General features: G+C 43.8%; 2 protein-coding genes across 2 annotated transcripts; one reads left to right on the top strand and one right to left on the bottom strand.

The window, feature by feature from the left end:
* Positions 1-1427: 1427 nt before the first annotated feature.
* On the bottom strand, positions 1428-26856 carry SCNN1G (sodium channel epithelial 1 subunit gamma). Its single transcript, XM_002927127.3, has 13 exons — positions 26771-26856; positions 22928-23265; positions 20879-21188; positions 18791-18981; positions 17721-17824; positions 14607-14770; positions 7251-7349; positions 5492-5609; positions 4881-4959; positions 4740-4797; positions 4488-4549; positions 3320-3395; positions 1428-3034 (listed from the first exon to the last, which is right to left on the bottom strand). Exons 2-13 carry the CDS (start codon positions 23242-23244, stop codon positions 2672-2674), a joined length of 1941 nt encoding a protein of 646 aa, XP_002927173.1. The 5' UTR covers positions 23245-23265; positions 26771-26856; the 3' UTR covers positions 1428-2671.
* Positions 26857-53952: 27096 nt separating this feature from the next.
* On the top strand, positions 53953-113770 carry USP31 (ubiquitin specific peptidase 31). The gene is made up of 16 exons (XM_034670260.1): positions 53953-55057; positions 74943-75080; positions 76560-76648; positions 76740-76832; positions 77455-77590; positions 79864-80008; positions 86393-86570; positions 88982-89093; positions 89705-89799; positions 90814-90891; positions 91676-91805; positions 96257-96376; positions 98688-98913; positions 101339-101497; positions 103225-103377; positions 105518-113770. Exons 1-16 carry the CDS (start codon positions 55010-55012, stop codon positions 107086-107088), a joined length of 3471 nt encoding a protein of 1156 aa, XP_034526151.1. The 5' UTR covers positions 53953-55009; the 3' UTR covers positions 107089-113770.
* The last annotated feature ends 30409 nt before the right edge of the window (positions 113771-144179 follow it).

The raw sequence follows: 144179 nt of genomic DNA on the forward strand, positions 1-144179 counted from the left end.
CTCTGTGCCTCAGTTTCCCTATTTGCAAGATCACCTGGACTGTGTGTGAAGTGCTTCACAGAAACCCTGGCAAACAATAAGTACTCGACAAATATTAGCCATTATTATGATTATTACTATTTTTATTAGCTCTGTAAACTTTTCCTAAATGCCATCCCTGTCCTCAGTCCTGTCCCCATCTAAGGACAAAGAGATAAGACATCCTGCCCTCATAGTGTTCACCATTCAGAGAGACAGACAAATGGATAAAAATTCTATCAGAGGATGAAAATTCTAGAATAGAGAGATCTCCAACTTCCTGGTGCAAGGGAGGGTATAGGAAGGCTTGACAGAGATGGCGACATTGGTGCCTGGCCTGGGACAATGGGTGGAGGAAGAGAGAGGACAGCATTTGGCATTGCAGGAACACAAGCCCTGGGGTTGGGTGCCAGGCAGGAAGGAGCTGGCTGGAGCCCTAGGGTGTGAGAATGTTCTCCCTGGGGTGGGGGGGGGGGGGGGATGGGGGGCTGTTCACTCCAGATGCTCCTGGCCTCACCTTTGACAAAGCCAGCAGCAACCCGAGCCTCGCCAGAGGTGTTCCTGCCCGTGATATCATGCCGAGGCCGGTCAGTTCCATGAATCGGAGGACACAGCCCCCACGCCTCTTGCCTCGACCCAGGAGGAGGAAGCTCGCTCTCGGCCATGCCCGGGCAGGCGTGCTCCACAAGTTCCTGTCCTCGCTGGCTGCAGCCACCCCAGCCCAGTGAGGACAGGAGCCAGGCTTGCACCCTCTGTAACCTGATGCTCGCCTGCATCAGCCCTGGCTTCTGAGCCCACTCCTCAGGGGCACCACAGCCAGCCCGCGGTCACAGTGACCTCCTCCCTGCTGGCTGCCAGGCCTGCTCGTAGCACCCCACCCAGTGAGGTCCAGTGGAACCACTGCATGGGGCAGAGATGGCTGTTGCAGCCATTGGCCTGGAGTCAGGTTAGATAGGTGTCCCGGGGCCCAGGGAGGGACCCACAGCCCCTGCTCTTTCGCCAAAACTTCTGCCTCTACTAGCAAGCATCCTTGTGCTGGAAGCAGGCCTGAAATGCAGGCCTCTCTGCACCCGTGGGTGAAGGACTTCCTTCTGCCCTCTCACCAAATGTTGAGCCTTCCCTCTTCCCATCTGAGCTGACCTGAGCCTCACCTTTAAAAGGCACAGACACTGCTTGAATGCGAAGTGATGGAGTGATAAAGTACACAGGCTCCGGGGTCAGACTGCCTGGGTTCAAATCCCAGCCCTACAACTTCCTAGCCGTGGCACCTGGGGTGAGTAACTTAGCCTTTCTGTGCCTCAGTTTCTTCATCCATACAATGGGATAAACAGACCCGCTTAACGTGCCAATCCAGGGATTGGAAGATTTTATTCTGTAAAGGGCCAGAGAATACATATGTTAGGCTTTGCGAACTTAGGGTCTCTGTTGCAGTTACTTGGATGGCGGCTGTTGTAGCACAAATACAGGTGCAGATAATACGTAAATGAATGGTCATGGCTGTGTGCCAATAAAACTTTATTTGTGGACACTGAAGATGCAATCTTATATAATTTCCATGAGTCACAAAAGAGTTATCTTCTGATCTTTTTAATCATTGAGAAAAGTGAAATAAAAAAATATTCCTAGGTCATGAGCAAAAACAGGATCTGGCCTATGGGTTGCAGTTTACTGTCCCCAATGCTTATCTCTGTAAGTGCTTAGAACAGCACCCAGCACACCATTGCTGAGCTAACATTGAACACCTCCTGTGCGCTTCCCACATGTTAGGTATTATCATGTTGCAAAGTGTGAGTCCAAAAACGGTTGTCTGCGGTGGTTGGCTTGCTGGGGGGGAAGTAGGGGTGCTCCTGGGAGGAAGAGAGGCTGAGGTGAGTTATCAGATGATCCTTTGTGCCTTGGGCCACCACTGGACAGGGGTGTTCAGCAAGGCCCTTTCACGGGCCTTTCTGTGCTTGGGTAAGGGGCCCAGGGCACTGGCTTAGCTGCCCAGAACATGGCCCCACCCCTGCCTTGAGGACCTCCTGTCACACCCCCAGACCTCCCTTTATTGCACTCTCTCCCCCTACATGCTCCAAGGACCTCAGGCCAGCTCCCTGCCTGAGGGCACAGAGGAGAGACCTTGCCCCAAAGTCAAAAACTAAGAACAGTTTATTCACAAACAGCCCCAGCTCCAGGGCTGGCGCTTCTTCCTGGCTTTGGCACTAGGCAGTGGTTGTCTGCCCTTGATCCTTCACGTCATACCCTTGGGCCTCAGCCCAGGCTGGAGGAGTGGGTGAAACTTCCAGCTTGGGGCTTTGAAGGAGTCTTTCTCTCTCTCAAGATCTGGTGAAAGCTCTGTCAGGCTTCCCTTCTGGCCTTCGGCCGGTCGGACACCATTTCCTCGGCCCCCATCTCTCTCTGGAGCAGATGTGGGGGGGGGGTTGGGTGGCTGGATCTTTCTCACCCTGGATGGCTATGAGGGTGGCTGGGCAGGGTCCAGTGGGTCCCCTGCACACACCCAAGTCCCATGTTGTTGGTCAAAGCCGACCTTTAGTCAATGTCTCTTAAAAGCCCAGAGGGGGTGCCAAAGGTCCCCTCCATGTGCAGGAGACAAGGTCTAAATTCTCAGACCATGGCTGGGGTTCCTAGCTACATCTCTCTTCACCTCCCTGCCTCAGGACTCAGGTGGTACCTGGGTGTCTGTGAGCTGGCTGGAGAAAGCCCTCTCCAAACGCAAGGTATTGTATCTGGGAGGTGGTGTGCCAGGCACCTGGGTCCCTGGGGCTGGAGGCAGGCGCAACGCAGAGGTGAAAGTGGGCGGGTCATCGTCTATATCGAGGCCCGGGTTGTCCTGGCCCTGAGGGCCAGGGGGAGCATGCCTCCGGGCCCACCACTCCTTGGCCTTCTGCCACTGGCGGCGGGCGATGATAGAGAAGAAGTCGATGAAGAAGACCTCAATGATCTCAATGACACAGACGACAGAGCAGCTCATCCACAGGCCCAGCTGGCCACCAAAGTTGGATAGAAGCATCTCGATCTGCAAGGGAGGTCAAGCCACACCGTGAAGAAGGCCCCTCCTCCCAAGTTGGTCTCACGCAGGGACCTCCAATTGCCAAGGGAGCCCCTGGCAAGTCCTGGCCCTGAATGGGTTTGGAGGGCTTCCTATCCCCTCTTCCTCTGCCTACGCTGATTCCAGGCCTGGTTGGCCTATGGCGGCCCTACCAGCTCAAACTGGATTGCCAGCATCTGACTTTGCTCCCTGAGGCTGGGCAGATAGGCACATGTACAGACCCTGGGCCGGTCCCAGAAGGAAGCTACTCACGCTGTTGGCAGGGCTCTCCATGATGGATCTCTGGTTCAGGTCTTTGTAGAATATCAAGAGTTTGGCCAAGTCTGTCCTGCAGAAATTCCAACGGGGCGAAGGTGAGCTGGGCGCCTTTGCATTCTACCAGATGACCAACCTTCAGCGTGATTGTCTCCCTCCTGCCCAGCCCCCAGCATGGCCCAGGCCCGGAGCTCCCCAGGGGTCCTAGAACCTGGCCCCCGGGGCTCCTTTTGTACCCTAGAGCACATCCCCAGCCTGGGCCTGGTTGTTCAGGCCATTCATTCCCTCCAAAACCATTTCCCACGCTCCAGACTAAGTCAGTCCACCCAGCTATACTCCCCTAGCACCCTGTTCTTCATTAAACCTTGACATTGAGGTTATTTGATTGCGATCTCAAACACGTACAGGAGACACGCAGGTAATGTACACGAGCGAGGTAGGCTGGGTATACAGAAGTGATAATGACCATACTAACAGCCAGCATTTATTGGACACTTGCTGTGTTGCCACCCACTGTTCCAAGTGCCCTATGTGAACTCACTCATTTGATGCTCACAACAACCCTAGGTAGCTATGTTTTCTTGTCCCCATTTTACAGATGTGGAAACCAAGACCCAGGTTGGTTAAGTCACTTGCTCAAGAACACACGCTCATAATTGGCAGATCCCAGTATTCAGAACTGGATAAATCATGGCCTAGGCCATGACCAGTACCTTTGACAAAGCAAAACAGGATAGGAAATACCAGATTACAGCCACAGAGATGTTCAAACTCTTTGTCAACTGATAGGGGCACTAATCATTCATAATATGCCATCATCATTGGAATGAATGTAAACGGTTGCTTTGGCTATACCGGCTTGCAGCGTCCGGGGATCAGCCTGAGTGCTTCGTGCATCATAAGGAAGTGCTATTACATGAGACTTTTATCTCATTTATATATATATATAATCTCAATGGAAAATCATTTTCATCCTGAGGGTTATGGTCAAAGCATTTGAGAGCCCCAGGCCTAGCGCAGGGCCTGGCTCCCGACACGAGCTCGATCAATAATTGTTGAATAAAGAAATGAGTGAACAGACAAGGTTTGGCAGCGAGGAAGCAGGAGAGGAGGCTGAGGCCCAGGGTCAGCGGAGGCAGAGGAAACAAGGCAGGGGTCTGCTTACTTGTTGAGTTTTTTCTTTATTTGCTGGCCTTGGTCCCATGTGAGAATGGGCAGCAACCATTTCTGTGTTGGAGAAAGAAGGAATGACCTGGGGATACCTAGAGAGCCCAGGCCCAGCCCGTGTGCCTCCCTGTTAGCCTCTGCCCCCCAACCGGCCTCCCCTGTGCATCTCCCCCTGAGGCCAGAGGACCCAGGCGGGACATCAGGCTCTGGGCCGAGGATGTGAGGGGAAAGACGGGGCAAGGTAACTTACCTCGGAAACCACGGATGGCCACTGTGCCAGACTGGTGGTCAGTGTCCACTCCTTAAAGCTAAAGGGGGAAGGGCACAGAGTGAGTGCGGGTGGCCCAGCCCAGCCCGGCCCTGTGTGTTCCGTCCTGCCAGGCCCACTCACCTGCAGGCTTCCCGGCACACTGCCTGGCAGCCCAGCTCCTCCCGGACAAAGGCCTGGTGCAGCTCGTAATAGCAGTACACTGGGGGACAAGGCAGAGGGCAGCGTGAGCTTTGGGGCCACAGTGCCCTTCGGGGGGGGGGTCAGCCGTGGGGCCCCCAGAGTCTCCTTGTAATGATTTCTCCTCCCCTTTTCTACAAACACTGGTTCTCCGGAAACAAACGCTGCTCTGTCATGTTGAGAGACGGAATACCGTGGAGGTTAAGGACGTACGTTGGGGGGTCAGCAGCACTGGCTTTGAGTCTAGCTGTTACTCCCTGGCTATGCGACCTTGGACAAGTTGCTTATCTGTTCTGAGCCTCAGTTACCTGTTCTGTGAAAGGGTACCACCCGTGGCTCCTGCCTCCTGCAGCTGAGAGAGGTGGTCAGCTTCTCAGCACAGGGTGGGGTTCAGCATTTGGTCCTTAATCAGAGAGTGGAATTCAAGCCTGGCTTGAGGACAGGAGTAAAACTGCTTCACCTCTCTCTACCGACACCTCCCTCCTGCAAAAGGCCCTAGCACAGGCTGGTGGTGGGGCTGGGCTGACCCCACTCCTGGGGCGGTTCTCACTCACTCCAGTTGGGGTGCTGCTGATAGTTGCAGTAGTTGGCTGCTGGAGGCAGAGGCTGGTTATACTGGGCACACCCACATTTCTCCACCATCTTTGTCTGGAAGCACGAGTGAAGGCAGATCTGAAAGACGAAACCCAGGGGTTCCCTTAACCTCCTTGCACGTGGATGCCAGAGAGCTCCCTCCCTCCACAGCCTGCATCCAGGGGGCTGGCTCCCCACAGCTTTGGCGGACCACATAAATGTGCAGCTCGTGGCACGGCGGACTGGGCCAGGGGTGGCCCTGGCGCCAAAGGCACCGAGGTAGAAAAGTGATTGAGAATTCAGATTAACTGAGAGGTGGAGAACAGGCTGAGCTGGGACTGGATCTGGGGCGGTCCTTTCTCCACCATGAGAGTGCTGACACGGGGCGGGGGGGGGGCATTGGAGCAGATGCCAAGAAGCAGAGAGAAACATAGTTCCCAACTTTTCTGTTCTCAGGTCCAGTTCCTCCACACTGGATCCTTGGGGACCGTCAGCTACCACCATAGCCACAAAAGCTTATAGCATACGAGCTCATGGCAAGGGCTCTGAAGGCAGGCTACTCCAGTACAAATCCCAGGTTTGCCACGCCCCAGCTGTGTGACCTCAGGTAAGTTCCTTAACCTCTCTGATGCACTTGGTTTCTTCACTGTTTGAAATAAGTATACCAGGACCTCCTTCATGAGGTTGTTGTGAGCAGGAAATGAATTGTTATAGGTAAGGTGTGTGTCCATGGTAGCCTCTCACTAAATACTATTCATGAGTGTCTTTCCACGAAGATGACCTTTTCTTTTCTTCTGGTCTTGAAGTCAGTTCGGTTGTATCTCTATTATAAGTAGACATTCTTCGACTAACAGTCTCTTTTCACTTAGCGTCCCTACCACCTCTCAGCTCAGCTCCGACGTAAGCTAGACGACGCAGTGTGTAGAAACACCTGCTCTTTTTTATTCTACTGGGATGATTTTCATGAACTCTGAGCATCTCAGGAGGAGGGGAATTGCAGTCTCCCAGAATGGAAGAGAAGGCATAATGGATGATCGCACTCAAGGGTTGCCAACTCAAATGCTTTCGGGGGCCGGTGATAGAGGTAATACACTAGGGGCTGGTGGGGACTCTGGGGAATGAGAACACATGCCTCCTTGAACAGGGCAACTCCACCTGCTCTTTACACTTCAGGGCTTTGGGCCCGCGGTTGCCAGATCTTATTTTTCAAGAGAAGCTTGAAATCTGGGTTTTCTTATGAAATTCCCTGACTTTTAGACCCCATCCAGGCCAGAAAAAAACTAGGTGTGCAGCCTGCAAGGGGCCTGGGGGCTGCCAGTTAGCAGCCCCTGATCCAAACCTTACCTCCCCCTGTGATTGCTGAGGATGACATCACTTGCCCAAGGACATCAGTGAGCAAGGGGCATGAGGGGGCCCAGAAGCCGGGCTCCCAACCCCTCAGCCAGCGACTCTCCCAGACTGCTTCTCTCCTGTCCCTCACTTGCCAAGGCCTATTTAGGAAGCTGGCCTGTCTCGGCTGTACATTGTGTTCCATGCAAACCTCAATCAATCAATTCAGCTCTGGTTACAGACGGATTGAAGAAGACTGGAACCAGCTGGTGTTGTTTGTTCTTGAGGTCTTTGGATGAACCCCAGGAATTATCACCAGAGTTCCTGGTCCCAGACACACCCCAGCCTATAGATAACTGTGTCCTGTGTCCAGGCCACAACCCAGGGCTGAGTGCCCCCTCCCACCCATACCTGGAGGGAATATGCAGCGCTGTAGATATTACTGATCGGCACGTCGCTCCCGTCCTCTGTGCACTGGCTGTAGGGCTCGCTCAGCTTGAAGGACTCCGTCTGTAATCACAGCAGCACCCATTCAGCCCGACCCTGCCCCAGGACCCAGACGGGGCCACCGCTGGGAGCTGAGCATTAAGTCATTCATTCAACAAATATTTCTTGAGCACCTACTAGGTGGCTGGTGCTATTCTAGGCACTGTGGACTCAACAATGATCAATAGAGACAAGCTCCCTGCTCTCGTGGAGCTTACTTTCCAGTGGGGTTAGGTAGATGGCCAAAAGGCAAATAAATGCATAAGATAATTGGATAATTATGGCTAGTGATCAGTGAAATTGGGAAGAGGGACTGAGGGCTTGGTGGGGAGGGGCGCAGTCTTTCCAAGAGTGATTGAGGAAGATGCCTTTGAGAAAGGGACATGTTGGCTCAACAAGGAATGGCAAGAAAGAGCTGGGTTTGCTAAGAAGTGGAGGAAGGGGGTAAGGCAGAAGCAGCAGCAAAGGCTGACGTGGGGTAGGACCAGGCTGGCTGGAAAGGCAGCACGAGAAAGATGAAGCCAGAGAGGAGGCCAAGGCCAAATCGTGGCAGCCTCCTATACCACGCTGAGAAATCTGGATTTGGATTTTGAAATGGTAGTACGTCATTGGAGAAGCCACTGGGAGGGCGCAGGTGGGGAAAAAAGACCGGCAGTGGCTGTGTGCTTGGTGGGATTCTCCTCCCAGGGAAGGAGCCTTTTCCTACCCTCTTGTCTTCTGATCCCAGAAGCTGACTTGGAAAAATTGACTTTCTTAGAGAGGGTCAAGGAATGCCCAACAGAGTAGAATGATACGCTGATCAGAGGCGATGAGAGAATTGTAACCCACAGTTCAAAAACCTTATGAAACGATGTTTTATTGTGGTTTAGTAAGTGGCTCTAGCTTAATATTTGTCACTGCAAATAAACAATCCAGACAAGCAAATTTAAAAAAGAAGAAGAAGAATGTCTCCCAGGGGCAATGATAATTGAATATAAACTGTGACCAGCTTATAGCCAGGTTCCTTGTTTTTTTGTTTTTGTTCTGTTTTATTTTGTTTTCTGAGAGTGGGAGAAAAGGGGAAATTGATGGCAGATTTGTGGGAGGGAAGAAAGTCTTTTTTTCCGTTGAAGAGTGGACAGACAGACAGAAAGATCATGGAGGGGGGGGAGTGGGGGCGGGTGGACTCAAGGAGTTTGACCTAGGTGGAAAATGTAGACATCTCAAGTAGCTGTAATCTCCTTCTATTTGTATTGTCATCCATCTGCTGACCATTAGTCACCCTCAATTAACTTGCAGGAACCTCAAGGGCAATTAACAATGCCCATTTTAAAACATTTAAACAACAGAGGCAAAGGGGAAATAACCATGTGGGCTCCTGTCTTTCTTAGGAGAGGAGCAGATCTGATCTCAGATACATAGACAGGCAAGCGGACAGGCAAATACGTACTCACACATTCCCTTTGCCCCGCAATCTCCCCTTCTCACTGACAGTGAAGAGTGAGCATCTTTCTGTGTCAGTACAAAATAAACAGACTTACTTCATTCCTCCGATAGCTGGGTGGCTAACAGATTTAGAGTCTTTAGAACATGCCACGGCTGGCTGGGCACTGGGGCACAAAGATGCTGACAGTGGGTTCCCTGGAGGGCACTTCACCTCAACACCAGCCTCTAAGCTTCCCTGAGGCTGCAGGCTCCCTGGGCAGATGTTCCTTCAAGCCCATGGGTCCTGGTGAGCTGTCCACAGAGCCCAGCGTGTGGCAGCTACAGGCTCAGCCTGCTTGGGGTGTGTTGGGCAGGGGGGAGTACAAGATCCCGGCATCTAGGTGACAGGGTCTGTCTACTTGGATAAGCCTGTGCAGCTGGCAAAGGTGGCTGGACCTCCTTCTACTTTGAGGACCAACACACGGGCCACTTCCAGAAGACACATGGTGATAAATCATCTTTTTTTTTTTTTTTTAAAGATTTTATTTATTTATGTGACAGAGAGACAGCCAGCAAGAGAGGGAACACAGCAGGGGGAGAGGGAGAGGAAGAAGCAGGCTTCCAGCGGAGAAGCCCGATAGGGGACTCGATCTCGATCTCGGAATGCCGGGATCACGCCCTGAGCCAAAGGCAGACGCTTAACAACTGCGCTACTCAGGCGCCCCATAAATCATCTTTTGACTTTTATGCTTCTGAGTCCTCAATGGCCCAGTCCTCCATAACAACACTGATTGAACTCAGAGCCCCTGGGTTATTCAGGTTGCTTCCTAAAGCAATGAGGGTAGGGTGGGCTGGGGGGTTGGGGGTGGGGAGTTAGGGCAGATGGGGCAGGCACTCTAGTGCTCCCTCTCTGGCTTGCTCTCTTTTTCTCTCCCTCCCTTTCTCTCTCCCTTCCACCATCAGTTTTTCAGAACTGCTGGTCTGTTCCTGACCCCTAGGGACACAAAAATGAGAACGGGTATACGTGTATGTGAATGGATGCAAGTTTTGTGTATATATGTGTGAGCACACATGCATGTCAGTGCATACATGTGTATGTGTGAGGTGTGTGCATGCATGTGTGTGTGCATGCATGCATGGGTATATGTAGGCGTGATTAAGTCTATGCGAGTATATGTGTGGGCAACAGGGCCCATTTTTATCAAACCAGATCTTATCGGCTTCCTTCTTAGAATCTTGGGGGAGGCCAGCATTTGCACAGGAATCCTCAGCTTCTTAGATTTCATTTATTTATTTGAGAGAGAAAGAAAGAGAACATAATGGGGGGAGGGGAGCGGGGGGTGGGGTCGCAGAGGGAAAAACAGACCCCCTGCTCAGTGGGGAGCCTGAGGCAGGGTTGATGCCAGAACCCTGAGATCATGACCTGGGCAAAAGTCAGACGCTTGACTCACTGGGCTACCCAGGTGCCCTCTGCTCACCTCTTTAAAGGTATAAACTGTGCCAGGAAAAAGCCCAGGTGGCAGCATGATGCCCTAGATGGAATTATGGGTGGTTTAACTCTCTTTTTGCTTCTGTTCTGTTTTTATATTGTAATATATAAAATTATACTAGAATATTTATAAATATTTATAAATATAATATAATAAAAATTTATAAATATTATAAAATTTATTTGTGTATGGAGAAAAGAAAAAGATTTAATATATGAAGTTAGGACTCGTGTGACTCTTCAGAGGAAGTAGTGAATTCTATCTCTACTTCACATCCTGCAGAGAAAACATTCTAGTGAGTTAAAGTATTAATTGAAATAATAAAATAACTTGAAGGTAGCTCAATATCTGACCTCAAGGAAGGAAAATCTTCAATAACCATGATGACTAAAGAAGAAAAATATTTTGACTCTGTAAAAATTTGAAGTGTTTGCAAGTGAAACAGTAGCATAAAGAAAACTGAAAGGAAAACACAAACCGGAAAAGATATGTACAACACATATGGCAAATAACTAGTACTCTTTCTATGTATATATAGAAGAGATCAACGTCTCATAAAGAAGGAAAGTGTCACCAAGGACAAGAAAAACTTTCCTAACCTCTCTTTTAGCTTCAAACCTATTTTTTCCTTTCCTTCACATCTCTTTTCTTAAAAATAAAAGTACAGTAACAGCCAATATTTTTGGAATACTTACTACATATGAAGCACTGTTCTACATGCTTCACATGAATCAACTCAGTGAATTCTCATCACCCTATAAAGTCACATTATTATTATCATCCCCATTTCACAGATGAGGTAACTGAGACATTGAGATTGCACAACCAAATTGCAAAGCTGGGCACTTAATCCCCGCCATGCATGTGCTTGTGAAAAGAGGCGTGCATGTGTTTTAAGATAAAAATGCACAGTAGGGTTTGCAATGACAGTGAAGTCTCCCCTTCCTCCAAGACCTGGTTCCACACCACCACTTCCTCATCTCCCATTCATGATCCAGCTCATTGTACTTAGGTTTCTATTCCACTCCTTCTGTGGAAAACTGCTCTACCAAAAACCACCGGTGATCTCTTGGTTGCCAAACCCAGAGAGCACCTTTTGCCCTTTCTCTTGACTGACCTCTCATCTGCATTTGGCACTTTGGTCCATACCTTCCTTGAAGCTCTCTTCTTTGATTTCTCTGACACCAATTCTTTCTGGGTGCTGCTTCTCATTCTCTGCCTCTATTTCTCCATTTTCTCTCTGCTCAGCCCTTACACATTTGCATTCTGTCTCAGGTCTTGGGTGATGGCATTTATTTCCAAGTCTAGAATTATGCTAGATGCCCACCCCAACCCCCACCTCCATTTTTCTCCTGAGTTCCAGGTTCATAGCATCTCTGGAGATTTTCCCCATGATTCCCCAAAGGCACAACAACTTGGGTATGTTCCGAACTGAAGTGGTCTTCCTCCCCCACAAACTTATCCCTCTTCTTGCATTCCCTAATTCTGAGCCTGGGACCTCCATCCACCCCACTGCCCAAGCCAAAACCTAAATATCAGTCTAACTTCCCTTATAACAAGGTCTTTCCTCACTGACCTTGGTTGTCAAGCCCTGCTGCTTCCGTGCAATAGTACCTCTCAAATCTGTTCACTTACGCTCATCCCTACAGCCATTGCCTCAGCTAAGGGCCCCATTCTTTCTTCCTGGAATTGCTTTAAGTATGCTGTCTCCAGTATCTTGATTACTTTATCTTAATTACTTTATCTTGACCACACTTGGCCAAAGACATTTCTCAAAAAGTTTCACTACTCAGCTTAAAATCCTTCCTGTGAGCCCTTTGTAATTGCTTTGCCCTTTGTTTGGACTAGCCCTTCCTGAAACTCTTTGCCTGACACTTGCCCTTCAAGAATATATCAGCTAGGAAGCCTTCACCAACAGTTGTTCCCAAACATCTGTACATCCATCCATACATCCATCTATCCATCCAACATTATTTATTGAGCATCTACTATGTTCTAAGAACTGAGCCTGGTAACAAGACAGAATGTCTCTGTTCCCATGGAGCTGGGAACTGTATCACAAAGCTGTGTGGTCTTAAAGATAAGATCTTTAAAGGTAGGTGTGCTGTTGTATTCAGTTCATCTCTGAGCTTCCGGTGCTTTGGACACACAATCCCTCACTGAATGAAGGAAAATTTTTTAACCAACTGAGTCTACCAGCTTTACATGCCTATCGAGAAAAATAAGTAAACAAAAAAATAAGAAAGGAAGGAAGTCTAGTTTGTTTGGACTTATTCTTGGTAACCCCACGTTGACCTCTTAATAATCCCTAAGATTACTTTTTGTTGTTCCAAATGCTCATAAATCAGAAAGAGAGCTGACTGACCCTGCTCTGTCACTTTGGTTTTATACATCTCAAATTAGGTATAGCAGAAAACCCACCCATGTCTTTGTTTACCCACCATTGTTAAAGAAAACATGTGCTTAACAAAGTGGTGGGTATTCCTAAGCTCAGAGAAGGAAATCAGAGGGCAAAATTCCTTAGTTCTTGCACTTCTCCAAGCTTTTGATCCCCTCCTCCAAGCCTGCAGACACTGTGAGGGGTGGAAGGGAAGGATAGGGCAGAAGGATAGATAACAAAAATTTCTTAAAGGATAGGATGTACTGCAAATCCCAAGTCCTTATTCAGGGTGCAGATAAAACTGCATGGGCAATGTTGAGTGAAAATGTTCACTATTCCGATTTGGGAGCTTTGCAATCCTGGTGAATAGAAGAATCAATGACCCAGATCCTTAAGTGGTACCCTAAAGTCTTTCCAAGCCATGGTTTCATAGCTTGGGGCTCAAAATTCTTTGTGGGGGGAGGAACAATCTATATTCACACAGTCCAAGTTGGTACACAACACTTCTCAAGTTGAAACAAACTTCCCACATTGGAACATGCCTCCCCAGCGTACCCAGGTTCCAGGCAACCATCCTGATTGTTTCTCTTGTCCAGAATTGCCCATCTGATGTAGGCACGGAAGCCACAGATTTCCTCTGGAACGTCACCATGTACTCAGTTCATCATCTCGGCTGTCTCAGCTTAAATATTGCTTCCTTAGGAAAGCACTCCTTGAACTCCCCATTTCACCCCATTAAAAAAAGCCCTAGGTCAGCCATCCCCTGATAGGTTCTCATACATCCTGCATTTCTCCTTGGTAGCACTGATGACGATTATAATTAATCATTTGTGCAATTTTTTGTTTGTCATTGATCCTCTCTGCCAGACTCTAAGCTCCAACAGGACAGCGACAGTGTCTTATGCTCTGATACGGTCCCAGTGTCCAGCACATAAAGACACTCAGAAAGTGCTTGTTGAATGGATAAGTAATGGATGGATATACAAGCCCCAATGCTCACTATATCACTTTATAACCCAATACGAGGCCATCACTTATAGCTGTACTAAAGCTGATGTCATTCTAGCCTTACTTTCGCTTAGGAAGACACACTTTGCTTCTCCTCTCATGATGAACTACTCAGCTTTCTAAAGCTGAGGTTCCTGGGTTTTCTGCCTCTTGGAATAATCACCAGAGTTTGGTAAAAACAAAGATCTTGGGCTCATCTCTCAGAGATTCTGACTCGGTGGATCTGAGTCTGATGATCAGTCAGGTTTAAAAACCACTGCTCTGGAGGACAGATTTGCAAGGAATAAAGACGAAAGGTGGAGAGTAACTGGCGTAAAAAGACCTTAGTCCTGCAAACAAGAAGATTGCATAAGTAGTGGACTGTCTGGGGCACACCCCTCGCCTTGCCCTTCTGCCTCTACTGGGCATAGTTGACTCAGGGATTGGAGTCTGCAGCCCGGATGTGCTTCTGGTGACAGGTATGAGTGTTTTGAGTGCCCGGTGAGATCAGAGAAGGTCAAAGAGTTGAGGGAGAAGGAGGTTTTTGATGAATGAAGTGAAATTGATGGAAGTATGATTGTGTAAATAGAGCTCCGATGGCCCAGTGACTTCCCATTAGCCATTAAGGAGTGGTTTACATGCCTCATCGACATTTAGGTGGCCCAGAAAGAAAGGTGTTCATCTGCTCTATTTATATTAGTGACAAATATAGTTAATGTCTGACGCTTTGCTCCCCACACCGGTTCCATAAATGCTAGTGTCTGTCTTTAGAACAAGCAAGGTTCCTTCAGTTCTTCCCCAAAATGGCATCCTGTGTCCTCGTTCATCCATACAGAAGATACAAAGAGAGCCTTTAGTAGAACTGCTGGACTGACCACTGCAGTAACTATTAGCAAATCCAGGACTATGCTTCCTGTGGAAACGAACACACTTTTCTCTAAGCTGCATCTTATTGGTTATCCTTGGGGGAAAAAATCTGTTCTCCTTGCCACCCCTAGAGAAATCAGAACATTCTCTTACCAGGTGCATCCCTATGGAGGTGGCCATGGCAGGCTCGATCTCTGTTCCCACGTCCTCGATGAAGGGGTATTCATCCTGCCGATGGACAATCACCTTGGCCCCGCTGGAGGACACCAGGAAGGGGTTGTACTCCTCTTCGTTTATGTACAAGATGACCTGCAGCCCTGGGAAGAGAAAAGGCTACTGTGGTCAAAGGCCCGTTAAACATTCCCTGGTGTAAGCCTACCTCTCCTGGTGCTCTGGGAGGCTCCAAACCAAGACGCAGGCATTTCCAACAAGTAAAAGGTGGGCAGGGCTACACTAGAAGCTTCATGGAGGAGAGGGGGTGAGGGATGGTGCCCGAATTGCTCACTGCTGTGTCCCCCAAAACAGCATCACTGCCACAGTTCTGCTGAGCAATAAAGGAACCCTGCCTGAGACATCCATCCCTACATGGTCCTTTCAGATGGTCGTTCTACAGAGCATCCAAAGGGACTTGCAGTGCTGTGGTTGCTTAAACCCTTATAGAAAAGCACCAATGGGATATCTGATCACTGGTCTAACTTCTCTCCATACGCCAGCTCCTACCCTTGCAGGGTATTCTGCGCCCAACAGCCAGAGAGACTTTGAAAACTGTAAGTCAGGGGCACCTGGGTGGCCCAGTCAGTTGAGCATCCGACTCTTGGTTTTGGCTCCAGTTGTGATCTCAGGGTCAGGAGATCGAGCCCAGTGTCGGGCTCTGCGCTTGGCGTGGAGTCTGCTTAAGACTCTCTCTCTCCCTCTGCCCCTCGGCTCCTCTGCCTCTCTGCCTCTCTCTCTCTCTCAGACAAATAAATCTTTATAAAAACTTGAAAATAAAATTGGAAATCAGAGCAGTTCTCTCCCTTGCCTGAAGCCCTTCAGTGGCATCTCATTGGATACATGGGAATTCCATGGAATAAAATCTGTAAACCTGACTGTGGCTGTCACACCTGCAGTGATGCAGCCTGCCTCCGTTTCCGTCCTCGTCCCCCTGCCCGCTCCCTCAAGAAGCTCCAGACACACCGACTGCTTTCTGTTTCCAGAGCACATCGATTTCATTTCCTTCTCCGTGTTTTTGTACTTGTTAGTGCCCTGAATGCTGTTCTGCGGGTCTTCTCACCCCTAACTAACTGTTCCCACAGATGCCTCCTTATTTGAAATAAAACCCCCATTCTGACCCCAGCACCCCCTTCCCTTTCACTACTTGATTTTCCTCGTAGCCCTCATTAGGATTTATAAGCAGAAAATGTCTATATGTTTGTTCGTTCATTTGTTATCTGCCTCTCCCCACTATAGTTCAGGCTCCCTTGAAGCAGAGATGGCATCTGGTTACCGCAGGGTCTCTGACACCTGGAAGAGGACCTGGCATACAGCAGGTACTCAATAAATGTTTGGCGAATGGCTGAGCAAATGAGCAGGGCCTCTATGGATTGAAGGAAAAAAACTTTGAGAGTTCGGGGGCGCCTGGGTGGATCAGTTGGCTAAGAGACTGCTTTTGGCTCAGGTCATGATCCCGGGGTCCTGGGATAGAGCCCTGAATGGGGCTCCCTGCTCAGTGGGGAGCCTGCTTCTCCCTTTCCCTCTGCCACTCCCCCTGCTTGTGCTCCCTCTCTCTCAAATGAATAAACAAAATCTTTTTAAAAAAGAAAAAAAAAGGAAAAAAGAAAACTTTGAGAGTTCATTCTGACTTCTTCCATTTGCAAGTAAAGGAACTGAAGCCCAGAGCAGGCAAGTGATTTGCTCAAGGTCACACAGCACATAGGTAGCAAAGCCAGGACTCTGCAACTCTTAGCTCCCAGTTCCCAGACTACTTCTTCCCACCAAAGAACGTGCCCTGATTTATGGTTTCTTGCAGACTTGGTGAGAATACAGAACACAGAGTAGCAAAGGCTAGGCGTCCAACATGCTGTTTTCCTCTATGACAAGAACTTGCCTTTCCTTGTGGGGGCATATCTGTATATCAAATCTTGTTCAATGTGCTCAGGACTTTGCACAAATTCCTTTTGTGGGTAAGCCAGGCCCATCTGTTCCTGCCTGCCCTACAAAGGTCACAGTAGCAGGGCAGTGGTAGTAGTAGGGTCGGAGGTCGTATCAGTATTACTGGTGCTGGTGATAGGAGTGGAATTGCTACTAACAGTAGGAATGCAACCACAACCAGCATTTATTGTGTGTTTCATGTGTGCTGAGGACTGAATTGTGTTCCCCTCCCTCTAAATTGGTATGTTGAAATCCTACCACGTAATGTGACAGTATTGGAGGTAGGGCCTTTAGGGAGGTAATTAAGGTTAAATGAAGTCATAAGGCGAGCCCTGATCCCATAGGACTGGTGTCCTTATGAGAACAGGAGGCAATAACAGCGTTTGCTGTCTCGCTTGCGTGCTCTCTCTGCCTGTCACAGAGGAAAGGCCAGGTGAGGACACAGCAGGAAGGCAGCCACCTGCAAGCCAGGAAGAAAGGTCTCACCAGAAACCAAATTCACCAGCATCTTGACCCTGGGCCCCTCGCCTCAAGAACTGAGAGAACATAAATGTCTGTTTTTCCGGCTGCTCGGTCTGTGATACTTTGTTATGCAGGCTGAGCAGACTAATCCAGTGTGTGCCAGGATTTACTTGAAACACTGTACATACACTAAGTCCTCTCAGTAACCTTAGAGCACACATATTATTATGATTCCCACTTTGCACGGGGTCACACGGTGAGCAGCAGAGCCGGGTTTTGGCTCCAGAATGCGTTATCTCAACCAAGATAAAGGTATGTTTGCCTCCCTAATCTCCTGTTCCGCATATCTGGGTTCAAGTCCGTCTGAAAGCTGCCTGCCCGGTGTTACTCATTCCAGCTACAAGCTCAAACCAGAGTGGTTTTCCAGAACAAGAAACCCCAGTGATGTCACCATTGCACTCCCTCTCTCTCGAAAGTGAAGAGGAGACGTCACAGAAAGGAAAACAGACACCGAAAAAGAAGGAGCCAGTATGAATGCTGATGTAAATGCTGCAGCAAAAGGGGAAATGGTGTCCCTGGTTTCTGGCCAGATGGAGAGACCCTGCATTTCTGGAAGTCTCAGCGCCCCAACTGTCCTGCTTCCAACATACTCACTGTTGGTGCGGATTTCCTTACCATATTCGCTTCCCCCCATGGACGTGCTGAGGATAGTCTCATTCTCTCGGTTGTTGAACGTGTAGCAATTCCCATACATTGGATGGTGGAAAAGCGTGAAGTTTCTATGAGGAAGAATACGGGTCAGAAGGAGCTCTGGTGGGAACTCTCCTCATGCATCTGAGCTGAAGACTGGATGGGCTGTGCTTAGGGGGCCAACTCTCTTTTATGGACAATGGATAATAGATATGACTTACTTCCTCTGCCTTTCGTCTGATAAAGCCACAAACAAAGCTGCTCACCCAGGCTGACACATGCATGATGTAGGACTATTCTCTGCTTTGCTCCCCCTCTCAATCCTTTCATCTCTGCCTCCATCCCGACGTGGCACTCCTTGTGCCATATGCCTGCCCCCAAATTCCTCTACTTGTGAATTTCTCAGCCAACACTTGACGTTTTTTCCATTCCAACACCAGAAAATGGTCTCCAGAGAAGGAACCACATCACACGCATCCTTACACTGACTTTAGAACCCAACCCTCAAGCGGACATGATTCCAATCACTCAGCTTCCTCAGGACCAATATATCTACTTACATATAGAAAGGCTTAGTGTTTAAAAAGAATGAAGTAAGCCTTTTGGATAGGCAGGAACACTCCAGAATGTCCCATCACTGCTCAGTCACCACCAGGGGTCTGAGTGTTAACTTAAAGGCAGAAAGGTTTGAGAGCTCACCCATCTGTACATAGATCTTTCTTCCTTTCTCTTTTCCACCTTATCTTCCTTCGTTCGTTTCTTCCTCTGTGCTAGGCTGGTGGTTCTGAATTATCAGTGTGCATGATGGTGGGATCCAAGGTTATACATATACCACCAACCACTCTGTTTTTATGAGTAACTTAATGAGTTGAAGGATATTTACACTCTACACTGTCTCATCTTCCTCACTGACTCTCAAGCCTAGCTCCCATGTAAGCTGTTTTCCAAAAGGCGGCGTCAGTGAGAAGAGCACCTTTCTCTCCCAAGCGCTGCCAAGCTGAGCTGCAGGTGCAGGCAAGGGGCTTAGAGCTAAGAGAGCAGACTCCTGTCCTGACCTGGCATCGCAGGACACCCCGTCGAAGAGGCAGGTAACCAGCAGCTCCTCCGCGGAGTAGCTCATGTTGATTTTCTTCTCCAGAGGGACCTGTGCCATGATGTTCATGTAGTGCAGCTTGTACCACTCCTGGATGGCATTGACCCCCGAGCTGAAGGTGTAGAGGGCACAGTGGGACGTGTCATTTGAACACTGTGAATAAGAGGAGACAGGACGCTGAAGCCATTGGCACCAGCACCGGCCTTCAGAAGGACAGTGAGGATGACGAACTGGCATCTAGACCAGACACTCCGGGGGAACAGAAGGGACACCCGAACCAAGGATGGGCTTCCTCTTACTTCCAGGGGCTCAGAGAGATCAGCCTCAAGGACCAAGAAGGGGCTGAGAGAACAGTCCCCCTGAATGACTCCCTGCGGCTACTTACCGGATAAGAAGAAAAACCAGTTTATTTAGCATCTCCAGATATCCAGGCTATGGTTGATTATTGCTACTGACTTCCCACACACCTCTAGCCATTTCCTATTCACACAGCAGTCTAGAAATCTGGATGCTTGCCCAGACTCCAGCATGATTTCTCTGCAGGATCTTGGGCAAGGTGTTACAGCTCCATTATTTCACCTACCAAATGTTGGCTAAAATGCCACCCTTCCCAACCTCAGAGAGCAGTTGGGAGGACCAGCATTTAAAATGTATAATAATGAGAGCCTTATAGGGAGACTGTAGTATGTTTCAGATGTTCTCATCACACAGAGTTTAGAAACTCTCAAATGGGGGCGCCTGGGTGGCACAGCGGTTAAGCGTCTGCCTTCAGCTCAGGGCGTGATCCCGGCGTTGTGGGATCGAGCCACGTCAGGCTCCTCCGCTATGAGCCTGCTTCTTCCTCTCCCACTCCCCCTGGCTTGTGTTCCCTCTCTCTCTGGCTGTCTCTATCTCTGTTGAATAAATAAATAAAATCTTAAAAAAAAAAAAGAAACTCTCAAATGGACAGACATTGAAGGGATGATTTTGCTCTCAAGGATTACGGAGCGGCTATCTCATGAAAATACCCAGGAAGACTTTGAAAAGTCTCAGTGAATAAGAGAAAGGGCCATTTTTTTTCCCGGATTTGTAACTGGTGTTCTGAGGTCTCACAATTGGCAAGCCAGGTATTAGGTATAGAAGAGGTGTCTCATCCTACAGAGGTGTCTGGGGCATGGAGATGTAGGGTGATTGATTGACTTTGCCCAGGACACTAATGGAATTCGATTTTGGTGAATGGCTGTTTCTTCAGAGCCCCCAAACGGGACCAAGAAGGAGAGGTAGAAAGTCAGGCTACAGCACCTCACAAAGGCACGTACTGCAGGGAACATCGGGTATTTCTGCTACTTATTATCTATTTTATTCCTTCGAGGGTCTGTACCCTAATTTTGCTTTGGTGGAGTGTCCTTTCCCCTGTTAGATACAGTCTGATGAGACTGTCCACCATGATGCCTCGCCCTCTGTTAGCCATTAGGTGACCCAAACTTGGCCAATCAGATAGCCCCCAGATAGGATTTGAATCGTCTTTATGGATGGATTAGCAAAAAGCTTAAGGATAGTTGAAGTTTATTTAATCCAGCAGCCATACGTGAGATGACTCCACCATTTCTTGCCACCTAGATCCCTGGATCTTCCCTAATTTCTGTCTTTTGAGAGGCCTCCGTGAACTACTGGTCCCTTTGTAAGACATTTTTTTTTCCCTCTTAATATTGCCTGAGTCAGGGGCGCCTGGTTGGCTCAGTCATTAAGCGTCTGCCTTTTGTTCAGGGCGTGATCCCAGGGTCCTCGGATCGAGCCCCGCATCAGGCTCCCTGCTCCTCTGGGAGCCTGCTTCGTCCTCTCCCACTACCCCTGCTTGTGTCCCCTCTCTCACTGGCTGTCTCTCTCTGTCAAATAAATAAATAAAATCTTTTAAAAAAAATTGCCTGAGTCCATTTTAGTTGCTTGCAGAAAATTCACCCTTAACTGGGTGTATTTCTTTGGGCAGGACCATGGGGACGGTGGCAAAGAAGGAACCTTCCTGGACCCACCCTCTCCGGCCCATCCCATGCCCCCCAGCAGTGCATCTCACCAGTTGGAATCCCACCACCTCCTTAGATGTGTGCACATCCATGGCATCCGACGCCTTGTGAATGATGCGCCCACTGAATTTCCGCTTCCGCCCTGTGAGGAAGTCCCTGACCTCGCCGGTCTCATCCTGACTGAAAGCCATCAGTGGGACCAGTTTGAGGAATTTGGGCCGTGTGCCCTCCCAAGCCGAATTCCAGGACTCTGCCTCTCGGCGTTTTCGAGACGTATTCTCTGGAAAGCCATACAGGGTCTTCAGAGCCACTCTGGTCTCCTGTTCCAAGTCAGCTAGAAGGTCCCGCACCACACTGTACCTGCCAAGGTGGGAAGGAGGAGTCAGGGAAAGGGGAAGCCCCTTTGACAGGGTGCTGGCACTTCTCCCCTCTGCTTTCCATCAGTGGATGTCAGCCCTGGGCCCACTTCTCCCCTGCCTCCTTGGCCAAGGAGACCAAGCCTCCACGATTTGCCCCATCCAAAGTGACTGTTGGCTTAAGTAAACGGTGACCCTTGCGTGACTTCTCATGGCTTCATTTCTGCCACTACCGTCTGCTTGCTCTCGGGGTGTGTTGGTGAGTTTGCCCCAACCAGCATTTCTGGAGTGGTGACTATCAGGTGCCTCCCATAAACCAGCCCTGGTGAGGACAATTACAGTGCAGACAATACCTGCTAACTAGAAGTCTGTCCAGGGGACAGGCTCCGTCTCCACCAAGCTCACCTTGCCCTGCCCACGGATTCCCCTTGAATCAGTGCTGGGGGGGAAGAGGTAGAACCGTCACCTTGACAGCCCCCAGGAACACGGAAGAATGATACAAAACGTGACCACGTGAAGCACAACACCATCTCTAAGTTCTCATAATGCAAGTAGTTCTGGCCTCCGTCCTAACTGCCCCCCTCTCTCCTCTCTCTGTCCCTTGCTCTGTGACTAGGTGGCACAGAATGGTGACCGAGTGTATAAATTCCAGGGCCAAACTACCTGGGGTCCAGTTCCCCATCCTGGTTCTGGATTTGTGACTTTGGACAAGTCATTTTAGCCTTTTGGTGTCTCGGTTTTCTCATCTGTGAAATAGGATTGCTGCAGAGATTCCATGAGTTTATGTTGTGTGTGTGTGTGTGTGTGTACACATTCACTATTAATTGTATTAGTGGAATTAACATTTGTTAATATTTCACTCCTCCACCACAACGCAGCTCCACTAGGACAAAGACTGTTGGGTTGTTCAGTTCTATGCCCCAGACTCTCATACACTGCATGACAACTTGTCTGATTATGGAATAAGCGATGGATGGAAGAGAGGGAGGGAGGGACAAAAAGACTCTGGGGTGGAGAATGAGTCTTAGACCTGATTTTGATTTTGACCAGTTGGTTTCCTTTGATACTCTTCCTCCCCTGCTCCCCCTTCTCTCCACACCCACACCTGCTCAGACAAATTCTGCCAGATTCTGACCAGCCTCACAGATCAGTTTTCAATAATCCTGAGCAGGACTCCAGTGACCCATTTAAAACAGGCCCCGTGGCAGACAATAGAGCAGGACCAAGGGTTGATCCTGCCCAGAGCCCGGTGATCTCAATTAGTGGGGCAGGGTTCACTCAGATGAGGGTTTGGGACAGCTGAGATGCTTCCGGAAGTCACCTGGGTGTCACTTCTGAGTCAGCCTCCAACTCACATTTTGGGGAGAGTGAGGTGTAAGCTTACAGGGCTCAGGGGAAATGGCTAAGCTGGGCTGTGTGTGTGTGTGGGTGTGTGTGGGTGGGTGTGGGTGTGGGTGTGCCCACGTGCAGGTGCCTGGGCTGGGGGGGGGCTAGCCCATTCCAGGCCCAACCTCCAAGTGAAACTGACCCGTACGCCCTCCCCCTCCTGCACATCTTGAACTAGCCCATCCTCAGGAGCAGCTGATAGACAGAAAACTTGGTACAGATTTAGGACCTGGGAGAGGGAGTTTACCAAGGTTGGCAACAAATTCAGATTTCTAAAAAGCGTGTCTGCGGGCTGGCCTGTGGCACCTTGGAGAGGGGCTGCGGCCCCCACCCCGTAGCCCTGCTCCTGCTTCTTACTTATAAGGGTTGATGTTGCAGATGGTGACAGCAGGAAAATCCAGCTTCTGGAAGTGGACTTTGATGGAGACAGAGACGGTGTAGAAGGAGGCCACGAGGAGTGCACACTGCCAGAAGATCAGGGCCACGGCGGTGAGCGTGAACAGAATCCAGAGCAGGCGGCGCAGGCGGCCACGGGACACAACGATGCGGCGGCAGCCGTGGGTGTTGGTGTTCAGGCAGTACCACCGCATCAGCTCTTTGATTGTAGGTGCCTGGGGCCCCCTCACCGGCAGATTCTTCTTGATTTTGGCTTTGATCTTCTCTCCAGGAGCCATGGCGAGGCTGGGACGTGGACACTGGGCAGGGGCGGAGAAGACAAGCAGGTGAGCTCACAGCTCCCTCCTCCCTGCCACAGGCTGGCCGGTCCCTGGAGGCCAGACTCTGGGAAACACCAGCCCATGTGCCCTCAGAGGCCACCTTCCTTTTTCCCTCTGGGGTCTGGACAAGCCTGCATTCTCAGGTCCCGGCCCCTTTTCCAGGGAATTTGGTTTTTTGGCCACAGTAGCTGCCAAAAGGTGGCCTCCTCCTCTTGTGGCCCCCAGGCCCAGTCCTGCGTGGGGGCTGGGTGGGGTTTAACCCGTGAATCACTGGACAGGCTTGAAGAAACTTTCCTCTGGGTGCTTGGAGCAGGAGCCCTCCACACCACTTTTATCACGCTCTGCCCTATTTAGAGCATGGCCACCCACCCCTTTGCACTTCCCTCAACCTGCCCCCTCGAGGGCAGCATTCCTATCTCGCTTAAACTCCCCATGCCTAGCTCAGTGTCTCCCCGACCAAGTGCCCTGCAAGTCTCTTCTGACAGACACGGCCTGCTAAGAGAATTGCTCGGCAGCCAACTTAGATCCTGTTCGGTCCACTCCCAGCCGTGTTTTCCAGACTTTCCCTCCAAGTAGAGTTTCTGTTTCATTTCTGTTTAACTTCATCTCTTTAAAGTCAAGCATTAGGTGTTTCTAGAGCACCTTCTAAACAATAGCCCACAACTCTTGGCCACTTAATATTTGCCAGGCATTGTGCCATATTTCCTTGATTCTAAGATACCACTAATTAGGGGAATACGCTTTGATTCAATAACAGCTTTGTTTGGGGGAAAGTGTTGGAAAGCAAATTACCACATTCATCAACGTACACGATGCATTTCAGTTACAGAAACTTTACAACCTGGAACAACTTTCTTTTTTGAAATGAACTAATATGTGTGTATTGTATATTATATATATTGTCTATACACAGGGAGAGTCATCTCATGGTTATATAAACTCTCATTAGTCTCATAAAAATATAGTCTCTCTCTCTATATATACACATATAATCTACATATTCTGTGTTTCAAGAAGTCCAGAGACATGGAGTAGTTTGTGCAAGACCACACTGCTAGCAAGGGGAGGAACTGGATTAGAACCTTGCAGCCTTCTCCACCATGATATATCATGGGGCCTGGTGTTGTGCTGGGTGCTGCCCCCTCCCCAAGGAAGAGGGAAAAAGGGGATCCTGAGCTGTTTAATTTCCAGACTCTGGATAGTCAATGTAACCACCTCCCAACAGTTGTGAGCACTGGTAAAGGGGGAGGGGAGGTATATGGAAACTCTTCCTCCTATGCCTACCACTGGTGACAGAGGCAAAGGAGGGTATACCTTAATTCGGAGTAGGATATACAGGGTGGTCCCCATGCCCCCAGAGGGTCTATGTCTGGGACAAGGACTTTAGTTCGCCCCATCACGTTCTTCAGGCAGGAATCTGGACTTCAGGAGTTACATTTTCTCTACCCTGACCCCATGGGATATTGTCCAAATTTGGGAACTGGGGCAAAGCTGGGAGGCTTTCAAGTTTATGGTGCTAGTGGGTTTCAGGTTTATGATGTAAAGGAAATAAGTGCTGGGGGAAAAGGGGGGCAAGGGAGATGTCCAGAGGCAGCCACCTCTCACCAACAGCACCCCCTCCCAGACACATATGACCTTACTGGGATGGAGAAAACCTTCTGGGCCCTCAAAATTACGCTGTTAGCCTCTTGGCAAGAAGAATGTAAATTATTTTATCATTGAAAATATTTCTCATCCCCACCTCTTCTCTCTCTACAATCTAAAAGCAAAAAAGTTAACAAGTTTGTTTGTTTGTTTGTTTGTTTGTTTGTTTGTTTTAAAAACCTGGGTCCAGGGGCGCCTGGGTGGCTCAGTTGGTTAAACATCGGACGTTGGCTCAGGTCATGTTCTTGGGGTCCTGGGATCGAGCCCCACCTTGGGCTCCGTGCTCAGCAGGGAGTCTGCTTGTCCCTCCGTCCCTCCCCCCATTTGTGCTCGCTCTCTCTCAAATAAATAAATAAAACCTTTTAAAAAATGAAAAATGAAAACCTGGGTCCAGGTCCAATTTCCTGTCAAATAAAACTGCAACCCAAGGAAGGATTTCTTCTCTGGGAATGTTTAGAATCACAGATTCTGGGCTCTCCTGTCTCTAACTCTCCTCACTGAAGACAACCCCTGGGGTTGCTCTGACGCATCAGGTCCTTCTCCAGGACTGACCTTGAACCCAGTGGGTCAGCCACCCAGGTCAGTGAAGCTACAAGTGAAAGAAGGGAACCCATCTTGCTCATCACAAAACAGATAAATGTTCACACAAACAGTGTTTCAACTTCAAAGCAAAGCAAGGTTGTGCTGCTTGATTAAACATGATGCCTTTTGGAAGAACCGGTAGCTGACACCACTCACTCTTTAAAGTACTTTACAGCTATTAACTCAGTCCATTTCCACAATAGATTTCCGAGGTAGGCATCCTTATTCCCCCATTATACAGATGAAATGGAGACCCTGAGAAGTTAAGTGGTTTGTCCAAGGTCACACTAGAAAGTGGCTGAGCTGGGATTCGAACTCAGGAGTCCACTCTCAACTACCAGCTGTGCTGCTCCTCCAATAGTAATAGTAATGACAACAATAGCAACAGCAAGAATAGAGGCTATTATTCATTGTTCCCTTGGTACTTCCAGCCGACCTATGCAGCTCTTTTCACACATTACTATTTGATGCTCACAGTTGTATGAAGTACTAGTACTGTGCCCATTTCACAGGGTGTGGAAACTGAGGTGCAGAGTGATTAGGTAACTTGCCCTAAGCCACACAGATAGCAAGATTCAAAGGATTTTTTTTCCTTCAAATTCCAGGGCTGCTCCTGACCGCGATTCTCTATTGCGCCCCGCTGGCTCACTCCCGACCTCGCATATCTTCCAGGCCCCAGGAAGGGACCCTAAGCCTCAGGCTCTGGGCGCGGGACCCGAGCTCCTCCCCGGCGACTCCGCGCCCCCTGTGCACCCTGCACAGAGCAACCGCACGCTGTGCTGCGGCAGAAGTCAGCCTGCTGAAGCCGCGGGAGAGAATCCAACCCGATTCAAGTGTTTGCTTCTCTCTGCAACCACAGTCACCCCAGAGAAAACATTCCAGAGGGTAAAGGGAACAATCGCGGTCGAGTCTAACCAAGGCCAAGAAAGGGGGCTGAACAGGGGGCTGGGCGGCTAGACAAGGCAAGGCGCGGCCCCAGATCCCGGGAGTCTCGGACCTTGTTCCTGAGTAGCCCAGAAATGCCTATCGCCCCAACTCCGTGTCCCGGGCCATGGCGTGGGCGACGCCACAGAGCTGGCTGGACCGGGATTGACCTGGGAAGGTCTCCCAGCATCCCAGCCACCGGGAGGCAGCCCTGGGCTGATGCCAGCTCCACCGCAGACCGCACGGACCGTGTCCGAGAAGCCACCCGGCCCCGCGGCCGCTCCGGTGCCTGAAAGCCCCAGACTCGTGCCACCCGACCTTACTCTAGGCTCACCTCGCTCAGTTCCGAAGTCTGGGGCTCGCGTGCGCGCGATCTGTCTGCGATCTGTTCTGCTCCGCGTACAGCGAGAGCATCCCGCAGCCGCCGCAATCTCTGGCTCTTGTGGGCCGGACCTGGGCCCCGCCCCTGGAGCCCCACCCCCTCGGGGCCGCCCTCACCTGTCCAGGTGTGTTCACCAGGAGGCCCAGGATGCGCCAGCCGCGACTCCGCAGCGCCCCCTGCCACCCTGAGGCCGCTCTGCGCCCCGGTGCGTCCGGCCCTGTGCCTTGCGCCGACGCAGCGCAGTGCCTGCTGCCTCCCTGAGGCCACCCAGGACCCTGCATTTCCTCTGGGTCTGCGCGGCGCCTTCCACCAGCACTTCACAGCGCCTCCTGCCGCCCTGTTACTGCCCGACACCTTCCACTCTGGTCCAGTTGGGCGCCCTTCCACCCCAGCACCAGGAGAAATCCCAGACGGCCTCTTACCCCGGGCTCCCTACTGACCTGGATCATGAAGCTGCTTCAGTGCCCACCTGCGTCTGGCTGTGGGCAGCAGGGGCTTTGCAGACAGGTCGCTTATCCTTTGGTCTCTTCAGCTGCCTTTTCATAACGACTCACACAGTAGCTGTAAGAAAGCTTAGAAAATGCAGGTGGGGGGTGCCTGGGTGGCTCAGTCGATTAGGCATCTGCCTTTGGCCCAGGTCATGATCTCAGGGTCCTGGGATCGAGCCCTGCATTGGGCTCCCTGCTCATCGGGGAGTCTGCTTCTCCCCCCCCCTTCTCTCTCTCTCTCTCTCTCTCAAATAAATAAATAAAATCTTTAAAAAAAAAAGGAATGAAAGAAAAGAAATTGCAACTGGAAGGGACCATAGAGATACCTCGGTCACAGCCCTTTAGAGCAGGGAAGAAACAGGCCCAGAGAAAGGAAGCGTTCTCTTCTCACGCAGAACTTCTCAGACTTCAACGTACATACAATCACTGTGGATCATGTTAAAATGCAGATTCTACCTCTGTGGGCGTGGGGTGGGTCTTGAGAATCTGCATGTCTAACTTTCCAGGGGACGCCTCTGTTGCTGGTCTGTCACCATGTCCCACCTGGATCATTGCCATATGCCCCTAACTAGCCCCTCTACAGCCTATGCTCAATGTACTAGCCAAAGGGATACTATTAAATTAGAGTCAGATCATGTCGCTCTGTTTAAACCTATTCAATGGCTTTTTTGCTTCATCCTTAGCAAAAGCTTAAGTCCTATGGTCACCTACATGGTCCTCCGTGTCTGACCCCTGCTATCACCCTTCCTCATCTTCCACCACTCTGACGCATTCTGCTTCTTTCTCTTTGGCCTCTGTGTTGTTCCTTGGATGTGATGACATACTCCTGCCCCAGGGTTTGTTACTGCTCTTCATTCTACCAGCACCACTCTTCATGCACACACACACACAGACATACACTCATGCACCCAGATAATCATGTGGATCATCCCCTTGCCTCCTTCTAGGCTTTGCTTTATTGTTATTCTATCAGTTAGAATTTCCCTGGCTACCCTATCTAAAAGCTCAATGCTTCCCACCTTCCCAGTACTTCTTATCCATATGATCCCTTCTATGCTATTTTTCTGTATAGCAAGACCAATCAGCAGAATTGCCTATAGCCATCTCCCCAGTTGATTCCGGGCACCCCAGTCATGCAAATGCTGTGGCAATGGAAAACGGATAGAGCTTCACTCAAAAAGAAGCCTTGAAAGACCCTGCATGTCAAGGCTATTGGGCCTAGTGAGAGGCCCAGCATCAAGCCACTGATAGAAGAGCTCAGAGCCTGGGAAATGCAACCACCAGGGGCCAAGTTCAGAGAACATTAAAATCACTTACATTCAACATCAGCTGCTCTTTCCTCGGTGCTGCTGGAATCCTATGACTGGAATTAGTCTTGGTGAAGTCAGTTGGCTTCAAGTAACAGAAACCAATTCGAATTAACATAAGCAAAATCAAAACCCCTCTCAGCCTCACTGGATCCCCAGGAAGAATTTGATTGGCCACGAGATTGGCAATAACTAGCTTCTTTGGGTCAGGTGTCTTCATTCCTGGTCCATTCAGCCAGCACCATGAGGATAGAAACACATAAACAAATATGGCCGTAGAGGTCCACCATTATAGTAGATGGGCATTTCTCTAAGAATGTGGTGAGAGTGAGTGAGAAAGGAACTTTAAAAGGAACCAACACATCCCTTTGTTATCAATAGTACCACTTCTGGGCCACTTAGGAAAAATCAATATGAGATGAGACTTACACTGTCCCCTAAGTACATAGACTTATTACCAAAAGCAGTGGTGTGGCAGTCATGTTTTCTTTTCTTCTCTTTTTTTCTACCAGCATCTTTTCCCTCTTTTTTTGGAGACATCTCTGACTTTCCTTTCGAAAACCATTCATCCACGTTTCCCGGTCCATGTGGTTTGAGTTGGGGTGATCCCACTTCTTGCTCTAGGTCTAGCCAAACAGCTTATCTTATCACTCAGGTCTTAGTGTTTTGTTCAGGAATAGGCATGGGCCCCAATTAAATCCAATGAAAGTCAGGCCCACCCAGGATGTTTTCTGGAAGATTGCAAAGAGAACTTCTCTTTTGGCTGGGGGGCTACTAGCAGAAACCATTGTGTGATCCAAGAGCTGCAGGGAGTATCACATGGGGCTTGGGAGTGAAGCCAACTCAAAGGAAAACAGAGCAGAAAGATGGAAAGGATTCCAGCCCTAATGATAAAATGTCTCTGGACCAAGCACTACCTTAAGCTGGGTCTACATCCTGGACTTTTTAGTCATTTGGGCTAATAAATTTGCTATTGTGCTTGTGACATTTTGAGTTCAATTTCTTTCACTAGAAGCCAAAAGACTCCCAAATAATATAGAGGATAAAAGTCCTATCTTCCCACTTGAATGGAGTGATGTCATTTTTGTTTCCTTTTTTTATGATTTATTTATTTATTTAGAGAGAGAGTGAGCCTGTGAGCAGGGGGAGGGGCAGAGGGAGAGAGAGAGAGAGAAGCAGACTCCCTGCTGAGTGCAGAGCCCGGACGCAGGGCTTGATCTCACAACCCTAAGATCCTGACCTGAGCCAAAATCAAGAGTGGGACACTTAACCAACTGAACCACCCAGGTGTCCTGCCATTTTTGTTTCTTAAAGTGAGTGTATCCCATATCCAGTCCCAGATGAAGAAAATGCAAATCTTCTGGGGAACATTTTTCTATGCTGGATGACACCAGTGAGAACCCTGTGCTACTAAAAGGGAAAAAGAGAATTTGAATTCTGACAAGAAAATAGACCGTCCTTGATTCCAGACCTCTTTAACTATCTCAGTAAGGCCCAAAGTTTACCAAATTACCTCCACAGAACCTACAGCATAATATGAATCAGGTAGGGTCAGTGGTACTCAAACTTCTAGGCTCATACGTATACTATGTAATAGGATGGTAGGATTCTGGGATTTCTGTGACTTGCTGGGCTGATGAGGAGTGGTGGCATAATAAGAGATCATTCTTATTTATTAATCAGACCCTAGTTTCCAATGACCAAGGTGATATTTCTGTGTGTAGTCTTAGCCAGGGGCGATAACTTCAGTTGTTGCAATATTAGAGAAATGCAAATTTGGTTACATCCATTTTCTAGGACAATTTCTTTCTCCAAAGAAACTCCAAACTTTCTTCCTGCTTCTGACAAAAGTTGGCATCATTTTCCTAGTGTAAAAAAATTCTTTCATCAGAATCAGATTCTTTAAAGATCAAGAGACATACACAGATAACCCGTAATGATGGGGGAGGGGTGTTGAAAGCACACAGATGACTGTCACAGATTGATGAAATCTGTTTCTCTTGCGTATGTGGAATCTGTTCCACTTTCTACTGGCAACAGAGCCTACATTTTTCTTTTGGAGAAACATCAATTCCTACCCTAGCCTCGTGATAGTGGTAGGAACCCTAACCTCAACACCAATCATAACATTTCTCTCTCTGGCCACATTTGGTTCAGGGAATAGCAGGCTTCCCAAGCCAGCCAATGAAAACCTTCCCCTGGAGAGAGTTGAGCCAGCATTTTGGCTAACAGATGAAAAGTCTTGCGGGAAGCTGACTTTGTGTGATCAGCACCGCGGACAGCAGCACCTGTAGGTTCTCCCTTTATGCAGGAGGTCTCCCCTGGGATATTGCTCTCCCAAACACTATTCACAGCTTTGAGATGGATATAACAAGAAGAATGAACTAGTGAAAGTCACCTCATTCAATCAGGCTATTCAGTTGATATGGGTAAGAGATGTCACTGTCAGATTGCCTTTAAAGCTAGAAATGTCCTGTCAATTCTTGATGTTTGTTCTTGCGATAGTTATGTTCTATAAAATTGCCACAAACATTGAATTAGCAGATACTGAACTATCACTCCTAAGCAAAATATAGAGTTAGGTTCTTGCAAGTTCCTGATCATAACATATTCATCAACTGATCAATACATAACTTTTAAAAATGTGTTTCTGTTTAAAGATACCTTATTTAGGGCCGTCTGGGTGGCTCAGTTGGTTGAGCATCTGACTCTTGACTTCAGCTCAGGTCGTGATCTCAGGGTCATGGGATAGAGCCCCATGACAGGCTTCTCGCTGAGCATGAGCCTGCCTAAGATTCTCTCTCTCCCTCTCTCCCCCCTCACATGTGCTTGCATGCTCTCTCTCTAAGAAAAAAATTAAAAATTAAAAAAATAAAGATATTTAATTTAATATACATGATCGAATAATCCACATTGAACTTATGGCCAATGGCACTATAACTCATGCATAAATGGAACTTATCTAACATGTATATTTTCTCTGAAAGGCATATCACAGCTTTTTTTGCTTACGAATACCAGGCAGCATGTCAGCACTATGCTCAGGTGCTGTTTTAAACAACAACATCACCAATAAAAAGTATGAATATGTGAAAAATGGGGCACGAAATAGGCTGCAAAAAGAACACTTGTTTACAGGGTGGGAGCTTAAACAAGCAGGCAGAGAAGATGGACATCCCAGCTCAAGATGAAGAAAGAAAATGTGCCCTTTCTCTGCCTTTTTCTTCTATTGTGGTTCTCAATAGATTAGATGATGCCTACCCACATTGGTGAGAGTGATCTTTACTCACTCCACCAATTCAAATGCTAATCTCTTCCAGAAACACCTTCACAGAAGTACTCAGAAATAGTGTTTTCCCAACTGTGTGGGCATCCCTTACCCCAGTGAAGTTGACATATAAAATTAACCATCATTCTCCATCTCAGGATACAAAAGATACTCAGAGGTTAAAGAAGCCAAATCCCATAGGGCCCTACTTAATTCAGTTTGCTCTTCCTTTTCTTGTGTCTCAGGGTGGATGATTAAGTTATTGTCTTATGACCTTTCTTCTTTCTTCATTTTTTAATTTTTAAATTTTTAAAATTTTTTATTTGTAAGTAGGCTCCACACCCAGCCTGGAGCCCAATGCAGGGCTTGAACTCATGACCCCGAGATCAAGACCTGAGCTGAAATCAAGAGTCAGATGCTTAACCGACTAAGCCACCCAGGTGCCCCTGTTCTTTCTTCATATGAATATTTTCAGCTATAAATTTCCCTCTAAAAACTGCTTGAGCTACATCCCATAAATTTTGATATGTTGTATCTTCATTTTCACTCATCTCAAAGTATTTCCTTTGCTTTTTTTTTTTTCATCTCAACATATTTTCTAATTTCCCTTGGGGTTTCTTCTTTAACCATTGGTTAGTTAGGAGTATCTTCTTTAATATCCATGTATTGGTGAATTCCCCACATTTCTTTCTGTTACTGATTTCTAATTTCCCTCAACTGTGGTCAGAGAACATACAATGTATAATTGCAACCCTTTAAACATATTGGGGGTTGTTTCATGCCCACCATGTGGTCTGTCCTAGAGCCCTACAGGATTGAGTGCCACTACACTGGCTACCACTTTAACCATCATATCCTATACTTGCCCCTCACTTACTCACCCCATGCTGGCCTCCTTGCTTTTTCTCAAACACTCCCAGGCATGTTCCCGTCTCAAGGTCTTTGCATTGCGATTTCCTCTGCCTGGAACACTCTTTTTCCTAATTTTTGCCTAGCTCACTATTTCACATCCTTCAGATCTTTGCTCAAAAGTCACCTTCTCAGCAAGACTTTGATGATCACTCTATTTAATTTGCAGCCTCCAATGTTCTGTTCCCCTTTCCTGCTTTATTTTTCTCCATAGCACCAATTTTCATCGGTTACATGTGTATGTTACTTGTTTGTGTCTTTCTCCATTAGGATGTAAGCTCCTATTCTTTTTAATAGCTGCAGAGTATTTCCAATACTTCTTGGTCTATAGGTATTTTTCCTTATCCCATTCAGCCAGAAAGTTTTCATTAAAATATGTTCTAAGTAAGAACAAATTTAAAAACATCTCTAAAGTTAAAAAACATATTTGAAGAGATACCAGGTATTCTCCAGATAATCCCAGTTAGGAATATTCCCCCTGGCTGAATTCAAGATACCCAATAGAAGCTTTTAAATTTTGTTTTCTGAAACTCTAGACCATGATGTCAACAGTGCCCCCTGGAATTGTGTGGTGTGCAACTAATTATGGTTTCATTCTACTCTGAGTATCAGAAACCCTGATTAACAGTGACTTAAACATGGGGTGTCTGGGTGACTCAGTTAGTTAAGCATCTGCCTTCGGCTCAGGTTGTGATCTCGGGGTACTGGGATCGAGCCCTGCATCAGGCTCCCTGCTCAGTGAGGAGACTGCTTCTCCCTCTGCCTGCTGCTCCCCCTGCTTGTGCTCTTTCTCTCTCTGATAAATAAATAAATAAATAAATAAATAAATAAATAAATAAATAATAAATAAATAAATAAATAAATAAATAAATAAATAAAATCTTAAAAAAAGAAAGGAAAAAAAAGAAAATCATAAGATAAAATACGTTTCACAGTACTGCACTGGATTTATTGAAAAAAAAAATTCACGTGTAAGTGGACCCAAGCAGTTCAACTGTGTGTTGTTCAAGGGTCAACTGTATAGACTTTCAAGTGGGTTCCCTATGTTGAGCCCCATGCCTTACTCCATCTTTTGCTGGAGCTGCTGCTTCTAATTCCTGACTGCGTTAGTTTGCTGGGAGTGCTATAACATACTAACATAGACTGGCGATTTCAACAGCAGAAATTTGTTTTCTCACAGTTTTGGAGGCTCAAAATCCAAGGTCAAAATGTTGGCAGAGTTGGTTTCTTCTGAGTCCTCTGGAAAGTGTAAAGGGTCATCTTTTCCCTTTGTCTCCATGGTCCTCTTTCTGCACGTGTGTATCTATATCCTAATCTCTTCTTTGTATAAGGGCATGAGCCTTTTGGATTAAGGGTCCACTGTAAATGACTTCATTTAAACTGAATCACCTCTTTATTTATTTTTTAAAGTTTTATTTATTTGAGACAGCAAGTGGGGAAGGGGTAGAGGGAGAGAGAGAATCCTGAAGCAGACTTCCTGCTGAGCAGGGAGCGTGATGCGCTGGGCTGGATACTAGGACCACGAAATCTTGATCTGAGCGGAAATCAAGAGTCAGATGCATAACCACTAGAGCCACACAGGCGCCCCCTGAATCACCTCTTTAAAGACTACCTCCAAATACAGTCACATTCCGAAGTACTGAAGGTTAGGACTTTAACATATGAATTTGGTGGGGGGACAAAATCCAGCCCATAACACTGACATATTCGAGATGCTACAAATTGGTTTGCTTGTTGTTTTCTTACTCCCTGCAAATATTTGATATTATATTTCTCAGTTCTGTTACTATCTTTACCTAATTTCCAGCTTTTGAGATTTCTTAACATCTCTCTGCGGGATTAGCTGTTACTAACTTGACAGCCTTACTTCCCTCTTTTATAGTTCCCTTGGCATCACAGGGAGCAAGCCTAGAATTACACTTCTAAGAATCTCTTTCTTACTGTTTGCTAATGCGAGGTGCCTGTAAAGAATTTGGAAGATAAAAGAGACATTGTTATTTTCTGGTGTCAGTTGTGGGCAGACAGAGGAGCAAAGAGCGGGACCTGAAGTTCTCATTAGTTTCCAGGTGTGTTACTGCGTGTCACTTCTTTTAATGCTGTGGGTAGATGAGAAGACAGTGGGTCCTCCCAGAGCTCTTGATCAGGGCTGGGATTTAGGGTGAGGTATGTGGGGCAGGGTCATCCAAGGGCAGGGTTAGTGTCTGTTTTTTTACTTAAAATTTTGACATCTTGTTCATCATGCATTCTTTTCCATAAGTTTATTTTTTTCTAAATATTGCCTTAAAATGTTCTTTATTTGGATAAGTGAATTGGGATGGTTTATGTATGTGTCAACTCAACTGGGCTCTGGGATGCCCAGGTAGCTGGGAAAATATTATTTCTGGATGTGTATTTGAGGGTGTTTCCAGAAGAGATTTGAACTGGCAGACTAAGTAATGATCACCCTCATCAGTGCAGGTGGGTATCATCCAATCCCTGAGGGCCCGAATAGAATGACAATGCAGAGGAAGGGCGAGTTTGATTTTTTTTAAAGATTTTATTTGTTTATTTGACGGAGAGAGAGACAGCCAGCGAGAGAGAGGGAACACAAGCAGGGGGAGTGGGAGAGGAAGAAGCAGGCTCCCAGAGGAGCAGGGAGCCCAATGTGGGGCTGGATCCCAGGACCCCGGGATCATGCCCTGAGCCGAAGGCAGATGCTTAACGACTGAGCCACCCAGGCACCCCTGATTTTTTTTTTAACTTGAACTAAGACATTCATCTTCTCCTGGCCCTGGACATTGGCACTCTTGGTTCTTAGTCTTTCAGACTAAGTCTGGGAGTGACACCATTGGCCCTGTGATTCTGAGGCCTTTGGACTGAATTATATCACCAGATTTCCTACTTGTCTAGCTTGCAGACAGCAGACTGTGGAAATTCTTGGCCTCCATAACCACATGAGCCAATTCCTAGAATAAATCTCCTTTCATCTCTCTCTCTATATATATCTATTCCATTGGTTTGTTTCTCTGGAGAACCCTAATACATAGTGCTTTGGTGCTCTCTTAAAATTTGTGTCCAAGGCGACTGCCTCACTTGCCTTGCCCTATCCCTGGTCTTGACCTTGAAGAGGCACAGAGCTTCTGGGTTGCTCCTGGGATTCACCCACTTTGGTGATGCAGGCTGAGACTGGTGATAGTGGCTTGCTTGCCCTGCATTCCCCATCCTTCCATTGATGGAGTAAGCCTCGACGTCCCCCTTCCTACCCAAAATACACAGAATGACTTCTGTTCTTCGATGGAACCTGGATTCATACAATCTTTCATCAACTGTATTCACTTTTTTCTGACCTCTTTTATGGATTTACATCTGTTTTATTCATTTAATCTCATCTGAGTAATGTTTTGGTATGGAACAGAGGAAAATTTAAATGTTTAATCTGCACATTTTTCTAGAAATCTATCCTCAAATTCCCAGAGTTCTGAATCTTTTGAACAATTACTCATCACCCATTGCATCATATCAAATTATAACCGATTGCATGTTCTCCATTTTTGTGGAAATTTAACTCTTCAGTGATCCTCCTCGTGGCCACAACGTCCTACATAATCTGACCTTTTCCTGACCTCCTTAACCGCATCTTTAGCCAGTTCCTGCTTTGCTCAATTTGTTGGGGCCACCCTGACCTGCTGCTCTTCTCGGACATGCCAAACTCATCCTCAACTCAGAGATTTTGCACTACCTTCTCCTTCCATCTGCAACAGACTTGCCCAGATTTGTCCCCTTGCTTCATTCACTTCTCTGTTCAAATGTCCTTCCCCAGAGAGGCTTTCAATGTTCTATGTTAAAGACTGTCTCCTCTTACTCCCCATCTCTTTCCTAGGTTTTCATTTCCTTCAAAGCAGCGATCCGTAGCTGAGATTACATAATATATTTGTTTATTTGCTTATTTTCCCTCTTGAATGGAAAACATTTTGTATTTTGACTGCTGCATCCCCAGAATCTTGTATCGATGCCTACCACATAGTGAGCTCTCCAATATATATTTTTAAAGATTTTATTTATTTATTTGAGAGAGAGAGAGAGAGCGCGCACACATGTGCATGAGTGGAGGAAGGTGCAGAGGGAGAGAGAGAGAATCCCAAGCAGATCCCATGCTGAGCACAGAGCCCACTCAGGGCTTGATCCCACGACCCTGAGATCATGACTCTATCTGATACCAAGAGTCAGATGCTTAACCAACCGAGCCATCCAGACACCCCACTCCAGTATTTTTTGAGAGTTTACATTGGAATGGATCTCACAATTCTCTGATTTTGGCGAATAAGTTCGATGTTTTATTTTTTTATTTTCCATGGTATTCTGGTGTCACAGGCATCCGCAACTCCTCCAGGGTCTCCATTCTCTGTTCCTGGACTCCTGTCTGTGATGGTCTTACAATTTCCAGGAGTATCTCTGGCATCTGGCCTCTGTCACGTGAGTAAGGGCCAGAATCCCCCTCCATTTGGACATGCCTGATCTCGGAGACCTGGAAGCTGAGAGCCCCTGTGGGAGCCCTTCATACCAAGCAAGTGTGTAAGTTGCCTCTTATGATGCCCAGATGTGATCTCTCCCACAAAGGGATTCTTATTCCCTCTATCATTCTCAAGTCTTCCTTACAAAAAATATTGATTATTCGATACTATTTTTTTAATCTACCCTATCTTTTAACTTAAATGCATTTTAACACTTTTTTATATTGGAATAATTTAGGTGTACAGAGAGTTGCGAGGAGAGTACAGAGTTCCTGTATAAAATTACCCAGTGCCCCCCAAGGTTGACAGCTCCTGCAACCATGGTACATTGTCAAAACTAAGAAATTAGCCTTGGTATAGCTCAAGTCCAGGTTTTACCTGGATTTTTATTAACTTTTCCATGAAAACCCTTTTCATGTTCCAGGATCCAGTCCCGGATACCTTGCTACATTTAGGCTTCATATCTTGTTAGTCTTCTTTGGTCTTTGACAGTTTCTCAGTCTTTGATTTTCCTGACCGTGGCATTTTTGAAGAGTGCTGGTCAGTGATTTTGTAGAAAGCCCCTAAATTTGGGTTTATATGAAGTATTTCCTCATGATTCGACCAGAGTTATGGGTTTTGGTGAAGAATACAATAAAAGTGAAGTGCCTTCTTCATCCCATTGTATACTGGGGTTCAGTGCTTAATTTTATATGTCAACTTGACAGGGCCATGGGGTGCCCAAATATTTGATCAACCATTATTCTGAGTGGGTTTTTTTTTTAATGAAAGTAACATTTAAATTGTTAGCCTGAGTGAAGCAGATTGCTCTCTCCAGTTGGGTGGGCCTCATCCAATCAGTTGAAGGCCTGTCTAGAACAAAAAGACCAACCCTCCCTCAATTAAGAGGGAATTCCTCCTGCCTGACTGTATGAGCTGGGTCATTGTTTTTTGTTTTTTGGCGGTTTTTTGTTTTTTTTCTTTCCTGCCTTTGGACTTGAACTGAAGTATTGGCTTTTCCTGCTGGCCTTAGGACTAGAAGTAGACCATTGGTTCTCTTAGGCTTGATAACTGCAAATCTTGGGACTTGTCAACTTCCATGATGATGTGAGCCAATTCCTTATAATATATCTCTCTTTCTGTTTTCCCCCAATCTCTGCCCCACCCCATCTCTTGTTCTCTCTTTATATGTATACACGTATGTATGTATATACACACGTCCAATTAGTTCTGTTTCTCTGGAGAACCCTGGTTACGACAAGGGGTTACTTAATATCAACAAGAGGTTACTTAATATCAACCTGACTTATCCCTGGGTGATGTTAACTTGATCACTTGGTTAAGTTACTGGCTGCTTGGTCTCTCCACTGCAAAGTTACTATTTTTCCCTTTCCACACTTTGTTCTTTGGAAGTGAGTCACTAAGTCACTAAGTCACATTCAATGAATAAATGTATTTTGAAACTTCATATCACTGTAACAAGAGGATAATCAGTGTTGCTATAAATAGAGGGCAAATGTAAAAATGAATAGAGGAAAACAAAACAATGTAATTAAAATCTATCTAGATACTTGTTTGGTTATCCCATTGTAAGTAACAAATTACCCCATAGTAATGAGTTAAAACAATACAATAATTTATTTTGTCCATGAGTCTGCAACCTGGGCAGGGCTTGGCAGGGAAGTCTTGTCCCTGCTATAGGGGCATCAGTGGGTGGATTGACCCACTTCCAGGATCGCTCAGTCACATAGCTGGCAAGTTGGTGCTGGTTGTCAGCCGGAGCTCAGCCAAGGCCTGGGGCTCAGGGCTTTGGGCTTGTTTCCATGTGGGCCTCTCAGTGTAGCCTGGCTCCCTCACAGCATGGATTCCAAGGGGGAACATCCTAAAAGAGAGCAAGAGAGACAAATGAAAGGTACATCGTGTTTTATGAGCTGGCCTCAGAAGTCACATAGTGTCACTTATGCTGAATTCTACTAGTCAAGATAGCCATGAAAGCCCACCAAGTTTCCAAGGGGAGGGGGCAAAGACTCTCCCTCTCACTGGGGAGTGGCAAGGTTCTCAAAAAGCATGTGGGATGTAAGCTACAAACTGTCCCAGTAGTGTTGCCTGCTGAAGGCTCTGAACTGAAGCCTGCTCCACTGGTGTTTAAGAAGAGAGAGAAAGATATTAGCAAGTGTTGGAGCAATTTACAAAACATGTTAGCCCCACGCTGAGATTGTTCCTTTTAAAAGGAAATGAATGGAAAGGACATATTTTTCCTTTATTTTTTTAAGGTTGGTTGGTTTATTTATTTATTTATTTATTTATTTATGTGGGAGAGAGCAAGAGAGACCACAAGCAGGGAGAACAGCAGGCAGAGGGAAAGGGAGAAGCAGACTCCATGCTAAGCAGGGAGTCTGATGTGGAACTCGATCCCAGAACCCTGGGATCATGACCTGAGCCGAAGGCAGGCACTTAACTGACTGAGCCACCCAGGTGTCCCGAAAGGACATATTTTTCTTATCATGTGTTTCAGAGTCTATAGAGCTGCTTTGAACTGGAGCCTCCTTGGCATCCAAACCTTTTCATGTTCCTGCATCTTTACACATGTGATTCTCTCTTCTTCAGGTTCCCTTACTCCCTTCTCTGCCTAGAAAACTCATTTTCACTCTTCCAAACCCAGCTCATTCTCTGAGGCAAGAACAACAACATCCTGTTTATTCTACCCCTTATTTATCCCTAGCGTTATAATTTCTCTGAGACCTGTTTGGCTTCCCACGTTCACTAACTACATTTTGAATTCCTAAAACATAGGAACCACATGTTATTTGTAGTTAGACATGTTTGCCCATTTTACCTCTTCTTGCCACACCCCACCCCCACACTGTATTTCCTACCTGGCCAACTCCTATTCATCCTTAAAAACCCAGATTGACTAATACTTTCTTTCTTTCTTTTTTTTTTTAAAGATTTTTTATTTATTTATTTGACAGAGATAGAGACAGCCAGTGAGAGAGGGAACACAAGCAGGGGGAGTGGGAGAGGAAGAAGCAGGCTCATAGCAGAGGAGCCTGATGTGGGGCTCGATCCCATAACGCCAGGATCACGCCCTGAGCCAAAGGCAGACGCTTAACCGCTGTGCCACCCAGGCGCCCCTGACTAATACTTTCTAAATGAAGTGCTTGCTACCTCCACCCAACTGAATTATTAACTTCATCTTCTATAATCTCTCAGGATCTCATTTGTATCTCTAGGACAATGTCTGGTTGGTACAGTGCAATTCTATAGATGGTATACCAGTCTTTCAGGGCTGGGAATGAGTTAAATCATCCTTGTCCTAGACCAGTTCCCCAGCACCAGACCATGAGATGAGAATTCATGTGAAGCAATTTATTCAGGAAGAGCTCTTGCAAAAAATTCCTAAGAGGGGAGGGAAGAGGTCATGGAAAAGGAAGGAGTCAAGCAAGGATGGGATGAGGGGCAAGGTCTCAGAAAGAGTATCTCTAGACTAACCCTGCAGGGGACTCTGCAATGTTACAGCTCACAATTTGTCCTGACTGGAGGCCAGGAAGCTGGCTTCCATACTCCGGCACCCAACTGTCATTGGCTAAGGGCCACCCCAGAAAACATAATCCCTAGGTACTTCCAGCTTTCTGTGTGAGCAGACAAGGCAGTGGCAATAGCCCCAAAACAGTCATAGGTGCTGCCATTTGGAGCAAAGCACACAGCTGGGGACAGGCACACAGAAAAGGCAAAAGGATCCCACAGGATCTGGGTAGGGCCCCAACAGTGTCAGCTACAATCCTGGATCTTAGTGAATGTCCTTGGAAAGAAGAAATGACTAGCAAATAGGGGAGGCCATCACCACACTGATGACAACAGAGTCACAAATTGAGGAACGAATTTAACTTGCATCCATGGCCCTGAGCTAAAAATGAAAATAAAACCTGAAGATAATTCTGTATGAGATTTCACCAACAAACTGGAAAACACGGATGATTTTTCTAATGAGATAAAAATGGCTGAAGTTAATTCAAGGGGAGAAAGAAAATTTAGACAGACCAGTATTGATGAAATTAATGGATGAAAAGTGTCGCAAAGAGCTGCCTGCTCCACCAGAGCTAGAGAGTTAATTGGGTGAATTCTATAACCCTTGAAAACACATCATTTAAATTGTTCCAGACCTAAAGAAAATAGGGACACTTCACTGTTGTTTTTAAAAGCTGGTAAAACTGAAACCTGACAAGAATACTGAGCACACACACAGCCTGCAAGCTGGCTTTCTTATAAAAATAGATGCGAATTTCTCTATGAAATGTTAGCAAGTAGACGAAGTGATACACTTGATGCTATCAATATGGCCTATCACATGGTTACATTACAGTGGACAATTGTCATTTCGGGCTGCCTGGCATTCCGTGGTACTCCTTTCAGAGGGAATCTCAAGACAGATGGGAGGCACCTCCGTCTCCCTGTAGGGAGATATGGTCCTGTCCCTATATCCCAGCAGCCTGTGACCAGAACTAGGATCTAGCCCAACCAATGGGTGCTTACACTTTGGGCTTAGGATTTTGAAGGTTGGGACAGCAAAAGCTCGGGACAATCAAATTATTCAAGTTATTCAGAGCGGCTATGGCAGAACCAAGAGTCCAACAATGTGGCTGCCACTGTCAAATGGTGATGCCAGTCTTGGGGGCAAGGGCGCATCCAGCTTCACTGACGGTGCCATTTTAAGTAGAATTTTCTGGAGCAGGTCCCTGGCTGTGTACTTTCTTCTTTGATTTCCCATATCTGATTCTGAAGCTTTCCTGACAGTTCTGTGAGCTGCTCTAGATCCACCCTTCCAATAAGCCCCTTTGCGGCTTCAGTTAGTTAAAAGTAGCTTATGTTGTTTGTTACCCAAAACCCATGATGTGTATATAGTCAAAGGTAAAAAAAATAATAATAATAAAATTAAAATTAAAAAAAGCATAAGCTCATCACTGTTCATGCCCAGAAGGCATTTGATAAAATTCAAGATCCATTTCTGATAATAACCCTTTCTGAAGGAGGAATAAATGGATACCACTTTAATGCAATAAATAATATATATCTCAAACCAAGAGCAAGCATCATGCTTAATGGTGAGGCACTGGAAGCACTGCTGTGAATGTCAGGAACAATGCAGGCTTTCCCACTCTCATTAATATTACTTAACAGAATTCTGGATGGGCAATTAGACAAGAAAAAAATAATGGTGAGGTACAAATATTATAAAGGAAGAGGCCAAGTTATTATCTCATGCATTGATATGAGTTCCTGAAAAACCCAAGAGCATCAACAGAAAATTATAAGAAAGGACTAAAGTATATCAAGGTGGCTGGTTACAAAAATAATTTTGTCCTAGGGACAAAGAACAGAAAATACAATGGCATAAAAATATCCCATTCATAATAGCAACAGAGAGGAAAAAACTCGTTAATGTTACACAGACCTACAGAAGGGAACTGTAATATTTTGAGAGACATTGAAAATCCTTGTGTAGGGTTACCTGGGTGGCTCAGTCAGTTAAGTGTCTGCCTTCAGCTCAGGTCATAATTCCAGGGTCCTGGGATTGAGTCCCAGGTCCCAGCTCCCTGCTTGGCGGGGAATCTGTTTCTCTCTCTCCCTCTGCCCCTCCCCCTACTTGTGTGCTCTCTCTCTCTCAAATAAATAAATCTTTAGAAAAACCTCCTTCTGTAATTTTTAAAAGAAATACTTTATTCTCAGATATGAAGGTAAATATTGTGATTCTGTCAGTTTTCCCTATATTAACCTATATAAATTAATCCCCCCTAAGGATTAAATTCATCTGAGAGAAAAAGGAAACAGCCAGTCAAATACTAAGAGTTATTGTCCTACCAAACATTGCAATATATTCTAAACCTATATTATCAGGGAATATAGAGACACATCAGCGAGGTAGAACAGAATGTTTAAGAACTCTAAATGTATGTGGCATTTAATATGTGATAAAAAGTGACATCATAAAGCAGTGGAAAAAAAGTTAGATAATTTTTTTTAATGGCTCTGGGACAGCTGGCTAGCCATGGAAGGTGGGTGAAAGGCAAGATCCCTACCTCATTTCTCATCCGAAAATAAATTCCAGATGGAGCCAACATTAAAAGTAAGGCAAAAGAAAAAAAAAATAGGAACCATAATAGCACTAAATGAAAACAGAGTGAGTATTCTTATGATTTTGGAGTGGGGAAAGGCTGTTTCTTAATGTTTATAAAAAAAATCAGCCTTTTTGGAAAAAAAAACTGATCAATCTGACCATATAAAATAACTACAATTTTTTCTTTTCTTTCTTTTTTTTTTTTTAAAAGGTTTTATTTTTTCAACAGAGATAGAGACAGCCAGTGAGAGAGGGAACACAAGCAGGGGGAGTGGGAGAGGAAGAAGCAGGCTCATAGCGGAGGAGCCTGATGTGGGGCTCGATCCCATAACGCTGGGATCACGCCCTGAGCTGAAGGCAGACGCCTAACCGCTGTGCCACCCAGGCGCCCCCGATTTTTTCTTTTGTATCAAAACATTGTAAATATGGTGAAAGGTAAATAAATGGTATAGACCAAGGAATAATATAATTCACATACAGAGTGCTTTTATTAGCCAGACATTTATAAAAGGAACACATCAAAGAAAAAATGGGCAAATGATGTGGGTAGGTAAATCACACCAGTAAAAATAAAAATTGCTAAAAAAAAAAAAAGCATTACTAGTCATTTTCTTGCTTGCAAACAATAGAAACTGACATGGGTTAATTTCAGCAGTAAAGGAATTTATAGGAAACCTATCAGGCTAGCTCCCCAATAAACAGAGCCAGAGAAACAGGCTTGGGCAGAAACCCAGGGAGGCAGACACCAGTAAGAGCTTCCACTCGAGCAGCCAGCTGGACCCTCACTGCCACCATCGTTGGCACTGCCACCACTTCATGTCTGCTGAATATAGAGCCACTAGATTCACTGATTTGCTGTGTTTTCTCCAACTAACCTTGCATCAATACTTCCAGAGCCAAGGCCCAGGTGGAAGCATCTGATTGCCCTTGCTTAGGTCACTTTCCTGAGCTCTGGCATCCTGGGGTTGGAAGGGGGAATACCTGCTCCCCTGCTCTTGCCCACGTGTCACAGTGGGAGCTTGAGCTGTCCTGTCTAATTCGGGATCCTTTCCAAATAGGAAGTCTGTTTAGATGCTAGATAGCTAAAGAAACAGCACATGAAGTTCAACTTCATTCCTACAAATATGAGCACATAACATGACATCTTCGGGTCATTGAATTTGCTAGTGTAAAAAAGCCTGAAAAACTCAACGCTGTCTCCGTAGTGGAAAATGTGCACACACCATTCACTATTGGCAGGATAAAGCCTTTCTGGAGGTCAGCTTGACAATAGGTGTCAAAAAATGAAATGTGCATACCCTTTGAGCCGAGGTGTCAGTTTAAGGCAATAGTTGCAGGGATGGACCAATTATGGATAGTGATGGTTATTCACTGCATTGCTCCTTCTAATTTGTGTTTCCCTGGTGCAGCAGGGGTAAGGGCTGGGTAGAGAGGGATGATGGAAGATTTACTACAGAATGTTGTTTGGGGTGGTTCTTAAAAGACCGTCTGGGTGCTCCAATTAGGAATTCTTTTCCAACCCTGTTCTGGCCAAGCTAGGGTAGGTTGGCTTTGGGGCCCTGTGGGGACCAGTAAACCTGGAATGGTGAGAGGGGCCAGATTGGGAAGGGGGTCATGTGTCCAACTAAGGAGGTCCCATGTTGCTTGGATATATTTCTGCCAAAGAAGCAATATGCTATATTGATGGCTACCTTACTATGGATCCAATAATGAATAAGATGAGCCCCTGCTGGATTGAAGCCTACACTTCAGGGCAGGTGATGGGTTGCAAGCTGACTTCTACTATGGTAACATTAGTGTCGTGACAGAGAGGTGCCAAGAGAGCCTGCAGAAGGGACAAGGAGAGGTTAGCTAAGTGAAGAGGCTCAAGGAAAGTTGTTTGGGACAGAGGAAACAGCTTGAGCAATGGCCCACATGTCTAGATCAAATTGCCTGAGGGTATGGAGGGAAGACCAAGACTTTCCATGGGGGGGGGTGGCTGGAGGGCAATTCTAGTGTGAGAAGATCAGAGAGAACTGTATTTGAGTGGACTCACTGGAAACCACCCTCAGGATTACAGCTAAAATACAGTGATTACATTTTGGATTTCAGCTGCATGCTGGTGGGAAAAGGTAGAGGTGGAAACGGGGCGAGGGCAGGGGGCAATGTTCAATAGGGATGAGCCTGAGCCCCTGTCTGGTGGTGCTAAGGCAAGGAAGTCAGATCTGTGATGGGCTCAGCCGTAATTTTTTGAAGCACACGATGAACTGGGATTCCACATGGCTCGCTTGGACTGGAGAGGAGGGCCTGGGCATGGGGGTCATATTCAGGCTAAGGCTCTAGTATAAAGAGAAGCAGCATGGTAAACTTCCACTGGTCTTTGACTTTCAGTTTAATACGTTTTAAAAAGTAGGATTTGTTACCATCTGCTGTGTGCCAGCCATGTAGGACAGTAAAAGTAAAGAATGATGCTCTGGAAAGCAGTCAGCAGGACAGTCATGTGGACAAGTCCTATTGGTAGATAAGATCAAAGATTATTTACAGCAGCTAGGAGAATACCTGATCTTGAGCAAATCTGGATCTGTCTCGGGTTAAACACCCAGCCCTAATCAAAGTGGCTCAGTGTCTTCGTTTGGGTTGCTCTTAGACCAGAGCTTGAGACAAAGACCTGGGTGCAGGTAGTGCATTTGGGAGGTGACCCTGGAAGTAGGAGTGAGGGAGTAGAGTAGGAAGAGGGAGACAGGGAAGTAGAAAAATCCAGAAAAGGGTTCATTATTGAACTGGTTATGGCATCGGTCCTAGAGTCGGGGCCCCACACCGACTCTAGGGTTCTCTGAAGAACCCTATTAAGTGCACCTTAGAGTTGTCTCTCCAAAGGATGAGAGGTCTGGGAGTTTATCCGGTGGCTGGTATTTCCCACTGGTTGAAGGTTGCCCCTGTTGGGGGAGAAGGAGTTGTCAGTTCAAACTCCACTCTGGTGAGAGTTTTTTGGCTTTGGAGAAAACCCTCAGGCAGAAAAGCAAAAGGGGTAAACAGCAGGCATTTGAAGCAGGGGACTGTCACAGTGCAGTGGCTTTCACAGTTTATAGTGGTGGTTGAAATTGGAGATGGGCTCCAGGCATAAAATGTGGGTAGCAAAAAGCTTTTGTTATGCTCGATTTCTTTCTAAAGCCGTTTATTCACTTAAACAAACATTAGAACCATGGTCAATGCTGGGCATCTATGGTCAGCAAAACCGATCTAGGCTCTGCCTTAAGAGTTGATAGTCTTTTGCAGATTTTGAGCAAGCAGGATGGTGCTATGAACATCCAGGTCCAAAATGGAGAAGTGCAAAACAAACAAACAAAAGAACGAAAGAAGCAGCGTGGGAAAACTAATTGAGAGACAACTTCTAAGGTCACTTGACATTTAGGGAGACCCCACCCCCAAGACCCTTCCCACCACCTAAAAACAAGCAAGCAAGCAAACTTTTAACATAATGGCCGGGTATTGTGATAAAGGTGTTGTCAGCGTGCTTGAAATTCCACTAAAAGCTATTCCTTTCTTTTGTCTCTCCCTCACCCATGATTTTCATATTTGAAAAAAACTCAAATATGTCTGCAAAGGTTGAGGGCCATTGCATTCACACTAATGTATGAATGATCAGATTGCTTTCTTCCTGGTGTCTAGATGAGCTCAAGACGAAGTGAAGAATGGATATTTTGACTAGGAGGTGGGAATGTAGGTGATTTGGAGGCAAATGTAGAGCACCCTGGGTGGGGGAGTTAGTCACCATAAAGGCTGTGTTTACTTGGCGTGGGAGGCTCTGGCAAAAACCATTTACTCTGAAATGTGGTGTAAGGTGGGGTTTATGTTTTAAAAAGTCGAAGGGCTCTCCTTTCTCTGATTTCTCCCTTATGCAGTAACCAGGATTCAGGCTAAAGTTTAGCAAAGGACAATCTACAGAGAGGAGGTCACAAACAAGTTGATTCTGAGCTAAAGGCAGCCAAAAGATGTACTTTTTTTTCTGCACTATTTCTTTTTTCAGTTGTACCAACATTTAAAAACAGGATTTGACTTACAGGTGTGTTCAACCTGGTATGTAAATCGCTTCCGTCGTGCATAGTACCATGTGTGTTTGCTGTGTTTATTGTTTTTATTATTAAAGATTTCGGTAAGGTATGAAGGTAATATCAGATAGTGGTACCAATAAAGTAAAATCTGGTGATGTGATTGATGTGCTGGCAGGCTATTTTAAATGGGGAGGGGGCAGGGTTAGGGTGACCTCTTGGAAGAGGTGACGTTTGAACTGAGACGTGAGTAATCAGGGAGAACCAGCCTTGAGGAGGTGAGGGGCAATTGCTTCCCAGGTGTAAGGAAAGTGTGAAAGCCCGGGAGCCCGGTGCGCTTGCGCTTGAACAGTATGGCTCTGGGATCCTCAAACTCTTTCAGTAAAGGGTCATATAGTAAATGATCAAGATGCAAAATTGAGGCTATTGTGTAGGTACTTATATAACAAGAGAAAACAAATTTCCACAAATTTCTCATTGACTAAAATTAAAATATGGGTACAATACTTTGTCATTCAGGTCTACTAATGAGAGGAATGGTATTCTTTTTTTGGAAGGGATGATGTTTAGCTTAATTGGACTTCAAAATTTGTGTTCCCTTTCATTGAATTGATTCCAAATATTTATCTCTACAAACCGTTCTTAGCTCACAGGCCATACAAAAACAAGCAACAGGCTAGATATGGCCCTTGGGTCCTCATTGCTGTCTGCTGGTGCCTTCAGAGGTGTGGTGAGCTGAGATGAGAGCCACGTGGTGGGCTGGGCCAGATTGTGAGGGTCATTTAGGCTGCACTAAGGAAATGGGCTCTCATTCTGGGCAAAAAAGAGGGAAAGGTGATTTGAGATTGTAGGAGGGATACTTTGAGGTGGGGCGGGGATATGGTGTTAAATAAAAGTGAAATCACATGGTGAGAAAGTTAATTCCTTTTCGGTTCTGCCTGTCCTGATTATGCCCAAGAAAAGGTCTCAGCAGCGTGGTGGCAGCCTGACCTTAACACCTCATGCTCACTCTCCCACCTTTCTTTTTTCTTCTTCTTTTTTTCTTTTCTTTTCTTTTCTTTTCTTTTCTTTTCTTTTCTTTTCTTTTCTTTTCTTTTCTTTTTTTTAACAGAGCAAGCTTTAAGTTTAAAGGCCTCAGCAGGTAACAATAGCTAGGATTTAATAAGGTTGTGTTTTCATCGTGTTTGTTTTTACATTTGTCTTCTGTTTCTGGCAAATGATACTGGCTTTCCATTGGTGCTGTGACGTTTCCTTCTAATATTTATTTAAGTTAAAATAAATGATTTAGGAAAATACAAAATGGTAATCTGAGGATTCAGCACTTGGTTGAGGACCCACCTTGTTGAGGAATAATATTGCCAGAGTGCACCTATCTCCTTTTAATACATTTTATTTATGTTAATGTTCTGTTTTTCTCCAAAAGAAGAAGTGATTGCTGTTTGATTTTGGAAATTTGAATGGAAATACTGGACTGGGATAGGGACTGGAAAAAAATGAGATCCATGTCAGAGATCTCAAAATCAGAAAGTAGGAGAGAATGGCAACCAACCAGCTACTGTAAGTCTTTTTCCTTCTCTTTTTTTCTGTTTGCTTATAGTTGCCCGTCAGTAGCCACAGCAATTGCAAACTTTTCAAGGTCAGAGCCCAGTGTTTTAAGTTTGGTTTTCTACTCTTTCCAAAACGTAAAAATCAATTTCTACAGCATTTTTGTATGTGAACATTTCCATTGCATTTTAAGAGGGTTTTTTTTTTAATCCATTAAAAAGCTGTGAACAGAAATGGGTCAATAATTCTAGAAATGCGGAGGCTGATTTATAAGCATGCTTTGGCAAAGTTGAACAGATTCTTCGAGGTCCTATTTTTAAAACAATTATCTTCTGAACCTTTAGTAGATTTTACATTGCATTCATTCGTTCACTTCCCATTTATTGAGGGTTTACTCCATCAGTTAGGAATGCATTCAGCACAAGAAAGAGGAAGCCCTAATGATGATGTCTTAAGCAATAAAGATGTTGACTGGGCTCACGCAATAAGTCAGGAGGTACATGTTCTAATGTAGTACAGTAGCTTGAAGGACCCAACAGGGACTCAGGCCATTTCTGTGTTTCCGCTCTGTTGTCCTTGGCAATTTTGTCCCTATTACGTCTTTGGCTTTTTATCCTTAATGTTTGTCAAGGCAGGAAGTCACTGGGAAAATAAAAGTTCTTCCAGAAGCGCCCTCTCAGCAGGCTTCTGCTGACATCTCATTGACTTACAACCTTATCAGTTGGACATCTCTGGCTGCCATGGAGCCTGGAAGGTGGATGTTTGGGTTTCCCTTCCTAAAGGAGGGATTTGCCTCAGAGGCAGCCTGCCAGAATGTGAGGCACTTTGATTTTGGGAAGACACTATACCTGCCTGTGAAGAACTGAATCCTGTGAGACCCAGTATGTTCCCCAAGACATCACTTCTTACAGTTTAATGTGCACATAATTCATGTGGGCATCTTGTTACCAAGCTGTTTTTTGGATTTGGTGGAGCTGGGATGGGGTCTGAGATTCTGCATTTCTATCAGGCTCCCAGGTGATCGTGATGCTGCAGGTCCAGGGGACAGTCTTGCTCCCGGGAACAAGTAAAGCATCACAGTGCAGTGGTCTGCAGCATGAATAGAAATTAGCCAGGCAGAGAAGGGGTGGAGGTGGCATGAAAGGTCATGTGGTTTTGGGGGAACACTGAGACATTTGGTGGCTGGTTTCACCATGGGGAACAGTGGGGTGCAGGAAGTTTGGAAGAAGTGTGTTGTAAGTGGATTGTGAATGGCTCTGTAGGCTGTGTGGGTTTGGACATTGTCCTATGGAAGCTGAAATCCAGGGCTGATTCTGATCACTCAGGAGAGTGATAGGATCAGATTTCTTCTTCTTTCTTTCTTTCTTTTTTTTTTTTTCTTTTTGCCCCTGAATTACGTCTGGTGGCACAGTGGAGGATTACTTTTTCCCCCAAAAATGTTTTATTACAGCCAAATTTGGTGGGTATTATTTTGAGCGTAAAGAAAGTTGAGTTCAACACCAAGAAGGTGGATGTGAAGCATACCTGTTTCCACGGCCCCTTGCCTGTTTGTGGCGGACGTTGATGTTTGATGCAGATACTCTTTCCTTGAGCTCACATTCATCTTCAGACTCCTGCTCAATTCTGGGCTCCAGGCAGCCACTACCAGTTGATTGGAGTTGGCAGAGAAGATAAAACCAATTTGCCATCTTGAGAGTTTGCCTTGAGGTCTCAAAAAGCACTTAGTATGTCTTTGAGTGTGCTTTTATCGTCTTAAAACTTCCTTAAGGTACTAATGGTTTTCTTTGTAAGTTTTCCAATTAGAATTCTTTCTTGATTTCTAACCACATTGATTTATGTGAGGTTTAGGAGCTTGCCAGGTAAACGGATTTTTGGTTTTGGTTGAGCTAGATGGTTGTTAAGGTAGGACTTTCATTTCCCAGAATGAAATGAATTGACTGGCCCAACCTTGGTATGCTTTAAGAAATTTCTCTAGCTGTCACTTCTCTTTCTAAGCAGGTATTTTTCTCCTCTTTGAGCAGGGTTCTCAACCTGAGCTCTTTTGCCTGTTTCCTCAACCTCTTCATTCCTGGGTACATTTGGCCTGTCTGGAGACATACGTTGGTGACACAACTGGGGTGGGGGTGCTCCAGGCTCTGCCCCCCTCAGTGAGGAGGTATCCAGCCCAAAATGTCAGTAAGGCTAAGACTGAGAAACATTCCGTTGGAGGAATGTTTTGAGCCTCCTTAAGGCGTTTTTCTTACTAACCCAGACTTTAGAAGGTTGCCTTGTTGCTTTTTCTCCTCTGTGTGTATGTGTTTGCGGCAGCACTAGGGTAAAATTTGGGCTTCACTGGCACACCCTTGGTTCACTGTCTTAGTAAAACAATGAGAGAAAATAAATCATTCTGAAACCCAAATACTCAATATGCTGTTTTTATAGGAAATGAGCTTATTGTCTAACTGGTAGGATGCTAACATGCGTGCTTCCAGGTTTGTGTAGATGCTGATTTCTAGTGCTCAGTGCCCTTTTGCAGTCAGTAAAAAGATGGATGGTCATCTCGAGTAACAAAGATACGTTTTATAGCAGCAGTTTTCAAACTGTGCTCCCAAAGAACAGCTAGAACAGAGTGATCTGCTGATAAAAGAACTGCGGGGAGTCCTTCCAAATTTGCAGTAAAACAGAAAGTAATTAATGAATAGAAATTTCTCTTCCATATTTTTCCTCTTGAACTGTGGTGCCCGGTTGGTGCTGATTTATTAGTGAGGGTTCTCAGGTTACAAAGGGAATAAATATATAAGTGAGTAGTGGCAGACAAGCTAGCAATCAGGGTTATACTGGCTCCGTTTCATACCTGACTTTTTCATAGACTTATGTTGGGGGCTCTCATTTCATACTGCAGACCTATAGTCTAAGTTTTCCTGGTTTGTGAGAAGATGTTTAGATGTCACAGTGGTTCCCAGGGAGTACTCAGACTTCAGGGTACCCCCTGAATTCATTGGAAAAGAAAAAAAAATTGTGTAGGTCACCCTTAGCTTTGTGGCTGAGTATGGAATAGAAAATATGTCTCTTCCTGGTCAGTTCCCTTGTCTGTCAAATGCTGTCACTTTTGTTTCAGTGAAGCTACATGTCTCTGAAGGAGAAAGGAGGTGGTAAGCGTCATCAAATTTTAGACTTAGAAGGAGATGTGCGGGAGATGTGAGCGGCCTCACCTCTTTCTGAATGAAGGAACTGAGGTTCACCTGCTGACTAGAGACCAAGGGAACAGAACCAGAGTTCTTTTTTCATTANTTGTTTCAGTGAAGCTACATGTCTCTGAAGGAGAAAGGAGGTGGTAAGCGTCATCAAATTTTAGACTTAGAAAGAGATGTGGGGGAGATGTGAGCGGCCTCACCTCTTTCTGAATGAAGGAACTGAGGTTCACCTGCTGGCTAGAGACCAAGGGAACAGAACCAGAGTTCTTTTTTCATTATTTTTTTTAAAGATTATATTTATTTATTTGACNAAGATTTTATTTATTTATTTGACAGAGATAGAGACAGCCAGCGAGAGAGGGAACACAAGCAGGGGGAGTGGGAGAGGAAGAAGCAGGCTCATAGTGGAGGAGCCTGATGTGGGGCTCGATCCCATAACGCTGGGATCACGCTCTGAGCCAAAGGCAGACGCTTAACCACTATGCCACCGAGGCGCCCCTCATTATTTTTTATTTTTGAGAGAGAAAGAGAGAGAGTGAGCGAGCACAAGCGAGCACGAGCCGGGGGGAGGGGCAGAGGGAGAAGCAGGGAGCCTGACATGGGACTCGGTCCCAGGACCCTGGTATCATGACCCAAGCTGAAGGCAGACACCTAACCGACTGAGACACCCAGGCTCCTGGAACCAGAGTTCTGACTTCACTCTTTTGTCGCCCCTGCGTTGCTGAGGCACACACTGTGCACTGCACCTATGGTTGCCTTATCTTACAACCTCTGAAATGACAGTTCTCAACATAAAACATAAAGCGGTAGGGGGGCTGTGTTGAAATGTGTAGCGTTTTTTCCCCTCTAAGATTGTGGTGCTGAATCTCTGTGAAAATAAGGTCAGCAGCAGCTAGCTTTATGTAAATGCCATTGCTTCTCAGACTTAGGCACTTTTGGAAGTCTGTCCTAAAAATAATCCTTTCAGACCACTTAAATGCATATATAAACATGTGTATACGCCTTTTACATCGATGGGCGCTTGCTCCGCATATAATTCTGTAATTTGTTTTCCCCATCCCCCTTCTCTGTGGGTAGCATGACTTGCTTTGTTTTTTTGTTGATATATCTAAATCCACCTCATTCTTTTTAACAGTTGAATAGAAGTCCATTGAAGGGTGTTTAGGTTGTATAAAGTTTTTAATCATGATAGCTAATCCTTCAACATATATCAAGTCTCCTTTTCTAAAGACTGAGTCTTAAAAGTAGCACTGCTGAGTCAAAGGGAAGGTGCATTTATTTATTTTTTTTTTTTAAAGATTTTATTNATTTTATTTATTTATGTGACAGACAGCCAGCGAGAGAGGGAACACAGCAGGGGAGTGGGAGAGGAAGAAGCGGGCTCCCAGCANTTCTAAAGACTGAGTCTTAAAAGTAGCACTGCTGAGTCAAAGGGAAGGTGCATTTATTTATTTTTTTTTTTTAAAGATTTTATTTATTTATGTGACAGAGAGACAGCCAGCGAGAGAGGGAACACAGCAGGGGAGTGGGAGAGGAAGAAGCAGGCTCCCAGCGGAGGAACCTGATGTGGGACTCGATCCCGGAACGCTGGGATCATGACCTGAGCCGAAGGCAGACGCCTAACGACTGTGCTACCCAGGCGCCTCTGAAGGGAAGGTGCATTTAAAATATGGCTACATCTCACTGGATTGCCCAGGAAAGAATTGTGGAGGACAGGATTCTCTGACCCATCCATGGTGCATGCTAGGGCCTACCCGCCGCCCACCCCCCACATGTACTTCCTCCTATTAGTGACTGCCCTTGTTCATCATCTTTTAAACTTAAAATTTTCTTTCACAGGATCAGTTTTGTTTGTTTTGTCAGGGACTGTCCTGGCATACTAGGATGTTTAGCAGTGTCCCTGTCTTCTACCCACTAGATGTTGGTAGTACCCCTCTCCCTACCCTGGTCATGACAATCAAAAATATCTCCGGACATTGCCAAATGTCCCCTGGGAGGGGGGACAAAATTGCCCCAGTTGAGAACCACTGATTTGGAGAGAAGGGGAAATAAATGCAGATGAATGAACTGAGAGGGGGCAGATTGTGGGTGGCCTTGAAAGTCTGTCACAGTAGTTTAGCCTTGAGGCTGCAGTCAGTAGTGTTTCAATATAGGCTTGGGCTGTGCAGACACTAATTTGATGAAAAGAATGTTTTTGAAAAATTGGTCTGACGGTGAGCACAAATGAATCAGATGGAGGAGAAAGTAAATGCAGGAAGAAGGCAATCGTAGGTATGAATGGAGGAAAAGGAGGAGGAAACAGTGAGTCCAAGGAACATTTTGGAGGACATCATGCTGTTATTAGGGAGAGTCCAAGAGATGGAGCAGTAAACACCAAGGTTTCAGACCTGAGGGGTGGAGAAAATAATGGGGATTATCTGATAGAAATGGAGCAGTTGGAAAGGGGAAATGGTTTGTGGAGTACAAGGGGCAGAAAAGATCATGCATTTAAATTGAACACATGGGGTCGGGGGTCATGAGATATTTAAGAAAGGGAGTCTTGATAGATAGTAGGAACTATGGTGCGATCTGCGACTAGCTGTGCAGACTTGGATTCAGCTGCATGTTATGTGAGCTATCTCACATAATTGTATTTTTATCACTGGACAACTTTAAGCAGAGTCTTGGGTGGTATTTTAAGGGAGTCATAACCTATTGTGGACTGGAGTGGATTCAATTCTTTTATTTTCTTTTCCTTGTCTTTAATTCCTTTCCTCTGACCTTTGAGCATACACAAAATGTATATTTGAAGCAGAGTTGACAGTGTTTGGCAGCTTTAAGGTGTTTGAAGAGTGAATAAGAAGTAGGAAATGAACATAACTTGGAGGTATTGGAACAGGGTGTCTGGGGATGACACTGTTCAAGACTGGAAGCCCAGAATGGGAAACAGTTCTGGAGGTGGGTGGGAAGTTCAGTTTCAGACAGGCCATGTAGTATTTGAACGTAAGAGTCCTAGGAAAACTTTTTTTAAAAGTTACATTTGTTGAATGTCTGTCATATATCAGGTACTGTGCAAAATGAATCATTTGAGTTTTTGGTGACCCATGCAGAAAGCAGCTGCTCTTGGAATTATCTCTTAAGTCAAGATACAGATGTAATAATACAGGTGCTTATCCTGAATTGGTTTTTTGTCTCCCTTTGTGTGGCCTAAAGTTTTTAGTTTGACTCTGCCTCTTTTGTTATTAGAGTGTGGTTTGATGGATTTTTCCTGTCCCCGTCTATACACTTGTCACAATGAGGGGCTACTAAATAGAGCAGTGTTCACTGTTTGTGTAGTTCTCCACAGCTGTTTCCTATAGTAAAGACTCTGCAAAACAATGACCTCATGGTTTCCACAAAAAACCTTTTGTATATAATAGTGGAAAAGAAATCATTGAAAGCTGAGTGATTTGAAGTTCTGTCTTCTGTAGCTTTTTCCCTCAAAAATATTCTTGTTTGCTGTGCTAATTAATCGTTTATTGGCTGTTCCTCAAATGACCTTTTATGTTTAACAAACAACATTTTTGCAGTTGAGCACATCGAGATATCTTGTCTTTCATCTGACTGTGATCTTTCTCCATTTGGAAATCATTGTTTGATGCCCTGGACTGTCGTAGTTCCTAGAGGAATTGGCCAGTCACTGAACATCTGTTGCTTCTTCCCTCCGGTTGTTGAGCTTGGATGGTAGCAAACAATGTGTCCACAAACAAACAGTTCACGCGTTAGAAGATTTCATGGGACTGGTCAGGAAATGTCTTTGTTGCTTCTACTGTAAGGAACCTTTGTAAGCGCCATCACCAGCTTAGTAAATTCTTTTACTTTAATTCTTGGTATTCTATCTTCCTTCCTTCCTTCCTTCCTTCCTTCCTTCCTTCCTTCCTTCCTCCCTCCCTCCCTCCCTCCCTCCCTTCCTTGTTTATTTGTAATCTCTATACCCAACGTGGGGCTTGAACTCACGACCCTAAGATCAAGAATCGTGCGCATCTGAGCCAGCCAGGTGCCTTTGGTATTCTGATCTGTATTTATTTTTTTATGAAAATTTATTTTTTTTATAAAACAAAGATTTTATTTATTTGTCAGAGAGAGCATAAGCAGGGAGAGCTGCAGGCAAAAGGAGAAGCAGGCTCCCCACTGAGCAGGTAGCCCGATGTAGGACTCTATCCTAGGACCCTGGGATCGTGACCTGAGCAGAAGGCAGATGCTTAACCAACTGAGGCACCCAGGCATCCCGGTATTCTAATCTTTAAAAGCAAGGCAGAGCTGTCTGATTCTCAGGAGATTTAAGAAACAATAATCATAATAATGAAAATACCATTTATTTGCGTGGAGCCAGATCATTTACAAAGTCCATTTGATTCTTGAACAACACTGGTTTGAACTGTGCGGGTCCACCTATATGTGAAATTAAAAAAAAATATATATATGAAATTTTTTCGGAGGTTTGTGGCAATTAAAAGAAACTTTCTAATGAGCTGTGTAGCCTAGAAATATCGAAAAAATTAAGTGGAAGTTAGGTATGTCATGAATGCATGAAACGTATGTAGCTACTAGTCTATATTAATATTTACTACCATAAAATATTCACAAACCTATTATAAAAAATTAAAATTTATCAAAACTTAAGCACACACAGACCGTACATGGCACAATTTACAGTCAAACGTAAACAAGTTAACGATGCGGTGTTAAATCATAACTGCATGAAATTAACTGTAGTACCTGCTGTACTGCTGGGGGATTTTCACGGCCACCTCTGGTTGGTCTTGCGATGAGCTTGAGTGTTGTGAGGATCCGCTTATAATGCCAAGTGACTCGATCTTCTCTGTGTGAGCAGTTAGTCTGTCCAGTAGTTGTATATTGCAATAAAAAGTGATCACTCGGGGTTGTCACTATTAGTAGTTAAGTGTTTGGGGAGTCCAGAGTTACACACAGTTTTTTGGCTGTGTGGAGGTCAGTGCCCCTAACTTCCACATTGTTCAAGGGTCAGCTGTACATTCACATAAATTTTTTCATTAAATTTTCACTACAGCCCTCTGAAAGAGGCATTGTTATTCCATTTTTTTTAAAGATTTTATTTTTATTTGGAGAGATAGAGACAGCCAGTGAGAGAGGGAACAGAAGCAGGGGGAGTGGGAGAGGAAGAAGCAGGCTCATAGCGGAGGAGCCTGATGTGGGGCTCGATCCCATAACGCCGGGATCACACCCTGAGCCGAAGGCAGACGCCCAACGACTGCGCCACCCAGGCGCCCCTGTTATTCCATTTTTGAAATTAGGATATCGAATTCAGTGCTAGTAAGTAGCAGAGCCTTACATGGTTTTTATGAGGATTAAATAAGAAGATATAAATAAAGGTTTAGTATAGAAAGTTATACTTAGTTAACTAATCAGTAAAAAGCAGGTGGTGAAAATGAAGGCAGTCATTCTAAGTCTGTAGCCCCCAAGTACCCTTCCTCATTTCTAAACACTGTCTCTTCCCGATGGACAGTATTGCTGCCAGACTAATCCTAAAGTTTACCCGTGATTACATTATTTCTCTTCTTAAAAATTGCTTTTACTTTTTCTTTTATATACAACACACAGTATAAATTTCTTAGCTTGGCATTTAAGCTTTTCCAGAAAAATGAAGTAAAAAGCATACATAAAACCAGCCCCGTTAAAATTTAGACTCGGTAGACATAAAACCACTGTTAATTTGCTCTAAATGTTTCTAAATGCCTGCTCCCAATTTCTCTACTTACCTGGTCATGGACTGGTGACAAAAAGTTTGCAGATGGGCACCTGTCCATGGATCGTATTTTGAAGAGCACTGCTGTAGTGCTTCTCAGAGTCTGATTTTGCCTGTTGTATTCCTGTAGTTTCAATTAAAATGTACTGTTCCCATATTTCCTATAAAATGATAGATTTAGAGTCTTAATGAGATTCAGGGTTGAGGTTTATTATTTATTTATTATTTATTTTTTATTCCTCCTTTCTTTTTTTGGTAGTTAGTGTTGTGAACTTTCATCAGAAAGCCTATAATGTCTGGTCGTGTGTCTTGCTATGTTAGTAGACATTGATGATTATTCCTTGATCCACTATTAGTTCATTAAGGGTTGAAAATGGTGATGATATAACTTTAACATTCTTATTAGTTAGAACACTTCTGTAGAGACTCTTGCCCTCACCAATTATGTACCTCAAGGTAAATTTGGAGAAGAAAGGCAACATAAATGCTTGAGGTTCCCCCCCCTTTATTTTTGGTTTTCAGAATAATTTTTTTAAAAGATTTTATTTATTTATTTGACTGAGAGAAAGGGAGAGAGAACGAGTGCACACAAGCAGAGAGGAACAGGAGAGGGAGAAGCAGGCTCCCTGCTTAGCAGGGAGCCCGAGGCGGGGCTTGATCCCAGGACCCTGGGATCATGACCTGAGCCACAGGCGGACGCTTAACAGACTGAGCCACCGATGTGCCCCTCAAAATAATTTCTTAATTTCCAGATATGGTTAGGGAGCTTTTTGATGTGTATCCGATGTGTTTCAGTTACAGTAATTAACCTTATTGATGCTCAAATTGTGCCATTTTTGGCCAGTAGGAGAAGTAGACTCCTAAGTCCTTTTGACATAATATTAGTAGTCTGTGATGTCAAATCAGAATCCAGGGAAGATATTCCAGGCTTAACTTGCAGATTTTCTGCCAGGATCTGGGATCGGTCATTTCTTTAAGGAGCCCTGGTTGCCTTTTATTGGCAAATGGCACTGAGAGGTCATAGTCTGGGCACTAGGGGTGCATGTGACGTCTGTGTCTCCTAAGTAGACAGAGCTAGGAAGTATGTAACTTCTTTTAAAGAAATAATAAATCATGAAATCATATCCCATTCAGGATTTCAGGGTTTTTATTTAACTCATTGGTCTTGTATCTGTTTCTCCTTTCTCCTATGCTAAAAATCCTGTTCCCAGCACTGATGTCAATTCTCATTTGCATTATCTTACAATGTACTCGTAAGTCTCAGGATAATGATTCCAATACTACCACCAACATACAAGTATTTGAAAAATATTTAAGATATCCACCCCCCCCCCCGGGGCGCCTGGGTGGCACAGCGGTTAAGCGTCTGCCTTCAGCTCAGGGCGTGATCCCGGCGTTCTGGGATCGAGCCCCACGTCAGGCTCCTCTGCTATGAGCCTGCTTCTTCCCCTCCCACTCCCCCTGCTTGTGTTCCCTCTCTCGCTGGCTGTCTCCATCTCTGTCAAATAAATAGATAAAATCCTTAAGAAAAAAAAAAAAAAAGATACCCCCCCCTCGCCGAAGAACATGGCCTACTAGGCCCTGTAGAGTAAAATTACTATGTTTTAAAGTCATTTGGACTTTGTCATCAACTGGATACTTTGTTAAATTCATTTGTTTCTTTTTGCTTTTGATTTTTGAGCGATTGCTTTTTAAAATTTAATTTTGTTGCATAATTATGTAAAAAATACATGGCATGAAGTCAAATGTACAGCATAAGATCTATTCAAAGAAGTCTAGTTTATCTTTGATCCTGCCACCCTATTCTCTTTCTCCCTAGATTTTATGGTTTATTCTTTCATTGTTTTAATATAAGCAAAGTAGTTTTCTCTTGCGTTATGTGTTTGTGTGTATATTTGTGTGTGTGTATTCCTATTTTTTCTTATTTAGGTAAATGGTAGCACATTGTACGGAATTTTCTCCATCTTGCTTTTTCCTATAGCTGACATATGAGTGCTTACCACATGCCCTGCACAGTGGATTATTATTTTTTATTTCTTATAACAGTGTAAAGTAGATACATAAATTATTATTTCCATCTTACAGATGAAGAAACCGAAGCATTTCTACAGACTTTTATTTCTGGGAATCTCTAAATTTCCCATAGTAACTGGTCCTGTCCTTTGTATGCATGTTTATGAGTGAATGAATGGGCAGGGACCTAACTTCTGTATCTGCTTTACTTTAAGCAATGAGGGAGGCAGAGAAAGCCTTGTGTTTAAACTGTAAGGAAGGGGATTGAACCTTTTATTTGAGGTCCAGAGCTCTCTGTAGCTGGAGAAGAATAATAGAACTTCTCCTGACCAGAGGTGCTCCCTGTAATTATAAATTAACTTGGAACATTCTTTAATCTTACTCTAAAATAAGAGTTCCTTTTTAGTAGTATAGTGACAACTTGGTAAATCTCCCTCATTTTAGAGCCTTTATTCCATGAGAGTTAGAATAAACTAGAAATGCTAAAGAAAAGACAAACTCCTTTAAAAGCAGTAGCTCATGGGAAATAGCTACTAGTTAGTGATACCAGGATTTTAATAGTGACAGGAAGGAAAGACAGAGGAAAGTAGCCTCATTTCCCTGCAGGTGGGTGAGAGAGAGAGGAGCATTGGTAGCTTGTTATCATCTATCCAGCAGGAGGAAGGGTTGGTTAGGTTGGAGACCTGTTGGTCGTTACCTGTTGAGGCCCTGTTGTGATGCCAGGCAGCTGAGTAAGCTGTTGTAACTGCCCACACCGGCTTTCTGGTGATTCCTGATTCTGTCTCAGGCTTCAGGCTCTCAGCATCAGAGGATCATGCTAGGAGGAGGGTGAGGGCAGCCAGGGTGCATGTCTGCTCCTTCCCTTTTGAAAATCTGAACCCATGAGTTTTGAATTTAGTGAGTAATCACTGGGCCTCAGTTTCCTTATTTTCCTTTTCATTGCCATATGAGGCCAGCTTCACAGATCACAATGTTTGACAACCACTGGTTCCTTTAACGATGGGAACATTTTAGCAGGAAAAACCAACCAGCCATCTCACACATCCCACAAGCCCAGCCTGTAAGAGCAAGCGTGGGACATAGGAAGGGGACCTTGGTAGGAAGAAGACATGGAGGATCCTGCAGAAGGCCACTGTAGTCAAGTACTGAAGAGAAATGTGTTCCACCTCAAAATTTTCTCCGGGTCTGGCCTTGCAACTCTAATTGTCTTGTAGCTCACCTTTGATGCATGTGTGCTGTAGGTTTTGACCCCTTGAATTGTAGACTGTTTTTGAAGGGGTGGTATTTAAATCTCCATTGTTATAGAGCTAGATGGCTCAACCGAGGTATCTGTCCCCCGGAGGGTACTTTTCAGGATGATGTATTGTGTGCCCTTGTGTAGTCATTTTACGATCTTTTTGAGTAATACAGTATTAGCCCATTCATCTGGCCTTTTGGGGGAATAAGTCTTTTATGTAAGTTATTTCCTAGATAATTATTTGTTCAAACATCAGGTCTTTAAATTTTTAACTTTATTATTTAATAGTTGACCTGATAGAGTATTTTACACAATTTCCTAGGAGAAAATCCTGGATATATTTTAATCTGTCCTTGGTGATTTTTAGACTACTATGAGCATCATCTTTGTTTTTCTGTACAGTGGAGGTTTCTTTGGGGCTACTGGGATTGTAAGTCCTGTGGGATATAACGAGTGGTGCTGGGTTGCTGTGTTGTTTGAATTCTTATTTCTGCTTTTTTGTAATACTCTGTCTTGCTTCCTACTATCTTTCTTCATGGTCCTTCCTTAGTTTTCTCTTGGTTTATCCAGTTTTGCTTTATACTGGGAGGCTATACTGCCTGCTTCCTCATTCCTGTCTTTTGCAGTTTTTAATCTGCTTCTAGTTAAGTAACCAGACAAATACAGTCAGCTCTAAATAAGACTAAATAAACTGAGTTAGGGCCTGATTGTCTGGCCAAGTTAAGAAACTTTAGTGTTTTTCCTTTTTGAAGTCAACTAACTTTTTAAAACTTTTTTGAAAAAGATTTTATTTATGGGGTGCCTGGACGGCTCAGTTGGTGAAGCATCTGCTTTTGGCTCAGGTCATGATCCCAGAGTTCTGAGATCAAGTTCCCGCATGGGGCTCCCTGCTTAGCCGGGAGTCTCCTTCTCCCTCTGTGCCCCTACCCCCCGCTCATGCTGTCTCTTTCTCTCTCTCTCTCAAATAAATAAAATCTTTAATAAAATAAATAAAAGATTTTATTTGAGAGAGAGAGAGAGAATGAGTGGGGGCAGAGATAGCCTTGCAACTCTGATGTCTTGTAGCTCACCTTTGATGGAGCTCACCCTGCTGAGGAGCCTGATGTGGGGCTCAGTCCCAGGACCCTGAGATCATGACCTGAGCCGAAGTCAGACACTCAACTGACTGAGTCACCCAGGCCCCCCTAATTTTTTTTAACTTTTTAATGAACTATGGCATACATACAGAAAAATGCATACATCGTTAGTGTACAGCTTGGTGAATTATCCTAAAGTGATAATGTATCAAAAAGATGAAGAAGCAGAACATCACTGGCACTCCAGAAGCTCCTTCGATGGCCCTTTCCCAAGTTTCCCCTGTCCCTCCACCCCAAGGGAACCATTCTTTTGACCTGTAACACCTCTAACAGGCTTTGCCTGTTCATGAGTTTTATTGTGAGTGAAATAATAAAGTATATATTCTTTTTAAAAAACACTTTTACTGAGGTGCCTGGCTGGCTCAGTCAGTAGAGTATGTGACTCTTGATCTCAGTGTCGTGAGTTCGAGCCCCATATTGGGTGTGGAGCCTACTTAAAATAAAAACAACACAGCTTTATTGAGATATAACTTACATTATCATGTAATTCACCCATTTAAAGTGTACAATTCTATGGTTTTCAGTATATTCACAGAATTGTGCAACCGTAACCACAGTTAGTTTTAGAACATTTTTATTATCCCCTCAAAGAAACCCCATTCCTAATTGCAGTCACTCATTTACCCCCAGCCTCCCAGCCCTGGGTGTCTACTAATCTACTTTCTGTTTCTATAGATTTGCCTTTTGTATAAATGGAATCCTGCAACATGTGGTTTTTTTGCATCTGGCTTCTTTCACTTAGCATGTGTTTTCAGGGTTCATCATTATACTTCATTCCTTTTTATGGTTAAAAAATACTCCATTACATGAATATACCACGTTTTGTTTATCCATTCACCCATTAATGAATATTTGGGTTGTTTCTACTTTTTGGCTGTTACGAATAATGCTGCTGTGAACGTTCATGCACACATTTTTGTGTGGACATATGTTTTAATTTCTTTTGGGTATATGCCTAGGAGTGGAATTGTTGGGTCATATTGTGACTCCATGTTTAACCTTTTGAGCAATTGTCCAACTGTTTTGCACAGTAGCTGCACCATTTTGTAGTCCCATCAGCAATGCATGAAAGCTCCATTTTCTCTACATTCTTGCGAACACTTGTTATTGTCTGTTTTATATTAAAGCCATCCTAGCGGATGTGAAGTAGTATCTCATTGTGGTTTGTTTTTTTAAGTGGCATCTTTTCTTTTAAGTAAACTCTACCCCTGACATGGGGCTTGAAATCACAACCCTTGAGATTGAGTTGCGTGCTCCACTGACTGAGCCAGCCAGGCACCCCTCATTGTGGTTTTGATTTGCATTAAGTGTATATTCTTTTTGTGTCTGGATTCTTTTGCTAAAGTTCATTATGAGATAAAGTCTATTTTGATAGGAATATTATCTAAGTTATTGTGGAAAACTTAGAAAATATGTAAAAGTTGAAAGAGGAAAATTGAAAATGTATAGAAGTTGTTTGGCATATTACTTTCTTTTTTTTTTTTTTTATTATGTTAGTCACCATACAGTACTTCATTAGTTTTTGATGTAGTGTTCCATGATTCATTGTGTATAACACCCAGTGCTCATTGCAGTATGTGCCCTCTTAATACCCATCACCGGCCTAACCCATCCACCCCCTGCCCTGAAACCCTCAGTTTGTTTCTTAGAGTCCATAAAGTTTCATGGTTCATCTCCACCTCTGTATCCCCCCCTTCATTTTCCCCTTCCTTCTCCTAATGTCCTCCATGCTATTCCTTACTTGTTTTTTCTCCCTTCTGTGTGTGTTTTAACATAATTTAACATAATTGGTATCAAACTGTATGTACAGTTTTGCGTTATGTGATTTTCATTTTATATTATATTATGATTAATTTTTGTCACAAAAACTCTTTAGATCATTGTGTGAAGGTATATGATGACCTATTCTGGTTGTGATGAGTATTTTTTACATATATCTTTCGCTTTTTTCTAGGAGTAGAAAATGGTTATTGTTCATTACATATATGAATCAGTAAGAAAACTATAGTGACTTTTGATTATTTCTTTAGGATATATAGAAGTGAAATTCCTGTTTTGGTGACTGTCTATTTTGAAGGTCCTTATGTCACGTTGTGAACCTTATTTTACAGGATTGTGCCATTAGCAGTGTGTAAGAATGTCTGTTGTACTCCACTGTTGCAAAATAGAAATCTTTACGTCTCTAAGTGGAAAGTAGCATTTTGTTGTTTTAATTTGCATGTCTTTGATAACTAACGAGGTAGGATGGCTTCGTCTCTTCTTTAAAGTGGAAGTATAGGGGCCCCTGGGTGGCTCAGTCCTTAAGCGTCTGCCTTCGGCTCAGGTCATGATCCCAGAGTCCTGGGATCGAGCCCCGCATGGAGCTCCCTACTCGGCGGGAAGCCTTTTTCTCCCTCTCACACTCCCCTTGCTTGTGTTCTCTCTCTCACTGTCTCTGTCGAATAAATAAATAAAATCTTAAAAAATAAGGTGGAAGTATGCCCATATGATAGTAACATTTTGATAAGTTAGGGAAATACCCTGTTTTGATTTCACAGACTTCCCTTTGTTTTCTGTGTATTCACACTCTTCCATTTAGCCTTCACCTTCTACAGGCGGATGACCAAGGCCTGAACCAACTAGAATTGGTCAGTCCAGACCAGGCTGAGGCTGGGAAGGTTCTAAACTGTAGTTTGTTAGGAAAAGCTTGGAGCCAGGATGAGCACCTTGTGCTGATTTTTATGCAATCTTATTTTTGTGGTGAGGGCTGAAAGAACTGGCAGAGGCCAGGATTGATTTGGAGACCGTACCTGTGTGTGGCTCAGGAGTCAGCCCTGCTGGACTGTCAGGCACACAGTGTTGGGTGTAGAGAGGCGATATGGCAGGCTCATGACTTGAAGGCATCCTCAGCCAGCTAAGATTTATTGGGTTTATGGCACTCCAGGTTTATGGCAATATGAACACATAATTTGTAGTGAAACTTGCTAGATCTGCTTATGAATGATACCTCTTGGTTACTACTAGTTGATGTTTCAGGTATCAAAATGTAGTAACAATAATGGTTCAAAGCAAAATTATTTCCAGAATATTTTGGATCCCTTTATAAAATTAGCTATTTAGTCAAAAACATTTTAGACATGTTTTTCATCAAATACCAATATATTCAGAATCAAGAGGATGCATACTTTGTCTCTCTGTGTATAATCACACACACACACACACAGATAATAGAAGAAATATATGCATGTTTGGCTTTGGGATAGTTCAAGGCTTGACCTTATGCATCCCCCACTGCTTGTCTTTCTCACCCTGTTCCACCTCTGAGGGTGTATGGTTCACTTCACTTCCACCCCAAAGAGCAGTACCACTCAACTAAGAACTTTGACCCCTGTGCCAGTGAGTAGTGCCACATGCTGAATTTATAAGCCAGTTCTGGTTTCTTCCTCTGCTTCAGTCTACTTGATCAGGAAGCTGACTTTGGTTTTTTTTCTTCTCCCTAGGGCTATGCTTTTGCCTCCTACTTGGCAAGACAGGGTGGCTTAGAAAGGCCCCTGGTGGGTGTCTGTAGGCATAAACTCTTTTTTTCCCTCTCTTTCCTCCATTTTTCTTTGATGCTAGCTGCAGTTCCTTTTTTCCTCCAGTGGTAAGATTCAAAGATTGGTATAGGTTTGGGTTTAGGATTACTATAGGCAGAAAACTTTGATTTGAGCTCCTTAGGTCTGTCTAGTGGAGGAAAAAGAAATTCTCAGCATCGTGCAGTCCAACTCACTAGGATTTGGGGCCAAAGCCTCAACTACAAATAAGGTACATTTCTTTGTTTTGCCAGCCCCATCTTCTGTGCAGAAGATTTGGGTTCCCTGGCCAGTATACGAGGGTGTGCTCTCATAAGATCCCCTTAAGTACCGCTTGGTCATTGTTACAACAAATTCATTTTAGAAAACATGGGAAATATGGAAACGTATAAAGAAGAAAGGGATAACTCACCTAAAACTTGCCACTCTGAGACAATGACTGTTAATGTTTCAGGGTATATTTAGAAGGATAAAAGACAAAAAGGTCTTTTAAAATGTACTTTAGAAGTTTGAAATTATGTTTATGTGTGGTTTTGTATTTTCTTTCTGCTTAATTGTATTGTGTATTAATTTCTCCATGTTTTCTAAAATTTAAATATTTGTTCCATGGTAGGAATATATAATAATTTTATAGATATTTAGATAGCTTTTCTAGTTTTTCTGTTTTGACTTTTTAAAAAATTTTAAAGATCTTTATTAAATAAATAATTCACGAATCAAGCAGCATCTCCTCTAGCAAGTAGAGGAGACTCCAAGGTCTCTGTTTTGACTTTTAACTGTTGAAGATTATTACACTTTCAATGAGTCCTTTTAGCTAAATCGGGACTCAACATTTGCTTTTTTGACTGTATTGTTAGTTAAATTTTCCTCCTTAAAAAAAAAAAAGCTTCTAAAAAGCTTGTTTTATTATAGTTGGGAAGAATCTTAGACTGTGTTGGATAATGACGAAGAGTCCAAAAAAGAAGATACTTTTGATTTACTTAAGTTACTTGATTAGATACATAAACACTTTTTGGTGACCTGAGCTGACTTTAACCTTGGAGTCAGCAAGGCTTGGCCACATCGGGTGTGCTGGGAAGGATGGACGGGATCGGAGTTCAGCGCCACCAGCAGAGCAGCTTGAGCGTTGTAAGGTGAAGAGCCCCCGCCTTTACATTGGCTGATGAGAGACAGATGTAGTTCTCCAGAGCCAGACAGATTGTTGTCTCTGTCTTGTTTGCTCTCTCCAGCATCCCGGGACACTCAGGCAGGACATAGTTCTCCTTCACATACTGCAACTCGATCTTCTAACATAGTCCAAATTCCTCCTTACTCCTCAAATAATAACATCTCGGTTAGATAAACTCCCAGTTTTTTGTTTCTGGGCCATATTTCAGTCATAGGAAAAATGCAAATTACAACAAAACAAACACTCATTAACAAGGATTTATTTAAAAGCAAATAAGCTCCCAGAAGCCTCAGGCTTGGTACAGCTGTAGTTCAATCTTCAGCACATGTTTTATGTCCACATTGAGAAGTGATATTCCGAATGATCAAGCCCTGTATGATCCTGAGTCACGTAAGGAAAAAAAATCATTTCTTGAAGGATTTTGGACAAAAATGTTTTAAGGCTGTTTTAATCAGAGGAGGTTGAAGAATAGAGGTAACTGCGGGCAAGTTACTTCACTTTTCTGAGCCCAAGTTTTTTTTGTCTGTAAATAATGATAATACTTAACAACATAAGGAACTTCTGGGGGTTAATTTTATAGGAAATACACCTATAAACAATTAGTATAATGCCTGATACATCATAAGCACTCAGTTATTAGCTGTCATTATTGTTACTGTTTGTTTCAAGTATTGTATTTACTAGGTATTGGGGAAATAATATTGAATAAGACATTCCAGATCACTGTCTAATGGCAGAGGCAGATATGAGGTTATGTGTTCTGGTGATATGAATAAAATACAGTGTAACATATGATTTAATACAGCTATGACAAAAGAGCCACCCTTGAGTTTTCGTGCTTTTGGAAGTGAAACTTCAGAGCTTTTCCAGGGTGGCCATGTTCTTTCTGTCTTGGCTTCACATTAGAAATAGTATTATCATTTTTTAAAATCACACTTGAAAAAGGTTAACAATGATCAGGTCCCACTGTAGATAATTAAATCAGCATCTCTGGGCTGCTCTCAGTTTGTGGTTTTTGTTTTTGTTTTTTTAATTTCCCTAGATGATTCTAGTGTGCAGCCAAGTGTTAAGAGCCAATGCTTTAGATATTTTCTTTTCTTTCTCGATGACATTTTCCAGGTTTGTATAGGATAATTCCTTTCTTTTTTCTTGACTTTCGAACTTAAATAACAGAAGCTGTGTAGAGTTTTAGAGTTTATAAAATGCTTTTATAAAAGCGTTTTTTTATGAAAATGGTTTTATAGAGTTTGTAAAATAAATCTTATTAAAGCTTCACAGCAATTCTTTTAGAAAAGTATTCTTATCCCCATTTTGCAGAAAAGATAGCTGATGCTCAGAGAAAACACACATGAAGTAAAAGGTGGTGGAAAGAGGATTTGAATCCAGGTATTCAGAATCCAGTCTTTCTATTTCTATTGCATTTCTGGTGGAAACTTCCAACCGCTGTTTATGTACTTGGGGGTCTTCTCTTGCTGCCACACCTTCTATCTATATAGTTTTATGATCTGTTGTGAAATCTTTGCTCATTGTTCATCTGTCTGAACCACTTGGGGTATGTTCCTTTTTGTATTTCTCCCTTTCATCCCGGCTCTAATGCTCTTGACCCTACTTCCACCTTAGTTGTAATTTTTTGAAATGCAATACTCTTCTCAACACTTATTAAAACTTTCTCTTTTATATAAGATATATACCCTTTCCTAGTCTCTATTTCAGCAGTGAGTCCCTGCTACCAAGTCTTTGTGGTATATGCAAGTTTGTTTAATATCCAAATCTACTCTTTTAACAATGCAAATATACCTTGCTGTCCAAATCTGTTCAGTTCCTGAGTTTGGATCATGAGAACTTGGATACAGGGACATCTATACTTAAGTTACTTATGTTAGGTCCTTCTGTAGTAACTCCCTTTCCCCTGTGGCCAAATGCGAACACATGAACAGGCTCTGTGTGGCACTCTCTACTATTCTCATTGAGTTGTCTTTCTGTCTTGGATGGAAGCTCCTTTCCTGTTGTCTCCTTTCTTATCTCTCTCCTCTCCTACCCAGCTCCCAGCTCTGTCCTACCAAGGAAGGAGAGTGAGGGAGTGCATTTGAGGGATGGGAGTGGAGGGCATTCCAGTCATAGGGCAAATATGTGTGCAAGTCTGGAGGCCTTATAGTTTCTTTCAAGAGCCCATTGTTGCCACGGCTGGCTAATACCAAGGGCCTCTCAGCCTAACTTGTGTTATGTGAAGACTTCCCCACCAGAGGGGAAGGTGAGGAGGAAAGAATGGATGAAGGACTCAGAGAACCCTGTTTGAACATGGCTGCATACTATACCCTGGTATGGAACACCATTTTTCATGGGTCATATCTGGTTTTACAGTATTCATCCACTTGTACCAGTTTCATCCCTTATGTTTTAGTTAAGTATTCTTTATCAACTTAGTAGTTGTTGCTAAAGTCAGATTCAGAAGATGAAACGTTTCTCAGGACAAGTGTTCTTATTCTGTTCTTTCCAATACAGTCCAGAAACCAGATTTCACTTTTAGATGCCATCTATGAACTTAGCTGTTCACATTTCATCTTTCTCTTAAAATTTAAGTACTATTGTTCTCCCAAGTTCTGCTTCTTACCCAGAATCACTAGAAATAAACTCTATGTTTCTTCTAGCATGGAATCAAGGCAAGTGGGTGATAATTTGGTTTGGTAAGTTTTGGCAAGTTACCTTTTCCCTGAAAGAGTAACCCAGCTCCTGATCAAATCAATACCGCCGTGTCCATTCCCTGTAGGAGGAGATAATCAATAGCCATTGCTTTGTTGCCTTCTTCCTGGGATTGGGTAAAAATGTGTCTTGAACCAGTTTCCGTCTTTTCCCTAGAGCCCAGGATTCTGCTGCTTCTGTACTAGGGTGCTATGGAAAGAAAGAACTTCATGTCTGGTATTACCATGCCAGTTGGATAGACTTCATTCTTTTTCTTTTCAGGGCCATGCTTCCAACTCCTTCCCCCCCACCGCCTTTTTCTTTATAAGGGGAAAAAAGTTCTGTAGATCTAGGCCTTAAGATTTTATTTGAAGGGTAAAGAGAAGTTTTATGAAATTTGAAAGCTTTACAGATTTGTTTGACTTTTACTTTATTGTTTAGTAACTGGATATTAAGGATCATCCTAACTGAAGGGAAAATTAGAGTGATGGTCAAATTTATTTATAGTAGGATGTATATGATTTAAACCAATAGATTAATCTTTTTCCAAACAAGCACCACACCCACATACTATAAAATGGACATAAGTATGCAAGGTTTATTTTTAGAAGGCTCATATTCCATTTTTCATAGAAGTGACAAATTTAAATAATTTCTCAGATTGTAGCAAAGCTCCTATTTATACATGATATATTCCAGTGATAATTAACTTTTTTTTAAACTGCAAAAATACAGAAGGATTGATTTTAGGACATAAATAAAAATAAACTAAGGTTTAATTATGTAAAAAGTTATAAAAGGCAAACCAAAGCAATGTCAGATGAGGCCCAAAGCAAAAATCAAATCACTTGTTGGGACTCTAGTGGAAGAGCTTGGGGGAAGATTTGGGATGCTAGCAGTGTCATTGATAGCCAACTCAACTGCTTTGCTTTATAAACCAGAAATCACAGGTTCCGTGAGTTACTACCTAAGATAACCAGTGGTTTGTGGCAGAGCCAGAGATTGGGCCCAGATTTCTTTTTTTAAATTTATTTATATTTATTTTTATTTTTTTATGGGCCCAGGTTTCTTGATTCCCACTATTTTTTCCTTCTTGACTCCCACTATTTTTCTTTCTTCTGTAACATGTATTAAAGAATGGTTATTAGATTATTCTGTGTTTTGTCTTGTCTTGGTAAGAAGTAAAATAAATAGTCCCTTGGGTCTCCGCAGTGGGAAAAAGTCACCATTGTGAAGGAGGAAGAAGGGGCAGAAAAAGGAGCCTTTGTGTTTGTACGTGTTCAGGGAGGTTTCTTGTAAAGCGTCCTTTAGTTGTGATGAAGTGATTTAGGGTGGGGTTGACCTGGAGCAGTTTTTGCCCTAGTTACAGAGGTTGTGGAAGTCCTGTTGCCTGTTGAGTCGTGCCCAACAAAAATCTTGTTGAGCAGCCTCTGCACAGCACTTTGTACACAGTGATTGGGGGGTAAGTGCTTAGATGTGTTGAAGCGATAGTGGCAGGAATCATAAATCAGATTTAATGCAGTCTTGATAAAGAATTGTGTATTGTCTCCACTCTGACATTTGATGGACGCTGCGTGAGCTATCCGCTGTGACACATAATGGAGAGCTTGATTTCGGCTAACTTGTTTCTTAGGAACATGTGTATGCGAAGAACTCTCCACCCCCACTGGGAGTAAATACAAGAGAGGGTTCCTAAACCAGACACTTGCCATGCTTCAGGCGGGTTGTGTGCCGCAGCCATATGCCGCGAGATTTGTCATTAGCTTTGCCACACCTGAGACTTCCTCTTGGCAGCTGTCCTGTGCTTCTTCCCCCAAAGGAAAAACCCAAAACAACTAACAAAAACAAAGGTTCCCTGCCTTCCTGTCTATAATTTCTGAATCCATAACTATCTTTATCTCCTTCTCTTCTGTCTCTCCCACCTCCTGTTGAAGGCACTTCTCTACCTCTTTTCTGAATCCCCCCCTTTGCCCCTCACTGAAGAGTGCTCTTTCTGCAGGTGCCTCCCTTCCGTTGGCTCCTTCCCCTCAGTATGTAAGTCCCTCTTCCCTGTAAGTCCCCCACCAGGCAGAGCATCTTTCCTCCTTTCTTCCTTCTATAAATGAGCCTCTTGCATATGAAGGGTGGTCTTCTTGCGGTCATTCAATTTCCTTACCTTTTCTTCTCTCTCACCCTCTCTGGTCAATATTCTGCTCCACTGAAACTGCACTGTTGGCTTCTTAACTTGCTGTTCCAAAAGGACCGTCTCCGTGCCCGTCTTACTTGACCTTTCTGCAGTTGTTTATGTCGCTGCTTCCTTCTCTCTGACTCTTCTGGCTGCTCTTATCTTCTTTAGCTTCTTTATTGTGACTTGTCCCTTCTGTGCCATCCTTCCTCAAGAATCTAGTTACCTCCTTTTCTCATCAGATGTTCCCTGGGTTTTTTCCTCTATGTCCATAGGGTAAGAGAGTGCTTCTCTGATTTAACTTTCCAGCTCAGATTTCTTTCCTGAGCACGAGACTTCACGTCACTGGGGATCCTGTAGGTACCTCAGATTCAGCATGTTAAAAACTCTGCTGTCCCTCAGTCTCCTCCTCTGTTCCTGATTTCGTTATCCATCTAAACCAGATACTAAAAACCTTGGTGTCATCCCTCATTTCTTCTTTGTATCCCTTAATATAGTATCACCAGTCACATGTTTCTTTTCCATCCTGAGTCAGCCACACCATCAGTGGTGCTGATAGTGCTGATGGCTTTTGTTGGTCTTTTTTTCTTTACTGGGAAATCTTCTCTTTCTTCTGTAGCTCACATTTTCCCACTGTCCACATCAAATGGCTCTAGCTTTGATTTTCCTAAATGAGTGCATAAGGACACAAGCCAAACTATTTCAAGATGAAGTAAGGTGTGAGGTATAAAATGTACAGGGAGATTGAGGAACGTGAAGCCCAAGAAAGAAAATACTGGATTGATGATTCAGGTGGTGTCTGACCCTGCAGGAAGTTTTGTAGTGTAGTGAAGACTCTCCACACCCGTTTCTCCTTTCATGTTCCTTTCTCTGAGATAGCATTCAAGTGGCATCCTTCTAGTCACTGACACTTTGTTATCAGGGTCCTTCTTTTCCTTTGCTCACTTTATCTAGTTAGTAAATTTTGCCAGTTGGCACCTCAGTATTCTCTCTCATTTGTGTCCCTTTGAATTTTTTCCTCCTTGAATTTGAATCTTTGTAAATCATCTTTTTATCATTCACATTTAATTGATCGTCAGGTATGATGGTTCTTCTTCATAAGCAAGTTGTAAATCTGTCCCTTCTATTCTTTTTTAAAATATTTTTTAAAAGAATTATTTATTTTAGAGTATGAGGGAGTGAGTGGGGGGGAGGGGCAGAGGGAGAGAATCTTCAAGCAGACTCCCCACTGAGCGTGGAGTCTGATGTGGGGCTCAATCCCACTGCCCATGAGATCATGGCCTGAGCCAAAACCAAGAGTTGGAACTTAACCAACTGAGCCACCCAGGCGCCCCTTAATATTTTATTTTTAAGTGATCTCTATACCTAACGTGTGACTCAGACCCACAACCCCCGAGATCAAGGGTTGCACACTCCACCGACTGAGCCTAGCCAGGCACTCCCCCATAATCATCTTTTTTTTTTTTTTTTTAAAGATTTTATTTATTTATTTGACAGAGATAGAGACAGCCAGCGAGAGAGGGAACACAAGCAGGGGGAGTGGGAGAGGAAGAAGCAGGCTCATAGCGGAGGAGCCTGATGTGGGGCTCGATCCCATAACGCCGGGATCACGCCCTGAGCCGAAGGCAGACGCCTTAACCGCTGTGCCACCCAGGCGCCCCTCCCCCATAATCATCTTAATTGGAAAATGCAGTGGACAGTTTTTAGTTTTGTCCTATTTTATCATTCTTAACGCCATTGATCACTCTCTCCTTCATAACCCTCTTCTCTTGTTGACTCCTGAGACTCTGTTCTTCTGCTTTTCTTGCTGTGTCTTCGGTGGCCTTTTCTTGGTCTCCTTTGAGGGCCCCCAAATATATTTGTCCTCTGGCTTGATCTCTCATGACCATGCCTGGGCAATCTCAGCTGTACTCATGATTTCAACTACCACTCATCTGTTGACTCCCAAATCTTTGTCCTTAGCACACACTCTTCCACTGAAGCCCAGATCTGTATTCTTCATTTGTTTACCAGGTACTTCCACTTGGAGGTTCCACAAAACTTTAAATGCAGTGGATTTGAAAGGGAAATCATTGTTATCTTCCCCAGACTTCTTCCTTTTTCATTTTTTCTTGATGAAGAGTACCATCTGTTGCCCATCATCCAGATATGACACGTTGGGGACATTAATGCCTCCTTTCTCACTGTCCCCATTCATTAGGTCACAAATCCTATCGAGTCTACTGCCTAAATTCCTAAATCTCTCAGGTCTTCTTTCATGTTTCTGTCCTCACTGCCTTAACTTGGACCCTCATTATTTTCTTGCCTCATCAATGCCTTTGTCTCCTCACTGCTCTCCCTTTGTGCAGTTGTGTCCCCTTCTTCCTCCCTACTTCAAAATCCCATACTCAACTGAAATTTTTGAGTGCTTATTATATCTTACTTACATGTGAAATGTTGTGCATGCATTCTTACTTAACCACCACACTAAATCACCATTCTCCCTTTTACTCTGGAAGAGAGTAGGCCCAGGTCTCACAAATACAAGTGGTGGGAGAGAAATTTGAACCCAGGCCGTATGCTCCAGAGCCATGAACTGAGAACCTTTCACTGCCACCCCTCTTCCCACATTCTAGTCTTTGGCAGCAAGTCACTATTGAAGGTAGAGGGTGAAGGTCCAACTCCTGAGAGGGAATTATTGACATTAGTTATTTGGAATTCTATAAGGAAGATTTATTTCTTCCCCTTATTTACTCAATCATTTATGTTTTGTAGTTGTGTTTATTTTACACTTGGGCTTATAATTCAATATTATGTTACTTATTTAGCTCTCATCTTTAAGATGTTCAGGTTATTACCAACTTTTTGCTATTAGAAAGCCTGATGAATGAGTATTAGAAGTCTTGGCATGCTGTTTTGATGGTTTCTTTAGATATATTCCTCAAAGTAGGATTGCTAGGTAGATGCATTTAAGTCTTCTGTACATGTTTCTGGGGGTGGGGTTTTTACATTAAGCATCTGTTTTTATATTGCTGTCTTTCTAGGAAGTGCTCTAACACCCTTGAGATTTTGTATCCCTCTTTGGGATTATACATAGTTCATCTTTAAAGCCAGGAACTCAACTATTCATGCTGATTTATTTACCTGTTTAGAGTATTGTGTCAAAGAACGCACTGCAGTATCGGGGAAATTCCCAGCATGACGCCCAGGAGTTTCTGCTGTGGCTTCTGGACCGAGTTCACGAAGACCTCAATCATGCTGTGAAGCAGAGCGGCCAGCCTCCTCTGAAGGTGAGGGTGCACACCCTGCTGGGGCAGCCAGGGAGCCGGGAGCAGGGTGCTCCGTGGCGGTTGAGTGAACGGAGTGAGTGTAGATTCTTCTCGCAAACCTCCACGGAGGGGTTGTTGCAGTTTGCCTTTAGTTAATGTAGTGAAACCAACTAAGTTCTGGGTGAGTATAAAATTCAGGGATACATAGAGGATTTTCCCTGTGTTTACTGCTTGCTGGCAGCATAAGATAAGAGAGTTGCTGTGTCTAAGGAACTTAGAGTCTAGTGAGAGGGGACATATTTGTATGTATGACTAGCTTTAGACTGCAATCTAGTGATTCCAGTTTGCTAAGCTGTTTTTTAAAGCAGAAATTTGCTTTCTTTTCCATCAAGACACGAAGCCTTATAGATCACTGAAATGAATACACACTCAAAAAGGAATGGATGTCTTTGCTGTTACGGTTGGATTTGAGTGTAGGAACTGAACCCCTAGAATATTCTAAGAAACAGTGATTCATCCTCAATTTTTATGCATGCAGCCTTAATATAATTGGCAAAATGATTTATGTAATGGAAATAATTAAGACCAAAGAGTCGCTATTCTCTTGCCACTTTTAAAGTTTTTGATAATTCTGCACTGTATCTCAAAATTTCAGTCTGTGATTTTGGTAAGGTCTGATTCAAGGTCCTTCTGTGCCCGTACACTCTGTACTGTCATAGGAATGTGCTTGCGGCTGGCTCTCCCACCAGATTGAGATGTACTCAAGGTCAGGGCCTGTGTCATATTTATCTTTGTGTCCTGATGCCCTTTGCAGGGCTCTCTGCACCTGGTAGCAGGTGTTCAGTGACTAATTGTCAGGTGGACAGACATGAAATGGCCAATTAAGTATGTAGTAGAGTGGCTGGGCACCAAAGCGAGCAACACAGCTGGCTGGGGCTTGAGGGGTGGGCACTGTGGTTGGGGTTATTTCCTGGAAGAGGCTGGAGGGAGACCTTGAGAGCTGGAGGGAGATGGGAACACCCTGTGGAAGGACTGCTGGACCGCCTGGGTGGGGTGGAGAGACCAGTACAGGCACGGTTTGTGGGAGAGCGTGTGACATGCATCCTCGTGACCCCCGTCCTGGCTGCTGCGTTCCGATGCCTTTAACACATCCTTTTCACTGGAACGTCTGGACCTGATGCACAGCTTGTAGAGGAAGTCAAGGACATTTGTGACTGTTTGAGGTTCATCTTCCATCAAGAATTTGTACTTCTAGGGGCGCCTGGGTGGCACAGCGGTTGAGCATCTGCCTTCGGCTCAGGGCGTGATCCTGGCGTTATGAGATCGAGCCCCACATCAGGCTCCTCTGCTATGAGCCTGTTCCTTCCTCTCCCACTCCCCCTGCTTGTGTTCCCTCTCTCGCTGGCTGTCTCTATCTCTGTCGAATAAATAAATAAACTTTAAAAAAAAAAAAAGAATTGGTACTTCTAATCTGTGAAATTGTACTTTCCCTTTTTTTAGCCACCATCAGAGACTGATATGATGCCCGAGGGACCATCTTTTCCTGTCTGTAGCACTTTTGTACAAGAACTTTTTCAAGCCCAGTACAGGTATGAGCATATCAAATTGTCTCTGATGTGATCTGCTTGACATAGCTCTAGATGACCTTACTGTGTGTGCCTTTCATTTTTGTTTCTGAAGATCTTCTTTGACATGTCCTCACTGTCAGAAGCAGAGCAACACTTTTGACCCCTTCCTCTGCATTTCTTTGCCAATTCCTCTACCCCACACAAGGTAAGAAGAACAGATTTAATAAAATTAAGACCGTACATTCCTGTGTATTCCTTATACCTCTGTAGGCTCCTGTTAGGTCTCCTTACTTATTTAGACAAGTAATGGGATTAGTGATAAATTGAATACAGGCATTGTTAAAACCTCACAGAAGTCTACTGGTCTGAGTTTGCAGGGTGAGCAGGCGCATGGGGCAAGCAAGTCTTTTTTTACAGTCCCTGTGTTTGTCGTCTGTTCAGTTGCTCATCCGCTGATACTTTGGGGTAGGAGGAGGGTTGTTCAGTACCTTCTAGATTTTCCAGAGACTTTATATTGCACTTTTAATTAGTTGCTTTATTTGAACTGTTTTTCAGAATTTCTGAGAGTTAATGCTGTTGTAAAGAACATACAAAGCACAGAGTCAAGTGTTGATGTGTTATATTTTGTTTGCCTTTTCCAAAGATGCCTTGATTATTGTTTTCTGGTTGCACTTAGGTCCAGATGAGATTTTTTTTTCGCCTTTGGCTTCCAAATAAAGGTGTGGGTTAGCTTCAGTTTTGTGTTAATTTCAGATCAGGTTTGTTTTGCTTCTGTATTTTAGTTGAAATAAGTGCCTAATGAGAAGATCTGACTTTGATCTACACAGGCCTCTCTATGTTACCGTAGTGTATCAGGGGAAATGTTCTCACTGCATGAGGATTGGTGTGGCCGTGCCTCTGTCTGGGACTGTCGCCAGGCTTCGCGAAGCAGTGTCTATGGAAACAAAGATCCCCACTGATCAGGTAATAAACCTGCTCAGGCCGATTATACACATGAGCCATAAAAGTGTTGCTTTCTGTTCTCCTGGAATTTTTTAACAGTCGTCTGCCAAGTATGGTCAAATAGAAATGTAAAACCAGTTGTGCCTATGTTGAGGAAAGAAAAATGAAGACCCAAAGGGAGAAAATGTACATCAAAACTTTTCATGCTTCATTTAATTGTACATATATTTTTAAAAAGGAAAACTGTGACTTGACACCAAGACCTTCTTTCAGCTTTGCTTATCAAGTATAATTATTCAGCCTCTCTTAAACTATCCTGTGGATGCTTACGTGGGCAATAGGAAGAGCATCCTTGTGGTATTTGAACGTCAGAGAAGCTTAGAAAACTCCACTAGTGGCTCTTGAAAACCGCTTTCCATTATGGTGATAAGAATGGATATCTTCTTGCTGTTAAAGTACATACAGATGCTTAGTATGGTTCGCTTCCTGCTTAAAGCTGGGTCAGAGACTTACTTCATTTAGATGAGGGAAAGGAACGTTGTGCCCCTTCTGCCTTCTCTTTTCGGGTAAATTTTTGATAAGTAGTTATATTTAAATTGACCCAAAATACTTTTGCTCTGTTTGTGACTTGACATTTTTGCATACAGTTTTTACTCAATTCACTATTATGATTTATTTAGAAAAACATTTCTTATTTTAGATTTACTAAGAAAGATGATTCTGTGGTAGAATAACTTTTCCCTAGATAGCTTCTGGAAGCTGCTGTGTAATCACGTGATTAATAGAGGTGTTTTGTACTTTGGCCTCATGTGGCTTCGTTTGGTACCGCAGTAAAACAAATACAACCAGCAGTGTTGCCTTAATACAGCGAATATCTCATATTTTCATAGGCTAGTTACTGGCATGATGATAAAATAGTCATATTCTTCCTTCCTCTCAAGTGCTTTTTGATTCTTTTTTTCCCTTCAGGATGAGGGGAAAGACCTAAAAAGGGAGGCAGGCTGAGGTGTGTGTCCAGGGCAGATCTGGTTGTATCTTTAAAGCTTCCAGCGCTCTCTGGCTCTTTTTGCATGTGGTTTAAATGGCTGATAGAATTACAAGTTTGTTTTTGACCTTAGCTTGCTGGAGAAAGTAAATTATCTTGCATGTTCACCTGCAGAAAAACAACGTGGTCATTAAACTCATCAGAAGAAAAATGTGCTAGGGATATTTTTCTAGGACTATTTGTGGAATGTGCCACTGGCCTCTTTCACCTCACAGACTCGTAGTATGTTTGTGTTGGCAGAGGGGATTTTAGGGGTCTCTTCCAACCCCCTCATTTGAAGGAGGCCCAGAGAAACCGTGTGACTTGTTCCAGAGTGTAGGGCTGGTTGGTGGCAGGCTGGGACTGGAACCTCTTCATGCCCAATCCAATGCTTTTTCTCTAGACAGTGCTGCTGAGCATGTAATGAGCATCTAAATGTTTCCATTGTTTTTTCCCCCGTCTTTTGTGTTTTTTTTGTTTTATTGTGAAATACTCAACCATTTCAGAAACAGGACTTAGAAAGTGGAAGTATCTTGTCCTAAGTATCTTGGAACTAAGAGTTACTAACTCTGATACTGTGTTGTATATTTGCTCCTGTTTTTTCCTGTGCATATACTACATTTGTTATTTTATAAAAATGGAACCATTTACACACATTATTCTTTATGTTACTTCTTATTTAACTAAGAGATCTTTCCATGTTAGTGTAAATATATGTGGCTCATTCTTTGTAATTACAGTAGGACTATAATATATTTAACTAGTTCCTATTGTTGGACATTTGAGTTGATTTCATTTTTTTTCCTATTACAAAATCCGTGGTTGTATGACATTTTTTAACCTGAAATGAAGAAAAGTTACTGATGTAGGAGAAAGTCTCGGAATCAGATGAGGACTCTGTGCCTGCTGCGAGACTGAATAGTCACATACTCGTTGGCAAGTCTCCCACCTCTCCAGTTTCTTCTCCTTGTGAGACAAGGGGCTTACACTTTATCATTTTCTGGGGGCTCTTCTTTATGAAAACTTAGAGGAACTCTGGATTCAGTGCCGTAGGGTTCTGAAATGAGAGTATATTATACATTTACAGAGGATATCGTGCTTCTATGATTCTTTTCCTGAAAGCAGATAGTGTGGGCTCTGTGACATACTTCAGAGCCCTCTCAAAGTCCCTGTAAGCCCAGATGGGCTGGAGAAGCTCATGGTAGAATCGGGAGATCAGTTCGTATTGGCTTTCCAGTTACCCAACTGTTTACATTTTTCCCATTTTTAGATTGTGTTAACGGAAATGTACTATGATGGGTTCCATCGTTCCTTTTGTGACACAGACGACCTGGAAACAGTCCATGAAAGCGACTGCATTTTTGCCTTTGAGACTCCAGAAATATTTAGGCCTGAAGGAATTCTCAGTCAAAGAGGTAAATGATTAGCATCTGTTTCCATAAGGGTTCGCAGGTTTCACAACTGTCTACCCTTTGAGATGTCTATTATATGATGGCATAATTTTTTTTAATTATGGTAAAATACACATAACACTTATTTTTATGATGGTATGAATTTTACGGTAACATTTCTCTGGAAGAAGGCAGTTGTCACTGTTTCAGGCAAAGATATTTCCTTAGTTTCTAATCTTTCCTGCCCGCAGTTGAAGCAGCCCCTGAGGCTCAGAACTGACTGAATCTTTCCTCCTTTTCAGTGCCAGTTAAGTGGCTTCTTAAGCATCTTATGACAGCATTTGGAAAATGCATGATGCCATGGCTGCTTTTTTTTTTTTTTGCATTTTACATTTTGTTACGTCCTCTGATGCTTAATTTCTAAATTCTAACTCTTTGCTATAAAATGTTTTCTTGATACCTTGCTTTTAAGAAATTTGCATCAGTACTCAGCAAAAGGAAGTATAGCTCTGGAAAGTGCTGTTCCTTTTCCTGTGGTTTGGGCTGTGATTTGGAACTTAGCCTGTCTCTCTCCTGTGCTTGGAGGATTTGGGGGCTATTTCTGATTTTGAAAGTCACTGGGCAACTCAAACTTTGTTCCTGGCCTTAGTGTTCTTCATGGTTCTGGGGCTTCTGTTCTTTTTCTTTACTCCAGTGATTATTAAAGAATGAGAGGCACCTGGGAACTGGTTAGAAATGTAGACTCCTGGGCCGCACTCCAGACCTACTGAACGAGAAGCCCTGGGGGTGGGGCCCAGAATGCTGTTTTTCATAGGTGATTCCAATGCACACCAAAGTTCGAGAACTGCTGACCTGAGAGCCTAGTCTCAGCAGTGTCTTCCTACTGCCATGATTTTTAGAACTGAACCTCCCTGCTCATCCTCTTTTCTTCTGCTTCCATACCCTGAGTTTTAACTGTCCATTAGAATCTCTGCTTAGAAGTCCTGCGTCGTCTTAACACTCAGCATTTCTTAGACCTGATCCTCCTGCGTTTCTTCTCTGGAATCATGGTACCACCATCCTTCTTTTCACCCAAGGTGGATCCAAGCACTTCTCTCTCAAAATTCACACAGAAATGATTAAACGCTATGTAGTTTTCTTCCTCATCCTCTCGCTGCTGGTACAGCTCACACCAGTCTCAACTGAGCTTTTCTAGTAACTTCTCTACTAACTATCTTTACCCCTAGACTTTCTTCTGTTAATTTTTTTTCCACGGTGCCACCAGACTTATTTGGATATACATTTCTGATCATATTATGTGCTTATTGATTTGCCAGTGTTTCCTCTTTGAGATTAAATCTGAACACCTTGGAAGAATGCATGGCCCATCATGGTTGGTCCTTGCCTTTCTTTCCAGCCTCTTTACTCTATTCCTTCTCCTTCCCCATGTACCCTATCTAGGTTCCTCTGTATTTCTCAAATATGTCATGTACTTGTATACTTTCCAACTGTTTGCCCTCTTGAGAATTCATTTCTCCAGCTTCTTTCTCAGCTCCTACTTTGTCTCCCCTACACATGCCTCCCTGCAATCTCCCCATCTCACCCAGTCCTAAGCAACCACTATTCTACTCTCTGTCTCTGTAGATTTCCCTAGTTTAGACGTTCATGTGAACAGAATCATATAATATATGGCCTTTTATGACTTGCTTCTTTCACTTAGCATGTTTCAAGGTTTATCCATGTTGTAGCATGTATCAGTCCTTCAGTCCTTTTTATGGCTAAATAGTATTCCATCGTATGTTTATACCACATTTTGCTCACCCATTTATCTGTTGATGGACATTTGGGTTATTTCCACATTATGAAATAGTGCTGTTATGACCATTCATGTACAAGTATTTGTTTGGATACCTGTTTTCAGTTTTTTGGGGATACACACATCCACACACAAACCTCCCCTAGGAGTAGAAACACTGGGTATGGTAATTCTGTGTTTAACCTTCTGAGGAATTGTCAGACTGTTTTTTGCAACAGGTGAATCATTTTTCATCCCACCGATATATGAGGGTCATAATTTCTCCACATTCTTGCCAACATTTATTATTTTCCATCTTTTTGATTATAGCCATCCTAATGGGTGTGGAGTGGTGTGTCATTGTGTTTGTATCTGCATGAGAAATGATGTTGATCATCTTTTCATGTGCTTGTTGGACATTTGTTTACCTTCTTTGAAAAACGTGTATTCAAATTTTTTCCTCATTTTTAAATTGGGTTGTTTGGGGTTTTTTTTTTGTTACTGGATTGTGTGAGTTCTTTATATGTGCTGGATTCTAGACCCTTACCAGATATATGACTTCCAAATATTTTCTCCCATTCTATAGATTGCCTTTTCACTTTCTTGATAGTGTCTTTTGATGCACAAAAGTTCTTAGTTTTGATGAAGTCTAATTTTTTTCTTCTTTTGTTGCTTGTGCATTTTGTTGCTTATTTAAGATTTCATCCTTAAATCCAGGACCATGAAGTTTACCCCTGTGTTTACTTCTAGGAGTTTTGTAGTTTTAGCTCTTACATTTAGACCTTTGCGCCATTTTGAGTTAATTTTTGTATATGGTTTGAGGTGGGTGTTCACCTGCATTCTTTTGTTGTATGTAAACAGTAATCCTAGCATCATTTGTTGGAGATGGCATGCTTTCCACTTTGAATGATCTTGGTGCCCCTGTTGAATGTCCTTATTTTAGTTCCTCTTTTCCTTCATCACCTTACTTCTAGAGGTGCCTCTGGTTTCTGACCCTTTTGGTAATTCTGTACACTGGGGTGGTCAACTTTCTTCACTGCCAGCCTAGGATTCAGTTACCTTTGGTATTCCCATATTTACCTTATTATTTTCTAGGTAGTCTGTTATTTCAGTTTTAATTTTTCTTTGACCTAGCAGCTTCTTTTTTTTTCTAGTTGCATTTTCACATGTGTGCTTTGTTCAAATTGTGTTCTACTTTTAATTACATAACAGTAAAAGAGTACTCAGCTATCACCTTCTCCTGAAAGCTTTCCCTTAGCACCCCCACCCCCTCCATTAGGCTGGCTGACTTCCTCCTCCTCCCTGCCCCAGTCACATCTTTTGCTAATCTCTGACACCAGCACGGTTGTGTGCAAATGATCTTTTCTCTCCTCTGTCCTTCCACCACACTGTGAAATTCTCTGCAGTTGGGGCTGTGTTTTATCTTTCTGTACCCAGAAGTTCAGTATAGTTCCTAGTGCACAACAAGAGCCCAATTAATGTTTGTTCAACCGAAAATTTGCCCAAACCCCCTTTCACACCCTTGTTGCTAAGGGTTAACACTAAGTTTCTGTTTTTTTTGTTGTTGTTGTTTTTTTTATTTTTATTTTTTTATTTTTTATTATTTTTTTTTTATAAAGATTTTTTTTTTAATTTCTTTATTCAACAGAGATAGAGACAGCCAGCGAGAGAGGGAACACAAGCAGGGGGAGTGGGAGAGGAAGAAGCAGGCTCACAGAGGAAGAGCCTGATGTGGGGCTCGATCCCATAACGCTGGGATCACGCCCTGAGCCGAAGGCAGACGCTTAANTAGAGACAGCCAGCGAGAGAGGGAACACAAGCAGGGGGAGTGGGAGAGGAAGAAGCAGGCTCATAGCAGAGGAGCCTGATGTGGGGCTCAATCCCAGAACGCCGGGATCACGCCCTGAGCCGAAGGCAGATGCTTAACCGCTGTGCCACCCAGGCGCCCCTAAGTTTCTGTTTTTAAGTGAATTTGGTGAGGTCCAAGGTTATCATCTACTAACCAGAGAGTGCCTCTGTTGGAAGACTGTACCACTTACTGAGTATGTGTTAGCCTCTGTTAAAGCCTTGTAAATAACTTATTTGAGGCATATGAAGCTGCTACGTTCCCTGCTTTGTAAATGAGAGGGCGAAGACTTGGGCAGGTTGAGTAACCGTTCCAGTCATGCAGCTGATAGTAAGTGGGTGTGCTTTTTGAAGACAGCTTGATTTCTGTGCAGTTGAGTGGTACCCCTTCCTCTTATTAGGGACCCTCATCACTTTAGAACAGGTCTTCCCAGCCTTCTGCAAGGAGCTGGGAAATGAGGTCGTTCATTGTCTCAAATTCAGACTTCTTTTATTTTTATTTTCTCATACCAGCATTTAAAACGGCTGTGGAGCGAAATCTGTTCTTCCTTCTCTGATTTCTTTTTGGTGGTTAAGCTTTAAAAGTATTCTTCTCTCTAATAGCTTGATGAAGATTCCATTTTTTCTTCTAGTTTCTGTATACTTTTTTTTTGAACTCTAATTCACCTGGAATTTATTTTGATTAACCATATACTGGTCATTTTAAATTGCTGTAATGCTGATGTCCCTTAGTAGGTTTGGCAAGTCTCATATTGCTGGATATTTAGGTTATTGCTAAAATGGTGCTATGAATACTTTTGTATAAGCCATTTCTTATTTTATTCTCCTTTCGGTGGTGGTCTTATTTGTGTGTGTGTGTGTGTGTGTGTGTGTGTGTGTGGTGGTGGAGGGCTTTCTTCTTCTTTTTTTTTTTTTAAGATTTTTTAAAATTTATTTATTTTGAGAGAGAGAGAGACAGACAGAGAGCAAGCATGGGGGATAGGGAGAGGCAGAGGGAGAGGGAGAACCAGACTCCCTTCTGATCAGGGAGCCTGACGTGGGGCTTGATCCCAGGACCCTGCGATCATGACCTGAGCTGAAGGCAGACACTTAACTGACTGAGCCATCTAGGCAACATGGAGGGCTTTCTTCTATTTGGAAGTTGGGGTATAATTTCCTTAGGCTGTACTTCCAGAGGATTAAAGAAGTGAACAATTATTTTAATTTAATTTTATTATTTTTTATTGAGGTGTAATTGACATATAACATGTTAGTTTCAGGGGGTACAACATAATGATTCAGTATTTGTATATACTGCAAAATAGTCATCATGGGAAGTCTGGTTAACATCCATCTCCATGTAGTTACAAAATTTTTTTTTATGATGAGAACTTTAAAGATCTCTCAGCAACTTTCATATATACAATATAGTATTATTAATTATAGCCACCATGCTGTACATTACATTCTATTACTTATTTATTTTATAGCTGGAAGTTTGTACCTTTTGATTCCCTTTCACTGATTTTGCCTGACAGCCCCCCCCCAACCACTAATCTGTTCTCTGTATATGTGAACTTGATTTTGTTGTTGTCTTAAATTCCACGTATAATGAGATCATATGGTATTTATCTTTCCCTGACTTCTTTCACTTAGCATAATGTCCTCAGGGTCCATCCATGTTGTTGCAAATGGCAAGATTTCCTTCTTTTTAATGGCTGAGTAGTATTCCATCGTAATGAACTATTGTTTAATCAAGCACTTAATTGAGTTTCTACTAAGTACAGGGCATTGTACTAGGTGCTCAATTGCTGAGTAGCTCTGATTGACAGCTCTGTTTTCACCTGATTTTCAGCAACCTGTATCATGCCCATCAATCATATATTTTTGTTCACTTAAATGTAGGTCCATCTAGTGTGGTTGATTGTATTAAAGTTGACATGTCCTATAATGGCTGTGAATTTAGTAAGTGTGGTTTATCTTTTGTTTCTTATAACTCTGGCTCTTTAATTAGGGAGAAGAAACTGCAGTTAGAATATTGAAGATCATTCCACATTAGTCCTAATTTTTTTTTTTTCAATTTATTTGGTTGCTGGTTGCATCGTCTTACCTTAAATTTGTCTTGGTGGATCATCTCTGCAAACTTGCTGTTTTAAAACTGTATCCAATATTCACTCAAGTGAAGAGGTTGGGTTTTTTTTTTTTTTAAGATTTTTTAATTTTTAGAGCATGCGTGAGTCGGGGGAGGAGCAGAGGGAGAGGGGGAGAGAGAGAGAATCCTCAAGCAGACTCCCCACCAAGTATGGAGCCCAATGTGGGGCTTGATCCAAGGACCCCAAGATCATGACCTGAGCTGAAATCAAGAGTCAGATGCTCAACTGACTGAACCACCCAGGTGACCTCAAGTGAAGGGTTTTAGATTTCAATTTTCAAGTTACATAAAACTAGTTTAAAGGAAATGATGGATGCTTAAGTTATTTAATGGTGGGGTGCCTGGGTGGCTCAGTTGATTAAGCCTCTGGCTTCTTCATTTCAGCTCAGGTCTTGATCTCAGGGTCATGAGTTCAGGCCCCACTTAGGCTCCATGCTGGATATGGAGCCTACTTAAGAAAAAAAAAAAAAAAGAAAAAAATTATTTTAATGGCTAGGGAAGTTATCTCAAAGTAGATCATTTGGGGTTATTTTTTAAAATTGTTCAAATTACGTAATGCAACTTCTTAATTTCTCTGTTGGGTGAATTTCTTTGTAATAAGTGAATGAAAAGAATTTTGAATTGATAGAATAAGTTGTTTTTATTTTTTTTTTCCCAGGAATCCACTTAAACAGCAATCTAAACCACTTGAAATTTGCCTTGGATCATCGACTGTCTTCTCCTATGCAAGCAGCAGCAAAGCAAGGGAAAATAGACTTGCCCCCAACAAGAGCAGAAAATGACAAGATTGTTCTATTAGTGTGTAACCGAGCGTGCACTGGGCAGCAAGGGAAAAGGTAAAATCCGGCCTACTAATAAGTGCTGAAACTTTAAAAGTCCAATATTTTCAAGCATTTTGAAAAGTGGGGATGAAAAACCCTTACTTTTATTAATTTTGTATTCTGATATGTGTGTATGTGTATAAGTTGACCTGGTTTGAGGGGTTGGGAGGGGGAGAATATAAAATTAGGATGATAGAATCTGAATTAGAAAGGCTCTTCAGGCTCCTCTAGTTGTTAAAGCCTCGGTTCATGTGTTTATTTTTAGCTCAGGTTCCTCATGGGGCCTGTAAGGCCTATATCCAGTTACTTAACAGCTTTTTTTTTTTTTTTTTTTTTTTTAATTCTTAACATATCTACTTGGATGGTACATGCACCTCAGTCTTATGTTCCAAACTGAAGTGATTCTCTTTCTCTGTGAATCTGGCCCTCCAGTATTTCCTGTCTCAGCAAATGGCAGCACTATTCATTCAGCTGCTTAAGTCAGAAATTCGGGAGTTGCATATCTCTCTCAAATCTGTTTCCTCCTAAGAATTTGTGGGAGTTTTAGACTATCTTTTAAAGCAGCTCTCTCACAGTAGTAATGTAACCTAAGAAATAACGAAATATGGATATGTATCAGGGACAACGGACTCTGTTTTTACTGTTTTTGAGGGTAGCATTTTATTAGCCTTTTAATATGTTGATTTGAAATAACTTCCTTATTTAATGATGGTTAAATAACAGAAGTATGAAATATGTTGATTTGTATATTTATGATATTCGTTAACAAATACGTTAGTGTTTACAGTGTGTTGGGCACTGTTGCAACACTGGGGATAGAGCAGTGAACAAGACAGACTGTGTTCTCGTGGACCTTACATCCCAGTAAGGTCAGACCAACTGTAAACAAGTAAACACATGTCCCTTCAGACAGTCCTTACCACTTTGAAGATATTAAAGATAGGAGTGCACTGGTGGGGGGCGGCCAGACCACGCTAGAGAGGGGGACAGGAGGGTCCACCTGAGGAAGCAGCATGGAACTGAGGAGACAATGTGAGTGATGTGAGCTTCTGGGGAGAAGGCTCCGTGGGGAGGGAACATGAGTACAAACACCCTGGGACTAAGGGGAGCTTGGCATGTTTAAGGGACAGAAAGGCAGCTCAGCTCGATAAAGAACTTGTGGAGTCCCTTTTGTGATGCTGTTCTCTTACAAGTGAAGGCATGACCATGCGAAAAATAGGAGTGGCTGATTTACATGTGCGTGTAATTTCGTTCACATCACGGTGCTGTTTGTTGGAATACTGCTGTGTATAGACTATTGGAGTGGCTTTCTTGATCTGAGTGCCTCTGCTTCAGCCTGAGTTAGGGTTTATCCCTTGGCTCCTTTGTTCCTTCATTAAGCATGTGTGGATTTCTGGGCGTTGGCTGTTTGGATTACTGTGGTAAATCACAGTTCCTGCTGTCAGATAACTCAGTCTACTGATGGAGACGGGAAGATAGACGGTATTGGTAGCGCGGTGGAGTTAGTGCTGTGGCTCAGATAGCACAGGGAACAAATCAATAGGGTGCTTCCTGGAGAAGAATCCCTCCGTTGGGTCTTGATGTGAGTGAGTAGGAGGTGGCCTATAGGAAGGATGGGAGGGGTGTTCTGAGCAGAGGGAGGTGGCCGCACAGATAGTGAGTAGGACATGTGTAGGGCACAAAGTAGGTCTGAGTGGCCGGACTTGGGTGAGAGTGCAACTGGGCCAGGGGTCCTTCGCCCTGGCTGCATATCAGAACCACCTGGGGGTTCTTCAGCAAATCTCCGTGCTCGGATCACATGCACGTGCAGAGTGATGACAGCAGAATCTTGGGGGCTGCACTTGGGCATCACTGTGTTTTAAAGCTCCCTCGCTGATATTAGTGTACAGCCAAAGCTGAGAACCGGGGTCCTGCCTCTGATTCTCTTAACTCCTGGGAGCTCAGCACGGGCTGGGGCCACATGGCTTTTGTAGGGTGGGAGTTAACTTTCAGGGTTACTTGCTTGCCCGTGCCTTCCTTGTCAGACAAGCAGGCTACAGCCACCTGCCTGCTAGACCTTCCAGCCATGTCTGTTCCTCCAGCACACAGCCCCTTCCTTATATGTGGATCCATGCTGATTGCCAGATCATGTCCACTCCCGTCCTCTTTCCTCACCACATTTATTGATCCTGTCCTTTTGCTACGTAGTATCCCCTAGAAGCCATTTTGGCACGTGAACTGTTAAATTTCCTTTAGAAATCTAAGCTTCTCTGCTGACCTTTTCATCCACTTATGGAGTAACTATTAAATTTCCTGTTTGTTTTATTTTGAGAACTGTCCTAAACCCAATAATGTAGTCGGTCCATTTTAAGAGACCATGAATAAAGAATTACAGTATTAAAGGGGTTGCCATACTTTTAAGTGATTGCAGTATTTATGTGTATTAGATTTGGACTGCCTTTTGTGCTGCACTTAGAGAAGACAATAGCGTGGGACCTTCTGCAGAAGGAAATCTTGGAGAAGATGAAGTATTTCTTGAGGCCCACGGTTTGCATCCAGGTGGGTAAGCATTTCGACACTACAGCATAGCCTGTGTATGTACCCAAGTGAAGAAACAGTCACTGTGGGAAATTCGAATTTCAGACCTCTGCACTTAGGGAAGACCAGGCGCTGAGCTGGGATGGTGAGGAGCCCTGGTGGAAAGCTGTTTGGTAAAATCAGCTTTGTTCAGATTTTCAAGACTAAGGATTTACCCCTCATTTTCTGGCCACTGCAAGAATTCCTTGAACTGCTAGGTATTTCTTTATAATATGTATTTATCTAATAAAGATTAGCACAGTCAGCTTTGAGAGACTTTGTAGAACAGCTATCTGTGTATTTTCAAAATTAGGATTACGGTATGAAGGTGTCCCTGGAGGACTTACATTAAGTTAAGGTTCAGCCTAAAGCAGCATATTACTTGTCCTGCATAACGTATTTGGTATGTAAATTGCATTTAGGTAAATCATCTTTAAAGTGTGTAAGAGTGGCTCAACACCCTAACAGAGTATCAGAGAGCAGGATTTTGCAAAAGCGTCTGCTGTCCCTCTCATTTGTTTTGGAAATGCCACTGTGACACACATGCCCTTGAAGAGAAATTCAGCCACATTTTCCTTTACTGTTTGATGCAGGTGTGTCCATTCAGTTTGCGTGTTGTCAGTGTTGTGGGGATAACATACTTGCTGCCCCAGGAGGAGAAGCCGCTATGCCACCCAACAGTAGAAAGGTAAAAATTGATCAATCAGTCACCTTCTAGAATTTTATTTTTGCTCCTGTGTAATTTCTAGTGATGTCTTGTATAGTTTCTACCTAAGTGTGGTTGGCTCTTTAGGCTCATTTAGAAATTAAGTTTACTTATTTTACTTTTCATTTGTATTTGAGTATGATATACATGATTTTTTGTGAAATCAGGAAAGCTTGGAGTATTCCTGTCAGGAAAGCAAATTAATGTATGTCCCAGGACTACAGATAAATTTACACTTCAATATTCAATCAGGATGGAAGTTTTCCAAAGTAGAATTCTTATCATGCTACTTTCCTCCTGGAAATCTTAAATGGAAACCTGTAGCCTAAAAGATAAAAGCCCAACTTCCACGGTGTACGAAGCTCTACACAGCTTGAACCCCGCTTGCTTCCTGCTTGTCAGGCCCCGTTCTTTTCCTCCCCCGATCTTGGACCTTCAACAGTATCAGAGCATGAAGATTGTTGGAAGGTGTGGCATGGCTTCAGGTGTGCCTTTACATGTATGGTGTTCTGTATTGATCATTCCGTTCCTTTGAGCCTTCTTTCTGTCCCTCCTCTCCCTCAGTAGACTTAGTCACTTCACTCTGCTCCCTCTGTGCTTGGTTTGTGGGGGAGAAGGAGAGATGCTGGAGCAGACTTTGTTTCCAGGGAAACTATTATCTGGTCTCTTTGGGTTGGTGAGAAATGAGACAAAAAGTTGGAAAGGTCATAATATCTAAAAGTGATTGTGGACAGCCTTATGACATGAGACTGATTTCTTCCAATCTCTTTATTTCTATACTGGACATTTTAATTTAAGGATTTTTCAGTCCAGTTGTAACCTAGTTATTCTAGATACGAGGTCATAATGGTCTCACTAGAAACTTTTTCTGATGAGGAACAATGATGAAGATTTTCAGTAATCACATTATGATATTTAATTTCAAATAGGACATAATCACATAAGTAAAATCATTTCTTGAGAACATAATATGTGACTTCTATCTCCATGCTGTAGGGCGTTGAAGTCTTGTGGACCAGGTGGCACTGCTCATGTGAAGTTAGTGGTAGAATGGGACAAGGAAACAAAAGATTTGTGAGTATTTTTTTTACTTAGTGCTTATAGAATCATTGTTTCAATGATCATTTTAATAGCATCCCTTTGGTCTTTCAGATTAGCTGAAACAAATCTCTCTTTAAGTATCCAAGTGGGTTGCTAATCCTTTATTTAACCAGTTATTTCTTTCCTGTACATTCTGTTGTCTGGATCTCAAAAACCCCAGAATATTTGTTTACTGCTGATCAGACAAAGCTATTTATTCATTACTGTACAGGGCCAGTTACATTCTTTTTTTTTTTTTTTTTAAAGATTGATTTATTTATTAGACAGAGACAGCCCGCGAGAGAGGGAACACAAGGGGGAGTGGGAGAGGAAGAAGCAGGCTCCTAGTGGAGAAGCCTGACGTGGGGCTTGATCCCGGAACGCCGGGATCACGCCCTGAGCCGAAGGCAGACGCCCAACGACTGCGCCACCCAGGCGCCCCTTTGATTTTTATTATAGGCCCATTAACTCTAGTAAATTATGCCAAATGCATGCCCTTAGATACAAAGGACAAGAATATATGAATTAATAGTTTATGGCCAATCCCATGAAAACCAACTCCCAAGTGATTTCTTGAAAATAACTTTATAGATACAGAACTTTTTAAGAATATTTTGGAGCATAGAAAAGTTGGGTGACCAGTTGGATAACCTGTTTGCTTTCATTACACATTGGTTCTTTTTGGTTATAAATTTATAGTCACGTTGTGAAGCTGCAATTTTTGGGTCAGTTTTGTAAGACACTCTTTGGTAAATACCTGCCCCTTCCCTCATTGCAGCTTGTTTGTAAATACTGAAGATGAATATATTCCTGATGCAGAAAGCGTCCGTCTGCAGAGGGAGCGTCATCATCAGCCTCAGACTTGCACTTTATCCCAGTGTTTCCAGCTCTACACCAAAGAGGAGCGGGTAAGGAAAGGCCTGGCAGCACTTCTTGGGTGGTGAGGGTGGCAGGGAGGGTGGCGGGGCAGGATGACATCAGAGAAGCAGATGGTGCCCCAGAAAAGTCCCCAGACATTCTGCACTCATAATAGGCATCTACATGCTTTCCCTTTTAGGACTTTAACAATGAGTAGTTTATATTACTAGAAAACTTTGATTGAAATGTTCTAGAAGTGAACCTTTGTAGTTAATATTTTCCCTTTTTAACATTAATACATTGTTTTGGTTTCAATTTAGAGATTTTATTTATTTATTTATTTAGTTTTAAGACTTTATTTGAGAGAGAGCGAGATTGCGCATGAGAGAGCGAGCACAAGTGGATGAGGGGCAGAGGGAGAGGGAGAAGCAGACTCTCCACTGAGCAGGGAGCCCGACTTAGGGCTCGATCCCAGGACCCTGGGATCATGACCTGAGCCAAAAGCAGATACTTAAACGACTGAGCCCCCCAGGTGCCCCATGATTTAGAGATTTTAAATCATTTGTTCCAGTAACCAGAATAGTGATTCTTAACTTTTTGGTACTAAGAACAGAGGTGTCAGAACCTATTTAAATTTCAACTTAAATTAATAAAAATGAAGTAAAATTAAAAATTCAGTTCCTTAGCTACATTAGTCATATTTGGAGTGCTCAATGCAGGTATACACAGAAAGTTCTGTCAGAGAGCATGCTTTGGGCCACTCAACACAGTGCTTTGCAGATAGTGAGGGCTCCGTAAATATTTGAATGGAAGAGTAGACAGACACATGGATAAATAAGTATCTGTGGATGGGGCCAAGGCCTGTGTGATTTTTTAAAACTCTCCAGATTTATGCACCTTGAGCACCCTTGGCTAGAGCACTTGGAGTTCATCTAATTTTGAGTTGATGTTTAGGATCATAATTTTGACTGCTAATTGTTACTGCTCACTCTTGTATGTAGTGAACCCGGCAATTTCAGGGTTAGAGGGGACTTTAAAACCCCTTTTTTCTAATGGTTGATATCTTCTACCTAATTGCAAATAGATGATTGTCCAGCCATTATTTGAATACCTTAGTTATGAGGCATTTGTCTCATCTCAAGAGACACACCGTTTCCCCTCTGGATATCTCTGATGGTCACTGAGGCTGCCTTGAAATATGCCCCAGGTTACTACAGCCAAAAGGCGTTCTCTCTCCTGAATTCGTTAAAGATATTTGAGGACAAGTCTTAATTTTCTTCCACTTGTCTAACCTTTAAATACTTGAAAATACTTTCAATATTCTCGCAGAGTCTTTTTCCCCCAAGCTGTTCATAGCTAGTTCCTTTAATAATAGCTTTTCATAAGACCTTTTTTTTCCCCCCCAGTTTGGGGCCTGTTAGTTGGCTTTTTTTTTTTAAATTTTTTAAAAAAGATTTTATTTATTTATTTCAGAGAGAGAGAGAACACAGGGAGGAGAGGGAGAGGGAGAAGCAGACACCCTGCTGAGCAGGGAACCCAATGTGGAGCTCCATCCCAGGACCCCGGGATCATGACCTGAGCCGAAGGCAGACGCTTAACTGACTGAGCCACCCAGGTGCCCCAGTTAGTTGGCTTTAAAATGGGTTAATGGCAGACTCGCTTTGAAACTTGGTCCTATTTGGGATTTTTTGGTTATCATGTTTTTTTGTTTTTTGTTTTAAATTTGGGAGATGTTTGAATGGCACAAAGCTTAAAACTGAGCAGATCTACTAGATGACAACATTGGTATTCCACAAAACATCTCACTGATCTAGAAGGATGAGTTCAAGATGGCAAGGTACATTTTAGTAGGGATTCATTCATTCAGTAAGTGTTTATTAAGTACATACTATGTGCTAGGCGCTACGCATGGTATTAGGGATATAATAGGGACCAAGCCAGGTGGTGTTTCTGCCTTTGGGCTGTTTATAGTCTAGTGGGGATAAATAAATAAGTCAAGGAAGCAACTTGATGTGGTTGAGAAACAGGGACGAGGCCAGTGTGGCTGGAACACGGGTGAGGAAGAGAGTTGTGAGAGTCTGTCCTGGTCGTAAAATAACCCTAGCATCTATAAGCAGTGCCTGGCACACAGAAAGCAGTCAGTAAGTACAAACTAGAATGAATGAATAAATGAGTATTACTTGGGGAGTTCAGTCATTGGATCCAAAAATAACAGTACAGGTACAGAGGAAGAGACAGGGAGATTTAGCAGCAGACTGTGAGACAACTTTGGGTTCAGTTGTCTGTAAGCTCAGTATTGACCTACAGTGTCACTTGCCAGCCACCGTTAGCTGCCTTAAGGGTACTTTAAAACAGTGTCCAGAATTCAGATGATGACAGCACTGCTCTTTTCATTACCTCAAATGTTCACGGTTAAAAGAGACTGACAGACCGAGGCACAAGAGAGCGGCTAGGGGATGGTGCATCTGGAAACCATGACGCACTGAATATCTTTTGACAGAGGAGGCCTTAAGTGGGGATCTGATAGTTATTTTTAGGTGCTTAGAGGACTGTCTGTGGATGAGGGATTGGACTTAATTCTATCTAAAAAGCAGAACTTAAAGATTGGAAATTAAAAGGAGAATGAATTTGTCTTAATATGAGGAAGAACTCTCTGACAGACCATCTGAAAATGAATTAGCCGCCTGCTGAGATAGCCGTGCTTTATTGGCTATGCAGAGTTAGCCAGTCCATCGATGCTTCGAGTATGGTGTGCAGGTCTAGGAGCTCTTTGTAGCAGTTTACAGTTAAGATAAGTACAGAAATCAGAGACGTTTTAGAAAATGTCATAGCTGTTAGACATTGTCAGGACATTCTTACTGCATCTTGTACAGTATTTGTATTGGAAATTAACAAAACAAACAACAACTTGCCCCTTTACCACAAGCCCTGGGACCCATATGGAGACTATTAATATGTCACACGGAGGTGCAGACTTACCAGGTGACCACGTAGGTCCCTGCCAATCTAAGTGTCTGAGCTACTTCCATCCACCCAAACTTCTATTTCTCCCCATGTTCCCTACAATCATGATTGGGTCTCCCTGTCATGAAAAAAAAAAAAAATCTCCTCAGTTCTGTTTCCCTGTCCAGTGACAGTGCCTTACTTTCTCCTCCCGTTTCTGCTTCATTCCCCATTAGTGGTTTCAGCTCTCTCCCTCCCTCTGACTTGCACTTCTGACATTACCCTCTGAAACGCTCAGTGGCGCATAGTTTGCTCAGCTCTGTGGCCTTTGCTCCATCTCCGTCTGACCTCTCCAGGATCTTGCCATTCTCTGTCCTTGGTGTGTATAAAAGAGAATGCTTCTGTTTGCCTGTTTTTCTGACTGCACATCCTCAGGCTTGGGTGGCTTCTCAGCTTTGGTATTTCCCTTAAAAAGAGGCATTTCCCAAGATTCTGTACTCCTGTCTGTCCCATCTCAGTGGGCATTGTCATCCATACTATGGTTTCTGTACCCTATCATGTTCATGGTCCCTGATCTGATGCATCTTCTGAACTCCAGGGGGATTTAAATCTTTTGCCAGACATGCCTCATGGGCACCTTTAACTGAATATGTCCCCATTCTGAAACCCTTGCCTGCAGAGATGGCATATGTGGACTTGAAGCCTCAGACTGATGTTCAGAAAGATCTTGTTGATAGCAGGAAGGGGAGTGGATGGTTTAGAGTGGTTCAGTGCTTGGGAGAGAGATCATTTAGGAGACTCACAGAAGTCCAGGTAAGAGCATGGGTGAGGACTTTGAATTAAGGCCGTGTTAGTGGGAATGGAGTAGAGGAGACAGGTGTGAGATGTGTCAGAGACAATTATTTGGATAGATGTGGTGCTGGAGGAAGAGGGAAGGGTTTGAAGGTTTGGGATACGCCCCCCTCCTGCCCTTGCCGCCGGTGCTGCTTTTGGTGGGTGGTAGTGGTAGTTGTTGAGGTAAGACTTGGAGGAGGAGGAAGTATATTGATGAAAAGGCAGTGGGTTGAGTTTGGGAGTTTGTGGAATTTGAGGTTCTTCTGTGTAATATTTACCTGTTCAGTCGTCCCTTTTTTTTTTTTTAGATTTTTAAATTTCTTTATTCAACAGAGATAGAGACAGTCAGCGAGAGAGGGAACACAAGCAGGGGGAGTGGGAGAGGAAGAAGCAGGCCCATAGAGGAAGAGCCCGATGTGGGGCTCGATCCCGTAACGCCGGGATCACGCCCTGAGCTGAAGGCAGACGCCCAACCGCTGTGCCACCCAGGCGCCCCCAGTCGTCCCTTTTTGAGAGAGAATTTATTCAGCAAATCTTTGGGGGCCAACTCTGACCAGATGTCTCTTGTGATTGTGTTTTTCCATTGACTCCCCATCATATTGGTTTCCAGAGAGATTCTGAGTCCTACCATGCCCTGACCAAGAAGTGAGTGTCGTGGTCTCCTGTAGAAAGTCTTGCCTTAAGTGGCGCTTAACAGAAGTCATTTCGTGCTCCTTGTTTTCAGCTCGCCCCAGATGACGCCTGGCGTTGCCCGCACTGTAAGCAGCTGCAGCAGGGGAGCATTACATTAAGCCTCTGGACTCTGCCTGATGTGCTTATTATACATCTAAAGAGATTTCGACAGGTAGGTAAATCCTCTGTAATAGTGAGAAAAGCTGTGAGCACGTTTCTTACACCCCTTCCAGTGGGCTGCGTGGGGATTCTTTGGGTGCACCGTTTTATCAAGTGTTCCCGTCCATGTTGTTACAGACACATCTGGCCCAATGTTTGGGGTCATGTTTTGTTCTTACCCAAAGCAAAATTTGAGCATCCTGTGACCCTTTAAATTCTAAACATTTTAGTTCATACTGCAGATATTTTACTTTGTTTTTGAGGACTTACTTTAGATTTGTAAATGTCGTGTTTTAACTTTTGGTAAGTGTACTTTGGGATTTAAAAAAAAAAAAGAGCTCCTTTCGGGGGTGGGTAGAATTCTCTTTGTACGTAAAGTAATAACGGGTGTCATCCTGCTCCCGAGAAGCTGTCATGTAGTTGGGAAGATGAGTCATAAATACATACAGAGAAAAGCTGCTTTGAGCTGTATTACTCTGAGTCAGTTTTTCCAGAAAGGCTGTCTATTCCCTGAGGTTAGGTTTGTCCTGGGCAGGCCCCATTGGAGGAGAGGTAAAGAGGTAAATCTTTAAGGGGTGTCTGAGGCCTGGCTTAAGGTTTATATCTGGAAGATTAGGAGGAGGTATCTCCCAGGTGAGGTGGGAGCAGGGCTTCGCACACACGGTGGCCAAGGGAGCGATGTGTGCAAAGCCCAGAGTGTGGATAGCATGTGCCAGAGACTGAAAGCAGGCCAGTCTGGCTGGAGCTCCAGAGGGTAGGGGAAACTGTGAGTTGAGGTGGAAGGGCTGCGCAGGGGCCGGTTGGCCAAGCAGACCCTTGTGGGCAGAGTGGGAGTCTGATAAAGGGTTAAGCAGAGAAGCAACATGACCAAATTTGTGATTTGAAGAGACCATCCTGGCTGCTATGTGGAGAATGTGAGGCTGCACGAACGAAGCTGGGGAGATCTGAAGGGAGCCATGGCAACCATCCAGGGGAGGGATGCTGATCGCTTGTGTGGAGCATTGGCAGTGGAGATAAGACCGGAATAGAATCAAAGGATGTTGAGGACTTGCTGGTGAAGTGGTGTCTGGGGTGACACCCACAGGATCCCTAGGGCTGGGCGTTCACTCAATGGTTTGGGGTCTGGCTCCCGTAATAGTAAAGAATGTCCCAACTGCATGTTTCCATTGGGATCTGCAGGTAGACAGCTGGTGAGGTTCAGGGCCCAGCCTTCTCTGGCCCCTTCCGCACATGCACAGTAACTTCCTTCACTTTCTGTTTCTTTAGAAGGTATGTCCTCACCTTTCCCACACCACAGACTCAAAACTGCAGCGTCGCTTTTGTCTTCTTTCTTGTCCCTCCCCTATAGCCAGTCACCTCTTCAGCTTGGTTGTGCCTCTGCATGGCCTCCTGAGTGTGTCCCCTTCTCCCCATTCTTGCTGTCAGCCTGGCACTTCGGACCTGTGAGACTTCCCAGCTGGTTGCAGTCACATTGTCTTCTACTTGATTCCTTAGCCTAAGCTGCTTCTCCCTTCGTGTCACGTCCTGTGCACTGCTTCCACAGCTCTGATGACGTTCCCTCCTCCCTCAAGCCTCAGTGCTTGACTGCAGAACAAGGTCCAGATTCTTTAGTCTGACCTTCCTGACCGTCCAGGGCTCATCCTGCCTTTCTCTTACGAACATTTTCCTTCTCTTAATAGATCCATGGCTCCTTGGGGTGGGCGTTAGCCATGCCTGGTTAATTTCTTAAAGCTCCCACAGACACAGGAAACATTCAGAAAACAGCCATTGAGCTGATGGTTGGATTTCAGAGGATTTCCCAGTGACCTTAAAGGAAAATACGTATTACCCAAGATTATCAACTAAATGAATATATTAAGTCAGTGTTACACGTTACCGTGCTTGTTGGAGGAGATGTGGGGGGAAAGGGCAACTGCTGATCCAGCGGCTATTCTGTGCTGGCACTGCGCATCGTCTCTCACATACACGATCACTCCATCCCTGCTCATGCTTCTGTGACAGAGGTATCAGGATGAATTGCCCAGTAATGGCATTTTGTAAGTCAAAGACCTAAAACCCCTCTATGAGATAAGGCAACGGAGACTCAGAGGCTCATCAGCTCCTATATGTAGGTCATTGCTTGCTCTACTTTAAGTGGTATTGCAACCTGTTCCTCCAGATAGTTAAGACTGTGAGTGAGTTTCCCTATTTTGTATGTGTCTTGGGAAACATCAGACAGTTAACTTAAACCACTCTAGCTGATAGGGTCTGCATTCCACACAAAACTGATCTACCATCTACTTGCATGAAAATATCATCAGAACTTGTTTTTCTTCTTGCAACAGGAAGGAGACAGGCGTGTGAAACTTCAGAACATGGTCAAGTTCCCCTTGACTGGCCTGGACATGACACCTCATGTGGTTAAGAGAAGTCAGAGCAGCTGGAGTTTGCCATCCCATTGGTCTCCGTGGAGACGGCCCTATGGACTTGGGAGGGACCCCGAGGACTACGTCTATGACCTGTATGCTGTGTGCAATCATCATGGCACCATGCAAGGGGGGCACTACACAGGTCTGCAGTGCGAGAGGCCGGGTGTCTATGCTGACCCTTCCTTCAGACAGGTTTTGCTTGTGACAGGGTTACTTTTGCTTTAGAACCTCCCTTTCTCTTCTAGTGGACAGTGTGCCAACTTCGAGGGCAATTTTCATCCTCTGGATCTCTGTCCAAGAGCAAATAAATGAAAATTCTTCCTTCTGTTCCGGAGTTTCATCCTATCATGTTCCTCTTTATATAGAATGGGCTTTGGAAAATGCTGAAAACCCGCAGGTACTTGGGAGGCCCCATAGTTTAGAGACAGGAACATTGGGCTAGAAGCTAGACACCTCCTCCACACTCTGTGACCTATAGCAGGTGACCTTACATGAACTTGGTGACTACACCAGTGAGCTAGGACCTGCCTCTTGGGGTTGTTGTTGTTATGTTATATATATGTTGTTACCTAGGAAGAGCTTAGGTACTTTCTGTATTATTTCCCCTTTGTGATGCCTAGGCCATACCACTGCTTTTCTGATTGATGTATAAAAGTGCAGGGTTTTAGTTTATAGAACATTTTAAATGCCTTAGTATTGTTGAGTTAAAGAAAACATGTTTTTTTTTATTTGAAATTTTATTTTGCACTTGTTCTAGTTATAATCACATGGTACATGTACGGCTAACTTGTGTATGAATTCTAGATCAAACTTCCATGATGAAGAACCTGCCTTTTTTCTTTTTTAAAATTTCCAATTTTTCATGAACCAACCTTTGTAAAAAATACAGTACAAATATCATGGTAGTGTCAGATTGCTATTTAAATGCTTATCTCAGTTTGGGTGCTTATCTTGTTATGGACCGGGACCAGTTTGTGAACCACAATTTGAGTAACACTTGCCTAGAAAACACTTGTGCTGGGAAGAAAAGCAAGTAGAGTTATTTGGTAGATACACTGTGAGACCGTTAGTGACTTGCCGTGATGCCTTAGTTGCCTTGCTGTGACTGGGAACAAACCACCCTGAAGAGAAACAGATTGACGCTAGTGCTGGGCTGCTCTGTCACTTGTCTTGGGTGAGTCCCACTCCAGAAGGGCAGCCATCTCTCCAGTTGGGTCATTTCTGTATCAGCCCTGACTCGACACCACTGGCTAGTTGCTGTTTTACCAGTTCCATGTGCTGCCTCTCCCTCCACTTCTCTCCCCTTCTGGTCCTAGGAGTCCATAGCTATCCATGACTTCCCTCCCCACAGTCAAAGATCCTTATTTTGCTCTTCTTTTCAGGGACCTGTCCTGTGTAGCCCCTCCTTGCCTGGGTCCCTTTCATTTCTTAAGGTTCCATGCTTACAAATGTGGTTGTTGCCTGTTGAGGGAGTCACTCTTGGCAGCTCTCAGGACTCTGTGCCCTGCCCCTGGAGTGTTCAGCGAAATATTCTAGCACTCATTTATTCTCACTCCAATAAATGGGTGTTTTTAGAAAGTGTGATAAGAACGTACCCCTCTGGATCAAGCTTATCACACCCCCTGTTATATCCTTATAAGATCACACGGCTTCATGAACACTTAAGATCTTGTCTGCTTTTGTTGGTATCTGAATGGTATTTATTTGTATCTCAGGCTTAGAGTTGGAACTGGAAAGAAACACGCATTTATGAGCTCAAATGTTCTTAGTTTGCCAGCGGACTTCCACTGGGGCCTTGCTTGTGGTACCCCTGAGGGAAGCAGGGTGGGGTAGTTTTAAGTGCAAGCTCAGGGACTAGATACACCTGAAATGAGCTGGACCCTGCGCTTCACCAGCTGCTTGACCTTGGGCAATCTGGTTAATCTTTTTGAGCCTCTGTAAAATGGGAATAATAGTGGAACAAATCTCATAGGAGTAGCTGAGAAGTTTGGCACATAATAAGCGCTAAACAAATATTAACTGCCGCTAGTATTAGTATCATTATTTCTAGTTCTGTTTTCTATCTCTAAGAAATACTAAAGTGGGACAACATGCTTATATCAGGGTTTCCCAGCCTCAGCACTCTTGACAGTTTGGCTGATAATTCTTGCAGTGGGGACTGTCCTGAGCATTGTATAATGTTGAGCAGCATCCCCGGTCACCCATTCAATGCCAGTAGCACCCTACCCCCTAAGTGTGACAGTCAAAAATGTCTCCATTCATTGCCACATGTCCCTAGGTGAGCAAAATTGTCCCAGGTTGAGACCCACTGGTTTAAATAAATAAGTACATTGTGTTTTCTAAGATTAAATAGAATTTTGTCCATTTAGAATAACTTAGAATTTCCTGAAACATTTTTCCTGAGCGTGCTAGGCAGTTTGGATTTTTTACCACTGTGTTTGTGACTACATGCAGCCTTAAAAAGCTCTTGAATTAATGATACGAGCCAAAGCACAGGTGTCTGTGGGCAGAGTGGACTGGCTGGTGCTCCCCTCCCCCGGTACTGATGACAGGGTCTTTTTTGGCAGCATACTGTAAGAACTCTGTGGATGGCCTCTGGTACTGCTTCGATGACAGTGATGTGCAGCAGCTGTCAGAAGATGAGGTCTGCACACAGACGGCGTACATCCTTTTCTACCAGAGGCGGACAGCTATTCCGTCGTGGTCGGCCAACAGCTCAGTGGCAGGTAAGGCCAACTTATTCTTTGGCAGTTTTTTCTAGAACAGAAGATTGTAATTAATGGTTCAGAGAACTTCTCCACAAGGTCTCATGACTCTGTGGGGTTGATCAGATAAATCCTCACATTTGGTTTTTTTTTTTTTTTTTAAAGATTTTATTTATTTATTCAACAGAGATAGAGACAGCCAGTGAGAGAGAACACAAGCAGGGGGAGTGGGAGAGGAAGAAGCAGGCTCATAGCAGAGGAGCCTGATGTGGGGCCTCGATCCCATAACGCCGGGATCACGCCCTGAGCCGAAGGCAGACGCTCAACCGCTGTGCCACCCAGGCGCCCCCTCACATTTGTTTTTAATCTGGAAACCAAAATGATTGTGGTCAAGGAAATAGGGGTGGAATGCGTGAACCCTCAGAGTTCATATGGAAGCAGGTAGAACCTGTCTCAAAGTGAGCTTGTCATGTTTGCTTGTGGAATGAATGAATGAAAGAAAGAAAGAAAGAAAGAGAAAAAAGAAAGAAAAAGAAAAAGTAAAAGTAGTATGGCATGCTACTCTAAAAGCGGGAATGAGACTTGGCTTTGCCATGTTTTGGTTTGATCATTGTCTTGGAACACATCCCATCCAAGCCACATATTTAATCATCTGTAATGTGGGAGTACTAATAATACCTGCCTGATGGGGTCACTGTGTGCATCAGATTAGGTAAATGTACCTTAGAGCCTTTTAGAAAAGGTGAAGGCCATTAGAAATAGTTCTTTTTCCCTGTGAGGCCGGCCTGTTCCATTAGAAGGGTTGAACGCTATAGTCATATTCGATGGGCTGGGTTTAGCTGGATGGGATCTAGTCTGGATGCAGCCACAGATAGTCCAAACAAGGCGATGCATGCTTCTTAATGCAGAGGTTAAGAGACTGGCTGAGGACAGGGACATGGTAACATGGGATCACATTAGAGAGTATTAACCCCAGATCCCCTTGTAGCTTGTGAGGGGTAGGTTCGAAGCTGCTGAAAGGAGGCACGGCTGAAGCAGAGTGAGCCCCTGCTGGAGTCAAGCCCCACTCAGTACACCAGCCTCTCTGTAACCACTCACTCCGTTAAGTGAGTGGGAACGCCAGTACTCTAGTGCTTTCCCCTGGTGCTTTCCCGAGCCTGAGATATGCTTGGAAATTACACCCTCTTGAGGTCTGTTTGAGACATGTTCAAGAGCAGTTTCTATTGCTGTGGAATATATTTCAGGGCATCCCTGGAATGGACAGTACAGATTGACATACACCCTGGGTGTGTGCATGTGTGTGTGTTTGTATATTAACATTGTGAAAATGACGTAACGACTCCATAAAACAGTGAGGCTAACAAGATAACGGAGCATGCCACTTTTGTTTGCTCTGTGTCAGAATTTTTTCTGTGTGTGCTTAGAGCAATCCTGGCAGTAGGTGCTTAATAAATATTTGTAGAAGAGTATGAACGCTTCTCTTGCCAGGACTTAAGACCTGCACTTTGCATTACGAAGTGTCTGTGCCTATACTTGCATTTCATTACTATAAACATGTACGAGAGTCTGCCCTCCTTCTTCTAATCTTAACAGGATATTCAGGCAGGCGCAGATCTGCTTGGGGTCTGGGAGTTACCACTGACGTCGGCCACCTCCCAGCTCTGGCAGCAGCACTCTCGTGAGGGTGTGAGCCAAGCCACCGGCCTGGGATCCTGGCCTGCCCTCAGTGCCCACTTCCTTTACTGCAGGCTCTACGAGTTCTTCACTGTGTGAACACTGGGTGAGCCGGCTCCCGGGGAGCAAGCAAGCCAGCGTGACCTCCGCAGCTTCCTCCAGACGCACCTCCCTGGCCTCATTGTCCGAGTCGGTGGAGATGGCCGGGGAGAGGAGTGAAGACGATGGTGGGTATGGGTTTTGTAACACATTTCCACAATGGTGTCTCACAGACACAGCACAGGGTCCCTCATGCTAAGCCCCAGGAAGACTGGGAGAAGGTAAAAGGGCTGGGGGTAGCCCTGTGTGTAGCTGTGGGTTATAATCATAAGTGCCATTTTCTATAAACCAGGTCATTCACTTTTCCTCTGTGACCTCTAGGATGATTTTCTCCTCCTGTTTCATTATTTTCCACTTCTAAGGTCTAGCGTGGAGGCTGGAACTTTAACTCTGTACAATAATGGATACATTTCTTTCAAAGTGCTTTTCAAAGTCCCCAAAATAAACTGTAAGGGGACTCCGCAAGGTGGTGATTTGCCCAGGACCTCCTGGCAAGGAGGAGTCGCTGTGCTAGCTCCAGTGGGGGCTTCCCGACTCTTGGCTTCTCCCTTTTCCACCGCGGTTTCCTTTAGAGGAATTTGTGGCATGTTCTTTTAATACAGAAGCATCTAGAACAAAAACTCTTGCCTCTCCATAAAGGCGGTTTTTAAGAATTCTGAAGGTGGTCACAATACAGAAATTTGGGGAAATATTGATACAAATAGTATTCTTTTTTTTTTTTTTTTAACCTTCACTTACTGCTTGAGTGATGGCAGCAGAACCCTCAGTTCTGACAGGAACCCCAGGTGGTATGGGAAGGATCAGGCAGCCCGGGCACTGAGGCTGGGAGGAGGTGAGAGTGAGCTCAGCTTCTCTAATGAGGACAGTGACTCATATCCCAGCAAGTCTCCTTCTGTGGCCCAGCATGTTGGTCGCTGTAATCTGTGTAATCTGCGTCTGGTGATGGGTAATTGTGAGAGCGTGAACTGGAGGGAAACAGCAGGAGTCTGGAAGGGGGCCGCCTGGCTGGGGAGGTCTGCGTCATTGTAGCTCCAGCCCCGCTCCCTCTTCTGGCTTGTTGCCTCTTTATTTGTAAAATAAGAAGAGTACTTAGCTGGAATTACTAAGCTCCTGACGTTTTATGGAAAACCAGACGGTGGATCTTTGCTTAAGTAGAGGTTTTTCTCAACGCAGACTTTAAATTTAGAATTCTCTGTTGTATTAACAGTAAGCTGATTTGCCCCAGTCTGTTTTTAAACAGTGTGGTTGGTGAAATCAGTATCCTCTTAAACATCATCATCACAGTGGTGCCCGGGTGGTGCCCACATAACAGAGCCTGTCTCTGGGGATCTTATCTGGAAGGTTTTATAAATACCACAGCTGCAGTACCAAGTATGTGTGGAATTTAATTTAGAATATTTTCTTTGGAAGGATGTTTTAAGGCACTCAAAATAGAAGTAGGTAGTTCTAATTATGAACTTTTTCTTTGGAAGTTTGAAATCACTCAGGATATTATTCTAATTATGGATATTGCCTTTAGAAGTTTGAAGTCACTCAGGATGGGAGTGTATCGTCTCTGGTTCTTTCCACCAATCTGCTGTTACAGTCAATAATTACAAGCCAAGCTGCATGTGGCATTGAGTTGGGGGCAAGCGTCTGTGATTCTGGTGTTAGCTCTGCCCCTGATTCTATGTTAACCTTGAACAATGGCTTGACTTCTGTGGGCCCTGGTTGTCCTTGGTTAGATGAAAAAGCTGGATTAGTAGCTCATATTTACTGAGCGTCTGCAAAGTGCCAGGTGGGCATAGGACTTTCAGGATTTTATTTAGTTCTTATAGTAGTCCTGTGAGTTAGAGCAGACAGCCTATGGGCCAAATATGGCTCCTGCCTTTATTTGTGAATAAGGTTTTATTGGAACACAGCTGCACCCATTTGTTTATGTGTCTTCTGTGGTGGCTTTCATGCTGCAGTGACGGAGTTGAGTGGTTGGCCCACAAAGCTTAGAGTATTAACTCTCTGGGTCCTTAAGTCTCTTGACCACTGATGTACAGCAAGAAGTAAAGAGTTTGCCGATCCCTGAATTAGAATGTCCCTGTTTTATAGATAGGGGAATTGGGCTCAGAAAAGTTGAAGTCACATGGCTGCTCTTGTGACACCAGACGTGCTGGCTCTGAAGGTCATGCTCCTGTCATTCCACCAGGCTTGCCTTCCTTCCATCTTCAGTATCTTAAGTTGTTCCTGGGACGTGTTTTCGGTTTAGCTTAATGCTATTCTCTCTGCTGCATTCAGGAGGTTTCTCAACTCGACCATTCGTGAGAAGTGTCCAGCGTCAGAGCTTGTCATCCAGATCTTCTGTCACCAGCCCCTTGGCCGTTAACGACAATTGCATTAGACCTTCTTGGTCCCTGTCCGCCAAGCTGCAGATGCGCTCCAGTTCTCCCTCCCGGTTCTCAGGGGACTCTCCGATCCACACCTCTGCCTCCACCTTGGAGAAGATCGGGGAGGCAGTAGATGACAAGGTCTCCATCTCTTGCTTTGGCAGCTTGAGGAACCTTTCCAGCAGTTACCAGGAACCAAGTGATAGTCACAGCCGACGTGAGCACAAGGCTGTGGGTCGGGCCCCTCTGGCTGTCATGGAAGGCGTGTTCAGAGATGAATCAGACACCCGCAAATTGAACTCCAGTGTTATAGACACACAGAGCAAAATCTCAGCACAAGGGGATCGTGTGCCCCCCATCTCTGATCCATTTGATAACAATAACCAGATCGCTTATGTGGATCAGAGCGATTCTGTAGACAGCTCTCCAGTCAAAGAGGTGAGACCCACAAGCCACCCAGGCTCCCTCACAAAGAAACCAGATGGAACAGCCAAGAGATCTCCCAGCTCCAAAGGCGCTTCTGAGCCAGACAGAAGCTTGCGGAAGGGGAGACCAGTCTTGGCAAGCCAGGAATCATCTCTTTCAAGTACGTCCCCTTCTTCTCCTGTTCCTGTAAAAGTTTCTGTAAAGCCCTCCCACTCCCGAAGCAAAGCAGATTCTTCTTCCAGGGCCAGTGGACGGCATTCTTCCCCTGCCCCTGGCCAGCCCAGAAAGGAGTCCTCCCCCAAACCCCAGGACTCCATGTCATCTCCTTCACCCCAGAGGCAGAAATCATCTTCCTCCCTCACCTACACTGCTTCCTCCACATCTGCCAAAAAAGCCTCGGGCCCTGCTGCAAGGGGCCCCTTCCCTCCTGGGAAGAGCAGGACTTCAGACCGGAGCTTGAGTAGAGAGGGCTCCAGGCAAAGCCTGGCTTCGGACAGAGCCAGCGTCACCTCCAGCTCTAAACCCAACTCCCCTCGGGTGAGCCAGGCCAGGGCCGGGGAGGGCCGAGGGGATGGAAAGCACGTCAGGAGCTCCTCCATGGCTAGCCTGCGTTCCCCCAACACAAACGTGAAGGCTGGTCTGAAGAGGGACAGCAAGTCGGAGGACAAGGGGCTGTCCTTCTTCAAGTCAGCCTTGAGACAGAAGGAAACCCGGCGGTCGACTGACCTCGGCAAAACCACCTTGCTCTCCAAGAAGGCTGGTGGGAGCTCTGTCAAGTTGGCTGGTAAGAATGCCGTGGATGACAAGGCAGAGAAAGGCTACCAGCCTCCAGGTTCCCAGCAGCCAAATGCAAGTGCAGTTGGAAAAGAGCAGCTTGTCTCCAAGGACCCTGCTTCTGCTAAACATTCCCTGCTATCCGCTCGCAAATCCAAGTCTTCCCAGCTAGATTCTGGAGTGCCCTCGTCTCCTGGTGGCAGGCAGTCTGCTGAGAAATCCTCAAAAAAGTTATCTTCTAGCATGCAAACCTCTGCACGGCCTTCTCAAAAACCTCAGTGATATTTCTGCAATCCAAGTGTTTTATCTGTAAAGATGTTTATTTATTTAGAACCCTTTCCCTCCCACCAAAGCCCTCTATGCTTTTGTTTTGTATGTTTTGGGTCACGTGCCTGGTGTGTGTGTGTGTGTGTGTGCACACGTGCGTGCGCGTGTGTGTGTGTGTGTAGAATTCAACTGCAAATTGTTAAAAGCGTCGCCTTATTCTGCCATTGAACCAAATAACAGCCATAGGCAAAGCATTGATACCAAGCTAACTGGAATAATTGTAGACGAGACCCTGGGCAGTCCCTTTAGCAATTGTACATATTTCTTTCTAGAGAACACTAATGACTTTCGTTGGACACTAGGGTTTGGAAACCTGTGAACCAGTTAAGCTGTCATTAGTGTGTGCTGTAGAAGGATCGGTTATTTGACTTGGGTTTCATCTGAGCAGGATTTATCCTCACAGCTGATTGTCATGTGGCACCAGGAGCTCTAAAAACTGTGACACTAACAATGAAACAAACTGAGAGAAGACTGTTGCTTTCTGCACTTTGGCCCCATCTACCAGTCTCTGTAAAGGGCAATATTTTAACACTAATGTTTCTCAGGTATATACTCAGCTAGTCTCGTGTGGATGCGCATCAGTAAAACTATTAATGAAGAAGGTGGCCTGTGAGCGACTGTCATTTCTCTGACTGCCACAGATAGAAATTTCTAGAGGTAGAAATGAAGTCTTTCATACCTTCATGTCTGCAAATATGTGTGTACCATAAGCAGTCTTGATTCTTAGGATATATCCTAAGAGGTGGCAAATTGGACAGCCAGAGAGCCAGTCACTAACTAATTTTGTTTTCCTTCTAAATTTGCTAGCTATGGCCATTGGGATTTTGAAATGTAGTAGAGCAGTTAACACCTTCGAAAGGTTCCTGGAAAAAAATGGGTTCTGAACTGGATGCATGAATCTGTACCATTTTCCTTCTCTGGTGTTGCTCTTCTCTATGTTAGAAGCCGAAAGCTCCATGCTGCCCTGTGTGCGCATGGCTGTGTTTCTTGTAACTTGGAGAGGAAAGAAGTTACCTGATGCCAAAAGTCAGTTGATGGTGTGTTGAAGCAACGTGTGACAAAGTATTATGTGTGCGCTTCTGATGCTGCCTGTCAGTCTCAGTTGTTGGCTGCTTTTCACTAAGTCATTTATTTCTTCTTTGTGCTTAAGACTTAATCTCTTACCCAGAACTCACAAGCAGGATTGGAGCATGTTCTGTCTGGCATTGTCAGTGCAAATGGCATTTCTTGTTTAGAAAACAAGGGAACCTCACAAAAATCTCATAGATAAGGGAGATACATAGTTCTTCAAGCTTTCTAGAGGTATCCTGGCAATTTTTAGCTTTTTTTTTCATTTTTCTATTTTTTTTAAGTGTCAAGAGAGTCATGATCCTGATTCTTTTTGAATAGCATTTGTCACTTTGCCATGAAATATAGCATGCTGTTTATACGCTTTTAAATATTAACTTTTTAAAAAAATTGTAAACCCTTCCAGTTCTTCCTGATCTCTTGGTGCACAGATCCATTTATAACCTCCCTTTTCAGTATTGCTGTGTGTGAAGTAATTAGAACACATACACATGCATAGCTATGAATTCTGCACTGCCTTTTTTTTTTTTTCCTGTTTTCTCCCCCCCCCCCATGAATACCTCTTGGGAAATATTTCCAATAGGTTTCTAACTTTATTTTGCTGCTACTTTGAGCATTAGCAGGTAACTTGCAAGTCTGGAGTCCATTTATGTTGAGGGTAGCTGGAATTTTAGACCCTTGCAGTTTTTAAGACTTAGCTCCTCAGCCTTGTGAAAGTTACCATAGTGCTCCACGAAGTTCATTGAACGTGAGCCTGTTGCCCAGTGCGCTGTCCTGTACACACCCCTTCACTAGGTGTCGCTGTTGCACTGCACGGGTGTCTGGTCTCCCAAAGCAGCGTTCCTCTCCTCTGCTGTAGTGTGACTGTCGACCACTGGCTGCCCTCAGTGTTGTCACTGCTTCCTTAGGCACACTGACAGCCCCATCAGTGTTTAGCCACTGCTGGTTTTTCTGTGTCACTTTTATTTCCTAGAAAGGATGCACCAAGTATGGGATCATCACTATCAGGAGATGAGTGTTTGTCTGAGCCTCTTGTTTTTGAAATAGGTAAATCTCATTTGAAATCTCCTATCTGAAGCTCTGAAACAGCCTTAGAATTATAGTTTGACTACACATAATGTTTTAATAACACCTTTTTCTGAGGCTATTATCAGTTAAGCATTAGTAGAATATAGTTTTATTTTCACAGTGGCAAATATTTTTATTCTTGACTCCTCCAGGAATGGATTTTCCATTATAATTAGTGTTTAAAAAAAAAAAACCAACAACTAAAAAACAACTCTACAAATTTCTTTAAGTTTCCATGGGATCTAGAAATAAAATTTCAGTATCTGTAAACTATATGTGTATGGAGTTTAGTCTCTTTTTTTTTTTTTTTCAGATTTAAATGAAAAAAAAAAAACCCAGGAAGTATTATAGCATTGTCTAGGCACCGTTAAGCTGTTCCATTTCTGTGCTTGGTAAACAATGAAAATCTCATCCATAACTTCTAGGTACAACCTTTAAGCCACAGAAAAGAATACTTGCCCAAAAGTTTGGAGGTGCTCTTTGAGGTGTGAAAGATATTATGGGAAAATTATTGGTTCAGTTCAGTTGTTCAGTAGGTTAGGGACTTGGTGTTTGCTTTGCTTTTTATTTTCCCGGTGATGTTTGGTGCATTGAGCATATCTTTGCTTTGGGGTTAGAAATGATCTACCAAGGATGGTGGGCCTGAGTTTCTGGGTGACAGCCAGGTGGGCCTGATTAGAGCAGTCATTTCCTTGTAGGCACAGGGTAATCCCTGACAGGAGTGTGGCTCTCTAATGTTTTTGCTTTTAAAAAACTTTTTATTTTTGATTTCTTTTCCTGTGAACATCCAGTGCACTGAGGCTATGTCATTCCTTCAGACGGCCCTACACCTTGCCTTTGTAATCCCTTGTATAATGTGGAAGCACAACAAAACTGTTAAGCTCACGTCATCTCAAGATTACCTCCCAGCCCTTGTGTTTTCCCACCCTAAAAGCAGCCTAACTGAAAGGAAGTAATACCTTGCTGGACCAATAGAAATGGATGTGGGAATATTTGTGGTCTGGTAAAACACTGTAATTCTCTATGAAGCTGCCCTAAACCCTTGTAATCATTCTTTCCTCATTCATTCATTCTGCAAGCATTCGTTGAGGGCCTGCTTTGCTCATAAAGGCAAGTGGAAAGTGTCAGGAATTCGCTGTAGCCAAGGAGACCTGGGAGCCCAGCCGATGAGCCAAGGGATGCTGGTGATACCCTAAGTGGAGTGATGGTCCCCCCAGAACAAAGAGAGCAAGTGGATTCTGGTGAACCGGCCAAGGCCTGTGATCCTCTTGAGCAAGTCTCTCCTGTTCCGGAAACCAAAAGTGCCCTTCTTCATCTTCGGAGACATTTTACTCTTACATCCACTTTTTCAGACTGAGCTGTCTCTACTACTTAGGGGTGGAAAATCCATTACAAAGTCACTTTCCATTAGAATTTGGTCATCCACGTGTGTATGAAATAGATATGGGGATTGGGGGCAGGGGACAAATTGCCATCCCTCTAAAGTAACTATCATGGAAAAAACTAGGGACAGTGTGTCAAGGAAGCAGTAGTGTCAGCCTTTAGGAAAAATGGAGCAGAGAAGGGCTGTGAACAAAGCTCACTTATTTCAAATAAACGTGTTTTTAAAAATAGATCGACATTTGACGTTACATTTCATTCTGACAAATTACCGAACAGCTGAAGTTGTTTCCTACGTAGGTTATCAGAATTATTGGATGCCAAGATAATTAGTGTTTCTGGGTTGGATTTTTGAGATAGTATGCAAATCATAAGCACAGTTTCAATAAAACACATATTCTGTGAGGCGTGTTGAACTTGTATTATTTGGAATTGAGAAGAGCAAAATTTGCTGACCAACCAGTGCCTATATCATAAACAGAAAGAAGCTGCTACTGTGCAGACTGTCAGTCTTTACTTTTGCAAAGGATACGTTACTGTTAAACCTGACTGCATTTTGGGGGGGAAATCCTGTACTTTCTTTAAACAAACACTTAGTGTTCCACACTGCCTTTTGATCAACTCTCAAAGTGTTTGTTTTGCAGCTGCAATTTGAGCATAAGCAGTCATTTTTTCCCCCAAGTAATGAAAACAATTTTGCATGGCCTCCATCTATCCCAGAAAGCATGTTCTCACCACCTATGCAAACAACTAATAAAATGTAGACTACCCTAAATGTAAATTTTTAAAAAGGCAATTCTTGGATTATGGAGCTCTATTTTTGAATTTGTAATTTTTTACATGTGGCTTAATCATCAGTACAGAAGAGCATGAATGTGTTTTCTTGTTTTGCTTTGCACATGTTTCCCTTTGCTGGGTGTTTTTTTTTTAAAAATCATTGGCAAGATTGTAATGTAAAATAAGTATTTTGCAAGTAGGAGTGGAGTTGGGTATGTTGAACACACACAGGTTTATATACTGTATTTAGCCTGAACACTTTCCTAAAGTATTTTGGTCTAAAAATAACCTGCCATTTTCTATAGATTTTAATTTTTTATATCTTCTAGGGTTCTATCGTGGTCACAAGGAGAGAATGTGACTTCTAATAATGCTAACAATTTTAAAATGCTTTTGTAGAGACTTAGAGCTGTTTTGGAAAGCTTTGGATCTTCCCAACCACTGGTCACAATAAGACTAAGCTTGTGGAATTTATGGTAGCATTCTACAGTGGATTAGGGTCTAGATTCATCGCACATGCATTTAAAAGAGGCATTTCCTAATTTTGGAGAGAAGGGAGATTCACTGCAGGCTTGGGAGGCTTTTTTCAAATCTCATATGCGTATTCTCCCCAAGATTCTATTAAGCCTCTTCTGAATGACTTGTCTGAGATTCTGATACTCATCATTCACTAGAATCATCTAGAGATCTTTTAAAAATACCTGGGTCCCACTCCCAAGCTTTTGATCTAACTAGTGTAGGGGCAAGTCCCAGGAATTGCCGTATATTTTAAAGTCCTTGGGGGTTTCTGATTGGCGGTCAGAATTGAGAGCCACCGTGCTATACCATCCCTGTGGTGAGAATCACTGCCATGTGAAGCACTCACGAGTGACTCAGATTCTGCTTCGTTGGCGAGGAAAGGAAAAAAGGAGTCAGAACCGCTGATATTAACATCCTGTTTTGAAATAAGGGAGCCTTTCTGATTTGAGGCCCTATTTGGGTGCTCGGAGCATTTGGTGGGTGGCCCAACACTTGCCAATCTTGTGGGATTCAGTGGTCTTCAGTTTGCTGGAGCCGACAGCGTCTCCCGTGGGGTGTGCGTCCTTCCCAGAGCCTTTTCCCTGGATGCCACCACAGGGCCAGACCTACAGGGGAGTTGGCAAGTCACTCTGAGTTAGAAAGTGCTGAAGTAAAGCCTTCGTGGCCTTGGAAAACCTGTTGCTGATTTTGATAGGATGACTGTTTCTGTAGTAATTACAATAGCAAACTACAGGCTGCCACCTAATTTCCTGGTTAGCTCATTCTCTACTTATCCACAGTGTCGTTTTAGGAGTTATTTTTGGCTTAAAAATGAATGTGAGGCATTTTATTTGGAGTCTTTTTTTTTTTTTTTGGCAACCCTCCGTGTTATTTCATGTAATTACAAAAAATCAAATAATACTCATCCAAAAATTCGGCAGTATATGTTACCTATGGAGGAGGCAAATGAAATTTAGTTTTAATCTGTGGTGAGCTGAAGGCACGTACGACGTCTTCAGAGTAGCCTGCTGTGCTTCTCAGGTGGTTTCATCCTGTTGAGCTGATGCTACGTACAAAAAAACAAAAAACAAACACACAACTTACATGTTGTTTTCAACATTTCAAAGAAATGAAGGTCTAAGTAAAGATCCAAGTTGGAAATCCCTCTGTAGAAAAGCCCCTCGAAGCAGGGCGGTCTGTTGTGGTGAATTAGCTGTGTGAAGTTGCCTATAGGTGCTATTCTGAGTGGCACGGTGTCCTCGTACCAGATGGGAAAGCAGTTCTGGTATTTTCTGAGCTCACATTCTCTCTGTCGGCCTTTCACATACGTGTTTATGTTCTCTATTGGTTTGCTCACCAACTGTGCCTCTCACCACTGGTTAAAATCGAATTCAAGCCCCATTATAAAAATAGTTTCTTCCCTGAATGCTTCAGTTTTACACTGGAATTTCTGTAGTGGTCTTAAAAGTTGCATGTCCTGTCACTGTACACAAAATGCTTTGAGATTGTTCATGCACCGTTCGTAATGATTTCTGTATCGTTTTCTTCTTTAGTTGTACAGTAATACGGAAGGCAGGATGTCTCTCCTTGAGGCTGGAAGAAAAGTGTACCATACATTTTAAATTATTTTAGAAACAAGTGCATGAGATTGTCACTGACTTCTGTTATTTATTTATATGTTTTATTATTCAAGGTGTATGCACTTTTAAGAAGCAAAATTTATATTTTTATGTTTAAAACGTTTTATTTCTGGAACAGCAGTTGATTATATAGTATACAGTTGGAATTAAGAGAAGTGGAAAATGTAACAAAATATAATAAATTTATTACATGATGCCCTCCTTAAGCCATATTCCTCTTTCTCCTCTTGCCAACCTATATCTTTTTGGTGTTGACTAGCCTTGGAAATTAAACCGGAGTTATCTCTACCACAGTGATGTCTACAAAACACTTTAAAACCATAGTGTGAAGTGAAAAAAGCAAGTTACAGAAGAATACAGACAGTCTATGTGTAAAATTTTAAAACCAAAAAAATCACATCTGTGCTGCTTTAATTTTCACAATCAGGGATGATTATTCCTACTCTCTCAAGGAGGTAGTGTGTCCTGGGCCATGGGGCTGGGCAAGAACTCACAGTCTGGCTCAATTCCACCGAAGGAGCCATTCTTTTCTGGGTCCTCTCTTGTCCTAGATATCCTTGTTTTTAACCTGATGTTCTGAGAAAAATTTTCCCAGTCTTTACCTCCCCTCAGGACAGGACTCCCTGTCGAGGATGTCACATTATATGACCACTTGGGGGCACCAAAGATTGCCATCGTCAAATGTAATTTATAAGTCTAGTGTGTTCTTCGCCTCTCTGTTAACATGCTTATTCATTATGATTTGAGTGCATTTTCAGCGAAGCAGGGGTTTCGGTTTAGATGAGTACCACCAGCCATCGTTTCCCCCTGGAAACTATTAACTGCAGGTCATAGAGGAGATCTTGTTTTCTAAAGCACAGCCTGATGGTTTAGGATTGGAACAGGGAAATGAATCCTAACCAAGGACAGGTGTGAACCACATGCCTTAAAACCAAGGTACAGCACTTATAAACCTTTCTAATTTTAAATAGTGAAGTTTTGTTTTAGGTTTCATAAAGAGTTTAACCATGTAGTACACTGATTATTCAAGAGGCTTCATTATGCCTGAAAGTATTTGTGTGTCATCAAGTACATAGACATAATAGTTATACAGATATTTAAGGATCATTCTGTCTGTCTCCATAGAATTTGGAAGATTATTTTCAAATATTTGAATGACGATTATCTCCCTGTACACGTTTCTTGGAATCAGTCTTCCTGGAGAAAGCAAAGGCATGATGAAGCCCCTGGCCCTGGCCCGCATGTTCCTCAGTGCCCAGGGAGTGATTCTAGGCCACTATAACTCCATAGGATGGGGCTTGGCCTGTTCCCCACCCTCAGTGTCCCCTTTCTCTTTCTGAGGCCTGCTCCTAAGTTCTCCCAGGTGCTGGTTTTTGTGGTTTTGGTTTTCTTTTTTGCGTGCCTGTTCTGAGTCTTGGGCATCTGCACCCAGGTCATCTGGTAATCTCACCTCTCTGGGTGGGTTGGATCTACCTCATGTAGAACTCTCTGGAATTCAGTCTTGATCTGGTCTGGTCTTACCATGTTTCTCACCCCCTGTCAACACTGGCTACACAGAAAAAGGACAAGGGCTCTCTCCCAGAGTGATAGGTTTTTGCATCATGCCATATAGCCTGATGGCCTTGCACCTCATTTCTTCAAGAGTTCAGGGCTGTGATGTTAATCTGACTTATTCTTTGTATTTATAACAGCTCAGTTTTTCTTCAAGTGGTAAGGTTTCGTGAGCAGATGAGGATGGGTGATGCCAGCTTCAGAGTTCCCAATCCATGAAATGTGGTGGTGGAGAAAGTGCCCCATTACTGTTGCACTCAAGATCAATGTCCAGATTTCTTTGTTTTGCAGTGCTTCCTGTATGCCCGAATACTGGGGATATGACCATGTCCTGAGAAGCTCACTGTCTAGCCGGTCTAGCCGGGGTCAAGTTGGTTGATAGATAATTAACATTTCAGTGCTTACCGGATGCCATTTACTCATTGCTCTTCCCTCAAGGCATCACCACGTTCCCATCCCTCTTCCAGCCCACTTCCTGGAATCCTGCATAGGAGGCTTATCTCCAAGGTACCCACGTGGCCCATCCTGTCATCTCCTTCATGTCTTTACCCAGGTGTCGCTGTCTCAGTAAGGCCTTCCCTGACCACCCTTTTAAAACATTGCAACCTGCTTCATGTTCTCCCCCACTCCCTACTTTATTATATTCTTCATGTAACATGTCATCAACTACCACAGTCTATATGCAACATAATCTACAATATATATGCAACATCAGTCTATCTGCAGTATATATGCAACATAGAATATGTGCAATATATAACATTTGGTCTATATGCAGTGGTATAAATGCTACATCAGTCTATAACCAGTATATATGCAGTATATAGCCTATATGCAATATATATGCAACATAAAGCCTGTATGCATATACAGTACATATGCTCGCTTCTATAGCTTGTTTACCTGTTCTGTTCACTGCTTTTTTCCCAGTACCCCCGAGAGTGCCAGGCATATTAGTACATAATAAAAAATAACTACCTGAATTAGTGGATTTGCTTGAGTAGTCCACTTAACCATTCTGAGTCCCCTTCCTATCTAGAAGATGAAGAAGAACAGTACTTGCATCATGGAATTGTGAGAGTTAAATAGGAAGGATGCCCATAAAGCGTCCAGCATGGTGCCTGGCATAGAGAAAGTGCCCAGGCAATAGTGCCATTCATAATCATAATGATAGGGTTGGAGAGAGGGGCTGGCTCCCATGAGAGCTTTTCAGAGGAGGGGCCATAGGAGCAGAGCTCACACCTTCCTGGCTGGGGAAGCTGCTTGTACTTTCTGGAAATCGCAGGAATCCAACTTTCCTGGAATGTAGGGCAGGATGGCAGGAAGCAGCAGATGGAGGAAGAAGGGAGGCCGGCAGAGGCCTCATCTAGAAGGCCCTTTCATGACTTAGGTCTGTCCTGAAGTATATGAGAATCCAGGAAGAAATTTTAATTTAGGGGAGAGATGAGATCCAGTTTGTGTTTAGCATAGTCACCGTGGCAACAATGTGGCACCAGTGAGCCCAGGTTAGGAACTTGTTACAGGAATCTGGGTGTAGTCTGGAAGACTGACCTAAAATAGTGTTGGGTGGACAGAGACGTGGGGGAGCTCCCAGAGGGGTGACTTGCTCAGGTCCCGGAGACAGGCTGCTGGTACCGTGACTTCCTAGCTGGACAGACTTTGGTAGATTACTTAACTTCTCTGTACCTGAAAGTCTTTACCTGTAAAATGGGGCTGATTGTGTCTACATGATCATTGGGAGGCTTAATTGGAGTGGTCGGTTTATTTACATTTAATACATTACATTAATTACAAGTATATTTGATTTTATCTCCCATCTTACTATTCCTTTGATGTTTGTCCCACCTGCTTTATGTTTATTTTTCTCTTCTTGCCTTTCTTTTAGATCAGTCAAGCATTTTTTAAATTCCAGTTTTTCACCTCTGTTAGCTTGTTACTCATCCTCTTACTCTTTTTTTTAGTGGCTCTCCTTGTGGTATCAGCATGCTTTCCTGATTCAGAAGAGTCTAAGAAAACTTGGTAATTTTTGCCCCTTCAGGGTCTTAGAACACTTCGATTCCATTTTACCCTTTCCACTATTTGTTACTGTTTGCTGTGCATTCCAATTCCATGTGTGTTTAACATGTATAGATACATAACCCACGTAACCCACGTAACTAACATGGTTGTGAATGTTGAAAGCCAGTGTTCATTTAGATGCACCAGTACGTTCACCTCCGTTTCTCGTCCTCCCCTCCCGTGTTCCAGTATGTCTCCTGCAATCCTTTTCCTTCTGCCTGAAGAATTCCTTTTAGTCTTTCATTTTTTTCAGCCTGTGCTAATGATGCACTCTTTTAGCTTCTGTTTGATTGGAAAGGTCTTTATTTTGCCTTTACTTTTGGAGGGTATTTTCACTGGGAATAGAATTCTAGGTTGCAAGTTATTTTCTTTCCTTTTCATTCCATGGTCTTCTGCCATTATTATTTCTATTGATAAGTCAGTTATTAATCTTATGGTTGTTCCTTTGAAGGTGCGTTGCTCGGTTGTTGTTTTTTCTTCCTAAATGCTTTGAAGATGCTTCTCTTTGTTTTTCATTAGTTTCATTTTTAAATGTGTTATTATTCTGTACTTTATGAATCAGACCTGGAAACTTTTTTAGCCTTTATCTCTTTAAATGTTGCTTCTGATCCATCTTCCCAGCCCGTTTTAGGACTCAGTAGATGATGTCACTGTTCACCCAGCTGCTCAGTCCAGACCAGGGATCCAGCCTTGACTCTGGTCTTTCCCTCAACCCCCATCCTTACATTAGATCCATTCACAGGCCCTGTCCAGATGTAGGTCCAGATGTAGGAAGTGTCCACAAGTAGGTCCTACATCTGCCCTCTTCTCCAACCCCACATCCTTTCTTCACTTTCAGGCACAGAAGCCACCTCTTAGTGCCTTGACCAGAGGGTCTTATTTCAATTTTATGCATATATAGACTGTGGCTCAGAGACAGTAAATAACTTACCCAAGATCACACAGGTAATGAGTGATAGATCTTGGGTGTAAATTAGGCCTAATACTACAAGGCTTGTGTTTTTTCACATTATTACTCCCAAATCCCTACATGATAGTAAATAAGGGAATTAAATAAACATATAGAACTATGTTTAGGCATGCAGTTACTAGAAGGAGAATCTAGATTTTATAAAGTCCTTTTCTTCGTTATCTCTGAGTAATTTTTATTATATCAAATTCAGGAAGTGAGGAAATTTCTGCTTTTTGGTAACAGAATTTAGGAGAACCTCTTTGGCTCAATTTTTTGAGCCAACTAAAATGTAATAATTTTAGACTCAGAGAAAAGTTGCAAAAATAGTTCAGAGAATTCCCATATACTCTTCACCTAGCTTCCCCAAATGTCAGTGTATTGTGTAACCATAGTACAATGTTCAAAACCAGAAACTATCATTGGTACGATATCATTAACTAAACTACAGACTTTATCCAGATTTCACGAGGTTTTCCGCATCTGTCCAGTCTCAGGCCCTGCAATGCATTTAATTGTCGTGTCTCCTTAGCTTCTCCGGTCTGTCACAGAGCTTGGTCTTTTTTGACTTTGACAATTTTGAAGAGCACTGGCCAGTTATGTAGAATGTCCCTTGGGTTTGTCTTGTGCATTTTTCCCGTTAGATTGAGGTTTTGCATCTTTTGGCAAGAACATCACAAAAGCAATATGCCCGTCTCAGTGCATAGGGAGTGCATGATACTGACATGTCCTATTACTGGTGATATCAGAATCTTGGTCACTTGGTTAAGGTGATGATTTTGGGTTTCTCCACTGTGAAATTACTATGTTTCCCTTTGTATTTAATAAATGTCTTAATGTCTTGGGAGAGATACTATTAGACCAGGCAAGTATCTCTTCAGACTTTGGCCAGTTCCTCAAATTTTAGGCTCTATCAGTGGATCTTGCCTGTGACAGTTTTTATTACTGTAGTCTAACAGCAAAAGAAGAACATTTTAATAACCTGATTTCGTAAAAGTCCAGAAGCAGAGCAGGAGCAGGGGTTGGATCAGTGCCTCATCAGTGTCACAAGGACCGTGGTTCTTCTGTCTCCACAGTTGGCCTTCAGTGGCTATCATAGTTGTGTAAACTTGACAACGTCCAGTTGTACGTGGGACCTCTTTCTGCCCAGACCAGTAAGAGAATATTTCCCAGAGACCATCCCCAGCCTCCTCTAAAAGTCCTTCCCTCTTATTGACCAGGATCTTGGTTACCTGCTTATGACCAAGTTGCAAGAAAATTGAAGGAAGTATCTGACATTTCCCGCCAGTGTTTTGGAGGGTTAAAGGGTGGGCTCTGGCAGAGAAGAAGACTGGGGGAGTGAGTGTGGCGAGACAGCCCAGCACATGAGGCAGTGCCTTGCAACTAAACCTTTGTAAATCTCGATAAATCTTTGCGGAGTGAATGAGGTTCTTTGTCTCTTGCCTAAGACATAATGGGCCATTACTTGGAAGCATTAGAGCTGTTGATTGTGGAACCAGAGAAGAGAATGACTTAGAGAGTGGATCAGGGGAACAGTGAGGATGTCTTGGCAAGGATGGTAGAATGGCAAACGCGGGTCCCTGCTGGGAGGGTCCCAGCTCTGCGACACCCTTAAGCTTTACTGTGCTTTGGTCTCCCTGAGGATGCACCTCTGGCCCTGTTGTTCCCTCTCCAAAACCTGGAGAGACCTCACAGATGCATTTTCGAAGGACGACAGAGAAACCTGTCTGCTAGACCCAATCGCCTCTACTCAAAAGGCTCTCTAGAGGCAAAGGGGACTGAGAGTAGGTCCCTGCTCCATACACTCAGGCTTCTGGCTCTGGGGGCCTTGGGCACAGCCTGGTAGCTTGTTTGGTAAATAATGACATTGTTATAAATATTTAATAAGTCAAGGGACTGCAGCACATGCAAAATTGATGAGGTCCCTGTGTGGGAAATGCGGGCTTTTCTCTGTATGTGTGCTCTGGAGGAGGCAGTTAGAGGCTGATGTCTGCTCGGGCTGACACCTGTATTTGTGGTGGGGCTGATGAATGGCCGGAGGAATATTTGCCAAGTTTAGGAAACATCAATCCATCATGCTGGAGTTTAGGCTGAGGGAGGAATTCACGGCCATCAATATTCTCCGTGTTTATTAAGCACCGCGTGCTGCATGAGACAGTGAGTCCTGCACCGGTCCTGGGAGCAGCGCCTCCAGAAAGGGCACAGTGGCTCCTTGATGAATGACTTTAATAAGAAGCAGCTTGGAAGTACCTTCAAGTAAGAAACTAATAACAATAATTAGATGTTTCTTAATCATTTATTTATTTTATAATTTATGCCCTGCCTGCTTCCGGAAAAGGAATGGATGTGGCTGGCAATTAAAACACATCTACCCAGGATGGTTCAAATGAAGATAAACATGAGATCAGAAACCGTATTGAGGGAGTGAATTTTTCTTAATCAACTTTGCTGCTACCCGCCGAGAATATTATATTCCCTCTGCTCAGCAGTCACCTTTTGCTCCACGGAGCCACAGGATGTGGCAGATGTAAAGCAGCGGCTGGAGGTGTCGTGGGGACAGGAGGACGAGGCGGGAGCATGATGTGACCTGTAGTCTCAGCATCTCAGCGCTGGGCTCCCAGCCACATTTGCATTTCATTTATCATCGCTCCAAACAAATCTGTGTGTCTGCAGCAGGGTGGCATGAAAAATTAATGCCCCTGTGTCAGGCAGAGCTTGTCAGAGTGACAGTGCAGAAAGGGGATAACAAAGGGGCGACGTGCGTGGCACTTTCTACTTAACAGCCACTCTCGTGTTCCCTGAACGCCTTCTCCCAAGCCTGTGGGTCGGGCGAATGGGGCTTCAGCAGCCAGAGCCTGCCTACAAGCTCAGCACAGAAAGCCTGTCTCTGTGTAGAAGCTTAGGCCCTGTGTCTGGCGTGTGCTGTCCCGGAACAGAAGTGGCTGTGGTCAGAGCTGGGTGACCAGTGTCCCAGTCTTTGCTAAGCCATCCTGGGGTCAGGAGGAGAAGGAAGGCAGCCCCTCCAGAAGGTTCTTGGAGAGCAGGCCAGGGCAGAGATGTGCTAGAGAGGTTCCAGGATGGGATTACCTGAGGACCAGGTGTGTAAGAGGACAGAGAGGGGAGGTTCGAGTGTCTGACGCCTCAGAACCTCCACGAGACTAGGGCTTTTTCCTGTACAGTTTCAAAGCTCCACAAATGTTTGCTCAGTCAGAATCTCATGCTGCCTTCTTTCCGACCTGTGGTCCTCGTGGTGGGAAGAGCCACCTCCTTCCTGCAGCAGGGATGGTCCAATGGAGTGGTTTCGAAATCATGGATCCTAGAGCCAAACTGCCTGGGTTCAAGTCCCAGCTTTACTGCTTCCTAACTTTTTGTGGCCTTGGGGAAAATTTTTTTTTTAACATTTTTGTGCCTCAGTGTCACAGATGTATTTAGACAAATGTCTGGTGCTTGATGTCAATTGGGTTGGTGATCATTATTTCCGAGACCTTCACCCAAGGTGAGTGGCTGAGGAAGGCCATGGAACTCAGTGACCTAGCCTTGAGCCACATCAAAAAGGTCATATGGTCGGAGCTGTGTAGCAAGAGTTAAGAGCTTGTTGACTTGCTGAATGGCCTTGGGAAAATAGACATGCTCTTCTGTCTGGTTGACCCACTGAAAAAAAAGAAGTCCCTCTTGCCTCCATTCCCCACCAAGCATGAGTACAATGTGACGGTAGATTTCTGAGATGAACCACTCTGACCCAAGGCAGGGCCGAGCAAAGCACTCTCTTCTTATGAAGGAGAAAGGAACGCAGCTTTCCTGCCCTCTATGGAAATTTAGTAGTAATCTCCAGGCGCTGCATCTCTTCTGTCACTGCACATTAGAATCCCCTGGGGAGTTTTAAAAAAATTCCTGACATCTAGAACCCTCACCTAGAGATTCTGATTGGTCTAAGGTGAAGCCTGGGTAGCATTGTCTTTATGGCTCCCTCCATGTTAATCCTACAGGTGGTGATGAGTGAGTCCAGAGAATCTGCGGGAGTTGTGCAGGATGGATGATAACAAAGTCAGGAAGGCATGTGCACCTCTGGTATAAGGGCTGCAACATGATTTTGTACAGGACGTGGATGAGAGATATGGCAAAAATTGCGAAGGTGGCTCTAAAATGTCCGGAATTTGGAGAAACTCTGGGGTAGATCATCCACTATGGTTTGGGGCTGGCCGGGTTTCCTGCTCTAGCCCTTGAAATAGGAGCTTCTGCCAACATTTAGGCAAGTATTTGGAGGTGTTGAGAAGTGAGTTTATTTCCCGGGGACAGTGATCTCATCCCCTGCAGTACAAAGTGGCAATTATCCTCCATTTTCCATTCTTTGTGACCCTGCCAGCAGCTGTATTTCCCAGCCTCCCTGCGGGCAGGGGTGGTCCTCTGACTAAACTCTGGCTAGGAGGGTGTAAGGGGAAAGGGTGCATGCAACTGCTGGGTCACATATTTGTAAAGGAAGCAGGTTGCCCTCCACTTCCTCTCTCTCCTCTTCCTGCTGGCTGGGGTGTGGTGGCCCCTGCAAGCAGAACTGAAGCCACATGTGAGGGAGGGCAGGGCAGCCCCGCCGCTCTGGACTGTGGTGCCAGAGGAAAGGAGAGCCTGTTATTTTACTGAAGTTACCTCATTGTTAAGTCTTTGTTTCAACAAGATAGCCTGTCTCTAACTAATACATTATTCTTTTGGCACCAACGTTGGCCCACTCCAAAATTCTAGGAAGAGGACAGGGAAAAGTGGAAAGAGGAGGGGGAGTAGGAGGATTTGCCCTCCTTTTGCCACCTAGGTGATCTGCGTTACTCTCTTCTCAAGTACCAGAGAAGTCTTCCCTGACTCTGTGATCAATTCCATCCCCTCTCGTACCACCACCAAACGCCTCTTTAGTTCCGTGCACCCTCAATTTACAGCATTGATCACAACCGTGATTTTTACACCCCCCTTTGGCTCCTGTTTCACCTTTGGGTTTGCTCTCAGCTGGCTCAGGTTCTTGGTTTGTTGTCCAAATCCTGCCAGAGCGGGGGGACATTATTCCTTGACCCCCTTGTCCCCCTGTCATTAGGAAGCAATGATCTGCAGTCAGACTCTGTGCCTCTTTCTCAGATTAAAACATGGTCCAGATGGAGCCCTTCCTTTTCTCTGTAGATTCCATTTGGTGACCTAGCCTTTTGCTGAAGATTGGCTCATTCATTCAGCATGTATTTATTGAATGCCTACTGTGTGTCAGCCACAGTATGCCAGACACTGGGGGTAGAGTGTTGAGCAAAACCAACACGCTCTTTGCCTTCATATGGCTTATATGGAAAGAAAGTATTAACAGAATAACTTCATTGACCCACATTATTTGCAGAGAAACATTTGCATTTTTCTACTTTGCTCAGGCCTATCAGAAAAATGAGAACAATATTAGCTATCAGTGGCTTTTTTCCCTGGAAATGAGGAGAACTCTAGTGTCATTTCTGTTTTTATGATTTAGATTTTTCCCTCTGATGAGATAGCAAAGAAATAAGCTGGAGAAAAGGATTTTTACAGACCAGATAACAATTTAAAGCTGTGCGTCTGCCTCTCTCTTCCAGTATCTTACTGAAGCATCCTGGCTTAAACCAAAGGGAAAGCTCTAAGCTACTCCTACAAATAAAAGTAATATCCCTCCACACCTGAAATCTCAGAAGTCTTCTGTGGAGAGCTCAGTGTGGGGGTAGGGGGGACCCGCTAAAACCCGTGGCCTCAAGAAGATATTGCCAAAAAAGTGATGGAAGGATTCCCCCACCTCCATCCTCCCTAAATCCCATAGCATCTGTGGAATCTGAAAGGATAGGGAAAAGAACCAGTGAGTACAAAACAATCCAAGGGACAAATCGTGAGCTCTAAGGAGTGGGAGTTCTACCATGATGGCTTGGAGCCTGCATTCACGACCTGTAGGGGTAGAGGGGGGACCCTGTTGTGTGTGACCAGTACCTGCCAGGTAGCCCCTTGGGGAGGGAGTTATCTAGGGGGCGAGGGGTATAACTAAATAAATGCATAAATAAGCGAAAGAACTTTCAATTATTTATGAAAAGGCTTTTCACAGACTGAATATAATAATATGCCATAAACCAAGGGGGTATGTTTACCTCAACTTTCTGCAACTGAGGTCAGTTAGACAATCTAATGATCAAACAAAGTAGAATTTCCTTCTCCTTTTGGTCTCACAATCCATCAACATGAGGAGTCGTTAATGAAGCTCACTCTCAGCTACTGGCATTGAACTATCTTCACCTATTTCTGAGAAAAATCTCTGGACACGTGAAGGAATTCATCAAAGTGAAAAAGGTGGTGTACCCTGAAGATTCAGAACAAGGGACACACCATGCTGCCGCGATATTTAGGGGGGCAAGGCAATGATAGAAGCACACTCAGGTCCTATGAAAAGGTATCCTCAGAGAAGCAAAAGGAATTTTGGAGATACAAAACATGATTTCAAAAATGGGATAGCATAATCAAATGAATAAATTAAAAGGCTTTATCAAGAAACTCCTCTAGAATTTGGTGAAAAAAGACAAAAATCATAAAAGACAAGATATGAAACTAGATCAAATTATTCAATACTTATGTAAAAGGAGTTCCAGAAATACATGATGACGTAGATGGAGGGGAAGAAATAATCAAAGAAAAGAGAATTTGCTTGACCTGAATACTTAAATTTTTATGTCAAAAGGGCTTCCTGATTTATGCTTAGGATTAATTGGAAAAAAAAAGTTCTGCACTTGGAGATGTTTTGTGGGCTTTTATAAATTCTAAGTATAAAAAGAAGATACTAAAATTAGCTAGGGGAAGACAAGAGCAAACTAAACCTAAAGCAAGCAGAAGGAAATAATAAAGATTACAACAGAAGTTAGTAAAATAGAGCTAGAAAAATAATATAGAAAAATCAGTAAAATCAAAAGTTGGTATTTTGAATGAGTCATCAAAATTGGCAAATCTTTAGGAAGACTGATCAAGGAAAAAAAACCTCAAATTACTAAAATCAAGAATGAAAAAGAGGACATTTGTAATATATACGTATTTGGTCTTCCTCCTGGTTTTGGCACAGACCTAAAACCTTTGGCATTTCCTGAGTGAGAAGAAAGGTAAACGTGAAAGGAGTGTTTTTTGTTATTCATAAGAAACCCCTTCAACCATACCTGAGTTTGTTATTGAGATGACTTTGGGAAAGCCCCTAAGGAGGGAATGGGTGCTGGTTGCCAGGGGAACCACCTTTGTGCTTAGAGGGTTGGAAATTTCAGCCTCATCTCCCAACTTTCAGAGAGGAGAGAGAGGGCTAGAGGATGATTTAATCATCAGTGACCAATGATTTAATCACTCTTGCCTACATAAGGAAGCCTCCATAAAAATCCTTAAAGTGTAGGGTTTGGAGAGCTTGTCGGTTGGTGATGACAGAGGTGCTAGGAGGGCCTGGAAGCTCCTCACCCCTTCCCATGTAGCTTGGCCTACCCATCTCTGGCATCAGCTGTTCCTGAGTTGTATCCTTTTATAATAATCTGGTAACCTAGTAAGTAAACTGTTTCCTGAGTTCTGTGAGCCATTCTAGCAGATTATCAGACCTTTAGGAAGGGGTTGTTGGAACCTCTGGTTTATAGTCAGTTGGCCAGAAGAACAGGTAACAAGACAGACTTGCAGTTGGTGTCTGAGGTGGAGGGGTAGGGGCAGCCTTAACTCTGGAGGGTCTGCACTAACCCCAGGTAGACAGTGTCAGAGCTGTGAAATTATAGGGCATCTAGTTGGCATCTGCAGAGAACTGGAGAATTGGTTGGTTTGGGGAAAACTCTTCCATGCTTGGGTGTTAGATATGAAGTATTCAGAATAGTAGTAGAGATTTGAGAGGAGAAACTGAATTTTTTCCTTCTGACAATATTACTACTGACCTTACAGAAATAAAAAGGATTATAAGGGAATAATACTGTGAACACTGTAGACAAGGAATTAGCTAGCTTAAACAGAATGGACAAGTTCCTAGAAAGACGAAAGTAGCCAAGAAGCGGTAAAACATCTGAATAGACACTGAACAAGTAGAGATTGAGTTAGTAAAATGAAACCAAAAAACTACCCACAAAGAAAAGCCCAGGTCGAGATGTCATTGGGGAATTCTACCAAACATTTAAAGAATTAATGGAAGAGGGAACACTTTGCAATTCATTCTATGAGGCTAGTATTACCCTGATAGTCAAACAAGTTAAAAACATCACAGGAAATGTGGTATATCCATATCATGAATATGGATACAAATATCCTCAACAAAACTAAACCAAATCCAGCAGTGTATAAAAGGGATCATACACCAGGACCAAGTGGGATTTATCTCAGCAATGCAAGGTTGGTTTAATATTCCAAAGTCAATTTTGTGTACAATGTGAATAAAGGACAAAAGTCACATGATCATTTCAATAGATGCAGAAAGGTATTTGACACTAACATCCGTGCATTATAAAAATACTCAACAAACTAGGAATAGTAGGGAACTTCCTCACCCTGATAAAGGAGATCTATGAAAATTCCACAGCTATCATCATACTTAGTGCTGAAAGGCTGAATGAATGTTTTCTCCCTAAAATCAGGCACAAGAAGGATGTCTGCTCTCACTTCTATTCAACATTGTACTGGAGGTTGTAGCCAGGGCAGTTAGCTAGAAAATGGAATAAAAGCCATCCAGATTGGAAGGAAGAAGTCAAATTATCTCTAAGTGCAGATGACATGGTCTTGTATGTAGAAATCATAAAAAAAATCCACTAAAAATGATTAGAATTAATAAACGAGCTCAGTGACGTGGCAGCATACAAGATCAATAGGCAAATATCAACTGTAGTTCTATACACTAGTAATGAACAAACTGGAAATGAAATTAAGAAAACAATTCCATTTCCAATGGCATCAAAAAATGAAATAGTAATAGACTTAACAAGAGATTCAGAACTTGTACACTACAACTACAAAACATTATTGAAAGACATGAAACAAGATTTAAATAAACAGGTTCATACATTGGAGGACAGTATTGTTAAGATTGGCAATACTTCCCAAATTAATCTACAGATTCAACAAAATCTTTATTCAAACCACAACTGGCTTCTTTGCAGAAATCAACAGGCTGATGCTAAAATTCATATGGAAATTTATGGAACCCCGAACAGCCAAAAAGAAATTTTGAAAGGGAAGGATGAAGATGGAGGATGCATACTTCCTGATTTCAAAACTTATTAGAAAGCTACCATAATCAAGACAGTGTGGTATTGGCATAAGGACAGACATATGGATCAATGGAATATAACTGAAAATCTAGAAATAGACCCTCCTATTTACAGTCAAGTAATTTTCAACAAAGACATCAAGACAACCCAGTGGGAGAAAGTATAGTCTCTTTCAACAAATGCGGGGATAACTGGAATTCACATGCAAAAGAATGAAGTTGAATTTCTGCCTCATTCCATGCACAAAAATGAACTCAAAATGGATCAAAGAACTAAATGTTAAGTACTAAAACTATTACATTCTTAGAAGAAAACATAAATGTAAATCTTTGTGGCCTTGGCACCAAAAACACAAACAGAAGGAAAAAAAATAGGTAACTTGACATCATCAAAATGAAAAATTTTTACGTTTTAAAGGACATCATTGAAAAGTGAAAAGACAGCCCATGGAAAGGGAGATAAATTTTGCAAATCATAGTTCTGATAATGAACTTGTGCTAGTATAGATAAGTCTTACAACCTCAAGATGCAAAGACAAATAACTTTAAGAATGGGCAAAAAAAAATCTATTTCCCCAAAGAAGATATACACATGACCAATAAACATGTGAAAAGATGTCAACATCATTAGTTATCAGGGCAATCAAACCCACAATGAGATGCCACTTCCCACTTACAAGAATGACTAAAAAAAAGAGAGATATAACAAGGGTTGGAGAGGATAAGAGAAATTGGAACCCTCATACACCATTGGCAGGAATGTAAAATGGTGCAACCACTTTGGAAAACAGCTTGAAAGTTCCTCAAAAGGTTAAAAAATCCAGTAATTCCACTCACAGATATATACTCCGAAAGAATAAGCAGGTGCTCAAACAAAAACTTGTACATGAATATTCATAGCATTATTCATAGTATAAAAAAAGGAAACAACTGAAATGTCTATCTACCAATGAATGGATGAAAAAATATGGTATACTCATACAATGGAATAATCAGGAACAAAAAGAAATGAAGTACTGATACGTGCTACAACATGGATGGACTGTGAAAACATTCTAAGTGCAAGAAGCTGATCTTAAAAGACCATATAAAGTATGTATCATTCCATTTATATGAAATGTCCGGAATAGGCAAATCCACAGAAGCAGAGAATAGATTAGTAGTTGCCGAAGGCTGTGGGCAGAAGTAGGATGGAGGAGGGGTAAGAGGGGTAAGAGGGGTTGGGGGCGTTTGGGTGAAATAGGGAGTACTTCTAAGGGGTAGAGAGTTTCTTGTTGGAGGGATGAAAATATTCCAAAATAGATTGTGGTGATGGTTGCACAACCCTGAATATACTAAAAACTGTGTACATTTAAAATTGGTGAATTATATGGTATGTGAATTATAGTTTCAATAAAGCTGTTATAAAAATAGCAGTGGTGAATCACCAATATCAGTAAAAATTAGAGTTGGCTAAGCAATTGTTAGTGTGGTTGTTAAGGCTATTATAATTGAGAAAAATGTTTTATTGGGAAAACATATTCTTTGTACAACAATTATCAACATTTTGACAGTCTTATTTCATCTCATATTTTTAAAGATCAGTGATAATCTGGGACCATATAAACTCTTTTACATATTTAGAATACATATTTAGCATTTTTTTTCAGCTGTCCACAGATGAGTAGAAAAAATTCACTCCTCTTGTGTCTTTCTCCTTTAATCTCATTTACCACACTCACAACACTTCTGATGCCATTTGTGTGGTGTTTTTTCCCCACACAAAGCGATCTCTATGATACCAGCTGTGTAGCCTATAATTCAATTAAATTCTGACACTAACTGGAGTAGCACAGAACCTATAAGTTAAGGGCCTACTCCCACAACACTGCCCGCCCCCTTTGGATGCCATTCAGAAGTGGTAGGTCCCAGGTTACCCACAACTTCTGTTGATTTGGCTACAAATCAGAGGTTCCCATGACCACCCTTACCCCCCTCTTTGAATTCAAGTATTTTCAAGAATAGCTCATAGAATTAAGAGAAACACTTATTTACATTTACCAGGATAACATGTGAAGAGATGAAGAGATACATAGAGCAAGGTCTGGGAGGGTCCCAAGCACAGGGGCATCTGTCCCAATGGAGTTGGGGTACAGCACTCTCCTGGTATGTGGATGTGTTCACCAACATGGGAGTTCTGCAGACCCCATATTATTGGATTTTTATGGAGGCTTCATCATGTCAGCATGATCAGTTATTGACTCCATTTCCACCCCTCTGCCCTCCGTGGAGAATGAGGAGGGGAGAGGTGGTGGGACTGGAATTCCAAGCTTCTAATCATAGCTTGGTCTTTCTGGTGACCAGCCCCCATCCAGGGGCCACCCAGGAGCCCACCCAGAGTTTTCTAGTTAGAACAAAAGACACTACTATCACCTAGGAAATTCCAGGGCATTTAGGAACTCTGCCAGGAACTGGGATCAAATATCAAATATTAGAACAAAAGAAGCTCTTAGTGCTCTGATCACTTAAGGAATCACAAGGGTTTGGGGAGTTCTATGCAGGAACTGGGGGCAGAAACCAATGTGTCTCTTTTTTATTATTCACAACAGAATACTTCTAAAGGATTATTATTTACTGAAGATGAGAATTGTCTCTCTTGTTTACATGCTGGATTCTTTCATGATTCAGAAATGATTTCAGATGCAAGTAACAAGAAACCCAACCACAGTGGCTTATACAAATGTGAGGCTACTTTTTCTTCATATGAGAAATCCAAAAGTAGGCAGCTATGGATATTGGTTCAGAAGCTCAACAATGTCAAAACAAATATTTCTGGGATTCTCTTGGTGTTTCTCAACATTAGCAGTCAAGACGGGAAGAAGGAGAAAGAAGACAGGACAGTGCCAACATCAGAAAAGTAAACGCTTAAAAAAAAAAAGAAAAAGCTTTCCCAGGAACCTCACCAACTTCCACTTACATCTGGGTCACATTGCCACCTCTGGTTGGAAAGTGGATGGGAAAAGGAGGGTCAGGGATGAGAATAGGAGGCAGGACACCAACCAACAATATCTGCTGGGATCCCAATGTCTATAACAATTTTTGATATATAGTAGGAGGTATCTCCATAGTCCTTTATAAATATCTGTTGAATGCATATGGTAGAATATTCACAAATATTCAGTTCTCCTCCATTTAGAGGATAAGACATCCATGCTTTGTTGAACTCAGGTGTCTGAACTTTCTTCGGCCAATGAAACGGACACAGAAGTGGCTCTAAGAGCTAGGCCCTCTTTTCTCTGCCCCTGTGATCATGGAACCATTTGTCAAAATGGAGCTTCTATCAGCTCAGATCCCTGAATGAGCATGATGAGAACGCCCAGCTTACCCGTGTTATTTAAGCCACTGAGAATTTTTGGTTGTTGCTGCAGCTTAACCTAACCTATCCTGACTGATACAATGTTTGTACCCAGGCAAAGAAATTCACAACAAATCCCCAAATTAAAATTTTACAAACTGTATTTCCTGATCACATTAATAGCAAGACTGTGCCTAAATTAAGATAAATGGTAGCCATCTGGAAATTAAACAAAATAAAAAATAGCCCTTCAGTCAAAGTGGAAATCAATACTGAAAAAATAGGCTAGACATTTAAGATGATGAGAACACTATAAAAATACATACGGGGGTGTGACTAAAGTTATTCTTAGTAAAATCCATAATCCAAAGCTGTTACTACAAAAATAAATATGCTTAAGCATTGAAGATTGAGAATAATTGGATTAAGAATTCAAAATAAAAAGCTAGAAAATGAACAGCAAAATAAAAGCGAGAGGAAGAAATTAATAAAGATAAGAGCCTACATTAATCACAAAGCAAAAAGTCAGTGGAATTGATTAATCAAATCAAGGACCAGAACTTTGAAAGGATAAATCAAATAGACAAATCTCTGGGAAATGTGATTCCTCTCAAAGCAGGTGGAAACATAGATAGATATTCAATGTAAGGCATGCGAAAAGGACAATATAAATTGCTACAAGATTTCTGGTGGGCGGATTGACACAACTGTCAAAATGGAAAATGTGCATACCTTGAAAACTTGATGAATAAATAAACATTAGGTTGAACTGAATGAGGTTCTGAAATGTTGAAGTCTCATGGAAAAATACTACCTTTTTGTAAGAAGTTTGAACCACAGACTTGGTGAACAGGATAAAATGGAACCCTCTTTTCCATCAGCCTTTGGAGAGAGATGTGTCTCGATCATTTTGATCTTGGAGATGGCCGTACGACCTTGGCTCCATGATCCTGTGAATCAGTCCTGTACACAGGGGATGATCCCAGCTATCCTACTTCCCTTCCCACTTCCCTTCTGGAAATTTTTCCTGGGCTGACAGACAAAACCATCTCCAGGCTCCCGGAGCTTCCCCAGACTCAGTGTTCACAGTAATGCCTTCGCCACTCACTGAACTGTCCTTGTCTGATGCCTCCAAGGAATCTCCTTGAGTCACCTTGCCTCTTTTCATGCTATGAACCAAGGCCTTTTTGAACTCAGGTTCACATCCCCTCTTCTTTCACCATGTTGCCCTAGGCTTTACTCAACACTTATGGCTGGAAGGCTGGGGCTCATTCTGAGCACAGCCCTTACTCTGCCCTTAGCATCTTCATCACCCATGGGAAGATTTCTTTAACGCCCAGAATCCTAGAATGCAAAATGCAAATACATCCAGGCTTCTGGCGTAGAGTAGTCTCTGGCCATTGGGATTCGTGTCCAGAAATTATAGACTATTCATTCAGTTATGCATGTTTGCATTTATTCATTTACTGTAGTCACTCAAAAAAAATATTTGCATACCCTTTTAGTGCCGGATTCAGCAGTGAAACCAACAGAGGAAAATCCTTGCCCTCCTAAAGCTAACATTCTAGTAGGGTGGATAGACAGTAAACAAAAGAAGTGGGTGAACTATAGTGTATGTCAGTAGTAAAATCTATGGAGAAAAATAAAACAGAGGTGGAGGATACGGAGTATGTAAGGGGTAGAGGCCCCACTGAGAGGTGACATTTGGATAAAGATGTGAGGGAGAGTATGCTGCAGCTTTCCAAGAGACACATATTCCAGGCAGAGGGAATGGCAAGTGAAAAGCCCTAAAGAGGAAGCCTATGAAGATTGTCCGAGGAGACAGCAGGGAGGTCAGTAGTGCTGGAGCTAACTGAGCAAAGGGATGAGCACTAGGAGGTGAGCCCAGAGGGAAGAGTAGGCTGGAGGCCATTGTCAGAACCCTGGCTTTCTTCTGAGTGAGCTGGGAGCCATTGGAGAACCCTCAGATGGGGAGGGACGTGGAAGGACTCTGGCTGCTCTGCTGAAAACACACGGTAGCGAAGCTGGGATAAACAAAGGAGGCCAATCAAGAGGCTTCTGTAATAATCTGGTGAGAGGTGATGGTGGTGTGGGCCTGGGGGATGGCATGGAGGTGACACCTCAGGCAGTGCTGCTGAGAAGGGGGGTGTGAAGAAAGGTGACAGTGATGGCTCCAGTGCCAGCTTTGAACACCCAGAACACGCACCTCCTGTAGGAATCTCTGCAAGGTAGTGTGGGCTCTCATCGCTCATCTTCTAACCCCTTCCTCTCCGAGGACCTGCATGAGGTCATCTCCAAAAGCTGTTCCCTAGAACTCTGTGATTCTCCCTCCAGAGGGCTCTGTTCCCCACTGTTGGATGAAAAATGAATAGGATGAGAACACCAAGTGAGCACTGGCTCATCTGAATTCTGTCTCAGCCCCCTTGCTCTCTTCAGTGACAGGAAAAAAACATCACCGTGTAAGCTGCTCAATGAGAAACAATATTTAATTAGGGCTGAGAGAGTTAGACAAGCAAACAATTAAATGTTCTATTATGATCAGTCTTTAGCCATTTAAGCTTCAGTTCAATAAGGAATCATTATAAAGTTCTAATAGAAATGAAAATATAAATAGGGTAGTTTTGTGTTGCATTTCAACCATTGCCTCAGCCTTACAGATCTAAAGTTGGTTTGACCATGGCAGATGAAGGCTCCCAGCCACAAGGGGACTTAACACAGACAGGAAGAAGGTGGAAGGCAGGCATGTCCACCAGCAGGCTGGGGCGCAAGCAGGAGCCTTTCAGCTAAGCCTGTTTCATCCTGCACAACAGGGGCTTTTTCATTTTATTTTTAATGTCTGAGAAGCAACACGAGAATTCTGCCTGGGAGGCAGGAGAGGCAGCTTAAAAGAAGCTTCTAGATCTCTTGTGAGATGCTGGATTATAGAATAAACATGCCTAATAAAATCTCCCTGGTTACCCAGCTTTGAGGATTTGGAAATAACTTTAAGACTGTTTCTTGGAGGAATTACTTCACTGCAACTGGAAGGCTACCTTCTCAGGGCACCACATCACAGCTGAGGACTTTGGGATAAAGATATCATCCATCACTGAGGTCTGAGTCTCTGCATCCAGGATACCTGCACGGCCTTCTGGGGATGTAGAGAGGCAAGTCCAGGTTACCTCTTCCTTGTGTCCGTTCAATGTCTTTTTCCTCTCAAGGAGTTCCCATCTCTTCTCTGGAATATCTGGTGTGTCACAGGCTCTGGTCTGGATGTAGTCCTAAGGTAAGTCAGTTCTTTGCGATTGCAAGTGACAAAAATCCCACTCAAGTTAGTTTAGGCAAAATGGAGAACCTGTTGGTTTGTGTAACTGAAAAGTCTGGGGCTGGATCTAGCTTTGGGCATGACTGGATCCAGGTGCTGAAATGAAGTCCATGGGAATGTGTCCCCCTCAGCCTTGACTCTGCTTTCCTGGGTGTTGGCATCATTCACAGAAAAGTGTTCCCTGAGTGATGGCAAGAGGACTGCTGGAAGCACCAGGTTTATACATCTTTCAGCAATGGCAATAGAGAAACAACATCTCCTAACACCTCTAGTTAAAGACAGTTTGGGTTACATGCCCATCTGCAATCTGATTTTGGTGCCCAGAGGAGTGGAACATTCAGATTGGCCAGACTAGGGTCACATACCCATCTTTGAATCCAGTGGTGGGGTTAGCCCCTATAGTAATTATTTGATTATGAATGGGAGAAGGGTGGTTTCCCAGAGGAAAATCAGAGTATGGTTTCCAAAAGCAGATGTTTGCTAGGTAACAGTAACAGATTACCCCACATCCTTGCCTTCTGGTTTTCACAGTCATGATCAAAAGCTTGTAAGTCCCTATAAGCCTATATACCAGGCATGGTAGGATTGCTGTTGTAGCTTCATTGCAAAGGCAGTGGCCAGTGAGAAGAAACAGTCTGGACACCATGAGAGAACACATATCCTGCCCTTGATCTTCCAATATCTTTTAGGCTCTGAACTCTGGACTTGTAGTTCCCTTTTCTACTTTAGGGTCTTGTTCAAGATCGGTCATGAGCCAGGAAAGAACGCACATAAAATGAGGCACAGAATGAGTGTCTCAGGCTCATGGATCCAGGCCTCGAGAAAAGACCCTCTTTTTTCATTGCATTAGTCTTTGGTTGCCATCGGAACTGTAATATCTAGAGCAAAAGTTGGCAAACTTTCTATAAAGGGCCCAGATATTAAATATTTTAGGTTTTGCAGGTCTCTGTGGCAACTATTCCACCCTGCCGTTATAGTGCAAAAGCAGCCATAGACAAAAGTGAACAATAGGCTTGGCTCTGTGTCAGTAAAACTTTATTTACAAAAACAGGCCACAGGCCAGTATTGGGCCATGGACCATAATTTGCTGGCCTCTGATTCAGAGCACTGTTGCAGGTTGGGCTCCTTGGAACACTGCAGTGAAGAGAGAGTGCAAAAGGTTTTTTGAGGAGTAACACCTGTAAAGAAAATGGGAGAAGGCAAGGTGGGACCAGAGGAGCCCTGAAATGACATTGCAGACTCTATGAGGTCTCTGCCAGCCCAGGGGGAGCTCCGGAGGCCAGGCTGCCCATTAGAGAAGTCCTGCATTGGCAGAAATGACTAGGCCCTAGTACCACCACCTTGCTCAGTCACTGGCCAGGGGCCAACCCATGAAGAGTGTTACTTTGGTTCAAATGCTAAGGACCCTGAAGGAGCTGCCAGATGGAGGCTCTCAGCTATTCATACTCCTTGCCACTGGGCAGCTTGCTTCTCTTGAAGACGGACTTGAGTGGTGAGTCTCTGGGTCTTCCACAAGCCCCCAGATGAAGCAGTTAATGTGGGGGAAGAGTCTAGGGAGGAAGAGTAGGACTTTGGCCTGCCTCTAGAATGGCCCAAAAGGTTTAGATTTGGGACAAAAGTCTTCTAGTCCAAAGTGCGATTTCGCCCACAGCATTTTCTCCTGAGAACCTGTGGTGGCATTCAGGGGCCTGGCTCCTGGCCAAACTCATTGTCGCCACCACATTTGCGATTAATCAAATTCAGTTTTTTTTTTCTCTATTGGCCAACTTTTGGTTGTAGTTTGGCTTCCCATGTGACTTTCTCTACAGTAAAGATTGTGCTGGCCATTGGGCTTGAGTGAACAGTTACATTTCTCATTGTAAATGAATACTTTGAAATTATGCCTTACATACCAGCCTCTGTCTCGGGTAAGTCCGCCTCAGAGAAAGGGTCCACTGTCAGAGTCTGGACAACATTTCAGCCTCATCAACTGAGAACTGGACTGTGACCCACCAAAGCAAATGCCACCCCCTTAAGGCTTTTTGGAACTTAAGAAGTCCACCTTCCTTAGAAACTCCCCTAATATGTCAAGCTCTTCTTTGGACCTTCTACATGACAAACTTTTGAGAAGGTTGTTTGGGTGGACGACAACCACCAAATCTTGTAAGATGTAAAAGGCCCCACCATTCACCAGCACGTGTTTTACCATGAGGTCAGTGCTGAGATTAACAGCCATAAGCAGAATTCAAATGCCCCTACAGTGGGTCTGAAAGATGCATGGCTCTCAGGCCGACTGCACTTCCCTGCATCCCTTGCAGCTGGCTGAGCGTGGCCATGGATCTAAGGTCTAGCCAGTGGGATGTGGAGATAGATAAGCCATGGGGTCATCTTCTGAGTTTTGCTCTTACAGGAAAAAGGGCACACCTTCCCCACTTTCTCTTCCCTTTTCTACTCTCTGGGATATGGATGTGATGATTGGAGTAGTCATCTTGGGCCATAAGATGGAAGCCATGCAGTGAGGGAGGCAGAGCAAGGAACTAGAAGGATCCTTGTACTCATATCTGGATGGTTATGCAGATACCATACCAAACACTGACAGCCTATCTAGACTTTTTAATGACAGAGAAATTAATTTCTAACTTTTAAGCCACTATTAGTTTGGGTCCCTCTCTTATAAACAACTGAACTGATATCCTAATGAATTCAGGCCTTTTATTCCTCATGTGTGCAGCGAAAGAGGATCAACAGAAGATCGCAGGCTCTTGACAAATGTCTAAGAGGGTACAGTGTGAGCAAAGGAGCTGTGACCTGAGAGTTGAGGAATGGTGGCTAAAGGCTGGTTGAGGAGATGCATAGCTCTGGCCCCAGTGCCAGGGTCTTAACTGGGGAAAAGAGAGAGAGTGATCAGGAAACAGGAGAGAAAACCATGGGGCATTTGCTATATTCCAGGCACTGTGCCAGCCCTTTACACATTACCCAGTCCACTGGCCAAAAGTCCCAAGAATGCAAGAACTTAAAGTGGTTTGCCATTATATTCCCAGGGCCTAGAACAGTGCCTGGCTCATAGTAGACCCTCAATAAATATTTGTGGAATAAACGGATAAATTATCCTACAGTAATTCAATCAATGAGATCAGTAGTAGTAGCCTGATTTTAGCCAACGAGGAAAGCAAAATTCAGAGACATTAAGTAATTTGCCCAAGGTTGCAAGGTGGTAAGTAGCTGAACCAGGGTTCAAAACCAGGTGGGTCTGTAGCAAAGCTTTGGTTCTTTTCTCTGCTTGGATATCATCTCTTTTGGGAATACAGAATTTTATGTTTACATGGCCAGAGAAGCAGTATTTCTGTGTGGATCAGAGTTATTCAAACAACTAGTCTTAAATTCTGTTTTGAAGTAGCATAGAGTCCCTTCAGGATATCGTCTTTACAAGCAACAGGGAAGCTGAGACCACTGTGTGAGTCCAGGGTACAGGTGGGTCCACTGGAGGCAGAGGAAAAGAAATACCTGGAAAGAGCCCAGGTTAGCATGAAATTTCTGTGCTTAGGTCGGAGACAGTTGTCCTGTGTGGAAAAACCCCATCAGAAATATTATTGTAACTATGAATTTTTTTGCACATGTGCAATAACCAGAGGGGCTGTTTAGTGATGAAGATTAGCCAAAATAGTGTCCTCAAGTACAGGCAAAAGCTGTAATTCACCAGATAGTTGAGAGAACAGACCCAGTTGCAGATAGGTTTGTTTTGTTTTGTCTTGGAAGAGGGGAGGTTTAAAGCATTTGATAGCATTTTTAAAATGGGGAGAATTCTTTGAAAATCTAGGGCTTGAGCAGCTTCTGCCTTCTTTAAATGGGGCCTAGGTCGCCACTCATCAGGGTCCATGTGGCCAGCTGCCCTTGTTTATATCCCCAGTCTGGCTCTTGGTTCCTTCTGCATTTATAACCCTCCATTTTAGAGAGCAGAGCAGCGGGACTTCCAGAGGACAGAAATGGGTGTGGGTCTTCCCTGGGTTCTCACAGCCTAGGGTAGATCACAGGTGCTGACTTGTAGATGGCCAACCCGGAGCCCCAGGTCAACAGGGTCCTTACGCCCTTAGGGAGAGCAGAGCAGCACTTGTGTCACCATGACCTGAGCCAGAGGCCACACAAGGTCACAGGGGTGATATCTTCCTGAGTATTGGAGTGACCCCCCCCACCCCCCGGAGCTGCAGAATGTCCCATCATCTTGCTAGGCGTGGGGAGGTTGGCCACTGGTATGTGTGGCTCTGAAGGGGGCGAATGGATGAATGTGTGCGTGGGGTCTGTGTGTGGAGGCACTTTCCCCAGGTGGTTTCTGGGTGAGTGTTGTGTGTGCCGCGGGAGAGGGGCTTTGTATCTGCTGACATCAGAGGGAGCACACACATCCTGTCTGTATGACAATGACAGATGAGGATCCAGTGCTGTGAGCAGAGGGTGTGAAGCACGTGTGCAGCATCTGAATGAATGTGCTTAATTGTTATCATCACACAGCTCTTTTATCAGCATATTATTTGTTTAATAGCAGTTCTCCCTCCTCCAGGATAATTCATTCGGATTTAACATTGAGAATAGAACTAAGAACCATCCATCCTCATTTCGTAGGGTGTTTGGGATGATCTTCTGATTCTGGTTTGCCTGTCTGGTTAGTTGGTTAGCTAGCTCATTGAGTGGTTGTACTTTAAGTAACCTGAGTGGGTTTCATGTTTTTTTTTTTTCTGAGCTATGTCTTTGGCTTATTCAATGGAGTCATCAAATCCCTGTTCTCTCTGCAGCTCATTGCCACAGAATTTTTTCTTTCTTTCTTTCTTTAATTTTAATGAGTTTAAATCATCTCAGAATATATTAGATTATCCTCTCCCTTATGTTGGATATTTGTAGGGATGGAAGTCATCTTTTCTTCTCTTAATTGAACAAGGGCTGACTGCTGGGAGGTTTGGTATTCTGCTCAAAGATGTCCCTGAACATCCACAGCTGGGCTTCTGTCAGCTCTGTAAACAGCAAGGACAGGCCAGGGCGAAGGTGTTCCAGCATTTAGAGCTGGAACCTTGGCATGTGAGCAAAACTTGTTTGTGGCAGCCCGTTTGAAGTGATACTGAGTCCATGATGGCCGAGTCCTCCCTTAATTGGCAACCATCTGCCTCATGCAGTAATTCACAGGAAACTTGTGCCAGCATTTAGGCAGCTTCCTGTTTTGCAAATGATTTGTGATTCATCATGAACAAAAGATTGCTCTTCAGATGACCTGTCAGGGGAAGGGGCTGGGGTCCATAGGAATCTGTCCTCCGTGTTCTGTGGGGTAGGAGAGATCCGAGGGGACACGGTAGCGCAAGAGTAATGCAGTGGCGGATTGCAGCTAGCTTATACAATGCCTTTGTGTGGATTTGCAAGATGTGCCCTCTCTGGGTAGACACAGCCCCACGGCCACACGGTTTGGCAAGGGGAGGGCTCCTTCTAGGAAGAAAGTTTGCTTCTTTCCCCTGGCACATTCAGCCCTGTGCCAGAGAGTAAGGAAAGTGCTTTGGTAAGGAGAGTGTGGACTGTGTTTCAGGCCCCACTTGACCCCTTGGCCGGGTGCCTTAGTGCAGGGCCCCGAAGTAGATGCCACTCATTCTCTTGTGGCAACTGGGCAAGCCTCTCCTGGTGCTGGTTCCTCCCACCTTGAGAGTATTAAAAACAAAGACAACAGGCCCAAAATGGAGTCACTTATGCTAAGCTCCACCTCACCAAACCAAGGCTTACCTTAATAATAGTTTCTGCTCTTCCAGAAATAGAACCTTAAACCATGAGTCAGGTAATCTGCCTGATAAATGCCTTTCATCCCCTAAAGGGAAGTACCCAATGCCACTTTTTTGCTCTCATCTTCCTGCTCCCTTCTGCCTATAGAATCTCTTGCCTTATGTAGCTCTTCAGAGCTCCTTTCTGTCTGTTAGATTGAACGTTGTCCACTTCATGAATTGTGGAATAAAGAAAATAAGATCTTCAAAATTTGCTCAGTTGAATTTTATTTTTTTTAACAAGAGAAAGAACAATATATCCTTTTTGCCTTCTCTTTCTCATGTCTTCCTCATATCTCAGCTATTCTGTTATGATGTAGGTATTATTGGTCCCATTTTAGAGATAAGAAAACTGAGGATCAGAGAGATTTTCCAAGGCTATGAAGCTTGCAAGTGATGGATTGGGATGATTAGAACCAAGCCTGTCTACTCTAAAGCCCATGGTCTTTCAACTACATTTCCTTATAAATATCATTGGGTGGATTTGGATTTTGTGTGATCAGGATACTGCAGTGTTGGGTCTCTTCTCCTCAATCCTGTGGTAATGTCTTAGTGTAACTCTAGCTGCCAGCTCTTTGCCAGGCTCTGTGATAATTGTTGGGTTTAAGAGATAAATGAGCGAAAGGATCTTCCTGTCAGAAGCAATTGACAAGTCCTGTCACCCAACTACCTGTGTCCATTTCTGTGTCTGCATGAAAGGTACCTAGGGGAGAAGAAGGAGTCCTGGACTGGAGGTCAGGGGTCAAGCTCCTGGACTGGAGCTTTGCCTCGGGTTGGCTCATGATTTGCTCTGTGAAACCCTGAGCAAATCACTCAGCAAAATGACCATTTCATGCAATCTGTTTTGCTAGGGACTTTCCTGGTTTTAGCATTGAAAGTCCCACATCCTGGGAATCTCCCACACCTCTCCACAAACCACCACAGTTGGTCACCCTACACTCAACCCTAAAACTCCCATCAGGCTCCTTCAGGAGATTGCAAAGCACTTTGCAGAAGAGGAACGTTTTCTTTTGTTTTTTATTATATAAGTCATGCATGTTGATGGCAGGAAATAGAGATAACAAAAAAAAAGTACTGTGCTAAAATGGTTAATAAACATAAGTAAAGACGCTCAATTTCACTCTTAGAAAAATGCAAATCAAAACAAGATATCACTTTCACCTCTCAGATTGGAAAAAAAATGAAAACATCGAGAACACATAGTTTCAGCTGGAGAGAATGCGGAGGATGCATGCCCTTCCATTTTCCATGATGGGAATGCAAATTGCACAACCTTTTAGGAGGTCCGTTTGGCATATCTATTAGCATCTGAAGGTGTACATCCTTTGTCCTAACAAATCCATTTCCAGGAATGGGTCCTACAGAAATACTTGCATGAGTCCACGAGGATGTATACGAAATAATGTTCATTACAGACTTTTTGTTGTTCTAAGAGAAAATTGATTAATGCAGAATTCCACCAAACGAGGTGAACGATAGAAAAATTGAACATTGTGGAATTTTAGACATCCTCTTCCTGTGATTTCTATAGACGGGGTTCTCAAATGTCAGTGTGCATCAGAATTTTATGGAGGGCTTGTTTAAACAGATTGCTGAGACTCATTCCCAGAGTTGTTGTTTTAGTAGTCTGGGGTGGAGTCCAAGAATTTGCATTTCAAATAAGCTCCCAAGTGATGCTGTGTGTCCCAGGACCACACTTTGAGAACCACTGATACAGAGAGAAAAGAGAAAAACTTTTTCAAGTGTGACATTGTCCAGATCTGNCTTGTCCAGATCTGGGAGGAGCAGGGTCAGAGACAAGAGAGGCCTGGGCAGGGGACCAGGAGGGAGATGGGATGTACCCTCTGATTTACCCTTCACTGGCCTGAAGCCTTCACCTGATCACTCAAGAGCATAAGCCAGGTAAAATCCTTGGCAAAAAGGAAGCAGGAATGCCTGGGATTCCTACAGAGCAAGTCTCAGCTGTGAGCAGAGGGAAGGGAGCAGCTTGAGGGTTGGTCTTGCTAGCAAAGGTACAGGGTGGGGAGGAGGAGAGAGGGCCAGCTGGGTGACTTCTGCCAGCTGTGTTTGTTGGTGTCTCTGCTCCTCCCTGGGAAGCTGGCATTCTGGTTTCAAGGACAACATCAGATGCTTGGGGAATAGAGGAGCAGGTGTTCTCTGGAACCAAACCTTGCAAATGAATTAACAGGTGCTGATTGCTGCCAGGCAGAGGTGTGTTATGTGTGGATATTATTTTGCCTTCTTCTCCCTTCAATTTCAGACCGAAACCAACCACTTCATCCCCTCAGCTAGAGGGCTGCTCTTCTCCACGTGCATACCGTGACTTAATTTGGGACTTTTCCTTAGGTACGCAGTTTTTACTGTTTTCCCTGGCTAGGGCAATGGTTGTGGCATGATAAAGAGTATGAGAAAGGAGTGCGAAAACACCCCCTCTCTTGCCTCCTTTTTGGAAACTCCCACAATCCCCATCACAACCACCTTTGCTAGACTTTTTCTCAATGTCTCAGGAAGGGTCAATGGAAGGAGGGAAAAGGAAAATAAATCATTGCTACTGCACTGCTCCTCACCCACTCATCTGGGCTCTGCTCCATTGCTGATCTCTGTTCTTTCTGTGTTCCTTCTTTTGTTTCCATCAGATTTGTCCAGGTCCTTTAAAATGCTATATCTTCAGGGGTGCCTGGGCGGCTCAGTCAGTTAAGCGTCCAACTCTTGATTTCGACTCAGGTCATGATCTCAGGGTGGTGAGATCGAGCCTCGTGTTGGGCTCTGCACTGAGCATGGAGTCTGCTTAGGATTCTCTCTCTCCCCCTCTTAAAAACGTAAAAAGGAATATCACTCAGCTATCAAAAAGAACGATTTCTCAACATTTGCTGCAACATGGACGGCACTGGAGGAGATAATGCTAAGTGAAGTAAGTCAAGCAGAGAAAGACAATTATCATATGGTTTCTCTCATCTATGGAACATAAGAACTAGGAAGATCGGTAGGGGAAGAAAGGGATAAAGAAANGATGGGTAGTAAGGAGGGCACGTATTGCATGGTGCAGTGGGTGTTATACGCAACTAATGAATCATCAAACTTTACATCAAAAACCAGGGATGTATTGTATGGTGACTAACAAAAAAATTTTTTTTTAAGTTAAAAGATTTTAAAAATAATAAAATGCTCTTCCTTTTACTCCATGTTCTGTGCATCACCTAGAAAGGGCATTCTTGTGCCCACTCACTATTCATGGTCTTATTCTTGAACCACTTTGATCCATTCATCACACCTCACTTCATTCTGGACTTGACTTTTCTGGCCATTGAATTTGTTACACGTTCTCCCATTTGTCTCTTCCTCATCCTTCAGATTCATACCAACTTGGCTCTTCTTAAGTATTCTTTTAGTTCTCCACCCAAGCTTCACTGTCCTAGGTTACCATGTGCAATTCCCACTCTTAGTTCTCCCTGCTAGCCTTTCTCTCTCCTTTCCAATTCCAGCTCCCTGCCTGCAGTCAGAGCAGCCCCCAAAGAAAAAGACTGGGAATTTCTTCTAGGGGAATCCTTGCCTCGAACTGGAGAAGAGAAATATGAACTTAGAAGCAAATGGTGAAGGCCAGAGTCATAAAAGACTCCAGCCTAACATCAAGTCAGCTGTACAGCTCATGGGAAGTCTTTGAGCCATGAGCTGACAGGAAAGGACCAAAGGGTCAGCCAGGGAATGGAGCTCTGTGATAAACTGCCTTAGCTGCATCTCTGCTGTCCATGGTGCTGAACTCCACCAACCAGTTGCCTCTAGGAGACAAATAAGATCAAACAGCCCACAGGAAGGACATTAAAACCAACTGTCCTGGAACCTAAGCCCCACCAGGAAGATGAATCCCACTACATTAAGGTCTAGTTAAACTAGTATTTCAGGTTGTCTGCTCGGGCTTCAGGTCCACTGACCAAGGAGAGAGGAAATAACATTGAACACCTGGCCAGGCTTTGTGCTTGACACCTAGGCTAATTATTTATCTTAATCTTTAAAATAACTGGCAGGGATAAGAATGATTATCTTCATTTTACTGATGAGGAAATAGAGGCACAGAGAAGGTGCTCACACTTTGGCCAAGCTCCTTCAGCCATTAAGTAGTAGAGTCAGGGCTCAGACACAGAGGTGCCCATTCCCAAAGCTGGAACTGCTGACATTAGACCCATGTGCCCTAAGGCTAGTGCCCATGGCTCTTTGTTCGGCAGCTACCCAAGAGCTGCTGACATTTGGGCAGGTCAGTTCAGGTCAATAGATTGTATGTCTTCTCCCTGGGACATTACAAATTTCAAATCTTTGAGACTCTGAAACCATTTCAAAAGCCCTCATTGTCCTCAAAAAACAGACACCACACCCTCACAAATGTACAAACTTCATTTACTTTCTCATTTATGGGAAAGGGATGTG

The sequence above is a fragment of the Ailuropoda melanoleuca genome, chromosome 10, assembly GCF_002007445.2.
Source record: "Ailuropoda melanoleuca isolate Jingjing chromosome 10, ASM200744v2, whole genome shotgun sequence".
NCBI lineage: Eukaryota > Metazoa > Chordata > Mammalia > Carnivora > Ursidae > Ailuropoda > Ailuropoda melanoleuca.

Coding starts and splice junctions, on each gene's coding strand:
- SCNN1G (XM_002927127.3), bottom strand. CDS start 23,244: ATGGCTCCTGGAGAGAAGATCAAAGCCAAAATCAAGAAGAATCTGCCG. Junction 14,771..17,720: donor CATGGGGGGAAGCGAATATG/GTAAGGAAATCC, acceptor TTCTCTTCCCAG/GGCTGCAGGTCATCTTGTAC. Junction 5,610..7,250: donor GCGCTGCATATTCCCTCCAG/GTATGGGTGGGA, acceptor TTCGTCTTTCAG/ATCTGCCTTCACTCGTGCTT.
- USP31 (XM_034670260.1), top strand. CDS start 55,010: ATGACACTGTTCAAGACTGGAAGCCCAGAATGGGAAACAGTTCTGGAG. Junction 90,892..91,675: donor GACAAGGAAACAAAAGATTT/GTGAGTATTTTT, acceptor CCCTCATTGCAG/CTTGTTTGTAAATACTGAAG. Junction 91,806..96,256: donor TCTACACCAAAGAGGAGCGG/GTAAGGAAAGGC, acceptor CCTTGTTTTCAG/CTCGCCCCAGATGACGCCTG.